Source organism: Pelodiscus sinensis, chromosome 1 (genome assembly GCF_049634645.1).
Source record: "Pelodiscus sinensis isolate JC-2024 chromosome 1, ASM4963464v1, whole genome shotgun sequence".
NCBI lineage: Eukaryota > Metazoa > Chordata > Testudines > Trionychidae > Pelodiscus > Pelodiscus sinensis.
The window spans coordinates 93,185,225-93,329,403 of NC_134711.1; the positions used below are offsets into that span (position 1 = coordinate 93,185,225).

General features: G+C 46.8%; 2 protein-coding genes across 3 annotated transcripts; both read left to right on the top strand.

Annotated features, from left to right (window-relative positions):
- Window positions 1-14,309: 14,309 nt before the first annotated feature.
- Window positions 14,310-24,975, top strand: IFT27 (intraflagellar transport 27). Its single transcript, XM_075937736.1, has 7 exons — window positions 14,310-14,468; window positions 19,928-20,007; window positions 21,716-21,775; window positions 23,283-23,342; window positions 23,979-24,096; window positions 24,406-24,515; window positions 24,695-24,975. Exons 1-7 carry the CDS (start codon window positions 14,435-14,437, stop codon window positions 24,791-24,793), a joined length of 561 nt encoding a protein of 186 aa, XP_075793851.1. The 5' UTR covers window positions 14,310-14,434; the 3' UTR covers window positions 24,794-24,975.
- Window positions 24,976-51,701: 26,726 nt separating this feature from the next.
- Window positions 51,702-119,066, top strand: CACNG2 (calcium voltage-gated channel auxiliary subunit gamma 2). Of its 2 annotated transcripts, XM_006133804.4 has the most exons (5): window positions 51,704-52,358; window positions 52,881-53,026; window positions 110,771-110,854; window positions 116,635-116,775; window positions 117,920-119,065. In XM_006133804.4, exons 2-5 carry the CDS (start codon window positions 52,885-52,887, stop codon window positions 118,453-118,455), a joined length of 903 nt encoding a protein of 300 aa, XP_006133866.1. In that variant the 5' UTR covers window positions 51,704-52,358; window positions 52,881-52,884; the 3' UTR covers window positions 118,456-119,065. The 2 variants fall into 2 exon arrangements, with proteins under 2 accessions (XP_006133865.1, XP_006133866.1); XM_006133803.4 differs by having other exon boundaries at window positions 51,702-53,026; window positions 117,920-119,066.
- The last annotated feature ends 25,113 nt before the right edge of the window (window positions 119,067-144,179 follow it).

Genomic DNA, 144,179 nt, shown 5'->3' on the forward strand with positions numbered 1-144,179 from the left:
AAAAACCATTTGAAAGGGAATCTGCAGAACTTAATTTCCTCTACAAGTTTGATACCTACAATAAAGGTTTAAACAAAGACCTTAACTCAGTGGTCCCCAACATGGTGTCCGTGGGCTCTATGGCGCCCGCTGGGCCATTTCTATGTGCCTGCCGAGTGATTGGGGCCGGCTCCTCCCCCGGGCACATGGTGCATGGGCAGTGCCAGCCCCTGGGCGCGCAGCGTATGGGTGTCCCCGCCCCTGGGTACGCAGCACAGGAGCAGCGCCGGCCCCAGGCGCGCAGCGCATGGGTGATGCTGGCTCCTGGGTGTGCAGCACAGGAGCGGCGCCGGCGTCGTCCCCGGCCCCGGGAGTGCAGCACATGGGTAACACCGGCACTGGGCACGCAGCGTATGGGTGGCTCTGCCCCGGGCGTGTGCGCACCCTGCCCCCAGGCGCGTGTGCGGCCCTGCCCCCGGGGGCCCGGCACGTGAGTGGCCCTGCCCCCAGGCGCCCAGCAGCCCCAAAAGGTTGGGGACCACTGCCTTAACTGGATTACCCACTACTTTCCACATACTAATGACATAAAAAGCCAAACACCAAGTACTTACGGATACTGTGAAGGGGCGCAAAAGTCCCCCTCCTTTTGGGAGTCCCGTTCAGGCCCTCAACTTTCCTCTATTTAGAGTTTTTCACATCCAGTCTGCCTCTCCGGCAATCCGTGAAAGTCCCAGCCCACAAAAGTCTGTGCACTCACCACCGCCTAGGGGGACGGGGTAGGGCGACCCGGACCCGCTCTCTCTCACAGGTCCCAGCCCAGGGCCCTAAGGACAGGTTTAGACACGTTCCTGTCTGGCTGACGGGGACTCCTGCCGCAACTCGCCAGCCCGCAGGCCCAGGCAGGGGAGCCCCTCCCTGGGCTACTTCCTACCCTGGCTCCAGCTGAAGGACTCCTCAGCCGTCACAGCCTCCACGCCACGGCCACTGCTCCTCTCCCGCTCGTAGGGAGGATCTGGCCCTGTTTGTCTGTTCCCTGGCCTGCCTTCTCTCCTTCCCCTGTTCCCTCCCTCTCTCTCTCCCTCTCGCTCACTTGCTGCTCCACCTCCCTTGCTCGCTCCCTCGCCTTCCCCCTTTCTCCCATCCTAACGCCCCTTTTGTATCTCCCGCCCTGCTCCCCATCCCTGATGTCACTTCCCGCACAATCGTGACGTGGCTGCGGCACTCCTCCCTCCCCCCCCCCGCCCTGAGCTGCGGCGCCACTCAGCTGTACCACAGCACGCAAGCAGGCGGCGCAAGTGGTAGGCCGTGTTTTGCGCTCCCTGCAAGCGCAGGGGTTGGAGCACTCAGAGTGCAAGCGCTACCAACTTCATTTAGCAAGAACACTCTGACTATTCTTTTCCCATTTTTTCTCCTTTCCCTTCCTTTCCCTCCCCATCCCCTCTCTTTCTCTGCTATTTATTTGGAACCTGGACCCCTTAAACTCCATTCATCTAAAAAAGTGGGTTGTGTCCATGAAAGCTCATGATACATTTCCCCCAGATATAGTAAAGCAGATGTTATCATCCAAATAAAGGTATGATGTTGGAAAATAAACAGTAAATACACGCTACAGCCATTATACAGCTTGACAGCAGTATGGTATGTTTGCAATAAAACATGGAATAGACACTATAGGAGAAATTAGAATAGATGTTGATTCCTAGATTTAAGGAAGGTTAATATGTTGTTATGTTTAGACTACCCTGATTGTGCTGTTTCGATGTGTTGCCAGGAAGGAACTTGCCTGTGAGGGGCAGGGTAGACTGTGCTTCTCCCTATTTCCCCTAGGTGACTAGATACTTTAAATTTTAGGCTGGAAGGGAGGTTTTAGTCTCTTCTTCCTTCCTCATGAGGAGTAGATCTCTCTCTCTCACGTCAGAGGACTTTGTGCTCCAGCTGCTTTTCCTGCACTTTACCAGGTGCCTCATCAGCTCTGTTTGCTCCCCATGAGCCTCAACATTTTGTCCTCCATCTTATGCTCATGTTCCCTGCATGCTTTCCTGTCCTTCTTTTCAGTGCAGATGACCTCTAATAGAAATTGCTTCAGTGCATTCAGTTGAGCCCTGTCAGTGCAGGCAGATTGCATGAGCTCATTAAGCATTTCATCCCGTGTATGTTTTTTCCTCTTCTAATTTGTGATAGTCTAAATGTGGAAGGAACAGGGATAGCAAGTAACAGATTGATTGTTCAAGCTGGATTGGGGGGAGGAGGGGGAGAACAATGGTAGACTTTGGAGAAGATATACTGTAAAAACCAGAAGGTTAACTCTTTTACAGTGAATGAAGCACTGTGCTGCAAAAAAGACATGTTATGTACAAGGCTGGATTTTTCATTTTAAACTAAGCACCTACCAGTAAGGTATGACACATGACAGCTAAACTCCGGTTGCCGGCAGGCATGGTAAGCAACATGTTAGGAGAGCTATTTCGCTTTTGCTTTGAAAATGTGAGAAAGGGTGCTTGAAAACTACAGCCCTTGTTGTTCAGGCATCTGTGTTTGCAACGGAGGGGGGTATTTGTGAAGGGCTTCCCTCCCCCCACACAACATGGTTTCTGTTCTCCTTTCCCACAATGACTTGAATGGGGGGCAGAGGGCAGGGGCATATGGGCTCATAGTCAATACGTGGTCACCTCCCCTCTAGTCAGCCCCCATCTCCTGTACAAAATATCCATTCTTCAGGATGATCCCTTCAAGCCTACTGCAAACAGGGTAGCAAACCTGGAGTCATGATTTGTTAGGGATAAGCAAATGGAGGTGGATTGCCTCCGTGCTATCAATTACAGAACTTCCTCCTTTCATCCGGGTGGTCATGCACGATATCAGTCTTCTCTGAATCACACAGAATGACAGGGAGTGGATGCTGACTGAATGTGCCCAGAAACCTGGACCTTATGCTGCAATTCTTTGTGCTGCTATGATTACTGCTTGCTTGGCATGGTAAGGTGTTTTACCGTGGAAGATGGAATAAGACAGCCCTCCCCAGAAACCTTCTGAGAAGGATTGAAGAGTACCTCAATGAGAGCTTTGTAGAGCTGTTCAGGGAGGGTTCCCGCTCCATTTCCAGACACATTAACAAACTTTTTGGGGGAGTTCCCACTGTGTAGTGGACTGGCTGCCACTGTATCCCCTGCAGAACAAAAAGATTCAACTCAATTACATTTAACCACTGGAGCATTATTACAGATTTCAACTCACCACAAGTGCCCTCCGCACCATCTGGGTTCAGCACCAATAAGTCCTGGGAGGGAAAGTTAGAAAACAGCCCTGGCTGTCAGTGAGATCGGATCCTCCGCTTGCCTGCTGAGCTTTCTCCTCCTCTCCTCTTCCTCATCTCCAATGTCCTCCTCATTGCTGCCCGAGGCTGCCTGAAGAGTTACTTGTGAGGTATCCACAGACAGTTTTGGGACAGTAGTTGGGTTGAATCCCATGCAGCTGCTCATGGAAGCAGCATGTCTGAGGTTCTGACCCAGAGCAACCATTTGCCTACTTTGTCTTCTGGTACACTTGCTTGAGCTCCTTTATTTTCATGCAGCATTGCTGTGTGTCCCTGCTGCGTCCTTTCTCCACCATGCCCGAGCACCCCTCTCCATCCCACAGCACCACACAATGCAGTCTCCCCTGGCCCAGAGAGTCAGGCAGGCAGCATGACCCCCAGCCCTAGAGTGTCAGGAGGGAGAGTGAGAGGCATGGTTCCCCTCGGCCCATAAACACACCCGGACAGGCAGCATGAGCCGCCCAGACAGCCCTAGACTCTATCCACAAGAGCTGCAGGGTGACAGAAGGAAGCAGGAAGAAGGAATGGGCAGGACCACACAGAGCAGTTTGAGGAGGCACAGCCTCTCCCGGCCTTGATACACACCACCCATGCCATCCAGCATGCTGGCTTTTGTGAATCCCATTCTAGGCACCCGTCTCTCCCCATTCGTTGCAGAGGGAGCTCAAATGCCTAAGTTAGACCTTGTAGATCACAGTTTTGTTCTTGGGATTTTCTAAACACCTCCAAGTTAGGTGCCATGACATCAGTGTTGCAACACCTAACTCACTTTGTAGCTCTCACCCACCCAACTGTTCTCCCTTAGAAAAAATGGCAGACGTAGCAAGGCAATCAAAAGTGCTGAGATCACAGCCTCTAATTTCTCTGGCTGCTTCCCTCACCCTAGAATCATCTCAATTTTCACTGGCTCAAGTCTCAGCCAAATAGCTTTCATCCATGCCTCAGTCTCTCTGAGGTGCTGAGTAAATTATCCTACTGCACAGGCAGGATTAGAACTTGAAGAGAGAGAAATATGTGGCTGGATATCATCAGTATATTGAGGCATCATAACGTGTATTTCCTTACTAACAACCTCACCTGAACTTTGGACAAGAGGAATGACAAAATGGAATCTTGTAGAAGTCCACTAGACAGCCCTCTGAACAAATGAATGGCAGTCTAATACAACCTCTGTAATCAAATAAAGGGAAAGAACCACCCTAAAGAAAGATAATTTATTCATGTAATAAAACCTCTATCAGTTTCTGAACACTGGGAAATACTCATGGTTAATGTTATCAAAGGTAGCTACAGATCTAAAAGAAACAGCAGGGACACTTGATTTTCCTCATTCACCAAAGAGAAATCATTGGCCAATACCACCCACACGGTTTCTAAATTTCACCCAGGCCCTGACTGAAATAAAAAAGGTGCAAGTGATCCAAACATTGCTGAAGTTGTTTTGGACATTTATGTGCATGCTTAACTTAAACTCTTTAGGACTCTTAGTATATGTTTGTACTATGCCCAACACTTTGGGGCCCTGATCTAGTAATGGTCATTTGATACTGTTGTAAAATAAATAAAAAATAATACAACAGTTTTGTTTTAAATCAAGTGTCTCCCACTTCCCCTCTGCATAGGAACAACTAGGCTCTTGTATCTTTCCCATCCACTCTAGAATTAGTTTGCTTAAGTCTTCCAGCTCCTATTCAGTAATGTCCCTAGAAACCTACTTTAGTTTTGTCTCCCACATTAGACTCCTTGCAACCACACTTTGATCTCTCCTTCATCAAGATTACACAGGATGATACCAGTTTATCTAGGATGATATTCAGGTTTCAGAATTTAAAACCTTACTTTGCTACCTACCACTGCTCCCACGCACCATCAGTATCATTCATGTTTTCTGCAGCCTGACGAAGCGTGACCCACCTACTGAGCCACAGGCAGAGCACGGTCTATGTGTTGATATGACAACTGCCGATCCCAATTCCCTTCATTACTCACAACTCACAATGTCTTCCTGCCTGTAAGAGTTGTATGACTACAAGTAACAAGGCTTCTTACAGCTGCTGGGTGCAGTGTGCTTTCCTTCTTCATTTCGCTAGACAGGGCCTGCCACTTACCAATCCCACCTAACAAGTAAGGTGGTGGGAAAGACAGAAAGAGAGAGAGAGAAGGATATGGGGACAAATAGACGCTCTACTTCTCCCCAGCTGCTGAATGGGGACTTCATTCAACCAGGGGCGGCCCGTGAGCATAGGACAGGCATGTCCAAAGTCCGGCCCGGGGGGCAATTGCGGCCCGTGTTCCGGTTTAATACGGCCCCACAGGTAATTTGGCAATATCTATCTTTTATGGCCCCCAACGAATCCATATGTATTGAGATGAATACATTGTAAAATCTCAACGTCAGTTGGTCTAAATCAGTTATAAATATATTTGGACACAACGGGCTCGTCTACACTGGCCCCTTTTCCGGAAGGGGCATGTAAATTTCATGAGTCGTAGTAGGGAAATGCGCGGGGGATTTAAATATCCCCCGCGGCATTTAAATAAAAATGTCCGCCGCTTTTTTCCGGCTTTTAAAAAAGCCGGAAAAGAGCGTCTACACTGGCCCCGATCCTCCGGAAAAAGTGCCCTTTTCCGGAGGCTCTTATTCCTACTTTTTTATTTAAATGCCGCGGGGGATATTTAAATCCCCCGCGCATTTCCCTACTACGACTCATGAAATTTACATGCCCCTTCCGGAAAAGGGGCCAGTGTAGACGTAGCCAACATGTATACTTGGTGTCATGTTCCTGTTCATATTTTTTGAACTTAAAAGTTGACAGACAACCTTTATTACCAATAATATGTAATGTACTTTACAATGTTCCTGACATATATTTCAGCTTCCTGGATTTTTTTTTCATCTGGCCTTCAGATATGAAAGGCAGAGTGATTTAACACCTGTTTAGATTTGTCATCCATGTGACGAAATGAAAAGTATGCCGTTTGCAATAAACTTTGCATAAAATAGTTAATTTGCATTTAATTTTAATGGTTCAAAGAATGTCAGGCAAAATGGTCGGCCCTCACGCTTGTTCACTTCATCAAATCTGGCCCTCTTTGAAAAAAGTTTGGGCACCCCTGGCATAGGACGACTCGGCAGTCGCCTAGGGCACCGTCTTCAACGGGGCACCTGGTTGCCCAATGATGATGTCACGGCCATTGATGGCTGTGCAGGCGGGGGTGCCAATTGCACATTCTGCCTGGGGCGCCAGCTGCCGCAGCCCGCCTCGGACCACCCCTGCATTCAACTAGCTTGTTGCCTGATGGGAGAATGAGGGAATCCCTTCTTTTTTCACTTTTTTCCCCTTGGGCACCTTTGCTCTTTCTGTAACCGGGGGAACAGTCTTGCTATTGTGGAGAACTTTTCTGACTTATAAATTACCTCAGGAAAATAGGCTAATGAAAGGATCTGAATCCTCACTCCCACTTCCTTTGTCCGGAGGCCTACCTGACTTTGAGGGCCCCCCTCCAATCTCCTGTGTGGCAGAATCCTCATAATTCCAACAAGACTGGTTCCAAGTTTCCTGGGAGGGGGAGGGAGAGGGCTCGACACCCAACTTCGCCATGTTCACTTAGGACAGGAACTAGGGAGTTTCCACTCCCTGTAGTGCTCTCTCCATACTGGATCCTTCCTGGGCCCGCTGATCATTACATACAGTTCAAAACAAACACGATTACTAACAGAGGTAAAAGTGGCATGGTGCGTGCTAGCGCAAAGAACCAGTCGCTGGCCCAGCACGCACAAGGCTGACTTTTTGCTCCCCTCCATAGGTAGCCCTTCCAGGAGGGTTCAGCAGTTTTGTCTCAGCAGGGCTTCACTGCCCTTTTGCCTGGTGGTAAAAGAGGCAGAGAGGTTAAAGCACTGTCGTGGCAGCACTGTACCCTACCATCAGAGCTACCAACAATAGAGAGCAAAAGAGGCCACTGCCCCAGAGCCTGGCAATCAGAGCCATCCCATCCACTGGACAGTTCATCCAACTTCCCGCAGCCCCGTGTTTTGGGGAGGCCCCTGGGGCCCAGAGCAGCCCGGAACACTAGCAGCGGACCTGGCACCAGCAGTAGGGGTCATGCCTACCCCATACTCATTAGCAGCAGAAGCAAATCAACCCAGCCCCAGTTCACGCTAATCCCCCAGGTTCCAGTTGCAATGCTCAGGGGAGGAGGGTGGGAGTAGGAGAGGCACTGCGCCCCCTCCCCACCCTCACCAACAGCAAGAAGCAGAGTAACACATCTGGGAGCCAGGGGAATGGAAGAGGCTGGGGCCAGGTTGCTCCACTTCTCCCCACCACCAGAGAGTGCAGGGAGGGGCTCAACCGCTGCTGCCTGCACCCAAGTCCCCTGCTAATACCCTGGGCCACATTGCTCAGAGGACAGGGCTTGTGGGGGAGGGGGAAACGGGAGGGTAGAAGTGGAGCAGGGGTGGGAAGAGGCAGAATGGGTGCAGGGCTTGGGGAAGGATGGAATGGGGGCAGAGAGGCAGGGAAAGGAAAGGAAAAAGCGGGGTAGGGGCAGGGTCTGGGGCATGAGCTTCTGCTTGGATCATAGGGCCCACACAGGCAACCGCACCCTTAATCTACCACTGACAACATAAGTGAAAGAACAGCTTCCACCTGTGAGGAGTCAAAGAGATGAAAAGAGGTAAAACTGGAGGAACAGAGTGACTGGGCAAAGGGAGGGAAGAGAGAGACAGAGGGCAGTAAGTCCAAGAAGAGTTCTAACTTTCAGGCAACATAAATAGGAAACTAATGAATGGGACAGAGGATCATGTGGTGGATAGAAAACTTGCAAAGATGACAAAGGATGGACTGTCCCTTCTAGATTCCTGACTAGGACGTTGGAACAACCAGAAAACAACACAGGGTGGTATAAATCTTTGGGACTTTGATGAATGCTGGGTGGATTCTAACTACATTACAGACAAGATCAATACATCTCATGGACATCATTACTGAGCCTCTCTGGCTTCATTAAAGGAGTTCTCTAAAACCTGGAACAACTCATTTACCCTTCTTAAATATTGCCACTAATGACACAAGATTAGCTTTCTTCAAGTCTTCTGGAACTTTCCCAGTGTTTCCAGACTTATTGAAAATCAATATTAACAGTTGAGCGAGCTCCTTGGCCAGCTTTTAAAACTCTTGATGGCAACTTATCCAGATATGGTGATTTTAAAATATCTAACTTTCATAGCTGCTGTTTACCACAAAATACTAGTGGAATGGAAAGAGAGTTATCAGATGGCTACATCACATGACTTTTGAATTTTTACCATCACAAAGCTAATGAGAGGCTAAGAGCAGCCAGAGGAGCTGACAAAGGACTAAGACAGATTGGCTAGGAAGGCAGTGAATGTAATGGGAGAGCAGGGCTGGAGCGCTTCTTTGGGTACTGGAGGATGCAGGGAGCCAACCAAGTTAATTACCAATATAATCACAACCTTCTCCTTTTCCTCTCTGAGGGTTGTAACAATATGGTTTTTCTGTAGCCACGTTGGAAGGCTTGTGGTAGGCCTGAACCAAAGCTTTCCTCTGCAGCCAGACTGAAAAGCAGCAGCCATTAGCTGTAAGGCCTAGAGTCACATACTCACATTCCATCTAAATTGTATTAAAATAGTGTTACACCAGGTTGTGAGAAGGGGATTTTGTCCTCATAGCTCTCCCACTGTCACCAGATAAAGAAACAGATCTCAAGATGGGTAAAGAAAACTTAAGTAACACCATTCTGTCTGGCAAGAAACTGCTTATCCATAGTTGAGATTGTGGAATCCACACTCTATGGTTATGTATCCTCACTTTTATATGGTTTTCCTGTATGATCTCTGTCTGGTGTGTAACTGTTTCTGTCTGCTGTGTAATTAATTTTGCTAGGTGTAACTTAATTAAGGTGGTGGGGTATGATTGGTTAGATAATTTTGTTATGCTTGGTTAATAAAATTATACTAAAATAATTAGTTAAGGTATAGCTAAGCAGGACTCAGGTTTCACTATATAAACTGGAGTCCAAAAAGTAATAGAAGCAAAAGGCTGGAAGAAGACCAAAGGGAAAACAAGGAACACCTGGAAGAACTATTCACCTCCAAGACACAGCCTAAGACCAGAGCTGCCAGGATTCTCCTGCACAACTGTGACGTGCAGCAGCTAAGATCCAGAGAGACTGATTTTGCCTGGCCAACAGGGGAAGTCTGTCTTTATCAGGATTGGTGAGCATGGCACTGTGTGCGTAGCATGTGTATTCTGCTTGTTTGGGAATTGTCAATAAATAGAGGATAAGAATATTACTGTGTGAGGATCTTTCAGTGGCTAAAGAACCTGCAAAACCTGCAGGAAGTTATGCCCTGTGCCCTAGAAATTGGGTACAGGTGGGTCTGTAAATTAACAGGGTTGCACCTTGAGCCCTAGGAATGGGGTAAAGGTGTGTGTCCCTACAGTGTGGAAGAGATAGAGACATTTGTGTGGGTAACAGGGTAGGCTATAGCCTTAGGCCCTCTTATTTTTAGGCCCTAATATTTAGTCTTTCCTAATGTTTAGGCCCTACCACAGACTCTCTATTTCATATCAAGGCAACAGCAGAGCAACAGTGGCAGGAACATCAGAAATCTTTTGTCTTGTTAGATATTGCTTTGTACAAATTAATCCATTGACATTGTGAATTCAATTTATGGTGGTTGTGATTTTGTCTTCATGGGTTATGTAAGTGTTTATGGGCCTGAGCAATATTGAACTTTGAATACAGTAGGCCTAGACTGGACAATAGAAACCACGTTGAAAAAAAGGAGAATGGCAGAAACTGAAGGAGGCTAAAGAAAGATGGAAAGGTACTCCTCTCCTAACATTTTTTTTCTTCAGACCAAGGCTGGTGAGGAAGTCCAAATACCAGCCCAAGTTAACCTGCTGCACCTGATAAAAAGAATCCGCTTTCTGTGAGTTCTCTAGCTGCAGTCCTCCACTCCTCTGAGACTTTTCAGTGACAGTAATATATAATTATCATTCTCCAATGATCTAGGCAAGTGGGGCATGACATGTCAAGATCTCATTGCATATTAGACTGAGAAGAGTCCACAGAAATGCCAGAGTCTACGTGCTTTTTCACTGACAAAGTGAGGGTACATCAATCAGAATGATTATCTGACCAAATCAATGTTTAAAGATGTGAAGCCTAACACAACATTGGCAAGTGAGAATAGCTCATCTATGCACCTTCTAAGTGTATTGTTTTTATTGCCACCTGTTTTCAAATACCAAAATGTAAGGAATGTTCAGTGAAGGCTTCAATGATTGAAAAAATGTCACAAACACATTACCAGTCATGCAATGAGTGAGCTGCATACATTGTCAGTTAGCAGCTATCATACCCAAAAGAAAGTTAGTGGCAGAATTGAAACCCAAATGCAAAACCAGTTTTTGAAAGCTTGTGCTTATTGGAAGAATGTTCTCAGATGTGTAATTGAGACCATAGATTTTTTTCTTTGCCTTTGCATGGTTCAGATGAGATTGTTGGATCAAAACACAATGGTAATTACCTCAGCATTCTAGAGCTAATGGCTAAATTTGACCCTTTCTTAGCTCAGCATATTAATGAACACACAAACCACAGAAAAGGCCATATATCATACCTATCAAAGACTATTTGTGATGAATTCATTGGACTGTTGGCAAAGAAGACACTGTCAGTCACTGTAGATGAGCTCAAAGATATGGGATATTTTTCCATGTCCGTCAAGTCAACATCAGATCTGTCACATCTATATCAGCTATCATCTTGCATTATGTGCCACTCAGTGTCGCGAGAATCACAGGTCCGATAATGAATACCCAAGGGGGGAAGGACAGAACCAGGTGGACAGTTTTATGACAGTGATGAATTTATAGTATTATTCTGAGATTTTTTAATAGACCGTGTTAATAATGAATTTACAGTATTTATTATATTTATTCTATGGTTTCTAGTAAAACGTGTCAGAGATATAGGGATGGGAATGGCAAGGGGAATAGTCTCTAATCTTAAACTATCCAGCTACAGTAATTAAATAACAGTGATAACTACAAACTCTTATGTACTACCCAAAAACAACTACAACACTAAGCTTATACAACAAGAAAAAATCAAATCATACATACCAACTTACACAGCACACGGAACATTTCCCAGATATTGGTTCGGTTGCGAAGGCCTTGGTTACGCCCGAGAGTCGGGGGAGGTGGCTGGTCGGTTGATCAGGCTGGTAGCGCTTGGAAGTATACGAGAAGGCACACGCACGGTGGTACGTGTGTTGCGAAGACCTCCTAGAGCGAACTGTGTCATGGGTATTTATCCCCAAATCTGCACATCGCTTTCCCGTGCTTGCATATTACCATATATGGCCCAATGGTCACCAAGTGGGGGGTCTGTGTCCCAGGGGTTGGGCCGAAACTGTGCAGGTTTCATGTGACCAGGTAAGCCCCGCAGTTCTCATGCCAAGGTGACAGGTGGGAGAGTCTGAGGCTATTTTCCCCTTTTCACACCTTTCCTTTTTCTAAAGGCAATGGTATGCAGGAAGGGTGTGGCCGGTTTCTCTCAAGGAGTACTGCAGAACAAGAGCGGCCTGGCCAAACTTTTTTACTGGGGGGGGGGGGGCAGTTTCTTTTCTCTAATACTCAGCAGACCACTTGAGCATTTAGTGACTTTCATAAACATCACCTACTATGCAGGAGGGAAATTAGCCTTGTACCTACTTGATTTCCTCACCAAAAATGACATTAATATCAGCCTTTGTCATGGCCAAACCTATGACAATGCAAGTAATAGAAGTAGCAAATATTCAGGGATGCAGGCAAAGATTAAAAAAAGCGCAGTGCTTTGATTGATTATATACCACGTACTGTTTTCTCACTCAACCTTGTTGGCTGCCATGAATCGTTGTGTCAAAGCAGTTTTTCTTTCTTTCTCCAAGAATTGTACAGATTTCTCTCTGTTTCAACCAGTTGTGGGGGTGATTCTTAAAGATTCACTACCAAAGGGATATCCAGTGCCCAAATCATTCTCAGGGGCACAGTGAAGCACCAGTGCTAAAGCTGTGAATGCAGTTGTTCTGGGATACCCCAACATCCTTGAAACACTAGATAGCATCAAGGATGATCAAGCTAATAAAAAATCAGCAAGAAGAAAAGAAGCAAAGATTCTGAATGATGCAATATGCACTTTGGAAACTGGTATTTTGTGTGAGGTCTGGAATGATACACTTCATCCATTCAGCAGGTGCAATCTGAGCTTGCAAAGTGCTAGAATTGACCTTTCCACTGCTGTAAATCTAATGAGGAGTCTTGGAACTGCTGTTCAACGTATGTAAGATAGTTTTGATGAGTATGAAATTCAGGCGGCGGCTGAAAGAACTGCTAAAACATGAATATAAGTCAGCCAACCACAGTAAAAGTCAGAAAACATGATGATCCAAATGTCCACTCATTCTGTGACAAGGTGGTCTTCAGAGTTAATCCCTTCAGAGTTAATTACTGACACACACAAAAGTTCATTAAAACATCAAATCAAGGCTTGCAAAAAGATTGACAAAACCTTTAGTGTACTGACATTTTTCACCTAATATTTCAAGTTCTAAAATCAGTTGAAGTATCTGTCAGAGGTTCCCAGAAGATCTCCCAGTAGATTTTACTAAAAGAATTTCTTCAATTTGTTGAATGCACATCACTCTCAAATATAAAGATGACAAAAGCAAATCTATTTGGATGTACCATCACAGAATTCAATGAGATAGAATGTTTCCCAAAAGTTGAAACTGCATTATAGCTTTATTCGTCACTAAAGATTACTAACAGCAGTTGAGAACATTCCTTTTCTCTTTCAACAGGGGTTGAAATTGTCTTCTGATCTATGAGTATTTCAGTGCTTTGTCCCTCTTGAGCATCAAGAATGAAATCGTCAAGTCTTTTGAGTTATGATTATATCGTTCATGGCTTTGCCACAGTTAAAACTAGGGTAAAAATTTGGTTTCAAGAATTTAGTCATATGAGTTTATAAACTTGCTAATTTTACATAATGAATATGCAAATAAGTGCATACACGTCTGACTGCTTCACAGTTCCTTGTAATATGTAATTCACACTCAGGCCCCTCATAACCTTAATCGGGCCCTGGTTACCTAATGATGTGGGCTCTACTGTGCCCCCGCCACCTAACAGCTTGCAGGAGGAGGGGGCTGTCGCGGCAATAATGCACCGGGGCTGCAACACAGTCACACACGCAGCGCAGCCCAAGAGCCAGCTGAACAAGCCAAGGGACCAAGGGACGCACGCGCAGGCCCACGAGCAAACAGAACCGGGAGGGAGCGAGACGGTGGGAAAGTATCGTGCGCATGCGCAGAAAACTCCAGTTACGCTAACGTTTAGCGAACGCGCTTTGTGGAAGAGCCCATTATGTACCGAAGGGCTCAAGCCGTCACAGTTCTTTATCTCACCCCCGCTCTTTCCCCCAGAACTCTACCAGGACATGACCCCACCTATTGGTAAAACTTTCTGGTCCATCTTTTTTTTCCCTAACTCTCCCCATGGAATAATTCCGCCTAGAGATGGTACGGGCCACCGTGGTCTGTCCAATTAAAAACAGGGTCCTTGGAATGTCATTAGTTGCTGGGTAGAAACAGCATCAGGCGCACGCGCACTGACCCAGAATTGCAGCGTTGATGACTTCATCCCCGGCTTCAGCTCAGGCCGCTTAACCGCTCGCATTGGGCGGGGCCTTTGATTGGCAGACACGCGTACCAATAAGCAGTACATCCCTGAACCAATGGCCTCAGAGTATTCGAGGAGGCATCCGTCCCACAAGGCGGAGCCAAATGGAAAGGGGACTCAATAGCCACCCGAGCGGCCGGTGGGATGGGCAGCACCGCCAGCCAATCGCCTGTCGCAGAAGCGGGCGGCGCCAAGGAGGGCGGTGACTGGCTGAGGGGGCGGGGGGTTGCTAGGGCAGCACCAGGAGCGGGGCCAGGGCTGTGGAGCCTCCGATGTGGTCCGAGTTCGAATAGCCACCCCCCCCCCCCGCTCATCCCCTTCTAACCCACCTCCCCCACTGAGGCCCTAACCCCTCCCCTCGGGCAGGGCTCGCGGCAGCCGGACCATGGTGAAACTCGCCGCCAAGTGCATCCTGGCAGGTGAGCTCGTCCTCGCGCCTCGACTGCCCGCGCTGCGCCCCGCGCGCCTCTGGGCTCGCTCGCTGGGGCGGAAGAAGAGCGGCGCGAGCCCCAGCGACTCTGGCGCTGCAAACTACGCGGGGCTGGAGCCCCCGGGGCGCTGGGCGGGGCCTGACCCCCACGGATGGGCCAGCGGAGGGATTCAGTAATGCCCCCAAGGGGCCAGTGCTTTAAACATCCGCCCGCTGCCCTTTCCTGATCCCCCCCGGCGCCCTGCCCCCGCCACGCTGCTTCATTTTGTAGAGCGACCTTCATTCCAGAGGAATCCACTTTCTAATGTGCTAAGGGGGGGGCTTGATCCTTGCTGCACCCCAGACCCTGCCCACACCCTGTCCTCAAAGGTTCTGCCCTTGCTTTGCCCTTCCCACTTCTCCTGGTCCTGTTCTGCCCCCTTTCCCTGAGCACACACGGCTCTCATGCCTCCCCCTTCCAGTACTTCTTGCATGCCATGCGATAGCTGATCAGGATGGGCAGAAGGAGCTGGGAGATGGGGAAGGAGCTGATCAGGGGTCTGTCTATCAGCCCTGGAACACCCATAGAGTCGTCACCCATGCCTCACAGCAATAGTATTCTAGTGAATACAGATGTATAAAAAGCAAAGGGTAACAAACTAAGAGGTACAGATGAGGAAATATGTATCCAGATGAGCTAGGAAATATGATGCAAGCCAGTGAAAAAGATACAGGATCAAAGACCACTCTCTTCACAACAATGGAAAGATGATATGACAGGAAGGGTGAGAGAAACAGAATGAAGAGCCAAGCCCAGTTTCATGAAATAGACTGGCACATTCCCTTTTGTGCTGAAAGAAAAAGTATGTGTGAAATAAAGATGATTACAAACAACGAGGCGGGGGGAAGTATGGTGTTAGTCAAGTGTGAAAATAAGAGAAAGGCAGATGTGTCTGAGGAGAGGCTCTTCTTGCTCAAGAGAAGCACAAGATTACCTGAAAGAACCAGAGATAAAGCTGCAGGTTTGGCCAAGACACTGTTAAGGAGTTGTGAAGTATGTACACTTGAATGCCATCAAACAATAGTAGCAAGACATCAAATGTAAAGATAACTGAAAAGCATAGGTATAGTTCTACTTCTGTCTTTGGGAAGGAGACAGCTCCAATCAGGGCAACAGGACCATGCATGGAGGGCAAATTCTGTACCATCTGAGGTTTACATTGTGAAAGGCAGCAGGTAAAATGAAATATTCTTACTTCCCTGTTTGATTCAGTAAACAGGAAGGCTACGTCTAGACTGGCATGATTTTCCGGAAATGCTTTTAACGGAAAAGTTTTCCATTAAAAGCATTTTCAGAAAAGAGCGTCTAGATTGGCACGGACACTTTTCCGCAAAAGCGCTTACAGGTTTTGGCCATCTTGACCCAGTGAAGGCAGGTCTTGAACCCGCAACCCTGTCCTCCCCTGTGTGGCAAAGTGCTCAAAACTCAGAACACCTTAGAGCCCCAGATTGGAGATCTTACAAACAGGTCACAAACCAGTTTCACCGACCACTTCAGCTGCCAATCTGGCCAGCCAGAAGCCTCACTAGCAAAACCCCTCTGACACCCCAGCTCTTCCAGTGTCCTAATCATCCCCGGGCCTAACACACAGGTGAGGGGTTTTAGAACCCAATCTCATCTACCCTGAACAGGTTCTTCTGGTCCCAAGAAACCAGCCACAGTTCCCAGATCAAGTTACACTCTGGGTCTTACCGACAAGATTACGCGGAGCCAATCCTTTAGAATCTAAAATCTAAAGGTTTATTAAAAAAAGAAAGAAAAGCATGAGAGTAAGGTTGTTAAAGAAAATACATTACATGCATCGAATCACCCAGTTCTCAATACAGGCTCTTAGCAGAGGTGTTATAAACTGCTATCTTAAAAGTCTCTGGTGTACATCCTATGTCAGGACAGGTCCACAGTTCTTCTCAGCTTGTTGTTCCCTGCAAGGCTGCATCTGGGATCAGGAGCTGAACTCAAGACCAGCTGGAGGGTGCCACAAGGCATTTGTATACTGCCCCGGCATCTTCCTGGCCAGAGAAGGTCACATGGTCCAACGACCTATCCCTGTGTCCCATGCTGGCAGCCCTTCTGCCCTGGCTGGTTTACAGATATCAGTCACATTCCTGAGGTGTGTATTGGCACCTAGAGTTTCATTGTCTCCTTGCTAGTTAGCATAGCTAAGCATTCCTTCCCCATTGCTCAGCCACAGACAGAGAATTTTCCAGCATCCCTACAGAGTACATGTTTATAACTCCATATACAGATATAATACAAGTACACGAATAGCATATACAGAATCAGTAGAACATACGCTCTCATTTGACATCTCACATGGCCCCTTTGTACCAACTTTTGGGGCAAACACCCCCCTTGGGTGCAGCAGTGACCTGTCTGTAACGTGACATCCCCTATGCTTCCCCAAATTACACTGTGAAAGACACTAGATAAAACTAGAAAAGATTCTTACTTCCCTGTTTGATTCAGTAAGCACCAAAGGGGAAGAATCTTCATACTGAAGAGAGCCACAAAATAAAGGGGGGAATGCAATTAGGTGGGTAGAAGAAAGTCGTGTACCTACTCATCTGGAGGAGAGAGAGTGGATCACACTGGTGAGAGATGCACTGAGGTCAAGAATGAAAAAGAGAAAAAAAAATCTTCCGTTAGCAGAAAAACTATGTTAACTATGCAGTGGACAATGATTCCTTTGTTATCTCCAGGCACGATTTACAGTCAAGAGTATTGTTGTGTGAGCTAGTTGTTAAGAAAAAAGGGAAGATTAAAGATACGGCATTAGTTAGGCTGAAATTAATGTATTTAAAGAAGGTGCAAACAATATTTTGTTTTTAGAGAAATGGAGAAGGTGCAGGAGGGCAATGGAATTATTAACATTAGGAATAGTGTGAGGAGCAATGGTGGAAGAATAGGACCAAACTAAAAGAAAAAAACTAGCAATAATAAAAATTATAATGCTGTAATAATTATAATGATGGATTGGGGAAAGAATGGAGTAAGGGAAGAGAAGAGCATCACTAATGGGGCATGCAGTGTTGTTGTAGCGGTGTTGGTCCTAGGATATTAGCAAGACAAGATGGGTGAGGTAATTTTTTATTGGGGCAAATTCTGTTCCTTTTATACCCTTACAAAACAATTTATTTTCCCAACACTACTGCTAAGCAATCCAATAATCCTGTTTCAATACATGAAATAGAATTAATACTCAAAGGCCAGAGCAACAAATCAATGTACATAGCTTACTTTTCCAGTTGCAGTAAGTTCAGGCTTAATTTTTCGTAAGAACTGTGTCAACCAAGACCCGTGTGAGACAGACAAGCTTTTGAGCATACCGATAGCTCCTCTGCATAAGCTTGAAAGCTTGTCTCTCACCAACAGAATCTCATACAATAAAAGATGTTATCTCACCTACCTTGTCTCACTAATGGGGCATTCAGTGTGAAAGAAGAAAGCAAAAATTTGCACCAAAAATTGGAACCAAAAAACTTCCTTTAATTTGAGGAAGTATGTGAAGAAGCATTGTGTCATGAAACATGGAGGTAATGGTATATTAAATTGTACAATAGCCTCCCCAGGGAAACAGTGCACTAGAGGACGGAACACTAGAGAACATATTGTAGGAAACAATCCCTAATCTGTCAAGGCTGAACTAGATCAGTGGCTCCCAAACTTTATTGGTTCCTGTACTTCCTTAAGAAGTTGTTGTGAACTAGATGACCAAACAGGGCATTTCCACCTTAATATTTTGGCCCCATTCAGCCCCTGTGTAAATAGGATCTCTATCTCTAGATGCTATCTCTGTAACAGGATTGTGACTCTGAAGCCTAGAATGTCTGTTGAGTCGGTGTGAAGCAAAGGAACTAGCGACAAGCATGATTGAGAGCTCTTCTTCAGAATGTCACCAGGTTCAGCCAGCACTGAGAACCAGGAGGAATGTTGGAATTAAAAGGTTCCATGGCAGCCCAAATGTGACAGCTGATCAGAGAAGTGGAAGTAACAGCTACTTGGGATAACAAGGTGGAGCAGCTGTGGGTACAAACATGTACAAACGGCACCATTGCAGCACAGCTTATGAAATAAGGGCCCCTATTTTCAGCTTTTTACACACTTGACTTTACGAATTATACCTATGCAATAATATAGACTTTCAGCTACTAGTATTAAATATAGTTACAGCAGGCCTAAATTTGGCCTGTGATTCTGTGAGCGGGAGTCGTTATCTGGAACACCCGTCCCGCTCCAGACTTCTGTATAGCATTCCCACTCTACCTCAAAATGCAATGTACCCATCCTATGATAGGATCAAAATGTACCCCCTTCCTGGGTTCAAAATAATAACACAAAATGTTAATTGTAGGCTTGGTTGCTTCCTAGGATCCTTGCATATGGACTGTTCAACCTAGATAGTTTGTGAGGAATTACTCTCTTGACCGCTAAACCCTTTGTTCTGGACAGGCCAGCACAAAGGAGCTGGAAAGTATGCATAAGCACACCAGCTTCACAACAGGGCCCAATGTAATGCATATTCCAGGGAGTGGCCTGTGTGTGCATTTTTAAGACCAGCAATTCAGTGCTACTGCAATAGCCCACAGGGACTATTGCAGCAGGAGCCTAAATTAGGACAGCCCTATGGGATAAGCCATGCTCATCAGAGCCAAACAAGCCCCTGGCAGCTCCAGAATAGAGGAGACACAAGCCATCTCTCTACTGTCCCTGTACCAGGCTTTTCTCCTGTATGGTGATGAATCAGGAGTTCCTTTTTTTCTAGAGAGTGACACTCATAGTTTACACTTCCATTATGTTCAGGGTGGAGCTAATAGGTCATCTGCAGCCGGAGTTGCTTAGTGTCTGTTACCAAGCAAAATACCTGCTAATTGGGGAAGGGTTTATAAGAGAACACTACCAGCCTATTACAATTCTCCTGCAGCATGAATAACCTGCTTCCTCCAAACAAAACACACTTGGATTTTGGGAGATTTATAATCTTGAGAGAGGATGTTTTCATATCCAGACCTCTCTCCCCTTTTATTCCAGTTTTATTCTTCACACTGAAATATGCCTGAGGACCAAAATAAGTTTGGGAAACTTTAATTCTCCGTGCTAGAAAGGACACAGAGCCGACCTGTGAATTTTAGAATAAATGGCAACCCTGTCTTGATGTTTAGGGTGCCTCTTGGCCATGGACATTGCAGACACCTAAAGCCAGCACTGCACATGCAATAGCAACACTCATTTCACCACTTAGACAATTGTCTTATTGATTTTTCTTAGATGTTTTGACTGTAGTGACTGATACTGGTTAAATTTTAAATGCAGATAACAAAAAGCTCTTTTTGGAATTTGGTGGGAACAGGATTGAGGGGAGCTGAAATCAGATTGTAAGCCATGGTTGGTCATGTCCTTTGGTCATGCAGGTGACTCAGCAGTGGGGAAGACTGCCCTGACCCAGATGTTTTGCAGTGATGGAGCTCATTTCCAGAAAAACTACACACTGGTAAGCTTTGTATGATGAGGACATGTACTGAGGGAGGACAGCAGGCTTGCTTTGCTATTGGGTGACCTCTCTAAAAATCCATGAGTGAGGAACAGGAAATTTTAGGACCGGCTGAATTATTGAGGTTGGTTTTAGCTATAGACTGGCCTTTACACTGATGCATTAAAGTTTTATAGGGTTTTCTGTCAAAATACTTATATATACCAGGTAGTAAAAATAAACTGACTAGCATCACAGTAGGTTTCCATGTATATAGGGAGTTGACTTCAAAGCTTAACAGAGTAAATTAATTGTGACCGTTTCCTTCTATATCAGAATCTTCACGAGCTTGTGTGGCCCTAGACAATTTTCCATTTTCATGGAGCTCAAAGTGAAAAGGGTTTGCTACAGGAGGAAACTGTTTACTCCAAACTAGGGATGTTAAATATCGGTTAATTGAATAGTTGATTAACCTCATGGATTCTTATTGGTTAGTCGACTATTCTATAGTCCCGGGGCAGCACCTATCCGGGGGGAGGGGTCTGAGCTCCCGAACCTGGCACAATCTGGTACTTGAGCCTGGCTGCCTGCCCACTTGGCTCCTAATACACTTTAAATGCAGAGCCACAGTGGGGGAAGGTCCAGGACCCAGTGCAAGCTGGGACTGAGATGGGCTGCTGACTAACCTGCTAAAAAATGTATTGGCAACAGGTGGAGGGGAAATGCAGGTAGTCTATAGCATTAATCTTTAAGCTTTTGCTGATCAGTTAATAGGTTAATCAACTATACTATTACATCCCTACTCCAAACAGAATATCTGAGTGTAGAATGTATGTTCTTCACTGTACAAACATGAAGATATGCTCTATGGCCCCAAGCTATTGAAATCTAAAAAAAACATTCTAAGTGGAAGAGGATGCAGTCTGCATCCCTTCCATGTGAAAAACATTAATGATGAAGGATGTACAGAAGCAGGATGAAAAATAAGTCCTGTCATATGTATTATACATTCAAATAAAGACCAAAAGGAAAACTGAAGAAGAGAAATAGACACTCAAGAGGGGCTGGGTGGGGGTGGGGGAGAGAAAGTAAAATAAAACGTGGAAGAGGCACAAAAAAGGACGTTAGAATTCCATGTGCCAGCTGTAGCATAGCACCTATGAAAGATCACATGGTCAGTACAGAAGATTCAGGGAGACGTTTTGGAGCAACCAAGCAGTGAGTCTTGACCCAGCTCTAGATCCAAAGTTGTCAACTAATGTCCTGGTATGTGAGCAAATCTCTAGAGACTAGTTCTTTTCCATTGCCTGTCCCCACATGAGCAAGTCTCTAGGGGTTGAGAGTATTTTTTACTTTAAGAAAATTTAGAGAGACAAGGTCAGTATTTTTGACCTTAAGAAAATGTATAGAGACAGGGTCTTGAAGAAAAGCTCTGTATAAGCTCGAAAGCTTTCTCTCACCGACAGCAATTGGTCCCATAGAAGATATTTCCTCACCCACTCTCTGTTTAATATTCTAGGACTAACATGGTTTCCGTACCACCACATACAATATGTAAAATAGTTTGTCAGTAGGACTTTAAAAATTGTTACTTTGAAGATGGTTCTCCACAATCTCAGATTGGTAGGATTCTGGTGATCTAAGAGGATTACTTCACTCCAGAATATTGTGTGTAATGGACACAATAACAAGCCCTGCTGATTAATGTTTTCTTGATTCTGCTTGACAGACGACAGGCGTGGAACTGTTGGTGAAGACTGTATCTGTTCCAGAGACAAGTGATAGCGTGGTGAGTCCTTCTATATCACAAATAGAAGCAGAAGGAGCTCTTCAGTGCACAAAGTCCAATCATTATGTGTCTGTCTGATATGTCTCATTGCCTTGGATGGATTCACCAGAAGTTTACTTGATTAACTTGCATCAGGAAACCTGATCATGCTCATGCTCTATGACAGTGGTCCCCAACGTGATGCCCGCAGACACCATGGCACCTGCCGGGGCATTTATGTGCACCCACCAAGTGACCAGGGCCGGCCCAAGCCATTCTTGCACCCCGGGCGCGCAGCGCATGTGCAGCACTGCGCCCGGCAGCCCCAAAAGGTTGGGGACCACTGCTCTAAGATAATACAAATAATAAAAGTAATTATGTACAATAGCTGATTTTCCAGTGATAATTTGTTTTTAAAAACGAGTACTCCTGTGGCACTTTAGAGACTAACAGACATATATAGGATCATATTTTAAAAACATACATGTTTACATATTCAGCTGCACCAGCTCTTAAACTGAAGCTCTTACCAATCTAGATAGGCTCCTGTAGGATACTCAGATATCCTTCCCTAGGACAATGAAGATTGGGTGCGCTGTGCAGAATCCTATGTGTTAATGCTCTGCACTACCATTAAGCTATAAATATACTCAGATTAGCATCCCAGTCTCTTGTTCCACTAATCTAATTGGTGCTTGGAGCAGAGATTGTTCCTGGTGCACTGCGGGGTAGATCTTTTCACTGTTTCTGTAGGAAATCCAGCTACTGCTTTGCACTTGCCCTCTGGGCTAAGTGCATTTTGGAGACTGTGAGCTCAGCCAAGAAAGCATGAGGCTACTTTGATGTGGTTGAACAAGAAGCAAGTGTGACAGCTTCAAATGTTCACCTCTCAAGCCACATAGAATCATAGAAATACAGGGCTGGAAGGGACCTTAGGAGGTTATCAAGTTCAGTCCCCTGTGCTGTGGCAGGACCACATTAATCTAGACTATTCTTGACAGGCATTTGTCCAACCTATTCTTAAAAACTCCAATGATGAGGATCTTACAACCCTTGTAGTTAGAAAGTTTTTCCTAATATTTAACCTAAATCTCCCTTACAGCTAATTAAGGCCATTACTTCTCATCCTACGTTCAATGAACATGGAGAACAATTGATTGCCATCCTCTTTCTAGCTGTCTTTAACATATTTGAAGACAGTTATTAGGTCCCCCCTTAGTCTTCTTTTCTCAAGACTAAACATGCCCAGTTTTTTTAATCTTTCCTTGTAATCAGGTTTTTTAAACCTGTGATCATCTTTGTTGCTCTTCTCTGGATGCAGTACTCCAGCTGAGGCCTCACAGTGCCAAGTAAAGTGCGACAACTATTGCCTGTGTCTTAGGGACAGCACTCCTGTTAATGCAACCTAGAGTGGTATTAGCATTTTTTGGAAATGAATCACACTACTGGCTCATTCTGTTTGTGATCCACTATAAGTCCTAGATCCTCTTTGCATGGTCTTCCACACAAACCTCCTTTCTGCTTTCAGGAGCTCTTCATTTTTGACTCAGCGGGCAAAGAACTATTTTCTGAGATGATGGAGAAACTGGCAAGTATCATGTAATAGTCTTCTGGTTCCTAAAAGTGCCTTTGCTGTAAAAAGGATCTGAACTACCCAGTCTGGCAGATGCAGCAAGCCTTGGTCTGAGTGGGAGGAGGAGAAATAGGTCTCAGTTGCCTCTGACCCCTGTTCTGAAACTTAGAACAGTAATCTAGGGAATCTTTTCTAGGGAAGAAAGGTAGGATCCCAAAGGAAGTTCCTTTGGTTTTTACAAAGAAATGGGAATACTAAACTGAGATAGCTATGCAGATGTCTTGGGGGAGGAGGGGGTATTCAAGCTTTTAGAAGAACTTCCATTTCACCAATTGTAATGTAACAGATTTTTGCCTTCATACTGATCTTTCTGTTCCCCAGAGACTCCACCTTAAAATGAGACATAGAGTTATTCTTGACTTCTCACACTCCAGCAAGTGTGTCCCGGTCCCTATACATTAGGGGCCTTTCCATTGTATGATCTAATTTTGAAGCCTGGGGTCAATTAATTAAGTGTGAGGTCCCATTATATCAGACTCGTTTTATTTCTGCCCTGGAATGTATATCCCATACAGACACTTTTCTGGGGATTTATTGGCCATTGACCACATTAATTTCATTAGCTAACAGTATCTCTCTCTTGATGTACAGTGGGAGCAGCCCAATGCCTTATGTATTATATATGATGTCACCAATGAACAGTCTTTCAGCAACTGTGCCAAATGGCTGGAAAGGCTGAGGGCACGGACCCTTGGAATGCACCTTCCAGGTAGGAGATGGTGAGATTCTTTGCATTGATTCTTATGTTGTGGCAGCATCTCTTCTCGTTGAGATGTGGCGTAAAGCATTATTTTAAATCCAAGCCAGGCATGGCTTCCTCCAATTCAACCAGTCTGAGAGTAGGATAGACCAGAGAAGTGCATATTCTAGGTGATTCCCTTACTGTCTTTACTAGTACCTTATCTAATGAGCCGTAGCCTAGCAATCCAGTTTTTTTCCTCCCATTTTCTAACTCCCCCACCAGTGCTATCAATTCAGTTTTTCTTTTTTCTTTTCCTTTGTTTCACATTTTCTGTAGGTGTTTTAGTGGGGAATAAAACAGACTTGATTGGTCGACGAGCTGTGGAGCAGAAACGGGCAGAGGAGTGGGCTGAGATCCAGGGCCTGCAATACTGTGAGACATCAGTGGTGAGTCTTTCTCCATCTGTGGAAGTGGGTGTCTTCTCTTTTGGGGGCTCTGTTACATTTCTTTATCATTTAATCGACTCCCAGTATAAATGTGGGTGTTTTTATTGAGCAGTTAGAAGCTGAAATAATTTAATGCTTCCTCCCATCCATCTTTCATAACCTCTCTTCTCTCTTTACAGAAGGAGATGGAGAACGTCGAAGTTCCTTTCCACATCCTGGCAAACTCATTCCATCAACTATACAGAGAGAAGGTGGAAACCTTTCACTCACTAGTATGAGGGCCTTGGTATAGACATTTGCTTAATACCTGGGGGATTTCTTTGAGTTCAGAAACACCCGGACGGACAGTATCCCACAGAGTAGAAGATGGAGAGAGAGTGAAAGAAGAGATTTTTCATTTATACTTGTGACCATTTCCTGACAATTGAGATTAAACCAGAAATAAATATGTGGAAAGGTGTCCTTTCTGAGGTTGAGAGCTGGTGTTCTTTTCATGTCCCATGGAAATTTGTTGGGTGGGTGTGGGGTGCTTTAGAATGGAAATTGGCAGCCTTCTGCTTTTAGATTTCCCTGTCTTTTGTCAGAATGGCTTTCCTGCTGCTGGAGACAACAGTTAGATGATTTGGTGGGTTTTTGAGATGGCTAAGAATAGGGAGGCTAAAGGGGCATTTCTCGCATCAGAGAGCCCATATCTAAAGAGGGCAGGCCTGAGGACGGCCTTGCACCTGGAAAGTGCATTCACTAGCACGGCTGGAATAGACTTTAGGCTCAAAGTCTGTTGAGATGTGCCCATCATCTGTGGCATGAGCTGTGACATATGCAGGGATTCCTCTTGACTCAGGTGTGGTTTAAGACCGCAGTCTCCAACCTTTTTAAGCACAAGATCACTTTTTGAATGTAAGTGCAATCCAGGATCTACCTCAGACTCAAATATCCTTGTCCTACCTCCTTTGTGTCACTTCTCCAAGGTCCTGCTCACTCCATCCTCCCTTCCTCCCCAATCCTCCCTCTCTTTTACCAGGCAGAGGCAGAGGGTTGGAGTGCAGGCTCTGATCTTGGGCTAAGGGATTTGTAGTGTGAGAGGGGCTCTGAGCTGAGCCTGGGGCAGGGGGTTGGGATGTAGGAGGGGGTACAGCTTCTGTAAAGGAGTTTGGGTCCAGGGGGGTTCATGACTGGGGCAGGGGTTTGGAGCTGGCTCCAGCTAGACACTGCTATCCTCAGGTGGCTACTGGGTGGTGGTGGGGCTAAGGCAGGTTCACCTCTGCCCTGGCCCTGCACTGCTCCCAAAATCAGACTGCAAACTCCCTGCATCCCAAACCTTGTTGTGCCCCCATCCCATTGAGTGGAGACAGAATAAAGAGTGGGAGGGGGCACCCTGACATCAGTGCCCCCTCCTTTCCCTTCCCTTCTCTGCATAGCAAGCAGGGGCTCCCAGTTGGGAAGAGGGAGGCAGCTCCAAGGCAAAGGGCAGGAGATGTACAGCAGTGCAGGGAGAGGCAGCTGAAGTGCTGTGCTTGACAATTTCTTGGCCAAACCAGACAAGATCACCTGTCAGAGGCTCCCGATATACTGGTTGGTGACCCCGGTTTAAAATGTGTCTATAGATTAGGGTCTAGTTTGTGTGATGCTCCCAGGTTCATCTGCTTGGAGCCCACTGCACTGCTGATGTAGTCTGTGACCCTAATCTGTGTTTCCGACTTTTCAGAGTATAGTTCTTACTGTGACTTGTCTCATTTTCTCTTCATGTTAGAAGGTGTCTGGCTGCAAGGAGCTTCTCGTCTGTATTTCTCATAACTTGGTAATGCAGTGCCCTCTACTGGTCCCAGGCCACAAATTTGCCCAAAAAGAGCCACTGTGTTGCAGTGAACAAGAATTGTTTTCTTTTCTTCTTCCTTTCTCCACCTCCCAGATACACAGCCTTTATCTTAAAGAGCGTTCCCTAGGCTTCCAAATAGATAATTGCTCCTTCTCTCCCTCCACTTATCCTTCCCTCCCTCACAGCTTGCCTTGGTTTGGTTGTGTGTGTGTTTTGGGGACAGGGAGTATTCCTAATGAAAGTCAGTAGCATTACCACCTTTCTAGGTCCAATTATCCAGTTTCTTGGTCAAATAAGAACCTTGTTTTGTTCTGTTTACACCATACATTCTCACATTTCCTAGCATCACTTCGTTCTGGTTTCAGTTATGCAAACAGGACACAAGGGGAAAAAAAGGCCGGCTGGCTTTAAACTATTGTGAATCTGCAGAGGGACTTGCTCAGATTTGAGATTTGGTGTAGGGAGGGATAACATCTCTTCATAGAATTCTTGTCTATAATATAATACTGGTGTAGCATGGGTGAGAACCCTTTCAAATCTCCAGTGCAAGGAGATGCATTGCAGTTAGGAAAAATGTCTGTGCAATTCAAGTTAGGATGTAGCACTTTTATTCCAGAAGAGGGTCAAATGCAGAAACTCTCATCTGTTTCCAAGGTCACAACATCTTCCCTTGACTAAGAGGAAGGGCTGATTTATCTGGGGTTTTGCACAGTCATTTCTCTGAGATAAGCTTTCCAGGAATCTTAGTGGGTTGGATGTAATGCATCTAAGTAGGAGATGTGAAGGCAGGAGCCAGCCGCCTCCAGCTGCTATGAATAAGATATAATTATTTTTAATACTGTGCAGAGTTAATCAAAGAACTTTAGAACTTGATTTGATTTGATGGCCGCCTCCTACAGTTTTACTAGAAATGTGCTTATGTTACATGATGGATCTTTTCATATTTGAAATATCTTGCCACGTGTGTCTTTGCCACGTGTGCCATGATCTATGGAGGATTAATATCATGGGCGTGAGAGATAAGGGGAAACTCATGATTTTTATTGAGGAAAGTCTATCTGCCCCAGAAAAAAACAGCCATGGCTCTTCATGACTGAAGAATAACTGTATGTAAGCTCAGAAGTTTCTCTCTTCCCAACAGCAGTTGGTCCAATAAAAGATATTACCTCACCCACCTTGTCTTTCTATCCTGGGACCAACATAGCTACAACAACACTGCCAATAGCTCTTAATAAACAGTCAGTAAAATGGAGATGGGTGACTGCTTTTCACTGAATGAAAGCAAAAACTAGAGAATCTAATTAGAAGAATGCTTAGAGTGCCAATTGGTGATTTATAAGGTAGCTGCTTCTTATGGGTTAGTGAAGAAAAATGCATCCCATTCAGGGAAAGATGTATTGCCTGGGAGTAAAAATGTGTAATCTAACTAGCTAGCTGTAGGGATTCATCTGCTGCCCCTTTACCTCTTTGTGTGGGCCATGTAAGAAAACAGATTGTGTTTAAAACATGTTGGTTAACCTGTTTCAATACACATTTTGAGCACTAATGTAGACATGATTTAATGTCTTTTAAAATGTTAGTTGGTCATGATCTTCCAAAGGGAGGCACTTCAGTTTGACTATGTTCAGCTAATGCATTTCAAAGGCATGATATGCCATCTGTGTTACTACAGGTTGAACCTCTCTCGTCCTGGACTCTCTGGTCTGGCTACATCCCTAGTCCAGCAGGACCACAGATGTTGCTGGACCAGAGAGCCCCAGAAGTTGAGAGTGGCTGGGAGCTGAGCCGGTCTGGTCAGTGGCTGTCTGCAGGGTCAGTGACCCAGGGTAGATAGCCCCAGGAGCAGCTGCCACTGTGCCCACAGGAACAGGGAACCCCGGGAGCAGCTGCCGCCGTGCAGGGGATGGGGACAGGGAACCGTGGGAGCAGCTGCCACCACACGTGCAAGGACAGGGAACTCCAGGAATAGCTGCTCCACGCGCACACAGGGCTGGGGCCAGGGAACCATGAGAGCAGAGTCAGGCAGGTGAACCAGAGGAGGTCAGGCCTCTGGGTGCTCCTGGAACAGCAGCCAAGAGGGGAGCCCTGGGAGACCCCAGATGCCTAACCTTCCCTGGTCTGGCAAATTCCCTTGTTTGGGACCCATTCCAGGCCTAAGGGTACCAGACAAGTGAGGTTCAGCCTGTTTTTTAGGGGGGAGGGCTAGCTCAGTGGTTTGAGCATTAGCCTGCTAAACCCAGGGTTGTGAGTTCAATCTTTGAGGGGGCCATTTAGGGATCTGGGGTAAATCTGTCAGGGATGGTACTTGGTCCTGCTGTGAGGTCATGGAACTGGACTTGGTGACCATCCCTTCCAGCTCTATGAGATAGGTATATCTCCATATATTATTTTAAAACATGTCACCTGACATATTTTGAAATGATACCTGTTTTCCTACTGTTGATATGGCGCAGTTGGCAAGGGTGGGAGTGGTGTGTAGAAGGGTTGCCTGAAAGCTAGGTAGTTTGAGGGTTTGTTGTGGCAGGGAGGCTATGGATGCTCAGTATTTCTACATAAGGGGGCTTGGAATAGCTCGAGGGGCAAAAGGAGTCTGAAGCAGCTGGGGGCATGGCATAAGTGAGGGAAGTGTCTGGGACCCATATTGGGTTTCCCATACCTTTTTGTGATCATGTTCAAACCTACATTCCTCCCTTTGGAGGATTGACCTGCCATCATCTCTTCCTCATGGGTTTTATTCTGTGCTGTTGCATCCAGGGAGAGAGCAGTGAGCCTAGCAGCAGAGAGGGTACATCTACACAGCAGCGTTATTTTGGAATAACTGACATTGTTTTGAAATAACAGTGCACGTCTACACAGCAAGCTGTTATTCTGAAATAATGTTGAGCTGGAGGACTTCTTACTCCAACTCCTGTAAACTTCATTTCACGAGGAGTAAGAGAAGTCAAAGGAAGTGCTCTTCCTTTGACTTCCTGCTGCGTAGACAGCGCCAAAAGCCAAATTAAGCTATTTCGACTTCACTTATGCAATTGACATAGCTGAAGTTACGTATCTTAGTTTGACTTTTGCCCTGCAGTGTAGACATGCCTTAAATTCCCAGGATGTGCTTTTAAAACCTAAAACCAACCCAGGCAAACCAGGACAGTTAGAAGTTGCTTGGGATAAAAATCAAATAGTCTTGAACTTACCAAGTTCCTCTTTAACAAGACACAATCTTTCACTTTCCTTTTTTCCTGTTTGCTTGCGTGGATGAACAAAGTCTCCTTTTTCTTCTCTGAGTTCCCCTCTCAGCTTTCCAGAAGCTCAGTTTTATAACCCTGTTTCACTAAGCCCCTCGTTAGTTCTTTCGCTGCTCACCTTAGTATGAAATATCACAAGTTGCTTTTGTTATCTGTCTTTGTCATTTCTCCAAAAACTGTCCCAGAATACCAAGTAGCATTTCTTCTCAGTAAGGTTAATGAAGGAAAAACAAATCTGGAGGTTTTTAGACCAAACCATTTTGGAGAGATGAACCAAAAATTGTTACACACATTTTCAAAAGTGAGTGTCCAGTAGCTTTTAAATTGTAATGTTAAAACTCCCAATTTTTTTCTCCAAACTTCCCAGAAACATTCTACCCTGGAATAAGCTGCAGCATGTAAAATTTCAGGAAGATCAGTTTCTCTAGCAGAAGCTAGTAGGAGTTGTAAAATGGAGCTTACAATGAGAAGCTTACCTTCAAATGCAACAATGGAACAGTCGCTGTTGTTCCGTAATAAATGGTTGAACATCCTGAAATAGGGAGATTAGAGCAGATTCTTCAAGACATTAATTAATTTCAGGGGGTAGCCGAATTAGTCTGTACTGGATAAACTTTAAAAACAACAAATAGTCTGGTAGCACTTTAAAGAACAACCATCTACATGTTTTGTTAGTCTTTAAAGTGCTACCAGACTATCTGTTGTTTTTTAAGTTCATTTTTGAGTCTCAAATGTTTGGAAAGGCCATCTTGTAGATAAATTATATCAAATTAATTATACTCTTTGGCTCAAATTCATCCTAGTATAACTTCACTGATTTTGCGGGATGGATTTGGTATGTAATGTCCATTGACTCCCTTGGGTAAGGTTACTTTATATAATTTGTATTATCTTGAGCAGAACCAACCATATAGACAAGAATGGCAAAAGACACAGTGCTGTTTAGTTTGAAAGGAAGAGGGTACTGGGTTTGGGAAGTAAAAAAAGGGTTAAGCTTTAAAATATCAATTCAACGGGACACTGGGCAGGCTCCAGCAGGAAATAATCCATCCCAATTAGGAAATGCCTCTCCAGAGAAACCCAGAGACTGCTGCAGGTGCTGACAACAGGGAAATGCACTGCATTTCTAATCTACACAGCTTCTACTTTGTCTTTTACTCCAAGCTGAGGGCTCTGCTTTTGGCACCACACCTAAAACATTCAAGTGGGAACTGCTTCCTGTTGCCTTCCCGCCATCTTGTCCTTCTATGCTTGGACTATGATGAGTCCCCTCATAGTAGCGGAGAGACATTTTCAGTCTTCCCACTGTTGGTCCTGGAGACTCCTCTCCCTCTGCTCTGTCAGGCCCCTCTCCCACAAACTGAGCAGATGTCTTATTACTTGTCCTCTCAATGGACAGCTGTCAATGATGCCTGTTCTTATCAAGTATTTTTCCATTAGGTAGACTATGCTCCAAGCTCACCAGGCACAGGACCCTGGGGCTGTGCAGCTTTGTCCTAAGGGAGGGCCAGAACTTTCAGAAGTGAAGTGGAGGGCTGAAGAGGAGTTAACTGTGTTCATGGGCCCATCCTCCCCTTTACTCTGAGGACCCAGCATCTCTCCACAGTCACAATGCCATTTTCTCCTGTTGTCATCTTGCCTGGAGACTCCTGTCCTCTTGGCCACTGGCCCATGGTTCTTGACCCAGAAAAACAGCGGAGGGGATGGGCTGCTCAGTTGCAGTTAAAGTTTCCCAGACTCTTCCAAGAAATGCTCGAGAGGGGGTCACCAAGTCCTGAGTCCCAACTAGGCTGCCCTGACAGCCCAAAATGTCACTCCAGCCAAGGTTTATTCCCCTGGCTAAGCACTGGCAGCTTGGTTCTGGCTCTGCTGAAGTGGCTTCAATGTAACATTCACAGACACTAGCTGTTTGCATTCTGACTTGGACTTATTTTTTCCCCTTGGGGAGTTTCTCTCATTCTTCTATCACAGCCTCACATATCTTCTCCCCTGGAGCAGTTTGTCAGCAAAGCCTGGATTTGCTCTTTTCCCTGGTCTCTGAGATCAAATCCAAATCCGGCTATGTTTATAGGGGAAATGTGACAGACCTTGCATATCAGGCTGGGGTCAGAGAAAGGGTCAATTTGATGAGGTTCCCTCCAGCCAGACTTGCATCAACTGGAGAAATGTGGAGCTTGCATAAGTACTAGAAAAATACCCAATCCCTGTCCCAGCCAGCAAGGGGTACTGAAGGAGCAAGGGATAGTGAGCAGAGAAGAATATGCAGAGGAGAGATCAACTTCTGTGTCTCAGACAATCAGGAGAATTTCAAAGGGAAAGGAGAGTATGCAAGAAGGAGTAAATCTCTGTCCCACCTCACTGAGGGCATCTGGGGAATTGAGTGGAAACCAGAAGATGCATAGGGAAAGAGCGTTATTTGTCCCAGTTCATGGTGTTTACCATGGAGAACAGAATGGAAGAAGGAATGACCAGCTTCTCTCCTGGCAAAAAGGAGAGCTTCGGGAAATAGGATGGGGGGGAATCCACACATCTGCTTGGGGGTTTTGACGTTAGAGGCAAGCTCAAGATTGGGATGTCTGGAACAGGATCTGTGTAGAGACATCACAGCTACAAAGGATGTGGCAGTGATGGGTTGGGTGTCAGTTCAGGATAAGAACAAGGGTTAGCCATGCAGGGGTCAATGTGGGGGTGTTGATACTGTGAGGGTGATGTGGGGCTGACATGACATGTAACCTCAAGGGTGTGGAACTGAGTCATATCTGGCACAATAAGGGGGGTTTGAGATGCATGCGTGGGGTCAGCATTGGAAAATTGGAGCTGCAGGTAGTGGTACCAGGATCAGGGAGCAAAGCGTAGAGGATAGGACCAATATAGGATGAATAGCTGGATACCTGGAGCAGGAAAGTGTACAGCTATATGTGCTAAGTACATAATGGTGAAAGTCAGTGTAGTTGTGCTGGAGAGGTAGATTGAAATCTGTCAGTGTACAAGACCTCTGAATAGAGCAGGGCAGATACCTAAATATATTTTCCACAAACACTTATGTGCATTAAAATATCAGTTATCTCTGGCTGTCTCTGCAGTCCTATTGCATTTTGTTTTCCCTGAACATTTCAGTGATCCAATCATGCCAAACGCAGGGAACAAATTGTAAATTCATGTGTGAATTATTTGCCCCAGCAACCTGAATATAGAAGTTATGTTCACCCATTCAGAGAGCACAATAAAAGCCACATGATTTGTGCCCAATTACCACTAACCCATACATCCTGAATTTTGGGTGTTGCATACTCACAGCAAAGATTTCATAATCAAGTCATGCAGCAAAAGAACTCAGGAACAAATATTGGCAAATTCAAGAAAATCGCAATCGCCACGTGGATATTCTGCAAACAGAAAAAAATGGCTAAATTAAATGAGCAAATTACGTGCCATAAATAATTCAGCCTTTCTTTCATGCTCTGCATGTGAAAGACCTATCTTATTGTATGTGCTTCAGTTGCTTGGTCTTTTAAGTCTAAGCAAACCGTCCCTGGCTGCTCTTTTTGTATTTCACCAGTTTCATGTGGACATGGTGCACTGTTACTAGAACTTGTTTTTGTGGGGGGTTGGTTGGTTTCAGCCTGAGCATTCTGTAGCTGGGTATAATAGAACTCAGGGCTATTTGGAGGGCGTTCGACTAAAAGCCAGATGATGTCAAAGCATGGGGTCTGGAGGAGATAGCCTTGTGGTGTTGGGATGGTGGGTTTCACAACTGGTGTCCACCTGGAGATACTACAACTGGGATCAGTGTAAATATGCTAGTGTTTGGGACAGGAGCAGTGTGGGTGGTCATAGGTCAGCATAGGGATCTTGGGGCTTGAGAACATGTGGGGACTGTGGCGAGCATGGTGGGTTGGATTCAGATCTGTGTGGAGATAGTTGGGGTGGAGGGGAGTGCTGTGTCTGGGAATGGGTATGGAGCTGAGTGGGGTGAACAGCTGGGGATGAAAGGATAGCATTACGACTCACAGAAGAGCCGCTAAACTCAGAGGAATAAATAATTGTTTTCCATCCACAGTGGTTTGCCCACCCACTGAAAGCCCCAGGATATTTCTCTTGGGCAAGGATTGAGTCGTTACTGCTCATGATGACCCTGTCACCTCAGTCTACCTAGTGGTATGGCTTCTGCTATTCCTTGAGACAGGAGATGCTGCTAAGTAAAAGTGACAGGGACTTACAGGAGAGACTGGACAGAGCACGTGGCTGAAAAGGAGTCTGCTGGATGTCAGGCCACAATATATGCCTCAGCCTACGCTATCTAGCTGTTTCCCAATGTCTTCTGTAGCATTCTGTCCATGCCTCCCACCCACTTTTATGCTGCTGCAACCTCATGCTGTACCTCCAGCGTGTAATCCCTTGGTGCTGCCTGTGTCCGACGTAACACTCATCTTTCTGGAGTCTAATGCCACAGCCCAGAAGAAGCAGTACTTGACATGGCTGCCACTGTCCACCTGGTGCCCAGCGCAGAGCTCAGAGGTTGGTTGGCTCTCTGCTTTGGCAGGAGAATGGGCTGGTTTCAGGGCCCCAGGACAGTGCCTGAACTTGGTGTGTATCCATCTGAGTGGGGGTGTCCCAGGCAGGCACCCCTTAACCCCCACCATCAGACTGCACTCTTTTATTATACCATCTGTTTTCTCAGTGCTGGAGATGATGCTGGGGATATGTGACTTGGGGCACTCAGGCGGAAACTGGCCTGCACAAGGCCGGCCATGTGTTTGCCTCCTAGCAATGCAGCGGTCAGCAGCAAATTCTTTGCCGCTGCCTTCTCTCAGTATGGGAGAGAGAGAGCGTAGGCCTGGGTATGTAGGAGAGACAGGGAGATGGACTGTGTGGAGGTGGGAGAGAGAGACAGAGATGGGGGGGGAGAGATAGAGTGTGTGTGTGTGTGAGAGAGAGAGAGAGAGAGAGAGAGAGAGATGAACTGTGTGACGGGGGGGCAGACAGATGGGCAGTGTGTGGGAGAGAGGAAGAGAAATTAACAGAGGGAGAGACAGACAGATGGACTGTGTGTGGGAAAGAGAGGTATTGTGTGGAAGGAGAAGAGAAGTAAGATTGTGAAAGAGGCAGAGAGAGGCAAATTTGCCAGTTATGAGCAGTGAGAGAGATGGACTGCACGAAGGAGAGAATGTGGGGAAAGAGACTCCGGTAATGGGTGTGTTGGAAATGCCATAGATGAACGGATGGCTGGAGATAGATACACATTGTGACAGAGTTTGTGTGAGTGGAAGGGGAGAGGGGCTGTGAAGGAGCAGGTGAGCGAGGAGAGAGGGGTGTGGAAAGAGGAGACATCCGTCAATTGGGAGAAAAATAGTATCTTCAATGCGGGCGGTAGAGGGGGAGAGGTTACAGGTCCTGAGCATGTATAAGAACAAGAGGGACTAAAAGTGTGAGAGCCCTTCTATGTGTGGATGTTTGAGATTCCCTTACCATGCACTGGGAGAGAAGACTGAGGGGCAGGAGTTGGAGACAGGCAATGTTTCTGACTGATAGTAGCAAGCAGCACAGGTTAGGGTGAACAACACAGAGAAAGGAGTTCCCAGGTTTGAGAATACAAGGAAGGTAAACATCCCTGGGTGCTAGCACAGAACACTTTAGCCTTTATTCGGGTTCAGGGTACGCTAGAGCATCACACTGCAACTGCTGACTATTGTTTCTGGTATTTCTGCTGGATCATTTGGATGACTTTAAAATGACAGAACAGGTTTGGTTTTGTTGTTTTTTTCTCACTCTGTTCCTCCAGTGTGGATTCTCCATCAAGACAAGCACCCTCTCTTCTCCCAGCCATGTCTGAGCCCATGGCCATCCTCTTATGGCTCCTTCCTATTTTTTTCCTGTTCTTTAGCCACCATCTTTCCTCTCTTTCCCCATCTGACTCTCACTGACCTTTTGTTCTGTTGGCTACATTTTCTCTTTTCTGGTCTTTTTTCCTCTCTTTGTTAGTCTCTTTCTTTCTCTGTGACTTTCTTACATCTTAGATTTCTCTCAGTCACTCATCATCCCTGCACCTTCCTCTCCTCTTTGTTCCAGACTCTTTCTCTCCCAGTTTATATGTTTTTCTCTTTTGCTCCAGTTTTTCTTCTGGTTATGCTGTTTCAAGTCACATTTTCTCTCCTTAGCCCTTCTATCCCTTTCTGTCTCTGGCTGGCTGTCTACTTTCTCTCACTCTCTGGCTGTCTCTCTTGAACTGGGTTGTGAATTCTATCAGGATCAGAGCAGGGCAAACTGTAAAACTGAAGTTCCCGGAGGGCCAGGTTGTGATCATTTTATTTTAGAAATGTCCTTGGATGTATAAAGGTGTTTGAGGGGGAGGGGTAACGTGTACTGGGTGGGGGAGGAGAGAGGAGTGCAGGCCAGAGCAAATGGAGCTTAAGATTAATATAGGTCAGTTGTAGACAGGAGTCCGAACAGCCTGTGTAAAAGAGGAGTGGCTTGTCGCTTTGGGCTAGATCCTGGAATGATGGCACCTGAAGAGTTTTACCCAAATGACAGATGGATCAGACACACACGGGCACACAATCAGGAACCGTATCGTCCACGAATGCAACCAGTAGTGAGCGGGATGCAACTGACACTGCACAATTGGCCGCTCCTCTCCCAGGCATCTCGCCAGCTCAGAGAGTTTATGGGGATCTCCTATGATCCCAGGCAGCTGGTTCTAATTCTGCTTCTTCTGTTCAGCTCTTTGTCCTGTGCTCAGAATATGGAGGTCAGAGGCATTGCTGGCAGACCCTGCCCTTATGTCCTCTGCCTGCCTGCCAGTTGACTCAAAGGAAATGGCTGGAAATAGTCAACAAGCCGAGTAAACTAGTCAGTGACACGCAGAGGAGAAAGACCCGCCCTCCCCGTGTTTGGTCTTGCAATGAAGTGCCCGGACGTGTGTTCCAGCTGCCCTTTGCTGGATAGAATCAGAATTGTCCAACCATGTGTCAGGCCGTAACGGCTAGTGGAGATTTTCTGTTAGCTCTTGTGGCAAGGGCCTGGAATTTTGGAGCAGAAGGACCAAATTCTGTCCTTGATGATGCCATGATATACTAAGCTGCCGTTGTGTGTAACAGTGAAAATTTTGAAGTGACCTCACTGGCCACAAGTTTTTCACAATGGCTGCGTCTAGACTGGCAAGTTTTTCTGTAAAAGCAGCTGCTTTTGCGGAAAAACTTGCCAGCTGTCTACACTAGCCTCTTGAATTTCCGCAAAAACACTGACGATCTGATGTAAGATTGTCAGTGTTCTTGCAGAAATGCTATGCTGCTCCCGTTCAGGCAAAAGCCCTCTTGCGCAAATGCTTTTGCGCAAGAGGGCCAGTGTAGAAACGCGGTATTGTTTTGCGCAAAAAAGCCCCGATTGCGAAAATGGCGATCGGGGCTTTCTTGCGCAAAACTGCGTCTAGATTGGCACAAACGCATTTCCGCAAAAAGTGCTTTTGCGGAAAAGCGTCCATGCCAATCTAGACGCTCTTTTCCGCAAATGCTTTTAACGGAAAACTTTTCCATTAAAAGCATTTGCAGAAAATCATGCCAGTCTAGACATAGCCAATATGTATGAACAAATGCCTCTCTCCCACCAGATAGCCTCCAGACAATGCACAGGGCCACATTAACACACATTTTTAAAAAAAGTCTTGGTTTTTATTCCTAAAGAACAGAATAATAGTCCTAACCTATCTTTCACTTTTGCCTGTGACAGGTTCTTATCCTATGCCTATCACAATGGTGTCTGAGCACCTTGATAGTGTTTGACATGCTTAGTCTGACATGTTTAACATAATTCTTCTATATGGGTTCACTTTGTGGTTCCTAAAATTTTTAATACAGGATTGTGTCATATGACATATTTTCAGCAGCCCTGTATCTACAGATGGCAAAACTCCCACTGATTTCAAAGGAGACCCATTCTGATTTGAGCATCTATGGCTGTGTCTAGAATGGCAAGTTTTTCCGCAAAATCATCTGCTTTTGCGGGAAAAACTTGCCAGCTGTCTACACTGGCCGCTTGAATTTCCGCAAAAGCACTGACGATCTCATGTAAGATTGTCAGTGCTTTTGCGGAAATACTATGCTGCTCCCGTTCGGGCAAAAGTCTTTTTCCGAAAAACTTTTGCGCAAAAGGGCCAGTGTAGACAGCAGAGATTTGTTTTCCACAAAAAAGCCCCAATCGCGAAAATGGCGATCGGGGATTTTTTGCAGAAAAGCGCGTCTAGATTGGCCACAGACGTTTTTCCACAAAAAGTGCTTTTGCGGAAAAGCGTCCTGCCAATCTAGACATGCTTTTCCGAAAATGCTTTTAACAGAAAACTTTTCTGTTAAAAGCATTTCCAGAAAATCATGCCAGTGTAGACGTAGCCTATGTGTTTGACCCCTCTTAGCTCCTGTACTCTCAAAATTCTTAAATAATCTTCGGCTCATATATTTCTCTAGATGCGCTCTGCTGCAGAGTCAGACGCTCACTTACTAATGAATTCCAGAAGGTCAGTTGCTTGCTCTGTGACTGCACTTCTGATATGCACATAACATTTCTTAGAAAAGTCCCTGCCTCCATCATTAGCTCTCGCTTGCACAGCTGGACATTAGAGAAGTGAGAGGATCTGTATCTCACTGCCAATCCCCTAAACTAGCCAGTCTTTTATGGCAAGAGGGCTGGGAATGGCCTAACAGGGACAGAGGAGCATGTGGGTGATCTGAGGCAGAGACACCTGTATGACTCCCAATGGCTGCACGGGCAAAGTAAATCTGTTCCATTCCATAGGAGGTTCCGCTGAAGAAGTTTCTATGTTGCTTCTGTAGAGGATCAAATAGAAGGTACTTGCGTTAACAATGGACAGTGGCTTTGGTGGATGGAAGGGGAAAAGGTGCAGCATGAGGTCTTTTTCTGCACTACTAAAATAGAATCATAGAAGTGTGGGACTGGAAAGACCTTGAGAAAGCATCTGGCCCAGCACCCTGTGGTAGGACCAAGTAAACCTAGATCATCTCTGACAGGAGTTTATCCAGCTTGTTTTGAAAAATTTCCAACGATGCAGATGCCACATTCTCCCTTGAAAGCCTGTTCCTGGGCTTAGCAACCCTTATAGCTAGAAACATTTTCATAATATCAAATCTAAATCTCCCATGCTGCAGATTAAACCCATTACTCCTTGTCTTACCTTAAACGGACATGACTTGTTCCTTAAGTACCCTAGTATGAATTTCAGACGGTCCTTCTACCTTAAATAGATATAAATTAGCTAAATATTCTTTAATCTGTTCGCTGCATTTCACACAGGAAAGAAGTTTGCTGCCAATAAATATTGATCAACGTCAGAGTGAATAATCCCCATTGTAGGCCTCATTTTTCCTTGCTTATGCTTCTGGAAAGGCTTTCAAAATCCTGCAATTTAGGTACAATTAGATTTCTCTCCCCTCTCCTCCCTCATGTTCTCTGTTTTTCTCTTTTTCTGTTGATTATTGGTATATTTGCATGAAAACAGGGACCATGTTTCCTTAACAGTCAGTTCACTCCTGCGTGCATTTCCCAACTGGAGTTTCACAGACTTTTTCCCGTAAAATTATTGGCTCACCAGTGAATCCCAACCTGATCTGAAGAGACCAACCCCTTCTCCAGAAGTGTGAAAAGCATCCAGGACTAGGGAATGTTCTCACTGTATTCAATGGGAGTTTGGGCACTGGCTTCTATGGATATGAGGTTAAGCCTTCTGTATCTGAAGTATGTTCAGTTCTAGTCTTACATGTACATATGCTGCTTCCCCTGTGAGCCCCATCCTCGTGTCTTCTACTCAGAGCAACTCCTGGTCACTAGATAATTCCACATCCCATTCTCAAAACCCGCTGAAACAGTGGATATGGCTTTCCTTCTTCGATGTTTCTAGCTCTGCAATTCAGACATTAGCTCTTCCTTGTTTGCAGCCTCCCCAAGCTTTTCTGCGTGACACCTTGATCTGGACTATGCTTCCAGGGTTGCATGTGTCTTTGTGTTTGTGGGTGGATGTGTGGGGAAGGGCAGGTGTTTATGGAGGATTTGCTCAGACAACTAGAGGCTGGGAGTGGCTATGGCAGGTGGATTTCTATGGGATATTGGTCTGTATGTGAGTGGACAGATTAGGTACCTATACAGATGTGAGAGAGTAGGCAGTGTGGATAGATGGGGGTTGTTCTGGGAGGTGTGCAAAGCTGGGTACCCTGGGGTGGAATTATAAGGAACATTAAATAGATGCGGCGTTGATGGTGTATGCTCTGTTTGTATAGCAGTGGGGGAAGGGTTGTATGTGCTGGTGGGAATGAGGAAACTGTTCTCCCTGGTTTTGTTGGTGAGTCCCACCCAATACATCTGTGTGTGTACCCCACTAAGGATACTTTACCAAATACTGTAACTCAGGCTGGAGTGACATAGCAGCAGCCTGCCCTCTGTTAGAGCTAATGGGTTACATGCATTGATTTCTTTCCTATTCCTATTGATCAGGCAGTTGCTGAACATACAACACGCAGCATAGCATGGAAAGAGAGAAAGAGGTAAAACAGTTCATATCCCAGAAACCCAGTGTGGGGTAGAATTTTCTATGGAAGCCCCATCCCTCTCTGCTGCCGGTCTCACCCTAAGGAGGAACAGTATTTCCCTGTGGGAAGCAATCTACCCACAAGGCCCAAGAGATGACATTGAGCAGCATATGATTAAAAAGGGACTAGAATCAATACAACACAGAAAGGTCTATTGGGGAAGCAGCATGGGAAATTCTAGGACCGAGGGACCATTTAAACCAATTTAAAAAATGCCACCCCAGGAAAAGTGGAGATTCCATGAATGTGTGTATGTGTGGGTGGGGGGAAGGGGAGATCAGGATTCATTTAACTTGAAGACTGAATTCCTCTCTCACTCTGGGAGAAGAAAGGGCAGGTTGGGGGTTGACTGGAAAGAGGTGGTGGCAAAAAAGTCAAGCTTTAATGGTCATGGAGAAGAGGGACAATGACTAGGAGCAGACAAGAGAGGTGAAATGCAGCAAGGATGACAGGGAGGAGGTGATTAGATAAAGGATGGAAGACAGTACAGCCCTTATCCCATTCTAGGTGCTGTTTGTGCTGGTTTTTGAGAGTCCATAGTACTCATCTTTTCCTTGGACATGTATTTTGTTCTGTGATCTAGTAGAACAAACAGAGAATAGATCCTAAAATCACAGATCAGTGAGGATTTCAAAAGGCACCATTTAAACATTGACGAGCCAGGATGGTCCTGTAGTTAAAGCATGGAATTTGGGATTCAGGAGGCTGATGGTTGGGCTATCCTACAAAACTGGGACAACTTACCTACATTGCTCAGGGCTGTGAAAAATGTCACGTCGTGTGCAATGTAATTAAGTTGACCTAAGCCCCAGCATAGACACTGTGAGGTCAACAGAATAATTCAAATAGATTTACTCTAGCAACAGAAGAATTATTTCTCTGTAGTGTTTACTCTACAGAGCAGCTACAGCACAGCAGCTGTGCTACTGTGGCATTTCCTGTATAGACATGCTCCTAATTCAATTCTAGCTCTGCCACAGTCTTCCTGTATGACCTTGAGCTAGTCATTTAAAACCTCATCCAAATCCCACTGAAATCAATGGAAAGACTCCCACTGACTTCAATGAGATTTACATCAGGCCCCTAATCTTTCTGTACCTCAGTCCCCTCTATGCATATGGTGGATACTAATACTTTACAAGAGTTGTATGAGTATAAATGCATTAATGTTTGTAGAATACTTAAATACTATGGTTATGGAGGCCATATGAAAACCTAATTAGAGGGTGTGTTATATACTCCATCTTTCCTTTGCTCTGATACCTATTTTTCTCTACCTGCTAACAAATTACTTTTTCCTCTCCCTTCTGGAGATGGCTCTTTTTCTGCACAATATCATTCCTCTAGGGCAAGGATGGGAACCTTTTTTGTGTCAGGGGCTGCTGACCCACAGAAAAATCAATTGGCAGATGCACACAAGTGAGAAGCCAAGCCCCCTCCCCCCCCCCAACTCTTTCTAACATGGCCCCTGACTGAGAAAGAGACAGACACTCCCTGAATTCCCCTCACACACCAGAGCCTAAGGGGGTCCAGGCTAGTATAGTAGCTTTTGTGTGCTCCAGTCCCTAAGTAGGCGCAGGATCCCCAATGCTAGGAGGGGAGCCATGAGTCTCAGGGGCCTGGATCCAGGCAAACTGGGGGCCACATCTGGGCCTTGGGCATGAGTTTCCCTACCCCTGCTCTAGGGAGTCTCGTGCATTTCCATATTTGATCTCTTTCCTATCCACCTTCTTCCTCTAAATCGTATTGGCCCATCGAGTTACACTGCAAACAATTTTGGCCTATTATATGTATGTTAAATCTTAAATCACTTCTGTCACTCTTATGATTAAAGGAGGAAGCTGGGAGTCAGCACACTGGGTGTTCTCCCAGTGGTATCAATGATTCACCATGTGGCAAAAGCACACTTCACTTTTCTTTCCTCAGTTCACTCATTTTTAAAATGTGTATAACAGTCCCAACCTCATTTAGCTGCGTTGAGACTGATGGTTGCAAAACACTGAGAGAGCTTCAGATGAAAAACAGTAATGAAGTCTTGTTGTTAATGCACTGTAGATAGCTTTTGATACTAGTAATGATTTTGCTCTATTCACCCTCTCTGCTTGTCTCACCCATATCCTTTTATGACTTTTTCCCTAACCTCCAGCTAAATGTCTCAGACTGAAGTGCATCTTTTGGATAAAAGGAGCCTTTTTAAGAACTCATCCCCTTCTGCAACTCAGATCTCCCTCTCGTCTGCACTGTTCATAACCTTGACATCATCCATAATTCTAAAGTATCCTTTTCCCACATCTTCTATATCTATACTTCAGCCTGCTACCATTTTCACGTTGCTTATTAATACAACTGCCTTAGCACAATCACTACTCCACGTTTACGTTTCCTCTCAAATTGACTGCGGCAATTCCTCATGTGGCCTCCCCAGCTCCTTAGATTCCCAGAATGTGCAGAATGTCATTGCCTGCCTCCTCACACCCACCAAAAAGCACCACTGCATCACCCAGTCCTGAAACACCACCTCATTCCCTTCATAATATAATTCAGAGTTGCCCTCTCTGCTTTTAATGTTCACCTGTGACCTTGCTTCATCCCATTGCATGCACTTTGCTCTTTCTTTTACACCTTCTCCACATCCTTCACAGATAAAGTATGGTCCCTGTCTCTCTCCTTCCCCAAATCACATCACTTTTGGTGTAAGAACCTTTCCCTCTTCTGCTTCTGCCATCTGAAACAGATTTCCAGTATCTCTCCATTTTATCACTCTGCGTTTCATTTCAAATAGTATTGAAATCTCCTTTTTCTCCGAGAGCCTATTACTCTCTCTCTCATTACTCGGTAGTTGCATTGGACAGTTTTGTTTAAAGCATATAGCAATCTCTTATTGTAGCTCTGTTATAAAAATCTCTCACTATGTTGTTATTCTGTAATGCATTTTTGTATAAAAATGATTCTCGGTATGAGAGATGAACTGTATCTTGCCAAAGTATGAGCAGCAGCTGCAGCTGTGTGCACATTGAAGATTTTGAGTGATTATAGTGATTTTGTTTCTTTGCCTCTTTGCTGTAGTTGGTTCTCTTCTTCTATCATATCACGGAGGATGGTAGGGGAATTAATTATTCAGAATGGTTCAAAGGCACATAACTAGGATAGCAGGAAAGGAAAATTATGTCTGAATATCAGGAAAAAATTGATAAACTATATTAGGTCATAAGTACCCTTAATTCCTATTCTAGTCCATGGGAATTTAGGATGTTTTTCATCCTGCAGGATTGGGTTCTAGTAGACTGTGGAATAGGCTCCCAACAAGGGAAAGAGCTCCTATTAATAGCTTGCGTCATTTGAAACTACATTGGTCAAAGCACTAGAAAATGCAATGAAAGGAACAATCCTTTGCTGATGTAGGAGATCACCTAGATGACCCAGTAGGCCTCTTCCGTTTCTGACTTCTGTGATTCTACTAATATCAATACAATTGGAAACATAATTCTGTTCTTTCAACTGCATTGTTCTAGTTTCAGTTTAAATCTGTGTTTTGGATTCATTTGTTTTGCAGGGATCTGTTTTGTTTTGTGTTGTTGTTTTTCTGGTCCTCTAGTTATGACTGTGGTCCCAATTGTGCAACTTATACAATGGTTAGTACTTACCCAATCATCACATTGGAGTCAAATGCTTGCTTGTATATACAGGGCCTAGATCCCATTGAAATCGGTATAAGTTAGTTACCTAGATATCTTGGAGGATCTAAGCCTAACCTCCTGTCTTTTTGTTCTATATAATGTGCCCAGCATGATGGGGTCCTATTCCATGAGTAGGGCTGCTAATGCTAGTCATAGAAATAATTAAGAATTTACAACTGGGCCCTAGAAGAGCAATCATGGCACCAGACTCTCTCTCCCTCCCCTCATTAAATCACTCTGTTCTATAAGGAGAGTCTCATTCGCAGAAGTGCTGACATCTGCAGTTCCCATAGACTTCAGCTGGAGCCTCCAATGCTCAACATTTCTAAAGAGCAGGGATAATTTTTTCAAAAGCACCAAGTGACATAGGCACTTAAGACCCATTGAGAGTGAAAGGCATTTAAGGCTCCTAAGCGACTCATTTTTGAAATTATGACTTAGGATACAAAGTCACTTTAGATGCTTTTGAAATTTTAGCCCAAGTTGCTAATATTTCAAAATCACATCCCTATGGCTTTGCAGTGTTGTTGGTCCCAGGATAAGAGAGAGACAATGTAGGTGAGGTAATGTCTCTTATTGGACTAGCTTCTCTTAGTGATAGGGACACACTTTCAAGCTTCACAGAACCCTTCTTCCGATCTGGAAACGGTAGCTAGATTGTCACAGCTAAATACAAATGGGACAGGTTGTAAAGCATAAAGGGTTGCAAAAAAACCCACAGTGAAGCGGACAATTGACACTTCTGCAGTTATGGATCAAAGAAGGTTTAGTAGGTTACAAATTGTTGTAAAGAGCCATAAAACCAGTGTCTGTGTTGCAACCATGATTTTTTAGTGTCTAGCAGAGTTATAAATGTAAGTTCCCAGCTCATCTTTTGAAGGCATGTGGGTTTCCTTTGAGGATGAGGATGTAGAGTGATTGCTCTGTGAAAACTGTTCTCTCACATGTGGTAGAGTGTTTTTGTCTTTTATCATTGTTCTGTGTTACTTCATTTGAGAGCATACTGAGTCGCTGATTTCACCCACATAACTGTTGTTGGGGCATTTGATGTATAAGATGAAGTACACCACATGTTGTGATAAGCATGTCTAGGATCCACAGATCTTGAAACGTGTGTGCGGAGTGGGGGGGTATTGATGTTTGTAGTAGTAGAGATATGTCTGAAGGTTTGCATCCATTGTTCTGAGAGAGTCTGGTGCTGCTTTGGGTGAGTGTGTCCTGATCTGTGCAGAGGTTTCTTCTGATGATGATCATAGAGAGACTGGGAGGGGTATTTGAAGGTCAGAAGTGGGGGTTCCAGAAAGATTACTTTGAGAATCAAGGATAGGTTTTTAATGTTTGATGATACCCTGTGTAGGTTCCAGTGTGGAGAGGTAGATGACACCTTGGGGTGAGATCAGTGGCGGTTTTCTCCTTGTATTGAAGCAGGTTCTCCCAAATCATCCATTTTGCAGGCGACTCTGATGGAATGTCCTTGTTTGGAAAAGGCAGATTTATGTGTGTAGAACTTTCTCCTTCCACCACGTTCTGTGGTATCTGAGTGCCCCATGGATATGTTTAGCATGGAATAGTCAGCATGGATTCATAAAGGGCAAGTCGTGCCTGACCAATCTGATTAGCTTCTATGATGAGGTAACTGGCTCTGTGGACATGGGAAAGTCAGTGGATGTGATATACCTTAACTTTAGCAAGGCTTTTGATACTGTCTCCCACAATATTCTTGCTGGCAAGTTAAGGGAATATGGATTGGATAAATGGACGGTAAGATGGATAGAAAGCTGGCTAGAAGGCTGGGCCCAGCGGGTAGTGATCAACAGCTCAATGTCAGGATGGTGGTCGGTTTCTAGCGGAGTGCCCCAAGGCTTGGTTCTAGGACTGGTTTTGTTCAATATCTTTATTAATGAACTGGATGAGGGGACAGATTGCACCCTCAGCAAGTTTGCAGATGACACTAAGCTAGGAGGAGAGGTAGATACGCTTGAGGGAAGAGACAGGGTCCAGAGTGACTTAGACAAATTGGAGGATTGGGCCACAAGAAATCTGATGAGGTTCAACAAGGGCAAGTGCAGAGTCCTGCACTTGGGACGGAAGAATCCCAAGCATTGTTACTGGCTGGGGACCAACCAGCTAAGTACTAGTTCTGCAGAAAAGGACCTGGGGGTTACAGTGGATGAGAAGCTGGATATGAGCCGACAGTGTGCTCTTGTAGGCAAGAAGGCTAATGGCATATTAGATTGCATTAAGAGGAGCATTGCCAGCAGATCCAGAGATGTCATTATTCCCCTTTATTCGACTCTGGTGAGGCCACATCTGGAGTATTGTGTCCAGTTCTGGGCCCCCCACTACAAAAAGGATGTGGACGCATTGGAGAGGGTCTAGCGGAGGGCAACCAAAATGATTAGGGGACTGGAGCATATGACCTATGAGGAGAGACTGAGGGAGTTCGGTCTGTTTAGTCTGAAGAAGCGAAGAGTGAGGGGGGATTTGATAGCAGCCTTCAACTTCCTGAAGGGAGCTTCCAAAGAGGATGGAGAAAGGCTGTTCTCAGTGATGACAGATGGCAGAACAAGGAGCAATGGTCTCAAGTTGCAGTGGGAGAGGTCCAGGTTGGATATTAGAAAAAACTATTTCTATAGGAGAGTGGTGAAGCACTGGAATGTGTTACCTAGGGAAGTAGTGGAGTCTCCATCCCTAGAGGTGTTTAAGTCTCAGCTTTACAAAGCCTGGCTGGGTTGATTTAGTTGGGATTGGTCCTGCCTAGAGCAGAGGGCTGGACTTGATGACCTTCTGAGGTCTTTTCCAGCTCTATGATTCTATGTTATGCTACACATTTAATTCTAGTTATCTTTCTTCACCAGATCTCCTGGCTCAGCGCCCTTTATACAGCAAGCTGCTCTGTTCTCTCCTACTTCCTGCATCAAGCCCTTGTGGATTCTGGGAGCAACAGAACATTTCCATGATGGGCTAAGATCCCCCCCCAGGAGAAAGGAATAAAAAATTAATGCACAGGCAGAGAGGGAATGGATCAGAATCACCACCATGGTCCCTCTTTCCTAGAATCTCTCTGGCTATGTCTACATTGCAGGCTTCTTGCACAAGAAGCTTTTTGTGGAAGAGAACTTCTGCAAAAATATCTTGCGCAAGAGCATGTCCACACTGCAAAAGCGCATTGAAAAAGTGATGCACTTTTGCTCAAGAGAGCGTCCAGACTGCATGGACACTCTCTCGAAAGAAAGCACTGATAGCTATCCACAGAATGGCCACTAGAGCACCTGTGCTTTTTTCTATAGGGTTTTTTTGTGCAAAAAGAGGCAGTTCCCTGTCCACGCACACTCGTTGAAAGAGGAATAACTATTGCGCAAAACCCTCTCTCTTCTTTTGATTTTTTTGCGCAAAAACGTGCTTGAGGTGTGGACGCGCCATGAGTTTTTCCGCAAACACTCTGTAGTGTAGACATAGCCTCCTTGTCAGTTATAGAACCATCTTGGAGGGTTGGGGGATCTATTTGATAATCCCGCCAGCTCCTAAATAACCTTAGTCTCCGAAGTTCAAGACCCCATGAATTCCCTCAATTTATAGAATCATAGACTCATAGATCACAGGGCTGGAAGAGACCTCAGGAGGTTATGAGTCCAGCTCCCTGCACAAAGCAGGACCAACCCCTCTTCATAGATCCCTTTCTGGCAGACAGCGCCTCTTTCTGGAGGGATCCCATATGAATTTAGTCATTTATCTTGCCTCAGGGTTTAAGGGGGCAGAGATCAGGGAAGATAATGGAGCAGGTAATTAAGGAAATCATATGCAAACACTTGGAAGGTGTGATAAAGTGATAGGGAATAGCCAGCATGGGTTTGTGAAGAACAAGTCATGCCAAACTAATCTGATAGCTTTCTTTGATAAGATAACGAGCCTTGTGGATAAGGGAGAAGCGGTGGATGTCATATACCTAGACTTTAGTAAGGCATTTGATACGGTCTCGCATGATATTCTTATTGATAAACTAGGCAAATATAACTTAGATAGGGCCACGATAAGGTGGGTGCATAATTGGCTGGATAACCGTAGTCAGAGAGTTGTTGTTAATGGTTCTAAATCCTGCTGGAAAGGGATAACAAGTGGAGTTCCTCAAGGGTCTGTTTTGGGACCCGTACTGTTCAATATCTTCATCAATGATGTAGATATTGGGATAGAGAGTACGCTTATTAAGTTTGCAGATGATACCAAACTGGGTGGGGTTGCGACTTCTTTGGAGGATAGAAACATAATTCAAAATGACCTTAGCAAGCTAGAGAAATGGTCAGAGGTAAACAGGATGAGGTTTAATAAAGAGAAATGCAAAGTGCTCCACTTAGGAAGGAACAATCAGTTCCATACATACAAGATGGGAAGCGACTGTCTAGGAAGGAGCATGGCGGAAAGGGATCTAGGGGTCATAGTGGACCACAAGTTGAATATGAGCCAACATGTGATGCTGTTGCAAAAAAAGCAAATATGATTCTAGGTTGTATCAACAGGTGTGTTGTAAGCAAAACTCGTGAAGTCATTCTGCCGCTCTACTCTGCACTAGTTAGGCCTCAGCTGGAGTACTGTGTCCAGTTCTGGGCGCCACATTTCAAGAAAGATGTGGAGAAATTGGAAAGGGTACAGAGAAGAGCGACAAGAATGATTAAAGGTTTAGAGAACATGACCTATGAAGCCAGGCTTCATGAACTGGGCTTGTTTAGTTTGGAAAAAAGAAGATTAAGGGGGGACATGATAGCGGTTTTCAAATATCTAAAAGGGTGTCACAAGGAGGAAGGAGAAAATTTGTTCCTCTTGGTTTCTGAGGACAGGACAAGGAGTAATGGGCTTAAAGTGCAGCAGGGGAGGTTTAGATTGGACATTAGGAAAAAATTCCTAACTGTCAGGGTGGTCAAATATTGGAATAAATTGCCAAGGGAGGTGGTGGAATCTCCCTCTCTGGAGATATTTAAGAACAGGTTAGATAGACATCTGTCAGGGATGGTGTAGACGGAGCTTGATCCTGCCTTGAGGGTGGGGGGCTGGACTCGATGACCTCTCGAGGTCCCTTCCAGTCCTATTATTCTATGATTCTATGATCTCTGAGGGTAATGGCCTTTCCAGTATCCATTTATAACAGAACAAGGAGAACACCAAGGCTACGCCTACACTGCAGGCTTTTTTGTTCTTGCACAAAAGCTTGCTGGGTGCACACGTGTTCTTGCGCAAGTAAACTTACAGTACAGCGTCAGAAAACAGGGTTTCTTCCAGAGGAGTTATTCCTCTCCCCATGAGGAATAAGCCCTCTTGTGCAAGAGCTCTTCCACAAGAAGGCAGTGTAGACAGGCAACATGATTTTCTTGCACAAGAAAGCCCTATGGCTAAAATGGCCATGCGAGCTTTCTTGCACAAGAGAGCATCCACACTGCCATGGATGCTCTTGCGCAAAAGCACATGGCAGTGTGGACATGCTCTTGTGGAAGACCTTTTGCACAAGAACTCTTGCACAAAACAGTTCTTGCGCAAGAAACCTGCAGTGTAGACATAGCCCAACAGTGGGGAGGAGGGAGAAATAGTCCCATCCATCCCCTGCTTAAGACAGAGCGGTAAAAGCAGCCAGAGAGGGGTGGTGCCATGTGGAACTACCTGTAGCCAGCAAAACCGCCTTGCTGAGTGAAACTCCCTTTTATTCAGAAAGAACCCCTCGATTCCCCTCCCCGAGTAGGAAGAGACCAGGGTCACCCCAGCTCGCGCTGAGACGAAGGACAGTGGCTGGGAAGGAGCAGAGAACAGACCCTGGCTCCCTTTAAGGCCTCACAACCCGGCCTGGTTCACGCATCCCAAATGAAGCACGTGTGTTCCCGACAGGCCCAGTGGTGCAGCTGCCCGCTGCGCCCCAGCTGTGCGTGTCAGCGCTGCAGAACATGCCGCGTGCCAGGCACGGGACAGATCCCGGCGGGCGCTGCAGGGGCCAGGGGGAGGTCTCGCGGGGTCAGGCGAAAAGGTTCAAATCGCAGCCATGAAACCAGGGTTAGTTCTCCCGGGGGAACTGCGGCTGGTGTGGAACAGAGCAGCCGCTGCTTTGGCTCCTGTTCCCGACAGTGCCAGACATCAACATTCATGTTGACAAACAACACCCCCTAAGGGGGGTTGCCCTTTGATTGCTTCTAGACTTACATGTCTGTGCTCGGGGGGGGGGGGCAGGTGGGAATTCGGGGGGGGGGCTGCTCTGATGTGGCTGGGTTAGCAATTTAAAGGAATAAATAGGCTGGAGGGGGCGGGGAGTGATCAGAAAGATTCGGAGTAGGGCTAGGAAGAGCTGGGGTTTGGGCACTCCTGCCTCGCCGAGGAAGCTTGCCCTGCCCAGAATTTGTTAGGCGGTGAGACACTAGTTTTGGGAGGGAAAGGGAGCGTCTCCTTCTCCCACCCATACCCCAATGGAGCCACGTGGTTGCCCCCGTCAATAAACTTTGTTTCCCTTGCTCGGATGCTCTGGACGTCGTTTGCAGACTTTCCTGGTTTAAATGTGTTTACTGGGACCAAGGAGACAATCGGATGTCGTTGTCAAAGGAGCCACGCTGTTGGGGGAGGGGGGCGAATACAAAGGAAGAGCAAACGTGTAATTGTCACACAAGAGCAAACCTGTCAGTGCATGTGTGGGCAAAAATGGTTAGTCTAGAAAATTAGGCTAACACCAAGCAGTTCGGTCATTTATTTGCAAAGCTGATACGCAAATAAATGTGTTTTATTGTAGGTCAGTCAACTCGATGACAGGAGGTGACGTTTAGAGGTTAATTTATACCTGGTGCAAACTGGTTTGTAATTCACTGTTTTAAACAAACTCTTTAGCGTTCAGCAGACTTCTGAGAGATTGTCTTACAAGCATGAGCTCAGCGGGGGAGGGGCGGGAGGAGAGAGGGTGAGTTATGAAATTGCAACGTGTCTCAAACCCTCCAACTGATTCAGCTTCCCTGCGCACACGCACCCATGGCCGAAAAACAGTGAACTTAAAGCAGTCCTCCTGGCCGCTTGTTCTCTGAACTATGAGCCTGGTCAGAGAGAAATTAAATCGGAAGCATGGGAAATTAGATGAAGTGTTTTTTTCTCTTTACTACTCTTAGACTAAAGAACAGTTACAGGTATAGAATGAGAAGGTGACTAATGTAATTAACCTGCTGTTTGTAATGATACTGCTCAGGAGGCGGGAGAGGATGATGGCATGCTTTCATGTATGTTACATTGTGCAATACTGACATGTTTTCCAATTCGGTACTAACGAGTTAGGTCTGACCCAGGAAACGTAGGTACAATGAACTACTCTGACTTCAACCAATGCACCTTTCTGTCAGATGTCGACATGAAAGGGGCATTGTGTTTTGAGATCCGGGAGTTCAATGTGCAGCAACTTTTTCCAAAAGCCCTTTTCATTGCTAATCTTTTTCAAAATGTCTGTTTGTTGGAGCAGCATTTGGTATTCCACGGAAAGCTACAAAGAGAGAGAAAGACACCCAGAGATTCAGACACGATTGGTTAGGTAAAGACAAAGAAATGAGAAGGAGGGAGGGAGTGTGGAAAGCCCACTATGTAACTCGTAGCCAGCCCGAGAATAATGGAGACCAAGCGCGTTTTAAAAAATAAATTTTAATTACCCTTCCACGTTACATTTCCCCCGTCTCCTGGGAAGAGAAACGGCTGATTGAAGTTTGGTGCTGGTCTAACTGTGATGTGAGGGTTGTCTTTGGAGCGCTGGGCACGTATAGCTGGAATGCGAAGGAGGCTGGGCTGAGAGCGAGCGAGCGAGATCCAGCTACGCCTTTCTCTCGGCTCCTAAAGCCTAGGGGAGTTACCATTTCAGGGTTCGGAAGAAGAGGGGTAAAACCAGGAAAGGACAAGTGGGAAGGCTAAACACCCCCGCCTCTTCCCTTCCTGCTCCTCTGAGCAGAGCAGGGCCACTCACATTTGTAGACACGGGGGGGGGGGAAGGATATAGGAAGTGGAAGCGCTTGCCCACCCCCCACCCCTCAGTTTCCCATCATCATCCCGGTCAAGAGGTACAGGAGCTGTTCTTCAGCACCGCGGAGAAATCGGTGCGGGGGAGCTGTCCGGTTCAGCACCACCACGTTAATGCAGTAGGTGGGAGAGGAACTAACAAGGGAGGAGAGACAGAGGCAGCAAATCCTGCAGCAAGGCACTGGTTCCCTTATTTTCAGAAGCTTTGCCAAGAGGAGGAGGGAAATCCGTCTCGATTCTCTGGGAGAAACCCCCTCCCTTGCCCACTTTACCAACAACAACCGCTGCTGCTGTGGGGGAAAGCCATGGAAGGCAAGACCTTAGCACCTGTACAGCTGAAATCAAGGGATCACAGTATACTGAGAAGTCTGGTTTGGTGGTAGGAAAAAAGAAAGGACGAAAACTAAGGAATCTGAACCCAAAAAAAGAACCAGCCACCAAAATCCAAGGAAGATAACTGAGAAGAAAAAGGATTTTCATGGCGCAGGCTGCAGAGCTAAGCAAGAAGCCTGAAGGTTGCATCTCTGCTCTTACAATCTCTAACTGTCTAGGTCCAGATAATGAGAGATTGTGTTGAGGATGCTGCTGCTGCTACTGCTGCTCCCCTGTTCACTGTGGAAGCCATCTCCAAATTAGCCATTACATATGGAAACTGGAGACCAGAATTTTAGAAAAAGGGATTAAGGCATCTAATTTTGGGGGGGTTCTCTCTTTATTATTTTTTGTTCTTTTCTTTTTTTCCTTTTTCTTTTTTCCTTTATTTTTATATGACAACCGGAACGTTTCTGATTTAAAAGGCAAGCCTCTTCCCGTGTGGTCTTTATAATTTACACTGTTTTCCGTGGGCTTTCTTACCTCCCTTTTTGATATCTCTCTATATATACCCATTATATTAGTAGTGGAATTATTATTTTATTAACACACACACCCCAAGAATCAGAAGGCGGTTGGGTATTTGTATAATGAAGAATTATGGGGCTCTTTGACAGAGGTGTTCAGATGCTTTTAACCACCGTTGGTGCTTTCGCTGCCTTCAGCCTGATGACCATAGCTGTGGGGACCGACTACTGGCTTTACTCCAGAGGGGTTTGCAAGACTAAAAGTGTCAGTGAGAACGAAACCAGCAAAAAGAACGAGGAAGTCATGACCCATTCTGGATTATGGAGAACCTGCTGCCTGGAAGGTATTTGATTCCGGACCCCCTCCCTCCCCAAATAAATCTCTCCACGTTCCACCATTTTCTCACTTCATGCTTTCCACCGTGGAACCAGGGTGGTTGGGTTAGTTGCCGAGGAAAGAAAAGGCTATTCGAGGGGGGAAACATGCTGTCTACTCTCTTCCTTTATCCTTTCCTTCTCCCCCCCTTCAAAAAAAATCTCTCCTAATTGGAGTAATCTATGCAATGTGCACACATCAAGAGATCCTGTTAAAATCAACTGTGTGATCCGCCTCTTTCCGGATCATTATTGCCTGGGAAAGCAAGCGAAATGCTACATAACTGGTGCACTGTTGGCTATAATAGCAGAGTCAAATAATTGCTCTCCTTTGCAAATTGCTTTGATGATCATAAGTCTGGGAAGTGAGAAACATGCAAAACACCTCATAGGTAAATATCAAGTTCCCTTGCTGGAGGGGGGGGACACACCTAACCCCCAATCTTGTTATGTCTAAGCAGCCTGATTTGGAAAACCCTAATGATTGCGCTCGGCTCAAGCAGAGTTCAAGAGCATTTCGTAATGTCTCTGAACAGCCACACGCTGCTGGGGTGGGTTTTGTTTTTGCGGGGATTTTTCTCCCCCGCCTGTGTGTTTGTTCTCTTGAAAAGGTTGCTGCAAAGGCTAAAAATAAATAAGTCTTTTGAACAGAAAACCAGTCTGAGCATAACGTGGGGAAACTAAACAGTAACTCGGCGCTCACAGACAGGGGCATGTCTGATGGCAACGAGAGAACCGGCACTGCAGCCAGTTCCTGGACTCAGACGTGGGGGGCGGAGGAGGAGGGAGAGGAAGAGGCAGCAATTTGCTTTGGAATCTGTGTTGTTTAGGGTTGCTCTTGGTGTCTGTGTGCATTGGGGGAGGGATGGTCTGAAAATTACCTCCTGGCAGGAGAGGGCCACTAATGCGACTGTGTGGTGGAGGGAGGGAGACACACAGCATTTCAGCGGACCGTAAAACCGTGTTTTAAAAGGCTAGACTTTAAGCAGAAGGGGTCGATTGGGGGTGGGGACCTACACAGCGAATGTGCATGTATGAACATGTCTCCACGGGTCCACCGAATTAGCCTGGATCGCTCCGATGAGGAGGAACGGGCAGTGGATTCCGCAGAATTGGTTTTCTAAAACCAGCCCTGGAGGCTTGGGGGTGGGGAGGCAATACACTGTGTATGTCCTAATGTCTCCCACCAAGCCAGGCTAACGCGGCTGTTTGGAAAGGGTTGTGGTCCGGGAAGAAGCGCGAACGCCCCCTCCCTCCCAGTTCTTGGTGCAAACGGTTGAGTGATGGCTGGACATGTTTTGAATAGCTAAGTGACTTCATTGAGCGATGCTCTGTTTGACGCATACTGCATTTGGTGCCCTTTCTCAATCCAAAGCGCTGCCTTCTCACACACTCTGCAGAGGAGCTCTATGCTGAATACTATATGCCAGCTCCCAGCCAGGAAATCAATCGCGGCAAATTAATCGGGGAGGGTTGAAACACCCCTCCCTTCCCCCACCCTAAACCCCCGCCGTAATGAAGAGCCTCCCCGGCAGCTTTCATACCCACCGGAGCAAGAGACGGCTGCTCCGTGAAGCGCTGAGCAGAGCCCTTCGCGGGGAAAGCTAAGCAAAGCGGAGCCAGGAAGGCAGCTCTAGGGGCAAGGAGCCGCTGAGGTGCCCGGGCGAAGAGGGAGATAGAGGCGAGAGACAGGGAAAGCAGGGCACGGGTGGAGGAAATGTTGTGTGTGTGTGTGTCCGCAGGCACGTATCTATGGCTACAATGGGGTGGGGAGCAGGAGGTTGTATTTGTCCCCCACTTTTGACAGGACCTCGAAAGGCACGGGGGCCACATGTCCCGAGCTGGGACCACCGGTAGATTACACGCAGTGGGCTATTTGCCGTTAAAAGATCGTAATTGTCCCCCCCTCCTGTGGTGACCAGACCTCCAGATATTAGGGACTTTGTCTTATTTGGCAGTTAAACCCTTCCCCTTGGAAAAAATAAGTATTCACATTTTTCGCACTTGTTCTCCTGTCACCTCCGCCCCTCCCCCCATCCCCAAAGGTGCCATCAGCCCCTTGCACGCCCTCACTAATATGCTCTCCGTCTCCCTCCCTCGCTCTGGGCATGGGCTGCAAGGGTTGGAAAGTGCAGCCCTGCACCTGGGGCGTGAGACACAGACAGACAGACAGATGACTTGGCCCCCTGCAGGACCCTCAGCCTCAGCCTGTGCTGGTAGGGCTGAGAGCCCTGCTCCTTAGCAAGAATCAGCCCCCCCTCCCCTGTTGTATTGCTCTGCCACCAATCCTGGCAGCACTGTGATGGGCAAAGGGGGTATTTTACAATCCCAACACTAGGAGGAATTGGCCTGTGCTGGGACAACTCAGCAGTGCCTCATGCTTCCCTAGGACTGGCCTTCCCGCAGGGATTTGTGTGGGGTTGGATTTCTTTTCCTTCCCCCTCCCTAGCTGAAGAGGTTTTGAAATCTCCTTGTCAAGCGGCTGCCTAATGGCCGCAAATGAAAAGCAACTTTGTGTTTGCTTCTCATCTCTCTGGGGGTTTTATTAGTGAGGTTGGATTCCCTCCCCTTCCTGGAGAGAGAATCAGAAATGCTTCCCTCACTCAGAATATTTGAGAGCTCGCTGTTTGGGGGAGAAGGCCTGTCCCCTCCTTCCCCACAGAGTTCACTGGGAGCATGGCACCCAGGAAGAGGAAAGGCTAAGATCTCACCTGGGACCTAGAATAGAGGATCCTGACAGTCCCTTCTGACCTCACCATTCTGTGAACTGCAGGATGAGTGGAAAGGGCAAAAATGGCCCCATGCCTGGAAACCCCCCACATCTACAGGGTGCTGGTACACTGTAGTGAGACACACTCACCAGAGGGTAGGAGTTTTTCTAGCAACTTCAGTGGGCTTGGGTCCCTCCTGTGAGATGAGGAGAGACCAGTGGTATGTGAGCAGCTACACGGCTGGAGACATGAGGAAGCAATCGGTGTTTGTGCTCTGCTTACTGACAGACAGATGCTGGCCAGGCCACAAGCAGGAGGGAGTTGCCTGGGGCTTCCAAGGATTCAGTGAAATCTGGGTGGGAGCTAGAGAGTGGTGGAGAAGTGATGTAGTAATATCTTACGGTTGTTTTTTTTCTTGTACCCCAATGGATGCGTCTCTTCTGGGTTCCTTCTGTTTCATCAATCAGTTACCACCTAGAGCTCCCTCCTCTTTCTTGCCCCTATCTACCTCTCCAGTACTTATACGGCCCAGTGACTGTTGTATCAGCCTCCATGTTCATTCTGCTTTTGGCTCTCTCCACTCATTCTGCTCCCTGCAGTGATCCACCTCCCCCATCCTCATCCTGCGGTAAGAGGGAAATTTAGTATCTCTGGCCAAGATTTCCAAAAGTGGTTAGTTATTTGGGGGAAGCGGGAGCGTGCTTTTCAGAGGCACTTTTGGAAAATTGAGTCTCTTTAAGCTGTCTGAAGTTAGGCACGAAAATATTCAAGCGCTCAAAACCACTAGTACCTTTTGGAAATCTTGTCCCTTTGTTCCACTTCTTTAAGACAGTAGTTTGGTTTCCTGCAATGGACTTTCAACCTTATACTGGAGGTCCTTCTATGCTGGAGTGATTCCACTCGCAATCTTCTTTCATGGCAGAGGGTCCTTGCCCCTTTTCTGCCAGCCCACCAATAAGCTCCTGTGTGTAAAGTGCCAGACTAGTGATGCTTTTTGATCTTCCTCCAGGTACCTCTCTCTCTTTCTCGTAGAGCTTCTCTGTCAAAGCAATTTCCCATGTCACTCAAGAATCTTTGTGCTGGTTTTCTTAACAGGTCAGAGACCAACTCTTCCAATATAAAAACCCCGCACACTTTTTAAATTGCTCACTCACCTACCAAACAGCTGAGATCTGCAAACTCCCTGCACCTATGGATCTGCCACTACTCAACACCTTTTCTGCCTTTAAGAAAGTTGCTGATCCTCCAAACCATTTTCCTCTTTGCATACACCCTTCGTATTTGTATTATTCTGAGTAATACTTCTGTTCTAACTGTAGATTTCCTTTACTAAGGACGAATTTAATCCTCCCTTTATAGAATCTTACAAACTGAAAGACAGTAGCTTATTGGGGCCTTATGAAGGCTAACAGTATGTTAAGAACTATTAGGAAAGTACTAGAAAATAAGACAAAAATATCACAGTGCCACTGTATAAAACCAGACTGTGCCCACACCTTGAAGTTCTGGGTGCCCCGTCTCAAAAAGAATATAGTGGAACAAGAAAAGTTTGACAGAAGGGCTGTAAACATGATATAGTGAGTAGAACAGCTTCCATCTCAGGGGAGATGTAAAACATTAGTGTTGTTCAGCTTAGAAAAGAAAAGTAAAGGGCTGGGAGGATATGATACAGGCCTATACAATCCTGAGAAAGTGAATTAAGAAGTGTTATTTACCCTTTCACACAGTACAAAAAACAGGGGTCACCTGATAAAATTAAAGGTAGCAGGTTTAATACAAACACGAGGAAATACTTTTCCACACAATATACAACTCACCTGTGGAACTCATTGTGCTGGGATGTTGTCATAGCTGACAGTATAACCAGGTTTACAAAAGAACTGAATAAATGCCGGGAGAATAGGTCTATCAATGGCTATTACCCAAGATGGCCAGTAATATAATCCCATGCTCAGACTGACTTTAAACCTCTGACTAGCAGAAGTGGAAGATGGGTGGATCATAATTGCCCTGTTCTGTACAATCCCCCTGAAGCTCTGATACAGATGCTGGGTAAGATGGACCATGGTCTGACCCGGTATGACAGCTCTTATGTTCTTAAATAGAAATGAGCTGTATTTTGTATTTCTCTATTGTTATTGGCTCTGTCATGTCTTTATTATTAGAAAAGGGACAGCTCTTGGAGGCTTTTTTACACTGGGGAGGAAGGAGAAAATAGTCCAAGGAGAGAAGGCATGAGTGATGTGCGCAGGGTTAGACATCCCTGTAGATCTCACTAGTGTGAAGACAGGTAATTGAATAGATGTTGGTGCAGAAAATAATTCCTGCCTAGAGACCCTTCCCGAGGAAAATTAATGAGCTGATCTGTTTCTCTTTCCAGCTTGATATATCTGAATAGTGCATAGGAGTTTAGTGCCATTTCAGCGTTTGTGAAAAGGAAAGGTTGACAGCAACATAAAGCAGAGTGCAGACAGGCATTGGGTGAGCTTTCTCCGTCTAGTTCTGGCAGCAGACTTCATCCTTAATCTGCATAGGCCCCCGTTATTTCAGGTCTGGACCTCCTCGTAGCATTGTCATTGTACTTTAATCTGCTCCTCAGACTCTGGTCCTGGTTCTGATACCACTCCCCTCCCCCTCATACACACACCCCACTCTGCCAATGCAGCTTAGTTCAGCCTGTTATTCTAGCCCTTAGCTCACACAGCGTTGACAGTGCCCCTCAGTCCTGACTAGTAGTACCCCTTGCTGTTCTACTCCTGGACCTCCTCTGAGCATATGCTGTAAACAGCAACAACTTAAGTCAGGCTTCTTGTACCTTCAAGGTTCAGGATCACAGGAGGCCTAGAACAGTGCTGAGTGAGTCAGAGCAGCGGGCGATGGCCCAGCGCATAGCTGATTGCTGCTGGCTTTCCACCTGCTAAGGGGAGGGATGATCTGGACTAGCCAGCTGCTTCTTCACTGTGAAGAAGATCAAGGCCTTAGAAGTGGGGGAAGCAGGATCACATTTCATTAGGGTTAAGGGACAACAGGCAAGAAGTTTGATTTTGGAGCCCTGAAGCTTTGATGGTTTTGGTTCCCCTCTAGGCTTAATTCAGAGCTGGCTGTAGATCATGGCAAGTTGTGCAGAGCTTTTATGAGGTGGGTGAATATCCAACAGGCTGAGACCAGAAAACTCATTGCATTTGTATAGGGGCTGGAACTAGGAGTGCTGCTGCACCCCCTGGCTTGAGGCAGCTTTCATCATATCCATTTACCGTTTAGTTCCAGGGCTCTCGGCACCCCCACTACACTAATTGTTCCGGTGGCCCTGTTCATTTGTGAGTTCTCACTAGCTAGTGCTCATCTACAATGGTGAAGGGCTAGGAACGGACTTCTAAATAGCTCTAAAAGAGTAAATATGAATCCTCTTATGGAGAGAGAGTGAGCGAGCATGGAGTTAATATTGTCCTGAAATGCACCAGGAATTGCCTTGTTGAAGGGAGTGGGTGGGAAATGGAGTGGGAGGGACACAAAGATATAGTGTGGCAGCAGTAACGCATAAAGAAATTACATGGGGGATAAGATAAATGTTCTCTTTTCCAGAGATACTGAGAGCTATTCCTGTTTGATGTTTCCATTTTAACCCATGCCTTTCTCTGTGCTCCCCTTCATCCATTCCATCTTAGTATTATCTAATCCACAGTTCTTCACGGGAGGGGGAACAGCAGGCAGGAGGGTTGATGAGGTTTTGCAGGAGTACCACCCTATTTAAAAGCAAAATCCCAAAGCAATGGTAAGCCTGGGATCTTTTCAGACTCGTCTATCACTGCCCCTGTGTGAAGAACAGATTGCCAGCTGAACATTCCCTATTGTCTCTGGGGGGAAGCTACCATCCTCCATTCTGTGTTGTTTCTGCCCTCTAGACTGAGCAAGGCGACAGGGACTGTGCTCCTGCACATCACACAAGGTCCTGCCCACTCCGAAGGGGTCACACAAGAAAATATGCTTTGCGAGATAATTCAGCTGCAGCCCACCCGTTTCTTTTCCCCCAGATGTTCAGCGATTAGGGTGCATTTCAGGGGAAATGCAGAACTGATGTGAAATAAAATTCACCTCAAAGTCAAGGGTTTTTCCTTGCGTGTGTGACCTTACTTCTGCATCTCTATTCCCAGCTGTTTCCTTCCCCTCCATCTTTGATTCATTCTAGCCATCTCCATTTTATTTTGTTCTCATTTCTCTCCGTTGTTTTCCCCTTTTTATTTTCTTTTTCATCTGTATCTCCTTTCTGTTCTTTCATTCAAAAACAGCTCTCCCTTCCCTTCGATGCTTCTCTCATGTTCACTCCCTGTTCTCTGTTGTTCATCCCCCCCATGTCCCTATCTTATTACATGATCCCGTCCTCTTGCTTTCCTGGCTTCGAGCTCCCTTTGCTCCTGCATTCTCCTTTTTCTGTCCTCTCTCCTCTATTTCATTATCTATTCCTGGTCCTTCCCCATCTCAGTCGCTTCTTTATCTTCCCTCACTGAAGGAGCCTGACCCTTTGAAATCTGCTCTTCCTTTTCCACTTCTGAGTTTTTCCCACTCCCCTTTTTTAAATGCCTCTTTCCCCCCCTCCCCTGCCCTTCCCTCTTCCTTTCATCATCATCAGCTGCTCCTCTCCTTTCTTCCTCCAACAAGGAATTTGACAGCTGTTGCTGTTGTGAAGGAGAAGCCAAATTCAACACTTGCCTGCCCTCCTTTCCCCATTGCCTCCTCTTCTTTCTTCAGAGGGAAGGCTGCCACTTCTGAGAGTGGGAGACCTGGTTCCCCTCTTCTTCCATGCCCTCATGGTAGTTGCCCACCATTGAGCCAATTTTTCTACTTATGCTTCCTCCTGCCCTTTGTGATTCATTGGCAGTTTGGCAGAGGATCAGGCTCAGCTGCAGGCTGCCAGACAGTGGGCTATAAGTGGTTCACAGCAGCCCTCAGATATGAATTAGGTCCTACCAAAAATAAGGGGTGCCCTGGCCACAGCCCTAGGTGAGTGTTGTGCTGTGAATAATCTCCAACCTTCAGGGAGAAGTGCCATGGCAAGCATTAATTCCCAAAAATCTACTTCTACTGGGGAGGTTTTCTTTGCAAGAGAGGAAAGGAAAGCTGAGTTTAGCACTGACATTTAAAGGGTTTGGGGACCGGGGAAAAGTCTGCAGACTGCTGCTTGAGTCCCAAATGAATAGCTAGATGGAAGGACAACATGATGACAGATGAAGTTCTATGTGACAAAGTGATACATGTTTTGGGGGCAGAGGGAAAAAACTAAACCACTCGTACACCCTGACCGGGTTCCACATTTACAGCATCAGCTCAGGAAAGGGACTGGGAAATCAAGGTAGGCAGCTCAGTGAAAACCTCGGCTCAATGCACAGTTGCAGGCGAAAAAGCAAACAAGATGTTAATGATGCATAAAGTATAGGATGGAGAATAGTATGGAAATGATAATGATTTTTTATAAATCAGCGGTGCAGCCTTCTCTGGCACACTGTGCAGTGCTGGTCACCTCATCTCACAAAGGTTATTGCAGAACTAGAAGGGATGGAGAGAATAGCGACAAAAATGATTAGGGGCATGAAAAAATCTCCCATGTGAAGACTGAGATTGAGATTGCTCGCCTTAGAAATGAGATGAAGGAGAGGGGATGTGGTTAAAATACATGAAATAATGATATGTCTAGAGAAGATCAGTTGGGAGCATCTTTTCTCCATGTTTTGTGATATAACAAGGGGCCATGCGACGAAACTGAAAAGCAGCAAAAGGAAATACTTTTTCATTCAACATGTAATTAGACTGCGGAACTCACTGCCACAGACAGATGTTGAGGCCAAGAACCTAGTAACATTCAATGAATGGAGGGACATTTTTGTGGATGGCAGGAATAGTTGGAGTTGTTAGAATTCATGTTGATAAACATTTTACAAGGATCTAAATCTTCTTGCTTCTCTAGTCTTAAGACAACCTCTCACTGTTAGAAATGAAATGAGATCTTTAGGGGGAGAATACGCCACATGTTCCTGACGTGGTGTTCTTACACTCTCCTCTGAAGCATTGGTGATAATCACTGTCAGAGACAGGATACTAGACTAGGTGGACCCCAGGTCTGTTCCAGTCTGGAAAACCCTGTATTTTCAAATGCAAGCCCTGCTCAGTTGCACCCGTAGGCTTTTAAGTAGCCTGTGTTTCTACTGGTGTAAATGATTGCCCTAATTTCACAAACTGACAGTGAGACTAGGTCGTTTTTATCATTCTTCCCTGGGAAGGGTCGTGGGGGAGAGGGAAATTGGGAGTATATGGAATTAATGAGTCTTTTCTTTCGCTCTGTTGAATAAAATGAGTAGTCAGCAGCGAAGATGCTAGATATGTGCAAAGAATTATTACTGTCAGACTCCTGGCTGCAAGGGAAAGCAAAAGGCTTTGGTCCTCTTTGATGCCATCATAACTGAATTAGAAATGAAGTTGTCTCCTTTCTCTTGCCTCTGTGGGAACGATTACAGAACTGGCATTCAATGCCATGCAATAGCGTACTGCTTTCATACGCAACTGCAAAGGTCCTGATTTTCCTCTCATGCACCTAAATGGAACTTTGGAATAACTCTGCGGAAGTTAGTGGAGATGTTTTGCTTTTTACACCAGATGCAAGTGACAGGAGAATCAAGCCCATACAGTGCGATTAGTGAGTGAAACAGGGATCTCCACCACTGTCGTTCTGTGCCTTTCCCTTTCCAGTCCACCAGGGCAAAATTCAGTGCTGACATAAGTGTCTGCCATACCAATGAATTCAACTGAGCTACACATTCCTTTACACCAGTAGTAAATTGCACTCCCAGAACCACTTTTTGGGAGCGACTTCTATTTTCATGCGCATCACCCCGTCTATAGAATTCTGAAGAAGACTAGAACAAACTGGCTTTTCCCAGGCACAGATTCCTTTACTCCATCAGCAGCTTGATTTTGAAAATATGCAAAATGGCAGCTGGGACAGTCTGGCTTTTAGTCTCAGATCACGAACACGCCACCATTCTCTCTGTCTCCTTCCTTCCTCCTGAGTCTTCTGTCTTCCATTCTCCCCTCTTTGCTGATATACCCCCCCCCCCCCGCCCCGATCTCCTGTTATGCTCTTTTGCTTAAGGCAGAAGTGGGCAATAATTTTTGAAGGGAGCCACTTCACCAATTTCGGAAGTGGTCGCAGGCTGCCCTGGAAGGGGCGGGGCCTCAGGTGGAAGGGGCGGGGCCTCAGGTGGAAGGGGCGGGGCCAGGATACTTCACATGTTCCCCGCCTACAGACCCTGATTAGCCTGGGGTGAGGAGCGCGTGAAGTCTTTGAGCCTGCCCCCACCTTGCCAGGGCAGTGCAGCACCTAGGGAGAACTGCCAACTGTTTTGAACAGCTGGTGGTCCCTCTGGTGCCATGTGTCCCTGGTGCGGGGTAGGAGACTTTGAAAGCTTCCCCGTCCCCAGGTCTCAACTGGCCTGGGGGCATGGGAGTGGCAGAGCAGCTATGGGCTGGATCAAAGTGCTTGGTGGGCTGGATTCAGCCCATGGAGGCTGTCTTGTGCAGCCCCGGCTTAAGGGCACAATGTCCCTGCCTTTACTATCCCAGGCAAACACAGATCTCACACGTTGGATTTTCAGGACACAGCATAGGAGAGGCAGGAGGCAGAATCCATGTCAGTAGAATATACTGTCTGAAGCTCATACCTGGCCCCCACCAAATCTGTAAGCAAATACCTGCAGAACTCTTGTGGACTTTATTGTGAGCCTCATGCCCCAGAGACTGCATACTGACACCAGCCAGCTTTTCAAAACACAAAATGAGGGTGATCTATAATATCCCAAAAGGGGTCAGATTTGGGCCCACAGTGACACCCCCCTCCTGTCCAAAGCTAGGAATTTTTTTAGCTGTCTGTTTTTTTCTAGAAGCAGCCAAACTGCCAATAAATCAAACAGTCAAAACATTGAATAAAGCAAACACTTTGTCAAATTAAAAGCAACACTAGCCAGACACTTCCCCTGGATGTTTTTTACCCTTTCGTTTTTCTCTTCCCATTACTCATTTTTTCTTCTCTATGCACATGTCTGTTTTTCAATGTCTGTATTTTCTTTCTATTTCTTTCCTACTTTGACATTCTTCTTAAACTTGTTCTTTCTCTGAGTCCTTCTCTCTGTCAAAGATCTTGTTTACACTATGGCTACGTCTACACTTCAGGCTTTTTGTGCAAGAACTGTTTTGCGCAAGAGTTCTTGTGCAAAAGGTCTTGCACAAGAGCGCATCCACACTGCCATGTGCTTTTGTGCAAGAGATGTACTTTTGCGCAAGAGTGTCCATGGCAGTGTGGATGCTCTATTGCACAAGAAAGCTCTGATGTCCTTTTTAGCCATAGGGATTTCTTGTGCAAGAAACCCCTGTTCCTGTCTACATTGGCCTTTTTGCACAAGAACACTTGTGCAAGAGGGTTTATTCCTTGTGAGGAGAGGAATAACTCTTGCACAAAAAGCTCTCTGTGCCGACACTTTACTGTAAATTTACTTGTGCAAGAATGCACATGCAGTGTAGACACTCTGCAAGTTTTTGCGCAAGAACAGCTGTTCTTGCGCAAAAAGCCTGCAATATAGACGTAGCCTATCAGTTTAGCCAACATTGGGATTGCTTACCATTTAGCTGAGTGGAGAGAAGCACACATTCTGGGCAGCATCATTTCAGCTAACCATGGTTAAATCAGGGTTAAAACCCAGCTAGCTGAGTCACTGTTGATCATAGGTTGCCTACCCTCACAGCTAAATTGTGGCTAGACCCAGTGCAGCTAAACCAATCGCTGAGAAGCAGTTCTGAAACAGGGCTATTTCTGACTGAAGACAGACTTAAGACTTTTTTCTGAATCAATTTTTCTCTACTCCCACCATCTCAATCACCAGTCCACATCGAATTTCAATTACCTGTTTGTTCTCTCTGCGCCACTCTCTCTCTCCCTCTCCTTTGCTCTCTCTCAAACACACACACACACACACACACACACACACACACACACACACACACACACACACACACACCTTTGGTCTTCTTGACACAACATTTCTAACCTTTTGGTACACACACACACACACACACTTTGGTCCTCTTGACACAACATTTCTAACCTTTTGATCCTATTGTGAGGGACTGAGCTAGGACCTGGGTCACCCTCCAAATGCAGCTGATGAGAACAAGTGGGTGACAACATGAATTTGAGGGTGTCTTCTTCCAAATGAGTTGACTGTCCTGCTATTAAGGTGGAGGGGCTTGAAGGCTGAATGTTGCACTCATTTACTAGTGCTACCCCCCAAGCACAGCACCCAGAATGGGTGATTCTACAAAGCCAGTCAGAAATAGTTACTGCTGCTTCGTTTAGATACTTAGCATTACCTTTTCCCTTAGTCTAAGGGGAAATAGTTTGGGCATAAGTATCAGCATGGCTCTGTGAAGGTCAATTTCTGAGTGGGAGAGTGAATGAACCATAATAAATGTTCAGCAGGGTTCTGTAGATTCCAGAGCTGCATGGAAAGATGGCAGAGAAAACAGAGGCAGAGGTCTTCTGTGGGCTGCTGCTTCTGTCCCTTAAGGTGTCGCCAACACAGCACAATCAAAGGTGTTGGAATGGGGATTCTGGAGGTCTGGGCACCTAAGCAAAAGAGCAAGAGAAAAAGGGGAAAGAAGGGGAGACAGAATTGGAAGAAGCTGGGGAGAGGAGAGTGGTTTAGCGAGAGGATGTATTGTAATGGGAACTGGCTAAAACAGCCGGGCAAAGCCCCATTAGGTGACATCTCCCTTAAGAGGCAGATGCACTGGTGGAACTGGAAAGTTCTCTTGCCTTTGGGAAGGGTCTTTGGTGCCTGTAGGGGAAGTGGAGCAAGGACTGTACCCAAGGTTAGGTACACAGGAGGCAGCTGACTGAGGGAAAAACTCCCCTCCCCCGAAAAAGCCAACCTGTTCTGGAAACACCTTAAAAAAAGGGGAAATTCAGGCGAGACCAAGGGGCCCTGGTCATGGGGCCTCCCAGCCTTGTCTCTTCCTGTCTTTGATGCACCCCAGACTATTCCAATCTTCAGTGCACCCCAGTCAGCTGCAGAAGACCCTAGTGCTTCTGGGGAGATAGCACAGCTTGGCTTTGAACCCCCTGCACCAGGGCTGTGCCTGTCCAGTGGCCCTTCTGCATCTGCACAATTAGCACAAGGGAGTCAGTCGTAGGACAATTGCAAAGTTGGTCCCTAACTGTCAGAGACGGAGAGATGTACCTCTCCCCCCAAGAACCTACTAGAGCCAGCCGCCCACATGTCTGCCAGACCTGAAAGGGTTTTACAGGTCCCCCAAGTCCTCCTCATGCTCACAAGCCACATCCATGAGAGTTCAGAGTAAAGACTGATTAAACTGAGGAAAGGCAAAGACACCAACTGTGTGTGTGAGACAGCAAGGGCTAGGGGTCATGTAATATACTGATGTGGGATTTGGAGGTTAGAGAATCCAAAAGAACGGCCATTTGTTCTGTCTGCCTGAGGTATTGTGGCCTCCACCACTGTAGTATTTGTCCACCTCATAGTCTTTCATGGATTTCTCCTCACAACACCCCTGTGACATAGGGCAGTGTTATTAGCCCCATTTTATAGATTGAGAACTGAGGCACAGGAACTTGTGCATGGTCACCCAGGAAGTCTGTGGTGGAGTAGGGACTTAAACTCAGGGCTTCTAAGTCATAGCCTCATGCACTGACCATTGTACCCTCTCTGGTCTATGGTATGAACTTCCAGTTTGTTCCTTTAGCAACAGGAACATGTGATCATGGAAGGACAGCTCTGGTTTTTCAGGAGTTAATCTCAGGGGGTGGGATGAGATCATAGGACAGGTGTGTTTCTTTGAGCAGTGTGATTATAAGTAGGTGCGCATGACAAGGGAGAAAGTTAGGAGAGACTCCAAAATTCAGAGAATACTGTGTGCATGGAGGAGCAAATCCAGAGATGGAGAGATTTTCCCACACACACACACACTGAGTAGAGCAGAGTTTTCTAGAGCTAGCTTGACTGAAACAGCAGGAGGGAAACCTTGGCAGGGTGATGGCCCCTTTGGGAGGCAGATGACATGATGGGACTGGAAGAAATCAAGATCAGAGAGAAACAGAGGAAAGGGGGGCTATGCCACAGGTCCAGCTCACTGTGGGAGGGAGGAGAGGCACCTCTTTTAGACTCACAAAACATGACAAAGGAAGCAGGATCTACCCTTTTCCTGGAGTCTGCTGTGGGCAAGGGGTTTTTTTTGGAGAGCATATGCTGGGCGGGAGGAGGGAGTGTCATTGATTTCTATGTGCCTGATACAAGAACAGGAAGGAAGAGAGAGTGGGGGGAGAGAAAAAGTAAAGTCAAAGAAGTTGAAGGTAAAATCTGAAGTCCTAGCTTATCCCTAGAAGATGTTTATCAGACATATCCTCAGCCTCAGAACCTGGGCTGTGTCTAGACTGGCAAGTTTTTCCACAAAAGCAGCTGCTTTTGCAGAAAAACTTGCCAGCTGACTGCACTGGCCGCTTGAATTTCCGCAAGAACATTGACTTCCTACTGTCTGAAATCAGTGCTTCTTGCGGAAATACTATGCTGCTCCCGTGCGGGAAAAAGTCCTTTTGCGCAAAACTTTTGCGCAAAAGGGCCGGTGTAGACAGCAGAGATTTGTTTTGCGCAAAAAAGCCCCATCGCGAAAATGGCGATCGGGACTTTTTTGCAGAAAAGCACGTCTAGATTGCCACGGACGCTTTTCTGCAAAAAGTGCTTTTGCGGAAAAGCGTCCGTGCCAATCTAGACGTTCTTTTCCGCAAATGTTTTTAACGGAAAACTTTTCCGTTGAAAGCATTTGCGGAAAATCATGCCAGTCTAGACGTAGCCCTGGAGTATAAAGGGGCAAACTCCTTATTTCTCATCCCTTTTGTATAGGAGAAATTGCTAAGTGGGGAGGCAGAGTATGAAGAGAGAGGAAAGAGAGGAGACAGGCGTGGTGCAGAAAGGGAAACAGGGAACGGGGATATTTGCAGTATTCATAGATTCCAAGGCCAAAAGGGAACCCTTTGATCATTCTGGCTTCCTACGTAACACAGGCCAAAAATCTGCCCCCAAATAATTCCTTCTGCATATGTGTCCATGTACGCAAACTTCATGCAAACATAGCCACCTCTTGCCTGGGCTCTCTCCTGACTCATTCTGGCCTCACGGCTGACCCTGAAGTATGAGTCTGTACTTTTTAATGCTGGGAGACTGGGATGTAACTTCAGTGACAGCTGCTTAGGACTTTGATCATGCAGTGTCAGTTAAACAAGGGAAGCAACGTTTGATGCTCCCCATCATGAGTTGCTGCCTAAGGACCAGAGGGCTCCTTAGTATGATTATAGTACCATTCTTATTGCTACTTTTATTTCCATGGCAGTAGTGCCATTATGCCCCCGTCGTGGTCAGAAGCCCTTTGTATTAGGTGTTGTATGAACTTGCAGGGAGACATGGACCTGGTCCAGAGAGGTTACAATCTAAGCTGACAAGCACAGTACCAAGGGCATCACAGCAGGATACAACCAATGTGTCTATAGCTCTTATGGACACTATAGACGTAGTTATATATACTGTTTTCTGCATAAATAAAAAGAGTATTTCAACTACAACTGACTACCCTACTCCTCCTGTGGGACTGTAGAGAATGGAACAGAGGGTCTTTTCCTACTTTCAGTCCGAGAAAATCATAATAGGTCACTACTTACTCTGATCCCTTTCCCAAGACTGATTGTGTTTCAAGTTGTTCCCATTTGCCAGCTGTTTGGTGCCCTGTGTGAAATGAATTGGCTGATCTCATTTTAGTCCCTAATGGACCAGTCTCTTAGTGAGGAGCCTAAAAGGGAGCTGAGCTCTTTTGAAAATCTGCCCCCACTCGTGAATGCTGAGCACTGGGGAAAGTGGGCCCCCTGAGATGTTAAATCTCTGTTGCAATTGGATCTCTCATTTGCAGTCTCAGCTGAGCGAGGCCAAGGGCTGAACAAGCCATAGAGATCAGGCTCCCACACCACCACCAGACAGTGGCCCTCCAGGTCAGAGCTGAGGTTCATTGGGAGGCAGTGCTGCTGCCTGGATGGGTGCTGCTCTGGGGATAAATAGGGAAGTTCAGTGTCGGGTTGTCAGTGCACCCAGGTAAACTCATTGGCTGTGTCTAGACTGGCCAGTTTTTCCGGAAAATCAGCCGCTTTTCTGGAAAAACTTGCCAGCTGTCTACACTGGCCACTTGAATTTCCGCAAAAGCACTGACTTCCTACTGTAAGAAATCAGTGCTTCTTGCGGAAATACTATTCTGCTCCTGTTCGGGCAAAAGTCCCTTTTGCGCAAAAGGGCCAGTGTAGACAGGTGAGATTTGTTTTGCACAAAAAAGCCCCAATCAAGAAAATGCCGATCGGGGCTTTTTTGCGGAAAAGCGCATCTAGATTGGCACGGACACTTTTCCACAAAAAGTGCTTTTGCGGAAAAGCATCCGTGCCAATCTAGATGCTCTTTTCCGAAAATGCTTTTAACAGAAAACTTTTCCGTTAAAAGCATTTCCAGAAAATCATGCCAGTCTAGACGTAGCCATTCAGTTTATGGAAACTTTGCTGTGCAGGATTTACTGGTAAAGATGTGCTTCTCCATGAAAATAAACACAAATCTGGTCTGGGCCTATTCTGCTCTTTTGTGGCTCTCTATGACCCCACACTGACAGCACTGATTCCTTGAGGAAAGGCTGGAATTAGACTCAAGAGCCAGCTGGTCCCACTGCACTGATAAATCCACGGGCAGGGGCTCAAAGAGGAAATCTCCGTGGCAAACCCCTCACAGAACTTTTTCCACATTGTTCCAGCAGGGAGAGTGCCACACACCCATAGAGACTAGGCCGTGCATTCCAGTCCCAAGCCCCACTCTCCCCCTGGGTTCAGTGTGGGGAAGTGGGCGTCCCCAGCAGCCACTTTCCCCAAATAATGTACTCATTAGAAACATTAAAAAGAGGCTGCAATGGAGCATCAGGTCAGCCATTTGGAATGAACGGTGCTGATTGTGTTTTATGAACTAAATGTAAAGCAGCAATGTCTTGGTTTGTAATCACTGAGATAATGAGAAACTCTTGATAGGCGATTAATGCTGTGATCTTTGCTTTCAAGGCTGTGACTTTTTCTGTTTGCCAGCACTCCCCGGAACGACCCTTGATCTTCCACTTGTTAACAGGATGGGACCTCCTGTTCTTTTCAGGACCTACTTTAAGAATATTGTGATACCTCCTTCTCCCAGAGTACGGATTTCCAGTTCCTGGATCAGTCATCAACTTTGAATGAGTTAGGGTATGTCAACTACAAAGTTAATTCGAACTAACGGATGTTAGTTCGAATTAACTTTGATAGGCGCTACACAAGCGCTCCGCTAGTTCGAACTTAATTCGAACTAGCGGAGCGCTTAGTTCGAACTAGGTAAACCTCATTCTACGAGGACTAAGCCTAGTTCGAATTTACTAGTTCGAATTAAGGGGTGTGTAGCCCCTTAATTCGAACTAGTGGGAGGCTAGCCCTCCCCAGCTTTCCCTGGTGGCCACTCTGGCCAACACCAGGGAAACTCATATGCCCCCCTCCTGGCCCCGGAGCCCTTAAAGGGGCACGGGCTGGCTACGGTGCCCATGCCAGGTGCAAGCCTGCCAGCACCCAGCCAGCAGACCCTGCACCTGGCACGGCTCGAGCCAGCCACCCGATGCCCCCCAGCCCACCCCCTCTTCCCAGGACCAGGCTGGCGGCTCCCGGGAGCTTGCCCGGGACCGCAAGAGGCAGACACCCGCCTGGTCTAGTGCGGACATCGTGGACCTTGTCCACGACCTCCGCACTAGGCACAGGAAAGTGGCTGTCTAGGGCAGGATACCTGCCAGCCTGGCCACCCAGGAGCAGGTTTGCATGAAAATCAAGGTGGTCCACTGAGAGCCCCGACCCTGAGCCCTGAGCTTACAATGGCCGTACTGGGTCAGACTAAAGGTCCATCTAGCCCAGTAGCCTGTCTGCCGACAGCGGCCAACCCTAGGGACCCTGGAGGGGATGGACCAAAGACAGTGACCAAGCCATTTGTCTCGTGCCATCCATCTCCAGCCTGTCACAAACTTTGGGCAGGGACACCACTCCTACCCCCTGGCTAATACCACACCATGGACCCAACCTCCATCACTTTATCTCACTTTAAAGTTTTCTCTTTAAACTCTGTTCTAGTTCTAGCCTTCACAGCCTCCTGCAGCAAGGAGTTCCACAGGTTGACTCTTTGCTTTGTGAAGAACAACTTTCTGTTACTAGTTTGAAGCCTGCTACCCATTCCTTTCCTTTGGTGTCCTCTAGTCCTTCTATTATGGGAACTAATGATGAACTTTTCTTTATGCACCCTCTCCACCCCACTCATGCTTTTATAGACCTCTATCCTATCCCCCCTCAGTCTCCTCTTTTCTAAACTGAAAAGTTCCAGTCTCTTTAGCCTCTCTTCATATGGGACCTGTTCCAAACCTCTGATCATTGTAGTTGCCCTCCCCTCTCCCACCCTCTCTCTTCGCCTCTCCCACCTCCTTTTCCCAGTCTCCCCGAGTTTTGTTCAATAAAGAGAGATTCTATTTTTGAACACAATTGGCCTTTATTTTGTACATCAGGAAGGGGGGCTAGGGAAGGGTAAGTGGAAGGAGGTGAGGGAGGAATGGGGTACGAGCCCCCAATGGGGAGGACTGGGGTGGCTCTGTGGGCTCCTCGGGATGGAAGCTCTCCTGCAGCCCCCAATTGCCCCCTCTCCCCAGATGGCAGCCTGCGGCAAGTGCAGCCGGTCTGATGGCCGAGTGCTGTGATGTGCCCAGTGTGGGCACTCCGGGCAATCCAAGCCAGGACTGCTTTGCAAGTGGGGCACCCCTGAGAACTGTCTGTCCGGGTGGGGGTCGGGTCCCTTTAAGCACAGCCCTCGGCTAGCCTGAGACAGGAGCTCCACTCTCTAAATCCTCATCTGATGCCCTGCTGGCACTGCTTCCGGCCATCCTTAACCCTGGCTAAGGGTCCACTTAATGTGGACATGCTAGTTTGAATTAGCAAAACGCTAATTCGAACTAGTTTTTTAGTCTGGATGCGTTAGTTTGAATTAGCTTAGTTCGAATTAACTAACTAAATTAGTTCGAATTAGCGCTGTAGTGTAGACATACCCCTAGTGGCTAAGGCCATGCCAAATAAAGTCTTAAGAGCTGGGTAGCATCTATAGAGGAAGAGGATGAGATAAAAAAGAGCATTGGCTCAGATGGGAAGGTGGGGATATGAGAATGAAGCAGAAATTAGTTCAGGTGTGTGGCAAGGACAGGATAATGGGTAAACTAGGACCAGAGCACCTAAGAGCAAGAATGATAGGGGATTAGAACTAGGTTGAAGAAAGGAGAGAAAATGGACAGGTCCATGGGGATAAAGGGAAATATGCATGAGGAAGGATGAGCAAGGAACTGGGTATTTGGTCATGGGGCGTGAAAAGGAATGTAGAGACATTTGGAAAGGTTGTGTCGAGAGTGGCTGGAGGAGGAATAATTAAATCAGATGTATGGGTTGAAATTGGGCTATTGAGATACGTTTGTTCATAACAGATCCCATTAGTTTGCTGATTCTCTTCACCACATGGACTCTGGTCTAGCAGAGTAGCACTTGATCCAGGACCCAAGAAGGTGAGCAGACATGGCTTTACATTCCCCTGATTCTGAACTTGACCTATGGACTACACTGCACCATAACTCAAAATAAGACATGCAACTGGAGCTACACAAATTGTGTATCTTATTTTGATGCTATTTTGAAATAGCTTATTTCGTCATTTGGCGTTATCTGCACAGCACCAAATTTCGAAATAAAAGCGCTATTTCAAAGCGTACCTTACTTCTTGCAGAATGAGGTTTACAGGGACGTCAGAATAGCGAGTCCAAAGTCCTGTGAAGATGCAGGATAGCTATTTTGGGATACTCCGGAACCTCGAAATAGCATTTCAGTGTAGACATGGCCCAACGAGCCATTCTGGTCAGCAGGGGATCATTCTTTTCCCTTTTCCTGGGCCACCTCCTCTGCACGGGGGGGGGGGGGGGGAGAGGGGGGCAGAAGGGGGATGAGAGGCATGGTACAGGAGCTACTACAATGGTTTGTACCATTTAGGGATTAGCCCATACTGAAGGAATCCTCAGGTGGCCAGTTAAACTAGTTTTATGGATTCTTTGTGCCACTAAGTAGCCCAGAGCAGCTGGAGTGAACCCGAGGATCTGGCCCTAAATTGGTTTACATTAATATCTATGGGATTCCAATGGGGAGTCTAATGGGGAGGTTGCCAAATAGTTTCATGACAATATTTTGAGTGAGGTGTGCATGGCCTATGTTCCATAGAACATTAAAAAGAAGGTGTCTATCACCTCACACTGTGCTGCTACACTCTTTGTCTCATCACTCAGCTCTCTTAAAAGTGTCTCCTGCCAGTCCAGTTACTAGATGATAGAAAAGGTATATTCTGATTTTTTTAAATGAAGGAATTAGGAGAAAAGCTATTTTCTAATAAAGTTTCAGCCAATCAAAGAGAAACCAGTCTACCAAGAATGATGTGTTCATACACCGGGGTGATGAGTGCAGCGGAAAAATTCAAATGGATTGATAGAAAATACTATAATAAAATAGAGATTATCCAATTATACTTTGGTGGATTATCTGCTCTCTAATTGTCTGAATCACTTAATGGGTGTCTTCTAGAAGCCAATCACAGTATTGCAGGTCAATAAAGTTATAGTGAGCAACACTGCTGCATCATTCAGCATCCATCGGTGAGAATGGTTAACTCTATATCATAGGCAATAATCGTTGTCACAGGATCGTTCTAATAGGCCACGCTTGGTTATACTGATAATTTTGTACTGATTCTATCAGGTACTGTTGTATCATGTCATGGTTTATGCTAGGTCATTTGGTCATGTTAGGTTACCTAGATTGTCTATTCATTTTCTCCTGAGATACTACTTTTTCAGGGCTGAACAGAAAATGTCAGGAATTTTGTTGGACTATCTCAAGGGAGAAATGATAATGGCATGCTGTATAGCATCTCTCGCAAGCTGGTTGCTGCATCCTATCGCATAGGAGGTAGCTTTTCAGGGATGTATGGTTCTGTGTCTATGGTGTACCCTTAAAAATGTGCATTTGCCTCATGTAATCATTTAAACAGCTGCTCCAGTTTTTGTGATAGTTCTCCATTGTGCATATAGCAAATCCTATCAATGCTATCAATAATGGTAAATACAGGAAACAACGTGGTTCTTTGGGCATCTACTGTGGGTGCATCACACGTAGGAAGACAATATCTGTGTGATAAATTAAGTAGCAGTGTGCTGACTGAACTGCAATGTGGCAAATGACATTATCATGCACCTTTGGCTGTTTCATCTGGCCTCTGCTTGCTGGCTCACTACATCTCTCATTCTAAAACTTTAAACCACTGGGGAACTTCAAATAGCCACCACATCACCCAGCCAACGAAATATTTTCTCCTTCCTCTTCAAAGAGTAAATTTGTCCCCTCTCCCCTTCAAAACAATTAAATTTATCCAAAGCCCATTATGAGTAAGATACAATCCTGAGCTAGTGACCTTTTTTTAAAAAAAAAAAATTATGGAGATTGCCTATCTCCTAGAATTGGAAGGGACCTTGAAAGGTCATTGAGTCCAGTCCCCTGCCTTCTCAGCAGGACCAAGTACTACCCTGATGAATTTTTGCCCCAAATCCCTAAATGGCCTCTGCAAGGATTGAACTTACAACCCTGGGTTTAAGCAGGCCAATGCTCAAACCACTGAGATATCCCTCCCCCCTATTCTTCTTCAGTTCCCTCCTAAGACTACTCCATGTTGCTGGTTTAACTAGCTACCTGGAGATTGCCCTGGTGTAGGGGCATGTCCACACTAGGAAATTATTTCAAAATAACTTATTTTGAAATAATAACTCCTGAAATAACTATTTTGAAATAGCGTGTTCATGCTACAGGGAAGCCTCAAAATTATTGCGAGGCAGGCTCCCTTAATGTAGACATGGTACCTCGACTTACATCCCCAGAAAGCACTGGGGAGTAATTACCTTGAATGTCTCTGGGGAGTGGTTATTTCAAAATAGCAGCAGTGGAATGTCCATAGTACCACTATTTCGAAATAACTATTTCAAAATAAGCCTTATTCCTCGTGGAAAGTAGGAGTAAATATTTTGAAATAACCAGCTCCTGATTTCGAAATAACAGGCTTGGTAGTGTGGGCGTTCCACTTGTTATTTAGAAATAAGGAGAATTATTTTAAAATAACTCCCCAGTGTAGACCAGGACCTAGGGGAGTTCCTGGATGGCACAGAGCTACATAATCACACCCACCTGGCTTCCACTTGATTAGGAGACAATGGGCAAGAGAAGAATGTTGTCAGAGTTCATTGGTTCTACAGCAGTCGCCAGATGCTGCATCAGCTTGTTTGGGCCATGAGTAACCTGGCATAATTTAGAGCAGCCCTGTGGTTCCTCTAAGGGTGCGTCTACAAAGCAGGGCTTAACTTAAAATAAGCTATGCACACTGAGCTACGTCAATTGCGTAGCTTATTCCAGAATAGCTTATTTCAAAATTGGGAGCGTCTACACAGCACTTATTTTGAAATAGAGCACTCTTCCTCCGACTTCCCTTATTCCTCCTACAATGAGGGTTACTGGAGTCGGAGTAAGAAGTCCTCCAGCTTGACAGTATTTTGACAATATTTTAAAATAACTGCCTGCTGTGTAGACACAGACTAAGTTATTGTGAAATAACACTAGTTAGTTCAAAATAATGTTGCTGTGTAGACTTACCCTAAGTTGCACCACAGACTAAACCAGCCCAGTTTCCTAGTGTTCAGAAAAACACAATAACAGCGTAAAGCTACCTTTAAGACACCACACCGTCAGTCCTGTTCTGATTACAGCTCAGCCAGACCTGACAGTAAGGGCCAGGTGCTTGATAGAACTGGGAGACTAGAGGTCCCCGTCTTCCGCATAGGACCCAGCACCCACTTAAGATGATGGACTTTAAAATTGTGACATGTTTATGTATATAAAAGCTAGGCTACATCACTTTTAGAGGTTTTTATGGTTTCCTCTGAGGCCTGCACAGTTGGATTCATAGGAACCAAGATGCCTAGTTTTACCACTGGTGGGATACAAAAAGAGTTTCAATAACATTTTAAAAATTCTGATAATGCGGGAGTAGGCATCTATAGAATACATGTGGCATCTACAGAATAGAGAATGGCAAAGGAGTAATATAAAGCTGTCACTAAGCAGGATGATCCATCTAATACACCTGGTTAGGAAAAGGAAAAACAAAGATAGAAATACAATTTTCTGAAATAAATGGCTCATTTGTCATAAACAAAATCAATTTACAATATTTTAGTTAATTAGCTGTGTGACTACTGCGACTGTCTTCACCTTATGTCCATAAAGCCATCTTTTTACATGGCCCTCCTTACCATGGTATCAGTATGCACCTCCCCATTTTTCGTTATTTACCCTCACATCACTTCTCTGACCAGCACTCCAGCCTTCCTTACATGCTATGCCACATTATATCACCTGGTTCTGCAGTTTATCACGTGACTGCAGTATATTGCCTGACAATCAACACAATATAGGAACAGTATATAGATGCTTTATAAATCATCTGCGTATTAGATCTAATTTGGGTTTTACAGTACTTCTTGCAAGTGCCTAGATCCTTTGAACATGGAAGGATTCTGTAGGCGCTGCACCACAAAGCACTGGCCTTCTCTAGGAAACAGCCAGAAAGAAGTTATTCCCTCTGCAATTCAAATCAAGCCCACATTTTCTTCAGCAGAGCTATTTTAAGTCATTCATTATCTTTTTCGCTCTCCAAAGGAAAGACTGTTTGATACTCAGAGGTTGCTATAACCAAAGGGGGAAGAGAGGACACTGGGGTATTGTTTTTGCTGCAAATTCAGACATATTTGGGGCTATAAAAAAAGATTTTATGTCTTGCAATAAAAACACCAAACACTTCACATTAGAAGAAGCCACACACAAAAAAAGAGAGAGAGAGAGAGAGAGAAAATCTCTTGAAGTCTTGGGCAGTATGGTTTTCTAGCACTATCAGAAAAGTTAGGCCTGCAATTGACCAAATTGGGCAAATCCTTAACTGGCATAAATGAGTGTAACGCTAGGGGACTCAGCTGGAGCTACTCCTGTTTACACCAGATGAGGAGCTGATCCAGTTGCTCTCGTTTGGCCTCTGTGAGGTGAGCAGGATTTGGCTTGCAAGTATCTCCAGGGTGGATGAGGATCAGTGCCAGGCTGCCAACCAGGGTACGCTTGTAGGATTTGGCTTAACTTTGATTTGAGTATGCAGAGTCTGGTAAGAACCGTTACCAGAGTTATTTCTTTGCATGAAATGTTACAACCAATTTTCCACCTCGCTCTTCCCACACAAATAGTGAATTTCACAGAGAAGCTGCCACTTGTGATCTTCTGCTGCACTGGCAAGACACAAAAGTGCATCCAGATTATCCTGCCACAGAAGTCTGGCTTTAGGTGCATTGTGCAGCTTAGGTGAATTCAGGACTTGGCATCCCTGATCTCTGTTCATTTTCTTCCACACACTGAGCCAACAACCCACCTGATCCCTTGTCTATGTAATTTCTCTCTGCTTGTACACATCTTCTCTGTCTACTCATTCATGCACCATGGGTGCCCTTAGTTCCCAAGCATCCCCCAGACCTTATCCATTGTCAGCTGTAGAGCCAAAAGGCACCTACCGAATATAATTGAGCAGACTATGACTGAGCAGGGTCAGAGCCAAGTGATCAAAAACTACACACCTAGGCTACGTCTACATTGCATCCCTCTTGCGGAAAAGCCTATGCAAATGAAGTGTGGGTTAGCATATTGCCACGCTTCATTTGCATAATTAATTAGGGGCCATTTTTGCGCAAGAAACTTTTGTGCAAAAAGGAGCCATCTACACAGCTCCTTTTTGCACAAAACCCCCCTCTTGTGCAAGAACTGTTCTTCCTGAAAAAATTAGGAAGAACGGCTCTTGCGCAAGAGGGGGGTTTTGCACAAAACGGAGCTGTATGGATAGCTCCTTTTTGCTCAAAAGCCTCTTGCGCAAAAATACCCCCTAATTCATTATGCAAATGAAATGCTGCAATATGCTAATCTGCGCTTCATTTGTATAGGCTTTTGTGCAAGAGGGATGCGATGTAGACGTAGCCCTAGAAATGAACCAGATAGGACTGGCCTATGGCACTAGGCCAATACCAACGCTATTCTAATCAAAGTGTAGGTATAACAGCTATAATGCCCAGGGAAGTGACCTGTAGCCCCACTACTACACTACTGCCACTGATCAATGCTCTTGGCTACTTGGCTGGCACTGCTGATTGGAACTTACGCTACTTTTAGAGGTCAGCCTGGAATTCTTCTACCAACTCCAACTCTTTCAGAATAGTGTTGGGACTGGAGAGGGATGGAGGGTGGGAGGATACACAGATGGGATTCTATTCTGGCAAAGAGGCAAGGGAACAAGTGTGGTATAGGATCCGGAAGGACAGTGTAACACACAAATTTAAAGACAGGAAATATGAAGAATATACTGGCAGCAGATATTGTCACATAGTCAATGTTTCATTTGCTCACTCCAGCTTCTGAGGCACTATGAAAGCTTGATTCAAATGCTGGAGAACAGAGGGCAGTGCTGGACTGAGCCATTTTTGCAACCCGGGCGAGCATCACCTGATTGACATGGTAAGGGGCGCCACGCCCCCGGGCGAGCAGCACATCCGCTATCGCGCCCCAGGGCACACAGCACCCCTTACCACTTCAGTCAAATGCCCCCCATAGGTTGGCACCCCGGGCAGCTGCCCGGCTAGCTCACCCCTTAATCCGGCCGTGATAGAGTGCTGGGGGTCTACTAGAGACAGGAGAGGTTCTGGTGTCAAGCTTAAGCTACCAGACAAAACCCCACCTCACTAACACATACATGAAATATACTCTTGGAAGGTGGACAGTTCGGGTGTAGTTTTATTTTAAACAACTTGTGGCTCACAAGGTTGATCAAAGAATGTGTGACTTTTCCTATCATTCTGAATAACTTTGAGTGAGGTGAATCCTCTGTAAAGTCCTCCCCTGTGCTCTTGGGCTGGCAGTGTAAATCCAGGAATGCTCTGGGTCTGAATGGGATGAAGTTTAGCAAGTGAACTATAACTGAATCAAAAATTGAAGCTCCCCTAGTTAAATGTGACATTGTTGCAGGAAGTTACAGCACACTAACAGGAAGTAAGCACTGGCCTGTGGTATATAAGGCTGTAATGACATGTCATTTATAGAGCTAAGTTAAGCATATGGTGATTATAAAGCTAGAGGCTCTGTGAAGTTTGTAACTTTTTAAAATCTGCTTGGGAGAAGCGGGCATGGTTCAGTTAGGAAGGAAAATGGAGAGAAGGCTGTGTGCCAGGACTTCTGTGCCTAGATGTAGGTCTCCTTCGTGGTGGCATTTTTTTCCCTCTTTCTCGTCAGGACAGTGCCCAGTCAATGGAACTTCCTGCGGTGGGTGGGAGACATCTGGCTAATGAGGAACAGATGGACACCCACACGCTATAGCTGCTCTTTCCTCAGCTGTTTCCTCATTTGCTTCGTTTCTGATTCCGATATCCTCCCCCACTGCTGAGCTTTGCCCTCTTTTTGTTTTTAAAATACCCAAACCCGCATTTTTCAGAATTTTCATTCAACTGGAAAAATTGGAAACATTTTGTTTCAGTTCATTTTAATTAAAAGCAAATGGAGTGAAGGGCTAGAGTCACAAAATGAAGGAGGAAGAGAATCTGTCTTTTTGCCCTTTGGTTGGGGCATCCTACTCTGATGAGGGGGAGCCTAGCAGTTCATACCACTGACTAGAGCAGGCCCTTGAATGCAGGTCCCTCCTTCCCCTTTAAGATAAGTACCCCTATCCCACAGGCTATTAAATATTCCGGGGGTGGGGGTGTCTCTTCCATTGAAATGGTTCCACTTTGTGTGAAATACCTGAATAATCCTTGGTGGGCAGGGATTCAAACTTGAGTCTCCCACACCCCTTGTGAGTACCCTAACCATGGTGGTGAACGTTATGAGTGGGTACAGCTAGCTCCTACTACTACTACTTGCCTTGGAGTGTGACTGTATCCCAAGAAAGCAAAAGGAGACATTTTGGAAATGTAAAGAAAAACCAACCTTGTTTACATTTTTTCCACTTTTTCATTTTTCTAGACTAGCACAATTGGCCCAAATAGTCACAACATTCATAAAATGCTGCAGTCAATCCAAATCTACATTTTTTGACAAAAAAAGTTTCAGATAAAAAATTGTTGGATAGACAGAGCCCCCATCCCAGTTCCAGAATGTCTACACAGCTCTGACAAGACATCTCTTTTCTGCTCTGTCATGGAATAAGGGGCACACGGTGTATAATTAATAAAAGTGTTAGGCTTCTGTGCCCCAGGGAAGAGGAGTAGGCAGTGTGTAATGGAGATTATTATACTCTGGGGAGCTGTTTATTTAGTGCAACTTGTTTTAATGATTTGGGAAGGCTTTTCCCCAGGACTTTTGTAATGCTGTCCCCTGGGATAGGCACTTTATGCCATTGTGAGAATTTCCACGTCCACCCCTGTCTCCCCCACTCTCTGTAACTCGCTGGTGACTTGGTTGGAATAGGTGCATGTGATTAGGGCTAGTGACCTGAATTTCCCTTCCACTTCTCTGGCTCCCTTACTGCCTGAGGACAAGATCTGTGTCAGTGCTCTTTTGTTCTTGTCTAGTACATAGCAGATTCCAGTAACAGGAGCTTGCTGGTCTTCAAAGAATGGCCTTCAGCAACCTGAGAAGCCAAGTGCAAGCTGAGTCTTGAGAGACACATGAACACTCAAAAGATGTGTGCATGTCACAGCTCACAGGAGAGAGCCCCATGCCCCTAGCCAAGCTTATGCAGACAGAGTATTTCCATAATTCCCTGTTGAAGAGAGCTGAGCTACTTTCCTTTTATTAATACAGTTGGCTTACCCTGAGATCTTCTCCCTAAGAGATCTGATGAGAAAGCCTGAGCCTTTTCTCACACCTTCTGAAGACAGTTTTACTGCATCAGGTTGGTTCTTGATCCCAGGCATGGAGTGGAACTGACATCAGGTTTAAGTCTGGGAAGGAATCTATTCATCCTGAGGCATTTTGACAAGGACGTTGGGGTCTTTCCCTTCCTGTCAGGCACTCAGGAAGGACTGTAATTGTGTTTCAGGAGGGTGTATTCCCCAAGCTCAGTCCCTTTCAGTTGCAGTGGGCAACTGAAGCCCTAGGAACTCCATCCATCCCGTCGTCTTCTGTCTTCCTCATTCTGAAGCTGTCGCTGCGTCCTGAATGGGGATTAGCTTTCTTCACCGCTCTGCCTTGGATGAAAGGCTGCCACAGTTCCTTTGTGCTCTCCCTGCCAGCTCCATTTGTGACATTTCCTGATGATTATGTAGGGCAACAGCTTCTACACATCACAGGCTGCATGGATGAGGGAGGCTGGCTTCCAGGGTGGATGATTTTAGAGACCCGAAACAGGGAGGACCAAGTGAGTCCATTTTATTTCATTTAGCCTATGCAGTGATGTAAATTAGCAGAGTCCCTGCTGCATTCTCACTAGAACACACAGGCCTTTCTCTAGTGCTCAGACCCACCCGTTCCTGGGGGTTGGCTTTACTATCACCCAGTGTAAATCTCAGCCTAAGCCTGCTCCAGAATCTTAGCTCTTCCTAGGGCTTCCCTCCAGCACCTGCTGTATGTCTCTTCTCTAGTGCCCCTTTCCAAGAGGGGCACTCCCATCTCCCTTATACATCCGGTTCAGTTAGCAAGCTGCCCCTGCCACAACATGTCATTGGTGTTTGCACAGCTTTAGACAGGATTCTCACATGCACTCGCAGGGGCAGGGGAGACTGTCAACTAGAGAGCCTGTTACATCTCTTTTCTTCCCCACAAATCAACACCTGCCTGTATTGGTCCCTGTATAACCCACTTGAGACTCAGTGGGTCTGGGCCTCGGCTCCTAAAGTATCAGGAAATTCCTAGAAGACCTGCTCTACTTGCTGCCTACAGCTTTTTCCAAGGCTGCAGCACAGGAGTAGGTCCATGAATCCCCTGAGGAACCTCTGGAATCTAGGGTGGTGGGAAGTGCTCTTAGCCTTTTCCCACACAAGGTACTGAACCTGACACCACTATTGGAATTGGTGTACATTTCCCCATACTCATTGGAAGATTGCAGCCCAGGGATACATCTAGGAATCCTCACACACACAGGTTAGCAGAGTAAGTTTTGGCATCTGTAACAGCTCACCTCTAACTTAACATCCCTATACTGACGTGACTATGTCCCAAGGGTACTGAGCCGGACACAGCCACCCCTGTCTAGCTGCCTGGGCACAGTACACGTCTTGTGTCATCCTGGACTCTTAAATCTTCAACTAGATCCATATCTCTCCTTAGTCACAATTATTATTGGGGCAAAACTTCTTCTTGCCCTTCAGTGTCCCTACACAAGATACACACAAAAGGAGGAACTGGTGATTTCCCTATGATTTTGGTACCAAGGTCTTTTTTTACTTCTTCTCTTGTCCGTTAATTTTTTGATAACTGCTCTGCCTGTCCAGCACAGTGTCCCTCTGATTTAGAATGCAGCTTCGGCAACGGTGACATCTTCAGTGGCTCCATCCTCTGAAAGCCCTCCCTTTGCTGCACAGTCTCCACCAGGGTGGAAGGACAATGTCAGGTCACCCAAGTCTGCACCCTCCCAGGGAGACTTTCTGTGTATGGCTCCAATATTATGAAGGCCACTAGTTCCCCTCTTGTGAAGGTCTTGGATTTGAGACAAGTTACCTGCAAATCAAGGTGAAGCGTGCAGCTACTTTCCTGAGAGACATGGCCTGACCTCCAGACCATTGGAATATCTCCCACTGGAACACCCTCATCTGGCCCAGGGTAGCTACTTACATGGCCTCATGGTCTGTAGCAGTATCCTCACTGGAATGCAGCTTGGGTCTCTGCCATCAGAAAAGGTACTAAATTGATAATCCAGGTTCACTGAGCTGCAGGAGCTACCTGCTCAAAAAAGACTGAGTAAGTCTGTGGGACAGCTTCTGATCACAGCTTGGACAGGGAAGGGCTGGGAATTACTGGCAGCGTAGGAAAAGCTCCCAGATTAATACATTTCTGAATCAGCTGATTTTTGAATGGTTGCTGCCAAACCTGTTGACCTACACGCTGGGGTTGAGTCTTCTTTACACACTGCCGCAAGGTCTAGCAGGCTATATCCTTGCCTTCTTGCTGCTGCTGGAGAATGGCAGTTTGCTCTGCTAGTTCCACCAGCTGTTTCAGGAATTACATCTTCCTCCGTTGTCAGAGGGTTATGGAAAAATCTGGCTTCTGATGCCAGCAGGAGTCCCCGCCCCATCTTCCACAGAGCACACAGATGCTGCGTTAGGGCTCAGATTCACCCCCTTCCTGTGATATGGCTCTATCGGTTACTCATAAATTGTAACACTTCATAAACCTCAGTCCAAGCTTGGCTGTCCCTTGGGTTTCCCTTCAGGAGCACTCAGCTTGGCTTTCCAGAAAACCACTTCCCCTCCATTATAAAGCACTACTGCTGCCCCAGCATGGCAGGAAAACCTCAGCTGCTCTATGCAAGGTTCTGTCCCAGTGGTGGGCGATCTGTGGTCCAAAGATCCTATGTGTGGCCCATGAGATGTTGTGTTTACTGTTGCCCATGCACAGGGTTGCCAGATTCTGCTGGGATTTGTCCAGATAGTTTTTTTTCCTACTGACATTACAAAAGTGATGGCTTACCCAAAATTCATTTTTTAGTTTTGGTGGTTTGAGCATCAGACCTTTAACACTTACTCTGGTTCTTCACATTAGCAGTGTTTGCAGGTACTGCTCCAAGACTGAAGCTAACAAGTCCTAAATCTCAGATGAGTACAATTTTCAAACACTTCCAGACTGTATACAGGCGACCCCTGCATTTATGACCTAATTGGTTCCTGGAGAACCATCAAAAGTCGAGCCATCGTAAGTCGAACCCTTATTTCCCATTTGCGCAATGTTATAAATGATGGCTCCATTCCTGGAAACCCATTTCATACCCTAAAAATAGCAAAATTGACAACAGAAATGGAGGAAAACTAAACTAACTAGTTCAAATAATGCACAAAATTAACTAAAAAGTGAAGACCAATGTGGCGGAGATGCATGCAGATCAAGCAGCAGCTACAGACTGGCAAGTCTGACTGACCTTGTGCGTTTCCTGTTTTGGGATGGTGTGTGGCGTCTGAGTCGTACGCCGTTGTAAATGCAAGCTGCAGGCATAACTTGGGGGGGGAGTTAGGAGCTATCTTGCAAGAAAAAAATGGTCATAAATGCGGGGGGGTTGTAAGTTGGGTGGCCGTAAGTCGGAGGTCGCCTGTATATGTAACAAGCAAGCAAAGAGAAAGTTGAAGGTGTTGAGTCCAGAAAGAGCCCTGTTGTGTGTACAGTACTGGAGAGGTGACCTCTCCGTTTTGGGCTTTAGGATTAGGGGTCAGAGAGGCAGCTCAGCAGCCTTATTACATGTGGTGGAGAGCAGCCAGTGGGATTGGAAGATGGGAAAATGGGAAGGGAGAGGGAGTTGAAGCAGCAGGATGTTTGAGGCTGCAATGTACTTACAAAAGCTCTTTCCTGTGAGAGCCACCCTCACATACTGCTCTCAGCTACTGGTGTGACCGCTCCAACCAGCCTGCCTCTGGTTCCTGCTGCCTAGCAAACATGGGGTCTCTTGCTTCCACAGAGGGTGAGTATGTGAGTAACCTCTTGCGAGCATGCAGGAAACCCACACCCCAAGTAGGGCACGTTCTTTGTGGTTAGGTTGCAGGGATCCCCATACGCTAAGAACTAGGAACGGTTGAAGGGGAAAAGGAAATGTCCTTCTGGGTGTTAGAATCTGCTGTCAAGGTCTCAAGTCAGCTCAGACGATATCGGCTTGGAATTCCTGCATCAGAATGTAGGTCCTTGGAGATTTCAGAAAGAGGAAGAGATTTCAGTTGTCAGATCTGATTGGCTCTTCCTCTGGACAATGGGAATTGCAATTTGTTAGTCCCATCATGCAATGCATATCTGTACCCAGTTTCCAAACCAAGAGAGTGCAGGCCCAACAGTACCCATACTCAGGTTGTGTGGGAAGGGGGAGGGCTGGGGAGAGTAATAGAAAGGTATCTATTTAGATGCTAACTGTTGCTGAGTTAGAAAGGCTTAACAATATGCTTAGCTATCTCATATACAAAGGTCTTTTATTCCTATGTGTGCTATGGCATCTGAGTTACCCTGTATCTTGTTGTAAGTCACAGCGACTTGTGAGGGTCTCAGCCAATGCGGGTCAATGGTTCAATAGTCTGTTGGCCTCCTATGAGGACCATATCAATAGCGCCGAATGATTTGAGGTCACATGACCCCATACCAACCAATTACAGTGTGTTGGGTAGTATAAGAGTGTAATTATATGCAATCGATATTTCATAAAGCAGGAGGTCTCTTGCTCATTGGTCTCCCTCCCTTCCTCCAGGGACAGGCTGAGCTTCTGGTGTGAGCTTTGCAGCTGTTGCTTCAGAGCTATGTGTTGTGGAATACAGATGGCTTTAGGATGGCCAGATGTCCTGATTTTATAGGGACAGGCCTGATACCTGGGGCTTTGTCTTGTATAGGTGCTTACTACCCTCCAACCCTGATTTTTGACACTTGCTATGAGGTCACCCTAAGTGTCTTCATGCTAACCGAGCTCTCTGTAGACTCAAAATGTCTCCTCCTTTATTGTAGCCCTGCCCTGGCACATCACTGTTCCCTATACATCTTTAACAAACGTACTCGGTTCTCTATTAACTTGTTCCACTCTGATGGAGTTGAGTATCCACTCCAGCTGGATTGGCATAGGAATTTCTGGCATGCTGAAGGAGGGAAATACTGTACCCCAAAGCTTCAGCTTTGCAGTCTGGAGCCCAGTCAAATGGCTTTGCAGATGGCCCCAAAGTTGCCTGAATCAGCCTCAGTGCAATGCACGCTAGGCAGGCTAAGCAGTGCGCTCATATTTTCTATTATACCCACTGGCAGAACATAGTTGCTTTTTTACATCTGGGAGATTATGTAACATTTATGGTTTTAATATGCTTTTAAATGCATAGGATCCTTCGGTCCCATTATTGGTCCTAGGGTTTTCCCCATTTCATGGCTGGTTTCCGATCTGTGTACTAATTATTTCATTGCATACAGTAGTTTGATTGATCTGTAGCTAGTGGCAAAGACTGTGATTTCTCTTTCTGTTAAAGGGTTCGCCCGGAAGTCTGCAAGAGAGGCCTCATTACCATTGCAATAATCCCCGGCCATGTCTCTACACAGGGACATGTTCATCACACACATGTCATCGGGGAATCAAACTTCAGCATTTTCTCCTTTCGAAACCCAGGCTTTTAGCTGAGGAGATAAAAGATCAGCTTCATTGGTTCTGACAAGGGAGAGGGAACTTTATATTTGATGTTAATACCAATGGGTCTTACATTTCAGGCTGCCTTAGGAGGTGAGTGTAAGTGAACCAAAGGCAATCTGAGCAGGTGTAATTTGCACCTTTTTCTACTCTGACAGCATGTAATTCACATCAGAGATGCACTTAAACTGCCATCTGAATTTGGTCCATGCTACTCTATAGAGGATAGTGGTGAACATGCTCAGATATGCTCCCCCCCCCACACAAGACTGTCCCATACCTCAAAGTGTAGCATGCCTACATCAGCAAGGAGAGGAAATGCATACACACAAACTGAAGGAAGGACAGAGCCAAACCTGATAGTGTCCCTCCCTCCTCTACCCTGTTATCCTGACGTAGTGATTCTCCAGACCAGTGTTTCCCAATTTTATTTGGCCGCGGAACCCTTTTGAACTCGAAAGAATTTTGCAGAACCCTTGACTGACTGCACAGAACCTCTGACTGACTGCTTGCGCAGCACTGAGTAGTGACATCATCGTCCCCACTCTCTGGCTAAGCTGGCATTACACGGGGACACTTATCGTGGCAAACACAAATGAAAATTGTTTTCAATAAAATTCATAAATGAATGAAAATTCCATTCCATTACAATAATTCAGGTGGTAATGGAATTTTCTTGAGGAACCCCTATTTTCACTTCGTGGAACCCTGGGGTTCCGTGGAACACCATTTGGGAAACACTGCTCCAGACACTTACTTTCTTGTCTGAAAGATTTGCTTCAGTGGGGGAACATTCTATGGCTGTGATCAAAGTAGGGCAGAATTTCTGCACCTTTTCTGGAGTGAAATGCGTCAGGGTTGAATTCTGGAGTAGTTTTGAAGAGTGCTGCTTTCATCATAGCAGCATAGAAATGTCATCGGGGAATCAAACTTCCACTGGAAGAGACCTTGAGAGTTCAGCCCCTTATGGTGGGCCGGATCAAGTGAAGCTAGGCCATCGCTGGTAGGTGTTTGTCCAGCCTGTCCTTTAAAACCTTCCATGCTGGGGATTTCACAACCTCCCTTAGAGCTGAAGTTTTTTCTCTACATTTTCCTTGCTCCTCTCCCCCCCCCCCCCCCCACACACATACAAGCTGCAGCTGGTTGGGGTGGGGGGGAGAGTGTTCCACAGATCCAGGGGATTGGGGCTCCAGGGGCCAGCCCCAATCTCCAGCAGTCCCCCAACCTGCAGCTTGTCCAGGATTATGGAGTTCTGGGGGCTGGCTTTCCCTCCCACCCTGCAGCTGGTTTGGGGAGAGGGGGCTGGTCTTCCACAGGCTGGTCACAGCTTCCAACACCCCCCCTCCCTGGGCCTGGGAGAGGGTGGAGAGCAATGCCCCACAGCTGATGCAGGTACTAGCTAATTAGGGTCCAGCTGGGGCTGTATAAAGGCTCCTGGAAGGAGACAAAAACAGACTCACTCTTGCTCTCGATAGGAACAGCAGGGGCCTTGTTGCCAGGGGGAGCTGGCAGAGTAGTGCTGGGGTGCTCTGGCTTGACCTCACTGCAGGGCCTGAGGCAAGGCCTGAGTGTACTAAGGCTGCAGGGAAACAGCCAGGATAGGCAAAGGCAGCAGGTCCACTCCCCCTTGCCAATGCTGAGTGGCCATTTCAGACTGCAGTTTGCCCCTGAGGTAAGGGGTTAGATGAAGACTGGCAGTGGGTCACTGAAGCAAGGCAAATATAGGGAGATAGGGGGCTCCCTGGGAGGGGAGGACCCTGGAGTGCAGGAGCACTGAGCCCTGGGGGAGGAGGGATGAGTAACTGCCCCATGACACATCCAAGTAAAGTTGAGACAAAGCCACACATTTACGTGGGCAAGGCAGAAGGTGTGCATGGGAAAACTAATAAAAGTGTCAAAATATTTACATGGGGATTATCAACATAAAAGCTTAAGATAGCAAGATGTGGAAGAGGGGATGCGTGTGATTTAGTGGAGCAAGAATGAGAGAGCCTTGATTCTGTTCCCAGCTATGATACTGACTCACTGTATCCAGCCTTGGACAAGTCACATTTAGCCAAATTTTCAAAAGTGCTCACGAGGGCTACATCTACACTGCAGGCTTCTTGCACAAGAACTCTTTTGCGGAAGAGTTCTTGTGCAAAAAATCTTCCACAAGAGAGTGTCCACATTGCCATGTGCTTTTGCACAAGAGATGTGCTTTTGTGCAAGAGCGTCCATGGCAGTGTGGATGCTCTCTTGCACAAGAAAGCTCTGATGGCCATTTTAACCATAGAGGCTTCTTGTGCAAGAAATTCATGTTGCCTGTCTACACTGCCCTTTTGTGGAAAAGCTCTTGAGCAAGAGGGCTTATTTCTTGTGGGGAAAGAAATAACTCTTCCAGAAGAAGCCCTGTTTTACAACACTATACTGTAAATTTACTTGCACAAGAACACGCGTGCAGTGTAGACAGCTGGCAAGTTTTTGCACAAGAATGGCTGTTCTTGTGCAAGAAGCGTGTAATGTAGACACAGACTTTAGCTGTTTGTGGCTTCATTGCTGGGTGCCCAACATGAAACATCTGGCATCTGATTTGCAAGGATACTGACTCCTGAAGTCACATTGAAAACTGAGCCCCTAAAGTTCGGCACCCAAATAAGGAGACCCACAAAATTAGTGAACATTTTGAAAATGTTGACCTTACTGTCCCCGTGACTCAGTTTCCTCTTCCATAGAATGGGGATAATATTTCTCCATTCCTGTCAGATGTGCTAAGCTCTGTGGACAACAAGTACCATGTTAAGTGCTAAGCATGATTATTTTTTTATTAGAAAAAAATAAAAAAGACCTTTATTCCACAGAGATTGGCTCTTGTTACAGAGGAGGAATCTCCTCTATAAGAGCTCTTAGATAGGCGAAAGGTTGTTAAGAAACCTGCAAAACTATTAATACATCCCAGAAGGCTGGACTAGTCCACATCCACTGTGTCATGAAGCCGAGGATAATCTAGAAAGGCTTCACAGAAGATTATGAGATTTCAGTGGCATGGTCAGGGTGAAATCAGACTCAGAAGGGGCAATGATAACAATTGTGAGGGGGCTGGATAAAAATTGATGTTTTTTTTTTAATTATTTTATTGAAATTGTAGTTCATTGTAAAATATAAATCCATTTTAAATTAAATTTTAAGTTGGCAACCTATGTTAAAGTCTAAATGACTTATAAGCTATTAATGTCATTTCACTTAAATAAAAAATTTAGTAGTACATATTTGCTACCAGATTTTGAAGCAAGTCAGACAACGGAACTAGAGGATGTTATGAGCTAAGCACCTGGAACCACAATTGGTTGATGTGCTAAATCAGCTTTCAATAGCAGCAACCTCTTCTACAGGCAGAGAAAAACTTTTTTTTTCAATTCAGTTTTTTCAACTAGTTCAAGCATTACCTCATTCAAAGTTTAAAAAAACAACTGGAAATGGAAAAAGCAGGAACGCTTAGTTTTATTTAGAGATTGGAAGGGAAAAACAAGTGTGAAAGGATGAGATCTACTAGTTTCATCTTGAAGGATATGGTGACCAGGAACAATCAGCTCATTTCGCTCACTACAGATCATACTTCCTTTGTTCAATTAATCAGTTTCAGATTCAAAACATGTTTTGATACACTTTTTTTCCCTTACCCTTTCCAACACGTTTAAGGTAGTTTTACTTAATTTAAAAGATGATGGGTTTGTGCATGTTAAATTGAATTTGATTTTCTATTCAAATGGAATTTGACAGAAATTACAAGGGAAAAATTAAATATTTAGTAAATAAAATGTATCAGTCACCATTTTCTAAAATATTTTAAGAATGTAAAAACTAAGAAGCTAAACAAATTTTAGTTAAGCTATATAATTAAATAATTGGGTATAGATAGGGTGACCAGATGTCTCTGGTTTTCTTAAGGGACAGTCCTATATTTAAGCCTTCCTGCAAGTGCCATGACTCTTTCTTAAAAATGGGCAAATTGTCCTATATTTTCTGTCTCCCACACACCCATATCGGTGGGACCTACTACTGACCAGGTCCCTGCATGCCAACTGCCCACTTGTCAGCCATGAGTGGGAGGGACCAGTGGCTGAAAATGGGAGTGGGTGTGCAATGCTGGCAGTGGGCAAAGCTGCAGCATGCAGGCTCAGCTGTTACTCCTGCTGGGTTCATCAGCGCAGCCTCTACTGCATTCTGGCTCTCAGCCAGCTGGTCCTGGCCGTCTATCCAGTGTTCACTGTAAGGAGGGTGCTTATGTGGCTGCTCAGGAGAGATTCAAATGCTACACAGCTGATTAGCAGAGCACCCACAGCTAGGTTTTGTTTCAACTTGTGGTGCACATTCATACATGCCTTGGTGCACATAACATTATTCTGCACATGGATGGAAAAAAAATTAGAGAGAACATTACCCCAGTGCCATTTCTGGTTGGCACTGGCTGAACTCTGCAGTAGCTGGTGAGTGCAGGCAGGTGCCAGGGATCAGTCAGTTATGTGTTGCTTTTGCTGTCTACCCATCAGCCCTTTATGTGCTCTCTTTCTCACTTTCATCTCCTGATTTGTCCTTTCACCAGCCTCCAGCCCTACTGCTCCTCCATATCTCACTCCCTGCTGGGACACATCCTGCTCCCAGCACTGTGCAGAGAACCAGCCCCTGGTCAGAGAGCTGAGCTCACCAGCAGCCCAGATAGCAGCCTTTCTCCACTACTCTGGCTGGGTGGCACCCCAGGAAAGACCAAGATCCTCTGGCTGAATGCACTGGCAAGGAGGAGCTAAGCCCCATGTGTGCCAAAATCCTCCATGGTATTGGCACAGGAAAGCCTCTCCACTTCTCAGCTAAGCTCTGAGTGCAGGGAGGAAGTGATTTCCAGCCTGTAAGTGCCCTGCTCCTGCAAGCTCCATAGCTGCTCTCTTCACACACTCTCCATGTCTTGCCCCCAGAAAACATGGGGCTGCTCTCACCCCTAGGCATCCTCCCCGGCTGAGCCATCTCTGAAACCCCTGCAGTCAGGTTCCCTGGGCCCTGGTGCACAATGCATCCTCAGGGCTTACCCCTTCCTGCCCATGCTATAGTTGGGGGACAGGAGGTGGCCGGGTTATGCTGGTGACCAGCAGCAGCCTGGAGATGCAGCTGCCTTTCAACACTGTGTGGGCAGGAAGGGACAAGCTGCGTCCAGCCACTGGAGTGGGGGAGGGAAGAGCTCTGGAAAAACATGGGCCAGGTCATCCCTTCCCCTCCCCTCTCTTCCCCTGTGATTGGAAGCAGGCCCATCCCTTCCCTTCTGCACCGTGCCAAAAGGCTGCTGCTGGCCACATTCTGATGTGAACCCTGGCAGAAATCCAGGGAGGGGACATATGACCCTTCATGCCCCCACCCATGTATGGCCTCAGGAAGGCACAGTGCTAGATTCAGGTCTGACCCAGGGACCCAGCTAGGTATTGAGGGTGAAGAGCTCCTGGCTGGGAGGTTTGTGTTGGTCAGTTACCCCATCCTGTGTGAGAGTGGTGTATAGGAATGTGTGTGTGTCACCTCTTCCCATGTGAACTCTGAAGTCTTAAAGAGAAGAGGGCAAATAAAAAGAATCCAACTACAGAATATTTCTTTTTAACAGTGGATCAGTCAACTTGATGTTAATTTGAATGTTTGTACTGCATATTCCGATTGATTGCCATTGAACTTGCTTGAATACGAGTAATTTTACCATGTGTCCCATATTCAGCATAGGAAAATATATTAACCTTAGTTATAGACAGTGTGTATCTTCTCGGTTAGCACAAAGAAGCATTTCATTAAGTGTAAAGACTTTTAGTGGCAAATCAATGTGTTTTAATGATTACCAACCAATGATAATCAACTTCTTTTTAGAAAAATAAATAAAAATTATACCTCCAAAACTTGATCAATTATTTAAATCAAAGGTTTCTGGGTTTGTTTATTTAAATTATGATTAAAATTAGTTATTTAGATAGATTTAAATTGAAGCAATCTACCCTGTGTGAGAAAGGTAAGTTGTGAGAGGAGGTATTTTTCCTGACTTATGTCAGAAGCTTTCAAGGGTCTTCAAGTGAGTGGGAGGAGAGATAGGAAAAAGGAACAGTGGCGGGAGGTGTTGAGTTTGCACAAACAATCCTCAAATATTGGGTTAATTTTACACTGAAGAAAGGAAGCAAATTTCTCATGCTTCTCTTTGACTCCTATAATGGAGTCTGGAGAAAGTCCAGAAGGCAAAGACAATCTAGGTGTGCTGGAAGAGTCTTAATAGTATGGAAAGAGGGAGCAAAGATTACTAGGGCCTTTGGAAATGAGGGAGGAATCAAAAATAAGAATATCTCTGGTAGGGGTGTCTGAATAGCTTTCCAGATCTCACAGTGGACGTGGAGAAGGGACATGCACCACTGTTTTTTGAAGTGCTGTTGAAATACTGACCTGGGTGATTGAGGATCTGTAGCTAGTCTGTATGTAAGAAAATCTGGAAATTATTGAAATAGTGTAAATTTTAATTTGGGAGAATATAGGAAGTTGGCTAAGAGTGGAGAACACGGTGTATCTTCACAACAAGCTGGGAGAGTATGGGTTAGTAAGGAGAGACTGAGAGAGCAAATCAAGCTGAATTCAAGTGCTAAGAAGCGTAATAGATGGCGCAATGGAGAGAATGTTCAGACAACCAAAGACTCAGTGGGTGTGGAGGTAAGATCACGAGAAGAGTGGGAAGCAGGGAAAGGGGATTATAGAATCAAGTGGTTATGCCATGGGTATAGAAGAGAAAGGGGGAACATTAGACATCATTAGAGGAGTCAAGGAAGTTAAAGGAGACAAAGTTAAGAGGACATCAAGGTGCACAATGAAGTTAGAGAGTAGAAATTAATCAGAGGAGAGTCACACTTGAAGTGGAGAAGCAGGAAAATACAGAACGGAAAAGACGGACAGAATAGGGGAGGTGAAGAAAGAGGGATTCAGATGTGCTCATTGGAGAGAAAAGAGAATTTGAAAGGAGGATTGAGTCACAGTTCCAGGATTTGGATCCATCTTGTTTCATATCCTAAGGGTTTTGATGCCATCTTGAGAAAATAGCCTCCCTTGCACTGTGAGATAATTGTGCATAGAAATAAATTTCAAGCATACATGTCCAAGTCAGGCTCTTCCCCTGCATTGCTCTCATGTGACTATAATCTCCATTCCTGCCCCCCCTGCAGCCACTCCTGCAGCTGGCTGTCACCTTCTCTGCACCGGGGAGAGACTGTCTCTTGGTTCAGGCATTAGATCTGTAATTTTGTCTCTTTCCATGGCTGAAAACAGCTGTGAGTTGTTCAGTGCTGCCTATCCACACAGAAGGTCTAGAGTTTTCTCCCAGTGGCAGAGGGAGAGGAAGGATGAAGGGGCTCCTTTTGGAAAGAGGATCACCAAATTAGCTAGGTTTCTTTCTCAGTTTGGCAGCCAGCACTATGACAGAGGATTCCTTTGGAAGGACATGGCTGTAATAGCGTTACAGAAAATAGCATAATCTGCTCAAGAATCTGTAGAGTGTGAGAGCGAGCCTGTGTCTGTGACACTGAGAACCCTTCCTTGCTGCTTTTGTGGGGAAGCGCTGGGACATAGGGGTTCCATCCCCTTTTTCCGCTCCTATAGAGAGGATCTGTGACAGGGCAGCTGTGCCTGGGACAGCGAGAAGGCATCACACTCTCAGGGTGACAGTGGAACTTGTACGACTGTCACTGACTGGCAGGGTGTGCTGCTCCCTAGGGCAGGGCCATATTGTATACACCTAAGTCACCTCATGTGCTGCTGATTTATAGACAGGCTCACACAAGCAATGCTCAGGAATAGAGAAGCCCAGCAGGACTCTGGGGTGTGCTTAATGCTTGTGTGAATATATCCCACATGCTGCAGCTAAATTATCTTCCTTGCCTGCTGCTCCACTTCTGTCATCATCTCTTCTTGAATTCCTGAATTGGCTTCCAGTCTCCTTCCACATCAAAGTCCCACTCCTCATTTTCATCTTCAAGGCCCTGCACTGCTCTAGCTCCTCTCCCTGCTCCTGTCCTTTACTGGGCTAACTCAGCATGCCTCTGCACTTCCCCAAGCTCCTCCTCCCTCCAGCCAGGACTCTGCACCACCTCCTGTGCTGCCCTCTGTCTCTGGAATGCCCTCCTTGAGCTCCCTGCAATCCCTTCTCTTCTTTCAGATCCACCTCCCCCTTTTCAGGACTCACGTATTTCACTTAGTTTTCCTCTACTAATGCTCCTCCGCCACTCCTCTGCTCTTGACAGACTTTGCTCCTTCAGTGAATGTCATATATTATATTTTTAGAATGAGAAACCTTTCCAGAAAAGATACACAATTCAAACCAGGAACAAACAAGACGTGAACATACAATAGCTCATCTTAAGATGTTTTTCCATCACAACCTCTCTTTTTTCTTTATCTAGGCCCTCTTCTTCTTTTAAAGTTAATTGGTGTTTTCCCACTGACTTTAATAGCAAGATCCAAACTTCTGTTTCTCATTATTTTCTGTTCTATGCCTAACTTAAGGGCCTGATTCTGCAAGAAGCTGGGTGCCTCATGTGAAATGCAAAACACCCTCAATTCTTACTGAGTTTCAGGTACTGGGCAGCTCACATTCAGGGTCGTAATACTGTAAGATCCCTCTAGCAAACTCCTGTCTTTGTAGCTGCCTTTAAAGTGTCATGCACACACCTGCCATTGTGGAAAGGCATAATAATGCTTAACTTTCTGATGAAACAGCATTAGCTGGGAAAGTGTCTCCCACTCTCCCCTCCCACTCTCCCTTTGTGTAGCTGCCTCTCTCCCATTGTCAAAATTTAGCATCCTCCACAGTGCGGCTCAGTTTTGCTTCCACACTCTGGAATGTACCCAGTCTCTGCTCTCTATCCCTCTCTGCCTGTCTCAGCAGGTATTCTACACACAGCACTTCCTGCACAGCAACTAATGCTCCCTTTTCTGCCCCCTGCAGGAGATCTTCCAGTACTGGGTTTGTTACAGAATCCTTGTGGTTTAAGCTAAGTCTCTCAGGGCACGTCTACACTAGCAATGTTGATCATCCATTCTAGCATTTGATTTAGCGGGTCTAATGTAGACCCATAAATTGAACGCTGAGGGCAGCCCCTGCCAGTGTCCAGTACTCCTCCTTCTGCAGGGAGTAAGGGAAGCTGCTGGGAGCATTTGCTTCCGTTGGCCTCCCCCTGTGTGCACGCCGCCATGGCTTGGCTTAAGGTAAGTTGAATCCAGTGCCCATATTGTGTAGCTGGAGTTGTATACTTTAAACCAATCTGCCTGGTCTAGTACAGACCAGGCCTCATTGTTTTGCTGGGGTGCTTAACTGCTTCTGTGCAGCCACAGGCTAGGTTGGCCTTTCAGTGAAACAGGAGCACTTTGGTAGGGACAAGAGCCAGCCCCGAAGAGTCATTTGCATCATGTATGTAGCTGTTATGGCAAGTGGGAGGAGTGGTGAACAAAGCCAAGGGTGGTTTTGGTTCTAGTTTTGCCAACATTCACATGGGGTTTTAACTAGAGAATGACCCAAGATGTAAAGTTTAGTGCTGGGTTCAAAGCTCCCCAAAGACAGGGCTGTTTGAACCTGGAGGTTCGGTTGGAAACTGTCTAGTTTTAGCTTTCCAAAATCAAACCCAGCAGTGGTCAAGGCTGTGTTAACCAAGAGGCCTCTGAGGCCCAGACGTAAGGACTTAGTGATTCCATAGGCTCCATTTTAAAGAAACAGACAGGTAGACAGAGGAGCAGCAACAGCTGAGAGAGCTGAGTGAAGAAGTCCCTGAGGAGCTGCTGGCCAGCTGTGTGCTTAGCAGCCACAGCTGTGCTGACAAGCCTAGAAGAGGATGGATCAAACCATGTGAGGAAAACTATGCTGTAGTCTAGTGTCTCATGTAAAATTCATCCCAATATGTGCAGCGTCAGCCCCATGAGCAAACCAGTACATAGAGCAGCAAATAACCTGGCTGTGATTAGCTTTTATGCATAATCCAAGGCTCTGAACCAACTCTATAATATCAAACCAGTGTGCTCAGCGGATGGGAAAAAATACTGGAAAGGTAAAATATTTTAGACTCAAAATTCCAAGGGGTTATTATTACCCACTAGCAATAATCGGTCTCCACTCTATTCCAAGTAATATCCTTACTTGTCCTGTGCATCAAGAAACCTCAGATCTCATCTTCAACTCCCTTCTCCAAATCTCATTTCTTTCAAACAGCCTTCCATCACTAATCCCGACCTGGCTTTTCTCATAGGCTCTGCCCACAAACCACAGTGCTCCCAGCTGAAACAGTTGTGACCTTAGCAATACTGTTCCATCCAGGGAGAATTCAGGCCTTTGGTCCTGGTCCATGAGCAAAAGCTTATTGCAGTCAAACTATGGCTACACACATACATTTGCTGAACAGTGGGTCTGTACCTGCAGTTTGTTATTTTAGGGTCTCTCCTCAGGACCAGTGTTGCAGGCTCACATTATTGTAGGGACCTTCTGGCATCCTGGACTTGTTTGGCATGTTAATGTAATCGAGCTCTTGAATGGTGGTTTGGTGTGGAGTTCTTGCTGTGTACTGGCCATGACACAGATTGTCAGGAGCTGCTAGATGTAACTAAAAATTAAAGACATAAATGTGCATCACTGCTTTTTAAGCAATGCTGTTGTGTGTATTCCATTCCATGTGGTCCAACTCAGCTGTGCAGTGGGCACTAAGAAAGAGTGGTTTAGCAAACAACACTCTTGTCTCTGGGCCAGTGCAATTTCAACCTGAGGAGTTGTGCTCATTCACAATGCTGCACAGTTGGCGGAACATCCTGTCAAAGAAGTGCTAAACCGAGTTCCCTTCTGGCCATCTCTGATGGGCTGCCAAGGGGGGTGTTAAAGCTCCCAGAGCACTCTTTGAACAGAGTGAGGGATAACCAATATTCCCTGTCTCAGTAAACCTGGGTCTGTTCTCAGAGGGTACGTGCATGAGTGATCATTGAGCACATCGTGGCTGCTACGTTCATATGTGGAGCTGCTGCACCAGGGGACCTTTCTTAGTGTAGCATGAAGGACTTTGAGTTCCCTGAGATATGAAAGTCCCAACACTTATTCATCCCAAAATAAAATCCCGACTCAAATGTGCTAGATGGAATAGCAAGACCAGCTTCAGAGTTTCTGTGAGGAGAGCCACCTCATCTCATACTGCTCTTTACCTGCATCCACTGCTGCGACACCCATCTACAAAACATTCAGGCAGTCCCTAGCTGCTTTGTCCTCCTTCTCCCTGGGACATGAGGGCAATGAGGTGAAAGGAGCCAGCATCTGCAGTGGGAAGGATTGTTTTGTGTGCAAGGGTGGAAATTAGAGAATTCAAATGCTCCCAAATTGTGACTACCCCAGCACTGTGCCAACGGTACTGTGTTCCCTGAAACCCAGGAGAATCACAGATCATGTGCCCAAGATCAGTAGACACAGGATCTCTTGCTGCTATAGAGGAATGGTAAGGTGACTCAGAAGAGGATGTGAGGACTGAATTGAACAATGCTTGTATAATTGTCCCGTTCTGTTCTCTGGATTATTTCCCATGGGTTCGGGGGTATATTTTTAATTATTAATAAAAAATAACTTTAATATAGCACCTTCCATCCTAAAGGACCCCAAAGCACTTTACATAATTTATACACTAATTACTATGGACCCGATTCTGCTTTGGGTTACCCCGATGTAAATCTAAGGAACATCACAGAAGTCACTGAAGTCATGCCAGAATGATGCCAAAATAACAGCGGCTAGAATCTCTCTCTACACCCAAAAGGATATGTCAGAGAGAGAGAAATAACTGAGGCTACGTCTAGACTGCAGGCTTCTTGTGCAAGAAGTTTTTTGTGGAAGAAATCTTCCGCAAAAACTTTTTGCGTAAGAGAGTCTCCACACTGCAAAAGCACATTGGAAAAGCGATGTGCTTTTGCGCAAGAGGGCATCCAGCCTGCATGGACGCTCTCTCGCGAGAAAGCTCTGATTGCCATTAACAGAATGACTACCAGGGCACCTGTGCTTCTTTCGATAGGCTGTTTTTGCGCAAAAAAACCCTGTTTCCCATCAATACACACCTTTTTGCGCACAAGCTCTTGCGCAAAAAGGAGTTATTCCTCATAGAAAGAGAAATACCTATACCACAAAAACCCCTTTCTTCTGTCGATTCACTGTACATTTTCTTGTGCAAAAACGTGCTTGAGGTGTGGACGCACCGTGGGTCTTTGTGCAAAACCCCTGCAGTGTAAACATAGCCTGCGGCTAGAATCGCTCTCTACACCCAAAAGGATACGTCAGAAAAAGAGAGAGAGAGATGTGGGACTGGTTGGAAGGGATGAGCATTTTGATCTCCTTTTCCCTGTCTAATTTTTAAAAAACAATCAAGGAGGTTTTGTGTGTAAAGTGACAAGAACATAATGACCAGGTAGGAAGTTAACCCTAAAAAGTTGGGAAATACAAAAGCCTAAGTTCTTAGTAACATGAAGTCCTCCAAAATACTCCCTGTTATATAGAGTGGGCCTGATTCTGCTCTCAAACTATACATCTACAACCCCAGGTGAGTTGCACAGATAGATCTGAGGAGAGAATGTAGTCCAATATCGTAAGTTAAGATATAAACTCTTTGGAGTAAGGATTGTCTCTAACCAGCATTTGCCCAAAGCCTAGCACAGCTCTCTTCATTGAGGTTTTTGAGAACTATCACAGTATGGATGAATAATAATCATCTGAGAATTTTTGCATTTGCTAATTTTTGAGAGTTTAATATTGTGGCTTTATTATGTCTATGTCAGGTTTTGAATACGGTTTCTTTGATAGTATTATTATTTGTAATTAAAAAATAAGAGAAGGAAAAGCATTGAAATACTAACTCTTGCCCTCCCATCTGAGATCTGCATCTCTCCCCCGACATCTCCTCCTGGAAGTCCAGCCACCAGCTCAGATTCCACATGGTGGAAATAGCATTGCTTATCTCCTCCCTACACCCTACCCACTTCATTTCTCTCACTACAGATAATTACACCACCCTTCCAGTTACTAGCCTCACAGTTTTGGTGTCACATTTAATTCCCCTCCCACACATATGAAGGCTGTTGCTAAATCTTGCATGTACTTCCTCTGTAATATCTCTGAAATTCTTCATTTACTCTTGATCCTGCTGTAACTTTTCTCCATGCCCCTGGTTGTTTTTTGCCTTAACTACTGCAGTTTGTTCACTGGTCTCCCCAACTCTCATATTGTGTCCCTGAAGTCTATTCAACATACCACAGCTAAAATTGTTCTCCTTAAGTTATACTCCGTCCAGCTATGCCATTCCATTTCTTGAATAATTTGGCTTGGTTCCAGTCTTATCTTCAAGGTCTTGCATAGCTTTGCCCTTGTTTATATCTCCTCTCTAGTTGCCCATATTTTCTCCTATGTACCCTATATTTTAGAAACACACCTCCTTGATGTTCTGTTTCTCTCATCTTCTTACAAAACATTCTAGGATCTGCCCTTTATGTCTATAAAAGTCGAGACTATTATAATGCTGTAGAAATAATAACAAAGTTCTCTGCTGATTTTTCTCTGTGTACCTCCACAATTTGCATAGTCACAACTTTGGGATTCCATAGTGAAATAGCAACAGAAAACTAGCCCTACCTAATTAATATCTCTTCTTTCCTTCTTTGAAATGTATTTCTAATTCCAGTATGCCCATCACAGTTGTTTCAATACACCATGTACAGAATGAAGGGCAATAGACCAACATTTCTTTTGGTGAACTCCTTTTTGTTCTGTACTGCTTTTTCAAACGAGATTCATCTCCAGCCTTGGTGTATCATGCTCTAGTTCAGAAAATAGTGTCACAACCCTGAATTGAGCAAAAAGTTTGTCCTATGCATGTGTAATGTGGATTTTTCTGTCCTATTGTCATGCTACTTGTTAACGTTTTAAATCACACTGAAGACTAGCAATTGCAAAGTTGAAACATTTTAAGTTAAATTAGTTTTATAGTTAAAATAGGTATGTACTACAGATTTTGTTTCAAGTTTTCTAGACAAATTCATCTGTTGTCTGAGACAAATGATGGGAAATTTCAATCAACCAAATTTTGGGTTAGAAAATTATGATGCTATGAACGAGGTTGTTTTATAGGTAAATTTCCAACTATATGTTAATGATAGGCTTTTCTCTCACAGGTACTAGTACATACAGAAATACTGTAGCCAATTCTGAAGTAGAACAAATTGCCTATTTAACAACTCACAGTAACATTACTCTAGAGTTTAGAATAGGAAGTAAAGAAGAATACAATATCCAACGAATGAATGAATTGTAGTCCAGCTGTAATGTGGCAAGGAGAATCAGGCTAATGGTCCTACTGGGGAGAGGTGGTAATTAATAATCACAATATTTCTGTTCTATATAGGTTTTTTTATATCATCCTCACCATTGTTGTTTCTGAGCCCCTTCCAGTATGGCATTTATTGATGTGATTAACATCTGTCGCATTTGGTTCAGTCCTTTCATGCTCTCCCTGGAGGGAGAATTATGTGTGCAGTGTATTGCCTGGTTTGGTAGTTTTAGTTTGTTTTAATGTAAATACTGCTGTGTGTTTATATAAGAGAACGCAAGGGGTGAAGGAGTATACCTTGCACTTTAAGTCGAAGGGGGTGAGATTTGTGGTAGGCCTTGGTTCCTGTCAGAGCTTGTTTCTCAATCTTGGAGTACACCCCTCCCTCAGAAACTCTGTCTCCTGTCCAGATGAGCTTTACCTTTATGATCATGACCACGGACAGGGAGGGGCAAAGGGGGCAGTTGCCCTGGGGCTCTGTGATTCAAAGACCTTGCCCCGGGGCCTGTTGTGGCTGTCGACTCCACTGTTTAAGATAGAAAGTTCCACTGTGCCTGAGGAGCAGAGCTGGAGAGTACATGGGTAGCACCTCACTTATCTTTCATCTAAAAGGTGGTACCTCTGCTAGCATAGCAACCCTTTGCACCGTGTCAGGACATTGGTTCCCACTCAGATGTTTGAGCTGCAACTGCAGAAGCCCCAAGGTTATGTCTTACAGCAACGCCCCTTTTAGCACCATAGCCAAGGCCTTAAAAAACAGGCTTTTAAATCCATATTAAATCACCTAAATCAGTGGCCTAATTCTAAAAGTGCCGAGCCCCCTACAGATCCCATAAAGGTCAAGGAGAGCTAATAGAAGGTCAGCACTTGAAAATCTAGCCACTCATTTAGGTGACTGAATATTAATTGAGGAACAGAAGCCAACATTTTCAAAAGCGACTTTGGGTGCCTCATTCTGGGCTGTCCAATATGAGATGCCTAAAAGGGCTCTGATTTTCAGAAAGCTGGATGCACAGCACTTCCTGACAATCCCGGATCTCAGGCTGGGCAGTCAAAAAGGGGACACCTGAAGCCACCCGTCCCGTCTGACAATGATGGCTAACGGAAGCCTCCGATTTTTGAAGGTCTCAACTGCAACATATAAATGTGAACTCCACTTAGTTTCCCATGGTGCTCTCTGCTATTTTTCATCTGTGCACAGACTTTGGCTCGGAGCCTCGCTTTGCCAGCTGGTCCCACACAGACTCAGCTCCGAGATGGGGACTTGGAACAGACAGAAATGTGTACGTCTCTCTCTCTCTCACAACATGATTTACCTACCCCTTTCACACTTTGTTTCTGGCAGCTTTTGCGTGGGTAAATATTAAATACCAGTCTCATCCGAGATTGGGATTACTAATAAAAACAGGAAATCTAAACCTGGCAGGGTTTATTCATTTTGCTTTTAGGTCCTCTGCTGTTTGTTCTCACCGCACTCCTGTGAGATACCACAGTGCTCTAATTTCCATTGTACAGATGAGTAACTGAGGCTCAGTGGCATAGCCAGAAGGGTCCACGTGTGTGTGCCCCAACTAAACATGGGTGGGCAATGATGGGTGTGGGGGTTAAGCCCCCGCACCCTGGCCCTGCTTCTTGGCCAGAGCGGGTAAGGCCTGGCACCCTGACCTTGCTCCCCAGCTGCAGTGTCAGGTGGAACAGGGTTAGCCTCCATGCCCCATTCCATCCCTTGGCTGGAGCGCAGAGCAGGCTGGCAGAGCAGGGCTAGAGCTGGGGTAGACAAAGAGCCATGGGGGCCTGCATGGATAGGCCTGGATGCAAAGTGGGTGGGTTATAGCCCACTCACAGCAAAATTACTTGCCCAACATCATACTGAGCATCTGTAGCAGAACAGGGACTTGAGTTATGGTTTTTCCCTGTCCCAGGCTGGCATCCTAACAACTGGATCCAACTTTCTTCTCTCATGAAGGAAGCAGAGTCTCATTCAGCTCCCCTTGTACATCTCCCCACAAGCCTCTTCCCCAAAACATCTCCTGAGGAGGAAATAACAAAAAGCATGCTGGGAAAGGTGGCTTTTTGTCCTTTGCACCACATCTGTCTGTTGCTCTCCACAGTCTTTCTCTCTACCTCAGGCTCAGTCTCCAGGGCTATGTCTAGACTACATGGCTCCATCGACAGAGCCATGTAAAATAGTTTAAATAATCCCCGCTTAATTAAAATAAACATGGCCACCACGCTGTGCTGACAATCAGCTGATCCGGCACAGTGGGGCAGTCTAGACGCGGCGCGGTTGACAAGGGAAGCCTTTGTCGACCGCTCCAGTATGCCTCGTGAAACAGCACAGCGTGGAAGCCATGTTTATTGTAATGAAGTGGGGATTATTTAAATCCCCGCTTCTTTGCCTATGCCGAATAAACTATTTTACATGGCTCCATCAACGGAGCCATGTAGTCTAGACATAGCCCAGATGTACAGTCCTAGCCACTCAAAATTCCTTCTCCTGCAGGAAGGGGGTGTCTCCTGCTCAGGAACTCATTGTTATTCAACGGATTTCACCCTGTAGGCATGGAGGACTTTTAAACACTCAGTGCCTGACGGAATGGTTCAGAAGTAAATTATGTTACTAACAACATAGGGCCAGCTTCTCAGTTGTGTAAGCCAGTGTAGCTCCATTGATTTCAATGGCTCTATGCTGATTTACACCAGTTGATCCTTATATGTGCCCAAACTGAATGCTAACCACGTAGTAAGGGTGGGATATGTAAAACCATGGTGGGGGAGTGAAGTTTCACTGCCTGGTTCCCACTAATTTTAATATGAATTGGCCATCCAACACCTATTGCAAACTTCAGCCCAACCTACTATTTCCAATCTACCTGTCCCAACTGGCAAACTCTATGCCATTGGTCTGTGTACTGTGGAGGCACACTGGGGTGCTGGTCTTAGTCATTCAGACCACCATGTTCAGAAGCCTGAGCAGATGCAAAGCAGCCTTTGCATGGGAACCCAGGGGGTGCCCAACTGTCTGAGAGCCCAGTTGCTTGAAGCCTCTAAGGGGGCAGAGTGGGGACAGAAATGGGGACATGGTCTAGGGCTCTAGGCCAAGGAGCATGTCCAAAAGGGCCCAGGAACAACCAAGGCCGGCTCCAGAGTAAGTCAAATCAGAAGTGTGGCTAGCCCAGGATGGGTGGCTTTAGGTGCTGAAGGAGCCCCTCGTTGGCTGGGCTGCTGCAAGGGCACCAGAAAAATAAAATCCCCACACTTACATCATAGACAGGGCCTTACCAATTTCACGGCCGTGAAAAATGTATCAGAAACCATGAAATAAGCCATTCTCTGTGAAATCTGATGTCTCCTTGTTCCCAAGAGTGCCCCCATCAAAGGGGGCTTCCAACCTCTTACTGGGCAGTGGAAGGACAGGATCTGTCCCTTCTCTGCAAACTCATAGACTCATGGACTTTAAGGTCAGAAGGGACCATTATGATCATCTAATCTGACCCCCTGCACATGCAGGCCACAGAATCTCACCCACCCCCTCCTAAAATAATCCTCTTACCTATATCTCAGATATTAAAGCCTTCAAATAGTTTGAAGACCCCAAGATGCAGATGGTGGGAGGGGGGACCAGACCAGACACCCCCCTTTACCTCTTTCAACTTCCTGGGGCTGCAAGAAGCTCTGTGGTTGCTGACTTCAGAGTCCAGGGTCCAGAAGGGAGGGTCTCGATCTAATGATCCCTCTTCAACAGGTTTGTGACTGCCCCTAGATTAATAGGACCCCACGGTTATAACACCATGAAATTCCAGGTTTGAACTGCTGAAAAAGTGAAATGTAGAAATTTTCAAATCTTATGTCCATGAAATTAGCCATAATGTACCATGAATTTCCTGGGGCCCGATCATAGATACAAGTCCCTGGCTGGAGAAGAGAGACCGACAGGCATATAGGATATTGACTGTGTATAGGGTTAACATTAGAAAGGAAGAGGAGAGGCAGGATTGGGATGAGGCCAATAGCAAAGGTGTGGGGGTGTCATGGAAAGTGTTGGGGGTTCACACAGCAGAGCTCCCAAAGGGGTAGGCCATGGGGGCAGGGCAGGGGGGAGGAGACAGCTCTGAAGACAGAAGGCAGTACAGAATAGGGCCACTTTAGGGTTGCTTCTCATATGGCAACTCAGGGATGGGAGACAAGGGAATGCCAGGCTCAGAGAAGCTGCCCTTGTCCTTCTCACAGGGTCTTGGGCCCCAAGACGGGCACCCAAATGTCTATTTGCAACTTCTGAGAGTGTTGGCCACAGGGGAGAGAAATGGCCCTTCCGCGTCCCACGTACCTGAGTGCAGAATGGGGAAGGCGATTTGCATGACACTCAGGAAGACTGGTGACCAGTTCCCTCCCCCACCCCACGTGTACTGGAGGCTTTGCTATCAATGCAGGTGCAGGGGAGGCCATTCTCCTGTCTCAGCAGGCCACAGGTGCCCCATTAGAGAATCACTGAGTGACCTTGCAGCATTGAGGGGACATGTAGGCCTTCTCAGCACCAGGCTTTTTTTCTGAAAGGTCTGAAAGGTTTCCCACTACTGGCCTATCTTAGGCACCCATTCCCAGAGCCTGAGCACCTCACAGTCTGCAATGTGTTGATCCTTGCAATGCCCCAGTCAGAGAGGGAAGCACCCTGAGCCCCATTTTACCTCACACCTAGCGAAACCAATGAGAGTTAGGCACCTACGTGTCTTTGTGAATCCCACTGTGGTGTCAGCCCAGCTCTGTAGGGCACGGGCTTGTGTCATGGCTGTTTTCAAGCTTGAGCATCCACACTGCAGTGCTAACCTGGGCTTACAGTTGCTCAACCCAGCTCCCACTGCTGGGCTAACACATCCATATGGTGCTACACAGACCCTCTGACTCAATTCCCTGGCTCGAGCTGTGTCCATATTGTAAAATGGCATGGCTTGGACCTGAATCACAGCAGGGTCCTAGGATTCAGGCCTGAGTGCTTGTTGACCCACATCAGACTGATTTGTGTGGGGACAGACGGGGATCGTGGGCTCACATCTGAGTCAGAACTGGGCTTGGAGGGCCGTGTAGGCATACCCATAGGGCATGCCCATTGAATTGCATTGTGAGCACAGGGTTAGTAGAACACGAGTTAGCAAACCCTGGGTTTGTTATCTAGGGCTTGAATATCTAAACTCGTTTGTAACCACATGATAGGCATTACTGAACTCTGTGTCTCAGCCTGGGGCTCTAGCATCCACACTGCATTATGCAGGCCTGAGTCCAGACACCCATAGCCTACACTTCCTAGTGCCCTCCCAAAAGGTAACTGTATCAGCCCTTTGTTTGGGGTGCAATGTGGAACAACTTGACTGTCCACCAAACATGCCAGTCCACAGAACTAAGAAAGTCAGCCCATGGGATTGGAGGAATATTTTTGGTAGACTCCTGGAGCACAAGACCACAGAGGCCGCATCTACACTGCAAAGCAATACAGTTTGAACCCTGGATTCCAGTTTGTTGACTTAGGCTTGGCCCCTCCACCCTTACGGGGTCCTGAAACCCAGGTTCAAGTTCTAGGTTTGCAGCTTCACTCCTGGTGGGATTCTGCGCCTCTGCGTAATACAGAATTTTACAGAAATTAACATTGTGTGTGCAGAATTTCCTACCCATAGAAATGGGCTGCAGAGCTGCTGACCACCACTAAGGGCTGTTGGACCTGGCAAAGCACAGATCACACATAGAAGACACTACTGTGGGATGGGGAGGGCTCCACCTGCAGCCTGGGGACCCCCTAGTGCTCCTCTCCCCCATGCACCTCTGGTGCACTGAGGCGCCGAAGCCCCGCACTTACCTGCTCTTTCCTTTCCCTCCCAGCACTTTTGGTCTCTCTCCCCGCTCCTCCCCTCCCTCCCAGAGCTGGAATGTCACAAAACAGCTGTTTTCTCATGGCTGGTCTCCCGGGTGGAGGGAAATGGGGTACAGGTGTATTGGCTGTGGGACTGTGGCTGCGTCCTTGGGGGAGAGGTTGTAGGTTTCTGGGTTCCCAGCTGGCTTCTTGAGGGGGAAGATGTTAGAGAAACAGGAATCTGAGTTATCATAGAAGTTTCTTTAACTCTCTACTCCAATGGGAAATTGCTTGTGTCTGTGTTGTTACAGACATACTTGCTGACAGGAATTTTGTAATAAATTACCAAAATAATTGAAACTGGTGTGATCACGTTGTGGTATTTTGACAAATAAATTTTGCAGAATTTTAGAATTGTGCACAGAACTTTTTGATGCAGAAGTCCCCAGAAGTAACCATTTGCGTGCAGCTAGAAATGGGGTAAGGCTTGAGCCCGAGTTTGAATCCTGGATTTATACTGCATTGTAGACGTACTTAGGGATATGGTCCTTCAGAAGGGGCCCAGACTCCAGCACAGGCCTGAATGTCTACCCTTATAGCACCTCAGCCTGAGCCAGCTCCAGGTGGGATGTTGAGTACAGACAAACCCTAAGTATTAGTTACACAGGAAGTCTGTAGTGGAGCAGGACGTTGAACCTAGGTCTCTTGATTTCCAGTTTGTTCCCTGACTACTGCAATATCCTTCCTCTCATCTGGCTGGGCTCTGGATGTGTTAGCAGCTGAGGTGCTAGCAGAGGCAAAGTTTGGGTGGCCAATGGCGTTCTCACCGCCTTGGCACATAGATATGCTCTGAGACAACAACACGGTGGTTAAAGTGACAGCAGACACCCTGTGTGCACAAGCCCTCCCAGCTTTGCTGCCACTGGTGGAGCTAAACCGATAGCTGCAGTCAAGAGCATTTTTCAGACTAAAGCCTGGTGTAGACACAAAGCAAACAGCAGTGCTTGGAGGTAGCACAGTGTCATCCAGCAGGGCCGGTGTGAAAATCCCAGTGGCTGGGCACCTGCTTGCCCTGGGCACCTATTACTGGTAGTGGATTTTCAAAGAGTAAGCTGTGCCCCATCCAGAGCTGTGAAGTTTGCCCCATTGTCTGAGGGTATATCTACACTGCAATTAAAAGTGTATGGCGGGCCCAAGCCAGCTGATTCTGCTTGTGGGGCTTGGGCTAAGGGGCTTTAATTGGGGTGTACATGTTTGGCCTCAGGCTCTAGGATCCTGCAAGGGAGGAGTGTTTCTCTCTTGCTCTCACTCTCACTCTCTCTCACACACAGAGTCTCAGGCTCCTCCCAAAAAGCTGTGTTCCTCTGTTATTCCTTATTCACCTGACTCTGTCTGCTTCCCCCCAGTATCAGAGGGGTAGCCGTGTTAGTCTGAATCTGCAAAAGCGGCGAGGAGTCCTGTGGCACCTTATAGACTAACTGAAGTGTTGGACCATAAGCTTTCGTGGGCAAAGACCCACTTCGTCAGATGCAAGTAGGATGATTCCTATCTGCCAATTGGAAAAGTCAAATCTATGGCTGGAGGCTTTTCTGATGCCACCAGTGAAAGGGGACAGTCAGCTGAGGTGCCGCTGACCATGACGATATTAAAGGGTTTAGAGCGGCAAGCTAATGAGAGGTGGAAGGTGGGCAATTTAAGCACGGGAAAGGGGTAGAGACATAACTATAGAGAGGGGACAACGTAATCTTTGTTCCCTGCAACTCTGGGCAGAATGATGGCACATGCGGTGGATGAGAGTTACTTTTTTTGGCGTTTGGGAAAACAAAGAAGATGGGGCCTGCAGAGCAGTCAGGCCTGGCCAGGGGCCCAGCAGAAGATAGCTTCTAGGTCAGAGGGGCTCTTCTTTCCCAGACTGCTGGCTGTCACAAGCAGTCAGGAGCAAGAGAAGGAAAGGACGCTCCTCCCATGGCAAACAGGAGCACACCATACGGTGAGAGGTAACGGGTGAGTCAGCGGAACCCAGCCATTCACGGAATACATCCAGACAACCATAAAAACAAGAGGGAAGGGTTTGTGCCACACGTGGGCATAGGCAGCTCAAGTGCCTTGTGCTTTGCCTGCATGGCATGCAGCTGTTGTGCGTGCTGGTCATGGCGCGGGAGGGAGACACAGTGGTTTCCTTGGCTGTGAGGCAATCTTTCTAGGAGAACCATGGCTGCACTGCAGGTACTTCTTGAATGCGGGGCTTGGTGCGGTGAGAAGGGCACAGTGGTTCCCCTCTGCAGTCCACAGGAAGAGGTGGGGCGGCATGCAATCAACTGCTCTGAATATGGGGAACGAGGAGGAAAAACTTCTGAGGCTCCCAAAGATATTTTGTTCCTACCTTCTAATACACTTGTATCTTAGATTCACCTCTGCTGTGTCCCAGCTCCTTAATGGGAGCTCCTTGACTTGGTTGTTAGATACCATATAGTGCCTTTAAAACAGTAAAGATAAATGGATCAGACAGGAGCCAAGCACGGAGATTTGATATTGAGGAGCATAACTATCAGTACTGCATGGACAGCGACACAGTCATGACTTGCATTAAACTCCCAAAGTCCTGCTGCAGCAGAGTCTGGGCTCCGAGTAAACCCTGGGATGAATTCTTTGTGCTTGATCACATTTTTCAAATGTCCCAAAGTCCTGTCCACAAATAATCTTCCCAGGACATTCCCCTAACCAGGACACCTGTATTGTTCCTTCCATGGCCTCCTGCTGGGAAGGACTGGGACTGGAGTAACCTGAGTGTGCACCTCACAACCAATACTATTCCGTCTGTGCAACAGCTTAGACTACAGTGGCTATTGGGACCCTACCTCCTCCGTTCCTGACTCCTCCAGTCACTGTCCTGGGCATTGTTAGCATGGTTCCTTGTAAGGCAGTGCAGTTCCCTAACGTTTCCTCACGCTCCACAATCAATCTAAGAGCTCCCTTCCCCTCAACCCATCCCAGATGAGGCTGCTGCCAATGCCAAGAGCAGCTACTCCATAACATTAAGGCATCTGGGCCCAGGTCTTCTGCACAAATACCTCTGCACCGGCTGAACCCCTGCTGTGGAGCCTAAGGGACCGGTGCCTGCAAACCCAATTGCCTCAGTCACTGTCCTCATCAAGAGCATTCAGTGTTATATGGATGATACCACTGTAAAGGCCAAGAGAAAACTCAGGAAAAGAGAGGGACCCTGCATGCGGGGGAAGGGGGAACCCACAGAAATAAATAACAAGATTGTCTTCATGGTCTCATTTTGCAATAGAGTGAGTATCCTGATACCACAAGGTAGGGGCGGAGTGATGCCAGAGCTGTGTAACCACAGGTCTGCGAGTCTAGCCCAAAAGGTGTCAGCAAGGGTCAGGGACATAAACTGCTATGCCCTTCCCACCAAAATATAGAGTGTCGGGTTGGAAGTCTGTCGATAGCTGTGTGTGCATGTTGTAGTATCTTGGCCAGTGCTTACTTGTGCTGCAAGTGGCTGGTCTGGTGAGGGTAAGAGCCCTACTATTACTGACAGTTCACTGACAGATTCCTTACCATATATGTGTAATCAGGGTGCAATTGAAGAATTAGAAGGGGTCAGACAAGACTGACAAGAATAACTAAAGGCCTGAAAAAAATCTCCTATGAAAAGAGATTTAAAAGACAGTGGAAACAGACTGTGGAACTCATTGCCACAGGAAGTCACTGAGGCTAAGGATTTAGCAAGATTTAGAAAGGGGTGGACATCTATATGATATCAAGAATATTTAGCGTTATCATAGTTAATGCTCACAAAAAATCCCTCATGCTTCAGGATTTCATCTTAGGCATTAGGAAGAGACCTTATGTGCAGGGGTGGGGGAGGGGAGATTATCTCACACCTGCCTACTTTGGAGTTCTGACCCATTCCTCTGAGGTCGCTGGTGCTGGCCACTGTCACCAACAGGATACTGGGCTAGTTGGATCTTAGGTCTGACGGAGCGTGGCAATTCCTATGTTTCCATATGCATATGGAAATGTGAAGGGGGAGTATAGGAGAGACTGGTTGACAGCTTAATGTGCAGGCATATAAGGAAGGAGGCAGAGAGGGCAAAAAAAAATGGTCCAAAGGGGAGCTGTTTGCCTGGGCTGGTTTTTGATGTTCTCATTTGTTCTTTCTTCTCTTGTTTTGCAGGGAATTTTAAAGGTCTGTGTAAGCAAATCGATCACTTCCCTGAGGATACAGATTATGAAGCCGACACAGCAGAATATTTCCTCCGTAAGTCTGCAGGCTCTTTTCCTTGGAACTGATTGTAGGTGCTAGCGCCTGGTGCCCTCTGCTTCCTGTAGCTGACACTGTCCAAAGTCTGGTTCCCTTGAGGATTAACATGCCAGATGAGGCAAAATCTGGAAGAATTGACGAGGGGCGTCTTTAAGACCTTCTGAATATCTGTCTCCCAGGGTTCCCTGCCTCTCACTAATGAACCCACTCCCACCTCCACAAGACCAAATCTACTGGATGCTGCCAGATTCAAACTTGCACTGGCAATTAAAGGGCTTTTTAATTAAAGGTATTCAATTATTATAAGAATCTGTAGCCCCTCAACTTCCCCTCTTGCTTAAATACCGTGGGAAAACATTGACAAGGAGAAGGAAGCACCTCCAAGATGCAAGCAAATATCCCACTAAGTCGGAAAAGCAACACAGATAATGGGCTTCCAGTGCAAATGGCTCTAAGGAGAAGGGAAAGCGACAGAAGCACTGACTGTCCCCCGTTGCAGTCATTTCTCAGGTGGAAGGGACTGAGTACCCCTGCACAATGAGGATAGGTTACAGAGCCTTACACATAAACTGTAGGTCACTTCTTCCATCCGGTCCCCAGGCAAGGAGATTAGAAGCTTTAGGTATAGGGTCACAAGCCTTTCTCTTCTGCATCACTGAATTTAATGCATCCAGGTCATTTGTGACCAGGAGTTGTTTACCCTCTGCCAATTGTTGATGCATATAAAATGAGTCAGTGGTCTTATCTATTTCTGGAGCAAGTAGTCACCTCGTGGAAACGATCACCATGACAGACACTAATTAGCAGCCTCGGCAGCAGTCGCAGGAAAGCAACTGAGAATTGAATGGGGGCATAAAGACTAAACTCCCTTCGATGTAGTAGCACAGTGATGGGCAACCTGCAGCCCGAGGGCCACATGCAGCCAGGGCCAGATTAAGGGGGGGGCTAGCCGGGCAGCTGCCCGGGGCGCCAACCTATGGGGGGCACCTGATTTAAGTGGTAAGGGGCGCGGCAACACATATGCCAAGTGCCCAGGTGTGCGGCTCTCCTTACCAGTTCAATCAGGCACCCCCCACAGGTTGGGGTACGGTGGGGGCACGGTGCCCCTTACCATGTCAATCAGGCGCCACGTGCCCAGGGGCAGGGCTGCGCATGCGCTGCACGCCTGCTGCCTGGGACACAAGTATGGCTCAGTCCAGCACTGCATGCAGCCCGTGGGGGTTCTGCGTGGAGCCCATGAGACACTTTCTTTACCATTCCCATAGGCAGGGTTGCCAGATTCCACTGGTTTCAATGTGCATTGTTTCTTTCTACCAATATTATTAACGTGACACCCATGTAAAGCAAGAGCACGTGACATGAGGTGCGTGCTGCTTGCACACAGCATTGACTGGGAGAGCCACGTGCTCCCTCTGCACCCAGTCCAATCGCTGCTTCGGTTCAAGCAGCACACCCCGCAAATTCTAGGTGCATGAGTGCAGTTAGCAAAGCTACCCTCTCCCGGGAGAATGTTTTGGTTACAACAATCTTGCGGCCCACTGAGATGAAGGAGGGTCACTCATGTGGCCCACTCACTAGCCTAGGTTGCCCATTGCTGTAATAACCCCTCCATGGAGGGAGGGAGGCACACTTGTGGGGAGGTTAGGAGTGTGTGTGTGTGTGTGTGTGTGCATGCTCTTGGGGAAGAGGAGCATGAAAGCTAACACCACTTCTTCTGCTGCTGTCCTTGTTGGTAGGGATTCATATACTGAATTCTTATACTGTGACCATATCCGATTTTAAAACAAAGTAGGCTTGTGCTGGGCAGTGCTTAGATGGGAAAGGTCTGAGGAGCACCTTCTTCTGTCACCAGAACTGTTGATCAGTCACCTTTCACGGACAGACCATTTGCATAAGTGGGCTGTGGATAAGAGCCGTAGAGTGGGGGACACAGGGAACTGCATGGCAAGCAAAGAGCCTGTTGGAGCGAACACTGCTCTTTGGCGTACAGAACAGACTGAGGAGTATGCACCAGGGCCACAGCAAGAAACACTTCACTTAGGCTACGTCTACACTGAAGGCTTTTTGCGCAACAATGGCCGTTCTTGCGGAAAAATTTGCAGAGCGTCTACACTGCACGTGTGTTCTCGTACAAGTAAATTTACAGTAATGCATCGGAACAGAAGGCTTCTTGCACAAGAGTTGTTCCTCTCCCCATGAGGAATAAGCCCTCTTGCACAAAAGCTCTTGCGGAAGAAGGCAGTGTGGATGGGTAACAGGGGTTTCTTGTGCAAGAAACCCCTATGGCTAAAATGGCCATCTGAGCTTTCTTGAGCAAGAGAGTGTCCACATTGCCATGGACACTCTTGCGCAAAAGCACATGGCAGTGAGGATGCACTCTTGCACAAGATCTTTTGCATAAGAACTCTTGCACAAAACAGTTCTTGTGCAAGAAGCCTGTAGTATAGACGTAGCCTTAGAGCGTGGCGCATCTCTGGAAGATCACACAAATGGGAAGCAGAGACAGCAGAGATCAGAGTTCAACCTGGGACATGAGGGCAGAGTTCACAACTCCCATGAATGGGCAGATGGAGCTGGCCTGGAAAGCTGTATAGTTCTCTGTGGTCCATAAAACCATCACTGAGGAAAAGAGATCACTTCTGCTTTGTGCAAAAGCAGAGGCTCAGTCATCCCCTTACAACAGAGGCATCTTCAGAGGGATATTCTTGTCTCGGGTTCCCTGAGCTAATCTCCACCTCTGTGTCCAACTGTTCCTCCATGAGCACAGTTCCTGATGACGTCCCAAGAGGAGAGTTTTGTTCTAAAGGCATCCAAAAGAAGCAGCTTTTAATTGTGTGGGCTAAGCACCAGGGATCTGGTAGGGCAGGGAATCTCTCGATGTCTCCAATTGTGACATATATGTGTGTGTTTGGAGCATGCTGGAAGCCCAGTAGCACCATGGCATTTGAAAGATTTGGGATTCTTTCAAGATCATGTATGTGGATGAAATAGACAGACTATGCTACGACTTTCTCATCAGTTCTAAAATATTTGCCCACCTGTTGTGGTTTTCAATAATGCCAGGGAGACTGTTTCCTTAAAATGTGTTTCTGGTGCATTGATTGCCAGATGGCTTGAGTGTCAGGGCTGCAAAAGTGGGTGATACGCCTCAGCAGGGGCATGGGCACGGGCACGCTGGTTTGTGGCTGTAGGATTACCTCTGACAGGTTTGCTAGTGACGAATTGCATTCTGGCATTGATCTCTTTTTACTAACTAGAGCTTTGGAACATTTTGTTCTGGGGGAACAGCCCACAGAAGACTACACAGATCACTGTCTCCTCCAAGAGGAGACAAGTGTAGGTCAAATGCTAGGCCTGTTATCCATGACAATGTCCCCTTTAAAGCAAATCCCCAAGACAGAATCCCATAGGAAAGAGCTCACTGAAGAGGGATTTTGGCATTTGGTCAGACTAATCGTGAAGTCTTTGTTGTGTCATGTCTGGTAGAAGGAGCCTCATGCTGAGCTAGGCCTGACTGGAGAGGACCTGACTTCCAGGTTCTTCCCAGGACATTTGCCAAATTGGAGCTTGTTCATGTTGAGGCCTCACCTGGGCTGGGCTTCGTAGTGTTGGCATGAGTGTCTCTAGAGCAATGTTCCCTCTAATTGCTTCCCATTCACGTGGAGAATAAATTGTGTTGTGTGCACCAACGCACGTGTGGCTGTGCACCACCAGTAGAAACACATGCAGCCCGCTGTGGGCACTCTGCTGATTAGCTGGGTGACACCTGAACCTCTCCTGGGCGGCCAGGGCCTCCCAGAGGATTCAGGGGGCCTGAGGCAAAGCAAATTTCGGGGGCTCCTTCCATAAAAAAAATACTATAGACCTCAGACTTCAGACATATTCGTGGAGGCCCCTCTGGGGCCCAGGACCTGGGGCAAATTGCCCCACTTGCGGCCCCCCGGGCGGCCATGTGTGTGGCCGCCCAAGCGCTAAGCTTACAGGGAACACTGGTCTAGAGGTTGTTTCTGACCTTTAGATTAGGTTGTTGCCTGGATCAGAGTGGCCAGGAGATTGGGACGACAGATCGCCTGATTCGGACTCAGTTTGGTTTTGCTGACCATGCAGATAAGATGGCTCTGGTACCTTGCAATCAAATGGCCTGTGTCAGGAGGAAGCTGCAGCGTCTTTCTTTCCCTTAAGACACTGAGGCTGGGTAGAAGCCATTCCGAACACATGAACAGCTCCCCTCCCCTTCAGACTGCAGGGTCTGCCCTGGACTCTGGAATGGGATGGTGGGTTCAGTGAGCACCCCCTTCTTCCATGGTAATTTGACCCTGTGGAAATGAATAAGGCAACTGAACGAGTTAGATAAGGGCAGAGTTTCACGCCTTGCAGTGTCCTCTGCTCTCAATTTCACACTGTGACCTTGTGTTCTCCCCAGCTGGGAATGCTAAAAATCTCCACAAGGCCCCTCCGCACAGCAGGCATCTCCTTGGCATTTGCTTACAGTCACCTGGCTCCCCACTGTTAAATCTTCCCCCACTTCCCCAAAGCCGTTAGCATGGTTATTAACATCCTGTTCCCTGAGGTGGAACTAGGCAGGACCGGGGAACAGGAGAGAGCTTCCTCATACCCTCTGGATTTATAGCCATGCAGGAGTTGTGCTTCAGCATCAACCAGAATTCAGTGCCTGTACCTGTTAGAAGGGATAGATTCTCCCACAGGGCCTGTGAACTGGCTGTTCCTGCTGTCTAGGGAAACCCCCTTTGTTTGCTTTATACAGGTTGGTTCTCCCACTCTGGCACTGAAAGAAGATTTGCATTGCGCTGTTCTTGCATTGAGGCACGTTCTTTTCCAGCCACGTGTGTATTTCACGCTGTAATGTCTTCATCTTTCTACTGGAGAGAGCGGAGAGGCCTCTCATAAAAATACCGACTATACCTGCTGTAATGTATTGTGCAGCATATGTCGGTCCACACCAGTGCTCTCTGCTGGGCAGAATGACTGAATAAGTGTGAGTTGCTCCGGGGAGGGTGCATGTGTTTGCACTGTTGTCCTCTGCTGGATGGAATATGCATGAGGATGTGCAATTAGCTCACCATTGGGAGTGCCATGCTTCTGGAGGACTAGGCTACGAGTTTTATTTCCCAGTGCCAGGGATGGCTGCAGCCTCTGCCTACAGCCACAGATTGTCACCCTGCACCCGTAGCAGCTTTCCAGCTCGCTGCAAATCTCTCCTTAGGAGGCAAGTTCACTTTCCAAACAACCATTGATTGACTCTTTGGATGAAGCATTTGTGGTGTTGGCACTGCTCATTAAAAGCCCAACTGCACTGCATTATAGGTGAGAATAATAGATGAAGGGTCCTACTTAGTCCCTCACTGAGTGGGAACAAGTGCAGGAGTGAGATGCCTGTGAGGGATTCAGGGTATGAAAGAGTCCCAGGTAAACTTCTGCCACCAGGCCCCCTGACTGTCACTGGCTTCTGATAGTCTTAATGACCATCCAACACGTGGATGATCCATTTGTGACCACTTCTCTGCTTTTGTCTCCCTCTCTCCATCCCCTTGTCTTTATTCCTCCCTGAATCACTCCTCTCCATATTTCTTTTCCTTCTGTTTCCCCTCTTTCTCCCCCATACAATACATGCTATTGTTTTCCCTCTGTATTTGTCTCCTCCTCCCCTCCCCCACCTCCGCTCCATCTCTTTGTCTCCTATATTGTTTTCTCTTCCCCCTTTCTTCTGGCTCCTACCTATGCTCTTATTTCTCCCCCTCTCCCTCTCTTTTTCACAGGGGCTGTGAGGGCCTCTAGTATTTTCCCGATCCTGAGTGTGATTCTGCTTTTCATGGGAGGACTCTGCATTGCAGCCAGCGAGTTCTACAAAACCCGGCACAACATCATCCTTAGTGCCGGCATCTTTTTCGTGTCTGCAGGTAAAGAGACAAGGGACGAATGGGCTGCAGGGATTGAAGACTAAGAGTAATAGCACGGAAGATACCATCAGGAAAAGACAGTAGCAGGCTGTCCAGGTGATGGAGCAGTAGGGGCAGAAGGGAAAGGAGGTGGTATGTTTGCACAGGCAAAAAGGGCAACATGCATTTTTCAGTCCAGGCGAGCTTTATTTCAGATAAACGATAACATTCAACAAGAAAGAGCAAATGTAAAGTCTCTGTGAGTGAGAGAGAGGGAGAGAGAGAGAGAGAGAGAGAGCACACAGTGACTCACTGTGACATTCTGCATCTGAACTGAAACACAAAATGGCAGCTAGTCCTTGCAGAGAGAGCGAGTCCTCTACAGGTACTAAGACAGTAGGCAAAAAACAAAATGGCCCCATCTCCCTTCAGTTACATGGCTACCTCCACCACTGGACAGAATCTGACGTGAGACAGATGAAACCATGAATCATGTCAACAGGGTGTGTCCACCTAGGGTGTTAGAAATATGGGAAATAAATTTCCCCAGGGCAGGGTTAGATTGCGTAGGCAAGGAAAGGCAGGAACTCAGAACTGGATGTACATGCAGGGCTGGCCTTACTATGAGGTGAACTGAGGCGGCCGCCTCAGGTGCCAGAGTGTAGAAAATTGTGTCTGCTGCTGGTGCATATGTAGGTAGCAGAGCAGTACCATGAGAGGAGTAGAACAGGAAGAAGGCAGAATTGAGACCTTTCAAAGTTTTGGCCCAAGCGAAAGGATATGGGGGCGTCATTTGAGCTCCCCGCCTCAGGTGACAAAATGTTGTGGGCCGGCTCTGTGTACATGGAGACTAAGCTCCTCTCTACATCAGCTAGGGGCGTGTGTCTCATGGAGACAAGCGGGGCTGACTCAGGTGCCAGCAGCAGGATGAAGGTCTGGGTTCAATGAACATGTGGAGGAATTGCTGTCTAACCTGGGACTCCCTAGAGAGGGTTCCAAACAGGGCAAGGCTAGAGGCTCATTTGGGGAGCTGTGAGCAAACAGGCTTTCACCAGCACTGGACTGTTCTTGGGAGGACCAGTGGGATCTTAGGCTTTAACCTCCTGCTGTCCTTTCCTTCTAGGATACTCCAATGTTTTCCTCTCTCTCTTACCCTCACCCACAGGTCTGAGTAATATAATTGGCATCATTGTGTACATATCAGCCAATGCTGGAGACCCCTCAAAGAGCGACTCCAAGAAGAACAGTTATTCCTATGGTTGGTCCTTCTACTTTGGGGCCCTGTCCTTCATTATAGCTGAGATGGTGGGAGTGCTGGCCGTCCACATGTTTATTGACCGTCACAAACAGCTGCGTGCCAACGCTCGTGCCACGGACTACCTCCAGTCCTCCGCCATCACCCGCATCCCCAGCTACCGCTACCGCTATCAGAGACGCAGTCGCTCCAGCTCCCGTTCCACTGAGCCTTCACACTCCAGGGATGCCTCGCCCGTCGGGATCAAAGGGTTCAATACCCTCCCATCAACGGAGATCTCGATGTATACCCTGACCAGGGACCCCCTGAAGGCTGCCACCACCCCCACCGCCACCTACAATTCTGACAGGGATAACAGTTTCCTCCAAGTTCACAACTGTATCCAGAAAGAGAACAAGGACTCTATCCACACTAACACAGCCAACCGCCGGACCACCCCGGTATGAAGCCGCCGCCAGGAGCTGAAATTGGGGAAGGAGCAGGCGGGAGGTGGGGAGGAAACGGAAGAAGAGGAGCAGGGGCAATGGGGAGGGCAGGGGAGGGAGAGAAAGCAACCATGGGGGAAACCTTCCAAAAGCAAAAAACAACAAAAAACAGAACAACAAGAAAAGAAACAAAAGAAACAACAATAACAAAAAAGCATAAAAAAATAAGAAAAAGGAAAAAAAAGAAAAAACTTTAAAAACCAAGAGAGATTTAAAAAAAATAGAAAATAAATTTAAAAGAAAATGCATGATTTCCCATGTACCATTATTTTAACATTTAATAAAAACAAATTTAAAAAGGGAACCAAGAAACAAAAACAACAACAACAACGACAAATTTAAGTGGGAGGAGGAGGAGGCAGCTCTTTGGATTTTTTCAGGTTTCATTCTTTAATTCTTTGGTTTGTTTTCTGTTCAATTTTAACCCAGTGTGGACTCACAGGCTCCGGGAGTGGGGGGTCTCCAGGAAGCATGGTGGGTGGATTAGCAGTGATGAGTGCATCTGTGGGAGTTCTAGGGGTCCACGATGACTCTGGAGATCTTGGGGTTACTTGTGATCTACTCAGACCTGCCACAACCCTGGGATCAAAGGTGATTCGTGTCTCTTGTGGGTCCCTGAAGGGTTAACATTGACTTTCCTGTCCTTGGGAATCCCAGGGGTTAATGCTGAGTCCTTGGTCCCCAGAGTTCCCAGGGCGTTAAATGGTGACCAGTCTGGACTCACTAGTCCCTGGGGATCCTGTGTTTAACAGCAACATTGCAAAAAAAAAAAAGTTTATAAAAAACAAGTGGCAATTTTTAATAAAACAAAACCAACTATAAATAACTGTAAATACAATACGTGGATTTACTTGCAAGAAAACCGGATAGTATTTTTCTTTTTATTTTTGTTTTCTCCAGCTTTAAACTGTGAAAACATGGGCGTTAGAAGTGGGGAGGGAGGGAAAAACACATTAGCAAGGGAGGGGGGTCTTGTAAAAAGAAAACAGAAATTGAATCTCTTAGCAAAACAAAAATCACTGAGAGGCCGGAGCTCACTCGGCTGGCAGGAGGGGAGAAGCTTCCCGCTGGTCACAGGAGCTTTGTGCTAGACACACATCTCTCCCTGAGGAGAGGAAGATGCTGCTATTGTGGGGACGGGTGACAGACAGCATAAGGACTATATGCTAATCAGGAGACTAGCACTCACACACGCACTCCCATCATGCATGCAGTGGTTGCTCGCCAGGGTAGGCAGACATGGGATGCCTACTGCTGTATATACCTTCAAATGTCAGTTTTGCCTAGTCACCAAGAGCCTGACCCCCCACCCCCGTTGAAACCAATCAGAGTGTCCATTGACAGCAGTGGACATTGGATTAAGCCCCACACCTTAGCCAGACCTTGTCTGTACAAGGCCTGATTCCCCACTGCCTTGCCCTGGCATAGTCATTTACACCCAGCAGGGTAGGTGCAAAGGGCCATCAGAGCACAGGCCCCCAGGTGTAGTGTTCTACACTTGTTCCGCCCGGGGGGCAATGATTAAAAGAGGCGCAAGGCAGTGAGGCCCTTGAGCTCCTATACACATGCTCTGCTCTTCCTGCTCATACGCACATTGTGCCTGATTCTCCTCTCCTGCCGGAGGCATCCCAGAGACCCCACTGCCCACAGTGCAGTCATTCCCGAGATTCACAGGTGAGCTTGAGTCAAAAATCGGGCCTACACCCTTCCACTCATGCACACACCCTCCCCACCACACCTTTGCCGACGTCTGCCCACTCCTCCCTGCTTCCTTCGAGAACATAAATCCTGCAAACCTCCTCACCATGCCTGCCCCATCCCAGGGACTATCACATGCACTGGGGACTTGGCCTGACATTTAGTACCAAGGGGAGAATCAACATGCCAGAGGGCCCAGAATCCACTTGTAAGTCAGCTCCCTTTATAATGCTGCTACCAGGACTCCGTGAGGGAAGGACAGTGAGGAGAGTGGGCAAAGCAAACGGGGAGAGTGTTATCAGTATGCCTCTGTGCGTCACTCAGTAGCAGACCAGCCCAGGGCCAGCACAGATTGAGAGAATTCTCCATGGACATACAAACAACAGAATCCCTTCTGTTGCATCCCGGGGCAGATCCAAGGCTGAGGGTTTATTGAGTGGGTCACGTGACCCTTTCAGCTGCTCATCCCCACTCTTGACTCTGTTCCCATTCCTGCTGCTCCAGTTTTAAGGATCTTTAAGTCCCATGGTTCAGCTCCCACTGGAGAGTAGACACTGTTCTGAAAACAATTCCTGCCCTCAGATATTGCTGCTTTATCCTTCTTTTCCTCTCAGCACAGGAAAGTGGGATCCCTTTCAGGGCAGGGTTGGGGAGCAGCATGTGGGAAATTTAAGGCCAAGGTTAAACGAATTTTCTCTAGGGCTCAAAGGGAAGGTCTAGTGCTGATGGAGAAGCACAGAGAAAGCTTAGATGAAACTGATCATCTAGGTGCATGCCTTAGTTTGCACTGGGTGTCTGAGATTCCTGCTGAATTCCATGCCCCTCCCAGTTTTCTATCCCCACCTGGTCTCCAGGACTTTTAACGTGTAAAAGAACAGATGAAAAATAATTTCCCCCTTCCCCTCCAAACACTGAGTTAAAATTGGTTTCTCAAACTCTGGCGTAGACAGAGTACAGTATTTTGGTTTAAATCCAAAGCTGCTTTTAAGAACTTGGTGCCCACAGAGTTCTTAAGCATTCCCAGAAGTATCGGAGAAAATGAATGAGCGCCTGGGTGTGAGAGTGAATGTGCCAGAGAGGGAGAGAGAAGGGGGAGGACTAGGACTGGCAGGGAAGCTTTTCCTGAGGATGTTGCTCATGTCCAGCTCAAACCAGTTCAAGAAACCAACCTCCATTTTCTTTAATTTGTGAATTTTTTTCAGACTGTTAAAAAAATTTTAAAAACAGAAAATTACAAAAAAAAATCCTGGTACATGAAATAAAGGTTGTTTTTTTTATAACTTGGTCCTTGTTTATGTGGATTTATTGTGAAGTCTTGAAGAAAAGAATTCTTGGCCTGCCAGAGGAGTCCCTCAGGGGAAGAGTGACACAGAGTAGTTGAAAGGGAAGCATTGTAGGAGCTCTGGCTGATGTTGCTGCTTCATCTGTTCTTCCCACATGTCTGAGAGCCAGGAGGAAAGGACAACATGGGGGCCTGAAGAGAAATGTTTTTTGCCTCCTTATGTTTAAAGTAAATGCAATTAAACTGGGGTTGTTGGCATGTTTGTGTTCTAGAATAACAAACATGAGGCCAGATGCATTATGGGCTTTTCCTGCTGACATGCCAGTTGTCTGGCAGTGTTGTTAACTCTTGCAATGCTTGTTATTTATTTTAAAGCCCAAGCTCCAGGAATCCAGTGATTACCTGAAGGTCTCAGCTTTCATTTCAAAATAAAAAGTGTTTAGCCCTTCTAGCAATGGAGGGAAGCCTGCATATATTAATCTAATGCAGCCACAAATCCAGAAGGCAATTTTTTTTAAATTAAAACTCATGTATTTAAGTCACTCATTGTTTTGAGATGCTTGACTCAATCTTTGAATGCTTAAAATTCATGATATTAGAGAGGCAACAGTGTTAAAGTTTCTGCAAGCAGGCTCAAAGAATTCGGAAGTGGGGCTGGGACCAGACCAAAAGAGGAGCCTTCTCAGACATAGACACTTTGTATTAATTGTCTGGGCCTATTACATCCTGGCATGTCCAAAGCAATTTATAAGGAGGGGATGTGCCTGTGTGGATGGAATCAGCTGCCCTTGGCAGTCACGGTCTATATAGAGGAAACTCCTCATTGGAGGGAAGTGAGGCAGAGGAACAAGGATAGGGTAAAGTGGCTCACCAGAAATGGAACTGAGTTACCAAGTCTTTGCCCAAAACTCAAACTTGCCATCCCCATTTCCCGATGTGCAGCCAGAACTCAAACCAGATCCTCCAACTTTTGTCTGAAATTCAAAGGCATCCTCAATATCATCAGCATCTCCCTCTCCCTGCCCTCACCAACACACAAAGTGTGAATGGGGTTAGTTAGTTGTCATTCTATTTTCAGTTTCACTCAGTGCAGGCAATTGCTTCCTGATTCCAGCCAAAAGCAATAGTGCTAAAAGCCTGCAAGGAAAGGTTGTTGTCTGTAGAATGTGGGACTGGCTGGACCCAGGAAATTCTGACGAGGGGAAATGGCCTGACAAGAGGGCTCTGGCATTGACACAACCAGGAAAGTAGGAGCTGCTTTGAGTGACTGACCCGTCAAGCCTTCTGGAGCTTTGCCTGACACTGAGTAGGGGCTGGAGGGGAATGAGGTGGCACACAGATGAACAGGAAGGAGAAATCTCTGCAATAAGCAATTAGAGAACAGCTGAATGGAAGCAAAAGGTAGTGGGGATATAGCTCCTGATTATACCAGGGCTGGAATGGAAACCCAGTAAAGGGCAGGGGGCAGCAGAGTCTAGCCAGAGAAATGAAACAGTGATGAGAAGTGTGAGGAGGAAACACAGGCCTTGTCTACACTATCAGATAAGGCTGAATCTATTAAGGTCGATTTTTAGCACCCAATTTTCAAAGATGCATGTCCCCACTGCGTGCACTGTGTTGACATAGAACATACCCACAGTGGGGTGGCTACTGCCGACTTTGGCAGCAATGCACTGTGGGTAGCTATCCCACAATTCCTGCCACTCCTTTGCATCCTGGGTTAAGCTCCCAGTGCCTGACAGGACCAAAACAGTGCAGTGGATAGTTCTGGGTACATGTCATCAGCATTCCATAATGCACTAATCTGCTCCCTTCCCTCTGCTTGAAAGCAATGGCAAGCAATCTTTCTGCACCCTTTTTTTCCTGGTTATCTATACAGATGCCATAACAGGGCAAGCATGGACCCCGTTCAGCTGCAAAATGTTATGGCAATCATAGCAAACATCTCCCATGACTTATGCTGTGGTATGTCCAGAGCATCTCCAGGGCCCACCAGAGCAAGGAAGATTATGAAGAGGTCATGAACAGACCCTTGTGTGAAGCACTTGAGTTGAGCAATTGGCAGATGCTGACAACAGTCAATCCTCTTGACAGTGGAACACCGATTCTGGTTCTGTGAGAGAAAAGCACAGACAGGTGGGATTGCATAGTTATGCAGCCATGGAATGATCAGCAGTGAAACTTCACATGCATAAAGCCACTTTCATGGAAGTTTGCAAATGGCTTTCCTTGGCCCTGAAGTGCAGCAATACCAGAATAAGCTCGGACAGTGGAGAAGCAAGTGGCAATAGCCCTGTGGAAACTAGCAACACCAGACAGCTTCCAGTCAGATGGGAATCAATTCAGAGTAGGAAAATCTACAGTGGGACTGCTGTGATCCAAGTAGCCAAGGCTACGAAGAGTGGCTCTGGGAAATGTGTAGGACACAGTGGAAGACTTTGCCACAATGGGGTTCCCTAATTGTGATGTGGCAATAGATGGTATGCACGTCCCTATCCTGGCACCCAACCTCCTTGCCAAAGAGTATATAAACCGCAAGGAGTACTTCCCAATGGTGTTCCAGGTGCTGGTTGATCACATGGGCCATTTCACTAACATCAACATGGGATGGTCAGGAAAAGGACTCTGATCTCTTCAAAAAGCTGCAAGATGGATCTTTCTTCCCAGACTGGAAAATTAACATTGCAGGCATTGAAATGTCAATAGAGATCCTTGGAGAGCCAGCTTACTCATTGCTCCATGGCTCATGAAGCCATACACAGGCAGCCTGGACCGCAAAGTAAGTCACCATTCAACTACAGGCTGAGCAAGTTCAGAATGATGGTAGAATGTGCTTCAGAGCGTTTACAGGGAAGGTTTTGCAGTTTATTGACTAGGTTAGACTTCAGTGAAAGCGACATTCCCATTGTTGTGGCAGCCTGTTGTAAGCTCCATGATATCCATGAAAATAAAGGCAGGCCAAGAACATCAACTTTCACAGAGCTGGGTCTGCTCCACCCTAAAGTCGACCATGCAAGGTCAAATTTACTGTTACTCCCTGCAAAAAGCAGGAGTTCTGAGATCGACTTTAACAGCCCTTAAAGACGATGGAAAGGGCTTGGTACTGTGAATTCATTGCTTAGAAAATCAACCAAATGTGGCTAAGTTTGACCTAAACTCCTAGGCTACGTCTACACTGCAGGTTTCTTGCACAAGAACTTTTTGTGGAAGAGATCTTCCGCAAAAAGTTCTTGCACGAGAACACGTCCACACTGCCACGTGCTTTTGTGAAAGAGAGTGTCCACACTGCCATGGACGCTCTTGCGCAATAAAGCTCTGATGGCCATTCACAGAATGGCCATCAGAGCATCTGTGCTTTTTCCAACAGGGGTTTCTTGCACAAGAAACTCTTGTTGTCCGTCCACACATGCCTATTTGTGCAAGAGGTCTTGCACAAAAAGGCTTATTCCTCATAGAAAGAGGAATAACTCTTGCGCAAAAAGCCCGGTCTTCTGACAATCTACTGTACTTTTTCTTGCACAAAAATGCGCTTGAGGTGTGGACGCTCTGCAAGTTTTTGCACAAAAACTCTGCAGCGTAGACATTGCTCTAGAGTAGACCAGGCCATAGGGTTTCTGTCCCTTCCAACACAAAGGACAAAGTGGGTAAAGTAATGTCAGCAGAGGGTAGATCTAATACATTCATTAGCAAGAAAATGGGGCTGTCAGGAGACGCTGGATTAGGGCAGGCTTGGGAGGCCTTGCAGGCTGTGGCAAGCCTGCATCCCTGTTGCTTGCTGTTCAAGGGATAAGGAGGGAGTTCATGGCTCAGAAGGCGCAGCAGTGAAAATGCTTCAGGTATGTGAAACACACCTGTGGGGAGGGGAGGGATTGTGGGTCCAGAGCCCTGCTAATATTAAACTGATGATGGTGGTTAAGAACACTTTGCATTTCTCTGGCCTCTTTATCCAAAGATACTAACAAATATGAACACTTGTGGGTTCCTAGCCTTCCGATACTGTAATTTCTATGGATCTCATCAGAGAAGGAACCAGGCACATGAGGAAAGTGACTTGCTTAAGGTCACAGAATGAGGCAGTGGCAGACCCTGAAGCAGAGCTCTCCTGCTTCCTGATTCCCTGTTCTAACAACTAGGTGGTACTGTGTAGAAGAGTCCAACCAGGAGGAGCAGAACTGAACCCCTGCCTCACAGATGCAGGATGACTAGCATATGAACAAGGGGGAACTCTTTGCAGGGAGATAAGTATCTCACAAGGGGGAGGTCAAAGGAAGTGAAGGGGTGGAGCACTGTGGACCCTCATGGAGGGAGAGGTGAAGAACATTCCTTGGGGAATATGGATCCTGACAGCTGTGAGGGGGAGTTGTGGGGGGAGGGTGTCGTGGCAGGCAGGGAAAATGGCAGCGAAAGAGGCAATAAGCAAAACCTAGAGGCAATTAATGGGGCGGGGAGGGTGGGATATTAGGTTTTCTCCTAGTCCTAGCCTTGATTCTAGCCTAGTCCTGCCTCATACCAGGAGGCTCATGGGTTACAAGACTAGATGGCCATGACATGCAGAGCTTGGGTGTGTGTACCCCCCAACCTGGTAGCACAGGAGTTAGCATGCTGGAATCTTCTATCTTGCCAGCGCATTGTGACTGACAATGAGTGTGGGAGCCAAAGTGGCTATTTCCTGGTTTCTGCAGGGAATATTATACTTCCCCTCAGTCCCAATTTCCTTGTTGGGGCTCTCCCCTCCCCCCGCTGCCCTCCAAAAAACCCAAAGGACACAGACACTTGCTGCCCCAGGACTTCTATTTAGTAGCTGCCACATCCTAGACTGAATGGGGAGCTGGTATCCAAGTCTTTGAATCTAGTAGAAAGACTGCAGCAGAGGAGCAAAAGCCATTGCTTCTCCTCGACCTAAGTGAACAGCCGCAGCAGCTAGCCCAGCACAGAGGAGACAGATTGGGATGGCTCCCAAGTCTGCCACCCGGGCAGTACAGGGCACTACTCTGTGGCGCTCCTAATCCACCTGGTGCCACAGAGTCTGGACACAGAAACCTGGCTGGCTTGCATGGCAGCGTTCGCCAGAAGGCCAGCGTGGAACCTTCCACTTCACATAGGTAAGAATCCCACCCCTCTTCTGCAGACAGAGACTGGGGTTTGGACTAATGTGTGAGATCAGCAGGGTTAATTCTGCTGCACGACTGGGCCAAAGGCTGAACGGCTCTCTGGGAATGAAGGGGTGGAAGCAGCAGGTTGGCTCTCCTGGGCTGACACTGATGGATTACAGTATGTCCTCTGTATTAATAGCACTGCAGTTCTCTCCTCTGACTCTCACACCCGCCTGCTGCATCTTGCACTGATCAATACCCAGCCAGGCCTCGCATTACAATTCCACAGCTCTCTCCTCTGGTCACTTGTAAACACTCTCTGCCCCAGCGCTCTCTTCTCCTCCCTTTCTCTAGCTAGCTGCCTCCCTCCCGCAATTCTCTGACACTCCTTTTCTTCCCTCCTCCATAGCCTTCTTAATTAGCATCCACTTCCCATTCCTGGGGACAAGCTGGCCCCCAACCTGCTGCATATAAGTCACTTACTCCCATTAACTACAAAGGGCCTGGCTTGTATCTCCCTGAGGAGCACTCCCCCTCACAAAGCCATGATGTGATGCAGCATGGCTATGTTAGAAAGGATACAGGATCTGAACCCCTTTCCTTCCCCCCAATTGCTGCAGCGGAGTGCTGGGAGAACAGGCTATAGAATATGGCCCTTCATGCAACACTGAGTCACAGAAGTTGTATGAAGCTGGGGTGCCTGGGATTGCTGGCTTTTGTTTCCATTTCTCTAGTTTACCCTCTCTGGATTCACTCCCAGGGTGGCGAGATCTGTGCCCTTTCCCTTTCTCATTTCCCTTTAACTCTTTTTGCTTTTTCTCTCCCTCTGGACATCACTCTATCCATGCCTGTCCTGCTCCTTCTCCCGTCTTTCCACCTCTTCACATCGGCTCCTCAGCAGACGCCCAGCAGCCTGTCTCCGTTGTACACCTAGCCCCCTCCATTTGCACGGTCCTTTTATCCTTAGCAAGGATCCCCCTTCTAAATAAGTCTCCTTCAGATGGTCTAGGCCTGCCTCTCCCTTGCCCTGCATCTTACGCAGGCACTTCTGTGTGGGATTCACCTCGCCACAGGTGGAAATGGCAGCCCATGGCACAAAGCTGTGGAGAAGCAGGCTGCTGGAGTCTGGGGAGTATGACAGAGCACTGCTCCTCACCCCCTGCCCTGAGCCAAAGACACTGCTGGAGCAGTAGAGAGATTACCCTTTGGTTCCCAGTGCTGGGGACAGAGCCAGCCGACCAGCTGTCTAGGGGAGTCAAGGCTGTCTGCTCCTTAGTCAGCAACGGGAGTCCCTCCATGCCCCTTGCTGTCTCTATAGCACTCCCAGCCACCCCTAGCCATGAGGACAATAGTCTGAGCCTGGAGACTCAAACCTAGATCTCCCAAATCCCACCTAGCAGGGCAGAAGTGTTAATTCACAGCTCAGTCAGCCCCTGGCAGTGAGATGGGCCCAGGGATGTGAAATGGCCTGGCAGCGCAGTGAGCTGATTGCAGGGCACCAGGTCCTCCTCGTTCCCTTTTTCTTCCTCTGCCTCTCGGCCGCTGCTCTTCTCCCATTTTGGCTCCACACTGGCTTGGTGCACAGCGGGCACTGCTGCCTCCTGCAGGCTGGGATCAAAGCTCAGAGGAAGCCTGCGTTGGGCCTTTTGATCTGCATGTTTCAAGCTGCCAGAACAAGCCAGTGGGACGCCTCCTCTCAGAGATCATTACAGACGCCTGATGTTCCATTTCCACTCAGCCCCTGGGGACCCTTTCCACAAGCAGCGGCAATGGGACTGCATGGAGAACAAGGGCACAAGGAAGGGGCTGGAGCTCCATAGCAGGCCAGGAGCTCATTCACCGGAGAACGAGGGCCCTGTAACTACAGTGGGCATCACACACACACACATACCAGCAACGAGGCTGGTCTCAACACAGACATACTCTTCTGGGGCACCACCCCCATCCTCCCATTCTGCTGTCTCCACTACCTGCTTCTCCACTAGCTGTCCCCTTCCCGCTGGTTCCTACCAGCACTGCCATGTCCAGGGATTTCTACAGTCCCCCCCCCCATGGGGGTGTATACCCCCCCTGAATTTCCCCAACACCCCCCCAGTTTTGTGAACTATGGTGCCATACAGCCCACCTACACCCTCACACTCTCACCCCTCATCGGCCCTGACACAACCCCTGTAAATTCAAACCCCCCCCCCCAATTTCAATTCCTGGAGAGGCTACTGGCCATGTCTTTCACCAGGACAGAGGTGCCTGACCTGCTCACTACTGAAGAATGAGACTGGGAGGTGCCAAAGGAGACAATGACCTCTCCATCCCCACTGCATTGTTTCCCTGTCCCTTGGCGAGTCTCAGAAATTGCTGGCCTCTCCTTCAGGGCTGTGCTCAGCCAGACCTGAGACAAATTGGGAGAAGGATGGGGTGGATTCTCCTTGGATGGAAAAGCAATCTCCTCAGCTAGGGACTTATCTGGTCCCCTCACCAGACTAGCAGAGCACCTTGCAGCACTCCTGGAGCAAGAGAACAGAATTATGCAAAGCACTGAGCGGAGCTAGGCATTAACAACGGTGTCATACGAAAGTAGAGGCAGGAGCGAAATAGCCCCTAGAGGGGGACAATCATGGCAAGAAAGGATAAACCAGTGAATAGGGTTCTGGATGGGGATCCATGAGATTTGCATTCGGTTCCTGGCCCAGCTCCTTGGGTAGGCCATTCTACCCTGTGCCTCCGTTCCCTTCTATACAGCGGGGACAATCTGTCTCTGCCTCCTAAGGTATAAGGAGACTACAGTCTGTTCCTGAATGTGATGCACTCATGTTATGGGGGGGAGGACACAAAACTGTGGAAAACGTGATTCCTCCCTGGGATGTGGCTTGTCCTGTAGGGCTACGTGATTGCGAGGTCCCTGCATGAGGTCCATCTCCCTGCATGAGGTCCATGGATCTGTGGTTCCCTCCTAGGACTGTAGAGTGCAATGATTATTCTACCTATGCCCCCAGAGGTGTTTTTAAGGTACAGAGGACTGATTGAGAGAGACAGGGAAGGGGTAAGATCCTGAGGCCAAACTTGTGAATTTAGTTCAGGCCTCAAGGGGTGCAGACGGGGGCAGGCTCTATATAATTATAAATAACTGAGCACTTTGTACTGTTCATGTTCAAAGCACTTTCCAAACATTAACTAATGAATCTGTCCTAGTAAGGAATGTTTTAAAGAGGTGAAGCTGAAAGCAAATGGCTCATGGGTAGTCATGCAGCCATTAAGACTATACAGGGGGCTTGATCCCTCAAACCCACCCTCCCCAACATCCCTTCTCCAATCCTCTGCCCACCATGCCCCTGGGTCTCTGGTGCTGTGTGCTACCCTCCCCACCCTAATCAGAGTCACACTTCCCAGATGCTGCCTGCCTCCCCCTGCTGTCTCTCAGGCCATGGTGTGAAGTGATCTGAGGATTACTGGGGGGACACACCAAGGATTCAGGATGTGTGTCTTGTGCTGGCAACACAATGGCTAGGCGGCAGCAACCAGCTGTGTTTCACCCTGTTTCACCCTTCCTGCTGCTCACTGGCTCACTTCTGTGCCAGGAATTCTGCCACTGCAGGGTGCTGATCCTGCAGCCTTTGTCTGCGGGTTAGGCTGAGGGGACAGCACTACCCTGTAGGAAACGACCCATGTGGATCTGGAAGTCCTCAGCTTTACTCTTCTTCCTTATTTTTTGGTCTAAACATTGGCCTAATCTCTCCTGCTTTCCTCATCTCTTCCCATGGTAGCATCCATCTGCAGGCTGTATGCAGTCTCTTCTGGGGATACATGGCTGTTAGAGAAAAGAAACTGCTCCCCCCCCCCCCCTCCTCCGTAAAAAAGTTTGGCCAGGCCGCTCTTGTTCTGCAGTACTCCTTGAGAGAAACCGGCCACACCCTTCCTGCATACCATTGCCTTTAGAAAAAAGGAAAGGTGTGAAAAGGGGAAAATAGCCTCAGACTCTCCCACCCGTCACCTTGGCGTGAGAACTGCGGGGCTTACCTGGTCACATGAAACCTGCACAGTTTTGGCCCTACCCCTGGGACACAGACCCCCCACTTGGTGACCATTGGGCCATATATGGTAATATGCAAGTGCAGGAAAGCGATGTGCAGATTTGAGAATAAATACCCATGGCACAGTTCGCTCTAGGAGGTCTTCGCAACACACGTACCACCGTGCGTGTGCCTTCTCGTATACTTCCAAGCGCTGCTGGCCTGATCAACCGACCAGCCACCTCCCCTGACTCTCGGGCGTAACCAAGGCCCTCACAACCGAACCGATATCTGTGAAATGTTCCATGTGCTGTGTAAGTTGGTATGTATGATTTGATTTTTTCCTGTTGTATAAGCTTAGTGTTGTAGTTGTTTTTGGGTAGTACATAAGAGTTTGTAGTTATCACTGTTATTTAATTACTGTAGCTGGATAGTTTAAGATTAGAGACTATTCCCCTTGCCATTCCCATCCTTATATATATACACTTTTTACTAGAAGCCATAGAATAAATATAATAAATACTGTAAATTCATTATTAACACAGTCTATTAAAAATCTTAGAATAAATACTATAAATTCACCACTGTCATAAATAAATAATTTTATTTGATAAAACTGTCCACCTGGTTCTGTCCTTCCCCCCTTGGGTATTCATCATCGGACCTGTGATTCTCGCGACAATGGCCTAGCAGGGCAGTGGTTAATTTGTCTGGCTCCTTACTCTGAGATCAATCAATATAGTATCATCTAGCAAGCACAGCAGATCTCAAGGCTCTCTCCCACAGGAGCCAAGAAGATTGGCTCAGCTGGCAAGCCATTCATAACTCAGGAGGAGTGGAGTTGCAAGGCATTAAACCTGAGTCCACAGGAGTGACATAGTCAGGAAGAATTTAAAAACAACAAATGTTCTTGTAGCACTTTATAGACTAACAAAATATGTAGATGGTATCATGAGCTTTCGTGGGCACAGCCCACTTCTTCAGATGATCAGAGTTTTGAGTTTAGGATGTGCAGACCCAAAATAAATAGGGGAGAAGGAAAAAAAAGGAGGGGGTGGGAAACAAGAAGCAGAGGGTATGGAAATATCAAGTAGGCAGAACTGGCAATCTATAAACACCTGAAGATTGGCTAGTTGAAAAGAAACAGATCAAAGGATAGTAATAGATAGGAAGGGTGCTAACGCTAGAATCTACATAGACAAAGAGCTGTTTGCATTTTCATTGAATGTTAGGTTGATAGTGTCCCAACCATCCCTCATCACGATTGAGGCCATCAGCATGAGAACTGAACTTGTGGATGAACTGTAATTCCAACACCTCTCTGTGAATTTGACTTGTAGAATTGGTTTGTGATAAGACTTCCACCATAGTCAGGAAGAGCACCCATGCCCACAGCACTGCTATATGAAAGATTTGTCCAGAGGGAAGGGAAGAGGGGATTTATTTTCCTCAGTTTTAAGTGCCATAAGGCATATGAGCCCTTTAACCCAAGGAACTCTGGGAACTAGAGATGTAAAAATCCTGTTTAATTCATTAACCAGTTAAACAGAAGGGGGGGAGGAAAAAAAGGAGGAGGGTGGGAAACAAGGAGCAGAGGGTACGGAAATATCAAGGGGTATGTCTACACTACCACCCTAGTTCGAACTAGGGTGGTAATGTAGGCATACCGCACTTGCAAATGAAGCCCGGGATTTGAATTTCCCGGGCTTCATTTGCATAAGCCGGCCGGCGCCATTTTTAAATGCCGGCTTGTTCGAACCCCGTGCTGCGCGGCTACACGCGGCATGGGCTAGATAGTTTGAACTAGCAAGCCATTCCGAACTATCTGTACGCCTCGTGGAACTTCAAAGTAGGAATAAGATCCTCCGGAAAAGGGCGCTTTTTCCGGAGGATCGGGGCCAGTGTAGATGCTCTTTTCCGGCTTTTCTAAAAGCCGGAAAAAAGCGGCGGACATTTTTATTTAAATGCCGCGGGGGATATTTAAATCCCCCGCAGATTTCTCTATTGCGATCTCTGAAATTAACATGCCCCTTCCGGAAAAGGGGCCAATGTAGACGAGCCCCCGAAGATTGGATTGTTGAAAAGAAACAGATCAAAGGATAGTAATAGATAGGAAGGGTGCTAACGCTAGTATCATGGTATACTTTTGTGGGCACAGCCCACTTCTTCAGATGACCGGAGTTTTGAGTTTAGGATGTGCAGACCCAAAATAAATAGAGGAGAAGAGAGAGGAGGGAAGGGGAAAAAAGGAAGGGAGGTGGGAAACAAGGAGCAGAGGGTATGGAAATATCAAAGGGAAAAACAAGACTATCATTTAATAGTACTTCCTTGTGACTGTCAAATAATAGGTGAAAATGCAGAAAGAGCACACTACCATGGATGTTTCAGCCTTTTCACTTACTTTATTTCTAAATCTGCTTAAATTAAATATGTTTAACATATTGTTTAACCGGTTAACCAATTAAAGGGTGGGCACAAGGGGGGGCTGCTCCAGCCTGGCTTGAGTGACCCCCCTTCCCGTCACTGGGCTGGAGTATCCCTTCCGCCACAGGCTGGGACATTGGAGCAGCCCCTTCCTATGGCAGGCAGCTGATCCAGCCCCTACTAGATAACCGGTTAAACATTCACATCCCTACTGGGAACCACCTGAGTACATCCAGGCAGGCCCACTTAAGGGAAGGGAGCAAAGGGGGCAGTTGCCTGAGGGCCCGTCAATTCCAAAGGGCCCAGGGCTCTCAGCCACGACCGCTGCTACTGCCAGAGCCCTGGGTCCTTTAAATTGCCACTGGAGCGCCATGCTCTAATCAGCACTGGGGGCTGGGGAGCAGGGCGCAGTGCACTCTGGGTGGCACTAAGGGCTGGTTGCCCCCAACTCTGTGTCTTCCACCAGTGGTCATGCTCCTTCTGGGAGCATGGAGCTCAGCCCCTCCCCCATCTTGCCCAGGGGCTTGGCAATGTATCCTCCTCCCCCCCCCCCCCCCCCCTGCATCCAGGCCACTCTTGCCTGGAGGAATTTGAGGAATTGGGAAGGGAGCCTGAACAGGGGAAGGACAGAGGAGCTGGAACTGTGCCAGCGGGGCACTGCCCCACTCAGAACCATGAGCAAATAAAATGCATGTAAAACGCACGTGCCCTCACTCCGTGGTGTGCACCGTTCCTGGCTGGTTATGGAACAGGTCGACCCTTCTGGCTGCAGGACTCACATAAAGGCAGCCAATCCAATGTTCCAGGTTATGTAGGGCAAGCTCTAGTAGGGGGTGCAAATGGAAGCATCAGAAGTAATAACCTTCCCTGAATATCCAGGCATCTGCAGCTGAGGACTGAGGGTCATTTTCAGTATGAGCCTGCACGACTAAGGCAAGTTAGTGTGAGCTGCTATAGAACTGCCCCTGGGTGGCACTTGAGTTTGCTTCTGGCTACAAAGGGTCTGATGTTAATGTGAACTCTCCTCATCCTCAGTGTGAATGTTCCACAGTATGGTCCTGTTACCCGGGAGCACTCTTCGTTCTCCTTCCTCTGTGATCTACACTAACGGCCGCACATGTGGGAAACCCAGAGACTTTGATATTAAAATATTCCAGGGCATTAAACGCCACTATGCTGAGTGCGTCTGATGTTAGATCACAGAGAGAAGGAACTCATTTTTACAGAGGTGAGCAACAAAGGCCAACCCCTCCGCTATTGCTGCAGTAGTTCCTAAATCCTGTTTTGATGCTGCTTCAGGCAGTGTATTTCTAATCTGGCTAACCATGGACTCATATTGCCCTCTAGTGACTGCCTCACATAGCACTATAAACTTAAAAAAAACTACAAATAGTCTGGTAGCACTTTAAAGACTAACAAAACATGTAGATGGTATCGTGAGCTTTTTCATCAAGAGACAGCGAACTCTGGTTTCAAAGTAGAATGATCGGTCTGGAATCTGTTCCTCCCTGCTGAGGACAATGATGTCTGTGTGTCTGCAGCATGTGCTTTTGTTCCATGCTCAGAGACAGCAGGGCTAATTCTGCCTTTAAAAACAACAATGGTCCAGGAGCACCTTAGAAACTAAAGGTACATCTAGACTGCAGAGCTTTTCCAGGATACTGGAGGTCTCCCGGAAAAGCTCTATCAAATCCAAGGAACGCGTCCACTTTTCTGAAAAAAATATCGGAAAAGCGGACGCGTTTTGTCAGCATCCCTGTAAACCTCGTTTTATGAGGAAGTATAGTTGTTCTGAAAGAGGGGTTTTTTTTCCAAAATTTGGCTCTGTGTAGATGGGCCAAATTTCAGAAAACCTCTTTCGGAAGTAAATCGGAAAAAGATATGCAATTTGCATACGGCAAATTGTGTTTCTTTTTCCAATTTATCTTTGTAGTCTAGATATAACCTAACAAAAATATATAAATAGTATCATGAGCTTTCATAGGCACAACCCACTTCTTCAGATGATAAATATGCAGCAAGGGGCCTTTGAAGGCAGACCTGTAACAGCTTGAATTGAGGTCTTTTAATCGTGGGGTCATAACCCCTCTTTGTACTTTAGGATGGAGTCTGGCTATTTCCTGGTACTAGCCGAGTTGATACTAGTTAACTTTTTGGCAGAGATCGATCATCCTACCAGCAGGACTCACTCTTAAGCAGTGGGTTCCCTCTAATTTTTTCCATCCATGTGCAAAATATTTGTTATGTACACCGAGGCATGTGTGGATGTGTACCACTAGTAGAAATACATGCTACAGGCTGTGGGTGCTCTGTTAATCAGCTGGGCAGCATTTGAATCTCTCCTGGATGACTGCCCAAGCATTCATCTGACAGGGAGCACTGGTCTTAGGAAGGAGCTGGTCTCTTTCTTGGGTACCAAAGAATGCATGTCCCCATACTGAGCCTGCTGCTCTTTTTTATTAATTCATGGGCTGTACCCAACAGTCCTGGGGGTGACAGGAGAAAGGGACTGGAGTGCAGAGCCTTCAGCATCTAGGTCCTCAGTCCCAGTGAGACCCGGTGGTTGTAGTGCCAATGTTGTATCACAGTGACAGCTGTCATGTAAAATAAGAGTGAGGAGATCTCAGTTCAGTCTGTGCTGATTGGGTGTTGGTGGTGCGGAAAGTCCTACAGCCACTGGCACTAATTAGCCCTAGCACTGATAGTCACAGGACAGAGGCCAAGAATGAAGGTGGCTGCAGAGATGAGCTCAGGATTTTAAAGGACAGCAGCAAGGGGGACAGTGTATAGGAAGCTTGCACTGAGACTGGTCCTGCTCCTTCTATACCAGTCTTGGAAATGAAGTACAGGACTCACTCTGCAGGGTCTGCAAACAGAACCTTTCGCCCCCATTTCATGCTCTTGATTCTTTTTTAATTCTCTAAATGCATTTACCAATTGATTTAAACAGTGTTGGGCACTGGGTCTTCTAATTCCTTAGGAGGCAGAGCCATCCAGTGGAATAAGCTCAGCATAGCAGGAGGAGACTCCCCTTCTCTCCTAGGACTAACAGTAACACCTAGTGCAAACAGCACGCCAACCATAGATCTCAAAGAGCTTTGCTGAGGAGGGCACTGTCATCCCTATTTCACAGGATGGGAAATTAAGGCACAGAAAAGGGATTTGCCTTACTCAAGCTCACCCAGCAGGCATGTGGCAGACAGAACTCAGGCCTCCTCACTCCCATCCCGATAGTCCAATAGCACCCTTCGTGTGCAAAGTGCAGGCTGTATGGCTCTGAAGAGCTTCCAGTCTAAGATGACCCTTATGTCATTTAGAGGAGAGCTAAATCAACAGAAATGGAAGAAACTGGGGGGGGGGGTTAAAATTAAAATGATTCTGACAGTAGCAATGAGAGGAACTGAGGTCAGTGCTCCCCCATTGTGACAGGTACTATATTCAGTCCCTGACTCAGATAGCTTACAATCTCTAGATAGACAAGACGGAAAAAAGGGAAAGGAAATTGAGGCACATAGAGGGGCAGCCGCTTGCCCAGTGTTATAGTGCAGGTCAGTGGCAGAGCTAGGAATAAATCCTGATCTCCTGACTCCCAGTCTAGTGCCTGTCCCCTGACGAGACCATATTGCCCCATGTGAAGAAGAGAAACCTGGATATGCCATCAGATTAGCAAAGAACATTTTCCAGTTCAGCAGGGCTCCCAGCTCTCCCTTCCAGCTTCTCTCAGTGGAGCTGCGTCACTGTTGGCATTTTCCCTCCTCCTCAGCAAGAGGTCTCACCATGGACACAATGAATATGATTTGTTTAAGTATATGTTGTGCTCACTGCTGTGCAACACACAATGCAGGCAGGCTGTGAGCGTGTGTAGTGTTAGCCATGGAGGCCAGGTGTTTATTCTGGGGGTACTCTGGTGGGTAATTAAAGTTTGCTGCCTGGGCAGCAGTGCAGCAGACACAGAACTGTTAATTGAGGGCATTACTGGGTGGCAGGTGTAGCCCAAGAAGCAGAGTCAAACACTATAGCAAGGCAGCTCTCCCTCTGCTACGGGCTGCAGCTGCTCCGAACTCCAGCAGAGGTTGAGCTTCTGAGGCCAAAGGGGGTGGCTACGAGGGAGGGGTTTGTTCAGCTCCGCTGTTGAGAAGCTAAGTGAGATCATGTGTCTTTCCCCACCCCTCCTGCTCTGGCTCACAACTGTGATGGTCCCGGGTAGTGGTGGGAAAGTTTAGGACACCTCCCCTTTCCATCACCCAGACCAATTTATCCCTTCCCTCTTAAAGCCTGTCAACACCTTCCCTACACAATCCTGCAAGAGCTTGTCAGTTTAGGTCAGCTGGCTGCCTCAATTTAGAGGCAAAGCTCTGACCTGGCTTCTAGCATCAGCTATGACCTTGATAAGTGCATTAGTCCAGATAGGGGCTGTGTCTTGAGCTGCTGGCGTGCAAGCTCCTCGGAGCAAAGTGAGAACTGCTCCTTCTCTTTTCCTGCATCCTCAGGGTGTGTGAGGCCTGACGGAGGACATATGTAGTCAGGCTTTGCAGGGAGAGACAAAGGCACATGGGTGACTCCTCCAAAGGCAGAACTGAGCAGATGGTGCTGAAATCTGCTCAGGAGGAGAGAAGGGACCCTGAGGCTCAGAACACTGTAGATCTTAAGAACCACATGCATTGAATGCATTGGTACCCAAAGCAGCAGGCTACCCTTCCGCTAACTTCTCAGTGTGGGGTTCTGAGCCCCACTGGGTGGTATGGATCTATACACTTACCTCACTTAAGCCAACAACCCTCCTGTACTACCAGCTGAGGTGAGTAACAGTGGACAGGGTTAAACAGAGAGAGTCACCTTCACCAGGCAGACTCTTGAAACCACCTCTGGCTTAGCCAGTGTTGCATCCACTGGGCATTCTGAGGAGAATGATGAGAGAGGAGAGAGAGGGTTTTGAGAAGGTGGGGGAGGATGACACCACTGTTGAAGCAACTGGGAATACACAGCAGTTTCTAAGTGTTGCAACTAATGTAGCCTACACTGCAGTTGTGTAACTATCCTGGAGACAGAATTGAAGCTGATAGCTTTCTCCTGGCACGGACCCACTTATCCATAGTTGGGGGTGTGACATCCTCATTTTTATTGCTTTTTTATTATGCTCCCTAGCTCTCTATTTTTTATTTGCATGGTTCTGTCTGGTTCTTTGATTGTTTCTGTCGCCTGTATAATTAATTTTGCTGGGTGTAAACCAATTAAGGTGGTGGGATATTTCAGTATACTCGTTGGTTAAAGTATACCTGAAAATATATTATTTATATTGGGGACAAACAGGAAGTGGATAGGGGAAAAAAAAGGAAAAGAAACTGGATTCATGATTGTTGGAAGCTAACCCCAATAAACATCAAAATGTTTGCATCTCTGGACTTTGGGTATTGCTGTTTTCTGTTCATGTGAGAAGGACTAGGGAAGTGGGAGGGTGAAAGGGTATTGCCCTCTAACAGTCCCCAGTGGGCTAGCACCAACTCTGGCTATAACCACTGAGCCATCGGATATTTTGTTGTGGGACTTCCTCAGTCAGTCCTGTTGAAGCTGTTCCTTCTTGGATAAATAATGGAAGAGTGACTGGAGGAGGGAGACTGGCTCCTGGGTCTCTCACCTGCCAGGTAAGCACCCAACCACTGGACTCAGAGTCATTGCCACTCTCTTTCTCTCTCTCTGGCCCCATGACTGGGTCTCCCACATCACAGATGAGCACTCTAACCCCTGAGCTACAAGTGGATACCTGCCGTTTTATGTGGAGTGAGGCAGGCATCTAACACAGTGGTTCCCAACCTTTCTGATACCAGGGACCAGCAAACCCATTCACAAACTTTTGGTGGACCAGTAACATTTTATTTCAATATTTGCATATTCATTATGCAAATAACGAATGTCAGATATGCAAATAATCTTACCTGTCCACCAAAAGCCCCGGCCTCCAGAATCCCCCATTACCAGTCCTAATCCCTAAACCCCCCCAACCCTCCACTACCCCCCCAGTGCTAGCCACTGACCCCAGAGTCCCCTGCACTCAATCCCCCCATGCCAGCTTCCTGCCCTTAGAGCCCCCCGTGCCAGTCCCCCACTATCCCCAGACCCCCTAGTGCCAGTCTCCTGTTTCCAGAGCCCCACTGCATCCAATCCCCCCAGAGTCTCCACTCCCCCCATTCCAGCCCCCACTCCTAGCCCTGTCCCCAAAGACTCCCAGTGCTAGTTCCCTGCCGCTTAGAGCTCCTCACCCCCAGAGCCCTCTAGCACTAGCCCCATTCACAGAGCCTCCAGTGCCTGCCCTGCCCCCTCAGGTAGTTCTGCACTGCCTCCCAGCTGAGCACTGCTGCCTGGATCTTGGCTGCTCTAAGGCTGCCGTGCCAGGTTCCGTGTGGCCAACCGACTCCATAGCAAATTGTTCTTCCACAGCCAAGAAGAGACCCCGCCCCTGTCCTGCCAAGTCTGGGGACAGCCCAGCCCCCAACACATGCATGGGATTGTCTGTGTTTGCAGCACAAGCACATTTTTGGTGTCTCAAGAGTTCCTCCCCAGACTGTTAACAGTTGGGGTATGTCTAGACTACATGGATCCATCGACGGAGCCATGTAGATGAGGTTTCTAGATATAGGGAAATGATCAGCACAGTGTGGCATCTATTTTGATGTAAATGAAGCAGCGATTATTTAAATTGCCGCTTCATTTCCCTATGTCTAGAAACCTCATCTACATGGCTCCGTCGATAGAGCCATGTAGTCTAGACATACCCTTGGGGCCTAGAGGTGCAGGATCACTCAACCCATGCGTGTCTCGGCTGGTGGTACTAGCCCCTTGACACCCACTGGTTTGAGTCAGGGAGCCCGGCTCCCCCTGCACAACTCCAACTGGTTCTGCCAGCTGCAGCACCCTGGGAAGCGGCCAGAGGTGTGGTGCAGGCTGGAGCCAGTAGGAGAGACCCTGCGGGGGAAGCCGGGCCCTGCCAGAGGAGAGGTGGAAATCACAAACACCCAGCGCAGCTCCCTGGGGCCTCTAACCTGATCTATTTCAGTAATATTGATAAAGGCCAGGACACTCATGGCCATGAAGTCTCCACTCCCTGGTCCTGAACATGCCATCCACAATGAAAAGGACACGGGACAGCCGCCTGCCACGCAGCTCCACCATTAACTGATTAAACTAGGAAGGATAGGGGAGCCACTCTAGCCCACTGGGCTAGAGCCCCCCTGCCTGCCACAGCTGGGCTGCAGCAACCTCTGCGATGAAGCTTGGCTACTCCAGCCATGGGGCTGCTGGCTCCCAGCACATGCACAGCACCTAGACTCTCCCTGCAGAGCCCCCCCATAGAATCCCATTGCACCTGCAACTCAAGCCACCCCAATGAGCCTCTGTGCATCCAAAGCCCTGCTACACCTCCCAGTGAGCTGCCTGAACCCAGATTTCCAGCCTCCCAGAGAACCCTTTCAATCCACACCTGGATCCCCCACACTAACTGCCTGCACACTTGGATCCTGCCAGGCTGAGGCTGCCTGCCCACACCTAGTGCACCTAGCATGGAGGGGCAGGCCCCTGGCAGACTTGATCCTTGCACTGTGCCAAGGTTGGGTGCAGCCTCATTGCCGAGACCACGGCCTGGGATAGGGAGGCAGAGCTGCAAGGTGATGTCCCACCTTCGTGCAGCCAGTGGCCTATTCTCCCCATTGCCAGGCTGGAGTATCCACATTTATTGACAAGTACAATTTTCAGAACTTTAAAATATTGTGGATAGAATTTTTATTTTATGAGCCTGTGACAGACTAGGCCAGGTCTGGGCACCGCTGAAGGCATCCGCTCAGGGTGAATTGCTCAAAATCAGGGCTCCTTACAGCCTTTGACTGGCGACTCTTCCCAAATAGGCCACAAACCAGTCACACCAAGCACTTCAGCTGCCAATCCGGCCAGCAGGAAGCCTCATGAGCAAAACCTCTCAAACACTCCAGCTCTCCCTGTGCCACAATCAGCCCCAGGCCTAACACACAGGTGAGGGGTTATAGAACCCAATCTCACCTACCCCGAATGGGTTCTCCCTGTCCCAAAAGACCAGCCACAAATCCCCGGTCAGTTTACACTTTGGATCTTATCCACAAGATTACGCTAGGCCAATCCTTTAGAATCTAAAATCTAAAGGTTTATTAATGAAAGAAAGGAAAGCATAAGAGTAAGGTTGTTAAGGAGAATACATTACATGCATCGAATCACCAAGCTCTCGATGCAGGCTCTCAGCAGAGATGTTACAAACTGCTATCTTAAAAGTCTCTGGTGTAAATCCTGGGTACATCTAAACTACATGGCTCTGTCGACGGAGCCATGTAGATTAGTTTACTCGGCAAAGGGAAATGAAGCGACGATTTAAATAATCGCCGCTTCATTTAAATAAAAATGACTGCCGTGCTGTGCCGATCAGCTGATTGTTGGCTCAGTGCGGCAGTCTAGCCAGGGATCTGCCAACCCCAGAACCCTTCGTTCATGAAACGAGGCTTACAGGATCTGCTGACAGAGGGTTCTGGGGTCGGCAGATCCCCGTCTAGACTGCTGCACTGAGCCGACAATCAGCTGATTGGCACAGCGCAGTGGCCATTTTTATTTAAATGAAGCTGCGATTATTTACATCGCCGCTTCATTTCCCTTTGCTGAGTAAACTAATCCACATGGCTTCGTCGACGGAGCCATGTAGTTTAGACACACCCTCTGTGTCAGGATGGGCCAACGATTCTTCCCGGCTCACTGTTCCTCGCAAGGCTGCATCTGGAATCAGTAGCAGAATTGAAGACAAGATGGAGTTTGCTTCATGGCATTTTATATCCATCCCTGATATCTTCCCAGCTGGAGCAGGTCACATGGCCAAGTGACCTGTCCTTGTGTCCCATGTCAGCAGCCATGATATTGGCTGGTCTGCAGGTTCCAGACGCATTCCTCAGGTGTGTTCTGGGCACCTTGAGAGCCATTGTTCCTGAAGCCTTGCTAATTAGCATAGTCACTGACTGGACATTCCTGCCTTATAGCAGGCAGTTCAGGCCCACTGCTCTGACTCAGGCAGAGAACACTCACAATATCAGCACAGAATCCATATTCATAACTCCACATATAGCTATCACACAACAACATGAATAGTATACATAGAATCAGTAGAACATAAGCTTTCACGGTCCCCTTTGTATAGATTTTGGGGTAAACACCCCCCCATGGGCGCAGCAGTGATCTGGCTGCTCCCCTTAAAATCCAATAACATGACAGAGCTCACCCAGAATTCCCTCAGGAGCAAATCAAGCACCCATTCTGTTCCCATAACCGGATAAACACTGTGATGATTGGGCCTGACCTACACTGGCAGAGCTGTAAGACATTATCATAACCTCACCCTCCACACAGAGAATATTGGTTTCCTCTCTGCTCTAGGGATGTTAGATAGCATGTAATTGAATAGTCTTGTAACCGCATCAAATTGTTACCAGTTACACGACTATTCTATAGTCCCTGGAGGTGAGGCCAGCAGCCAGTATGCTCCCGGTCCCATTCCTGTAGAGCCTCCTGCCACACTGCACTGCTGCCTCTGATACAGGCTTAAAAAGTGGCTTCCCGTGCAGACTGGCTCCGCATGCCACCCCATGCTGCTGCTTCTGATATAGAAGCAGCAGCACAGGGTGGCAGCAGTCCCTGTCCACTGGAAGTCCAAACTCCCTGTGGACAGAGGCTGCTCCATGGCAGCAGCCCCTGTTCATGGTGGGCCCTTAGAGGCAGCAGCATGGGGGGGGGGGGAGGCGGCACTGTGGAGCCGGTGCTGGAGTGAACCAGCTTTTAAGCCAGCTCCTGCCTGCCCTCACCCTGCTGCCTCTGTAGGAGGCAGCAAAGGTGAGGCAGGCAGGTCCATGGAGCTAGCACTCACAGCCTGCTTAAAAACTGGATTCCCGCACGTATTGGCTCCCACCTGCACCCCCCTTCATCATCTGCACTGCTGCCTATCAGAAGCAGCAGCATGGGGGAGAAGGAGGGGAGAAAGCAATCTGGTGCTCGTGGGGAGCCAGCTTAAAGGGTGGGCTTTTCCCTCCCCACTCTTGCTGCCTCTGCTTCTTTTTCACGCTTATGTGGATTTGTTTGTTTGTTGCTCATTCTCTGATCCACTTCTCACCTAGTCTTTCTGCTTTGGATCTTGAGCCTTTGCTCCTTTCACTATCCCCTCTCCTATGCAGAATGTCAGCCCAATAATATCCTACTTGAACCCACAATATTGTCAGGTAAAATGTATTAATTCATCCCTAAGAGGAATAAAAAAAAAACTTAGTTATAGACTATGTTACTACCAGGCCACTTGCATAGGGTCTTAGGGCCTGCTGCTAGTCAAGTCAGTGGCAAAAATCTCATTGTCTTCATCAGGTGCATTAGGAGAGTCAAGAGAATGTATGTAATTAAAGTTGCTATGGCACAACTGAAATTGGCTTGGTGCGGCTCCTACCAAACTGTTAATGGGTTACTACTAACATACTGAAATCCCTGGATCTGCCCATTGCATTTATCATGTTAAGTAGGGATGAAAAAACCACCCAGAATAGTTAACCAGTTAAACAAGTTGTTTAACTAGTTAAACACTGGCTGCAGGTCGTGGGGGCTGCTCTCGTCCCCGCTCACAGCAGCTGTGAGTGGAAGGGGCCATTCTACCCCCACCATGGCTGTGACTTGGTGACAGGGGCTGCAATGGGCCCAACAGCCCTGATGCTGGGCCGCCATAGGCGGGGGGCGCTCTGGTTAATCAGTAAGCATGCTGGTAAGCCTTTAACATCCTGGTTAACCTTTAACATCCCTAATGTGAAGACCGCTTGATTGTTGGTCTACTACAATTACTGATTGCTTGTATTTTATAGGGTATATTTCTATAGGCATATTATATCTTACTGGTGGCTGATGAGGGGATATTGTGGGTTTTAAGTAGCATTTGTTCTATCTCTTCTGGAAGGATTTAGCAGTCATGGATTAAGTATGGGAGAAACTTTGTATGCCTCTGAGGGTACGTCTAAACAGCAGCACTATTTCAGGATACATCCAGTATCCCAAAATAGTGTTTTCTGCATCTTAACAGCGTGCCCGTTATTTCAAAATTTTTTCCTAAAGCAAAGAAAATTTTGCTCCTCTTCTTGCACATACTTACCC

Coding starts and splice junctions, on each gene's coding strand:
- IFT27 (XM_075937736.1), top strand. CDS start 14,435: ATGGTGAAACTCGCCGCCAAGTGCATCCTGGCAG. Junction 24,097..24,405: donor CCTTGGAATGCACCTTCCAG/GTAGGAGATGGT, acceptor CATTTTCTGTAG/GTGTTTTAGTGGGGAATAAA. Junction 24,516..24,694: donor AATACTGTGAGACATCAGTG/GTGAGTCTTTCT, acceptor CTCTCTTTACAG/AAGGAGATGGAGAACGTCGA.
- CACNG2 (XM_006133803.4), top strand. CDS start 52,816: ATGGGGCTCTTTGACAGAGGTGTTCAGATGCTTTTAACCACCGTTGGT. Junction 53,027..110,770: donor GAGAACCTGCTGCCTGGAAG/GTATTTGATTCC, acceptor CTTGTTTTGCAG/GGAATTTTAAAGGTCTGTGT. Junction 116,776..117,919: donor CATCTTTTTCGTGTCTGCAG/GTAAAGAGACAA, acceptor CCTCACCCACAG/GTCTGAGTAATATAATTGGC.